At 37.7% G+C, this 144,179-nt stretch overlaps 1 protein-coding gene across 2 annotated transcripts; it reads left to right on the top strand.

The window, feature by feature from the left end:
- Positions 1-2,358: 2,358 nt before the first annotated feature.
- ORC5 (origin recognition complex subunit 5) lies at positions 2,359-80,972 on the top strand. 2 transcript variants are annotated; one of them, XM_049641334.1, is made up of 14 exons: positions 2,359-2,539; positions 5,943-6,035; positions 7,164-7,364; positions 16,527-16,601; positions 19,993-20,104; positions 25,308-25,438; positions 33,859-33,907; positions 33,996-34,086; positions 38,012-38,064; positions 39,422-39,534; positions 40,657-40,704; positions 47,418-47,528; positions 71,196-71,308; positions 73,115-78,857. In XM_049641334.1, exons 1-14 carry the CDS (start codon positions 2,468-2,470, stop codon positions 73,179-73,181), a joined length of 1,329 nt encoding a protein of 442 aa, XP_049497291.1. In that variant the 5' UTR covers positions 2,359-2,467; the 3' UTR covers positions 73,182-78,857. The 2 variants fall into 2 exon arrangements, with proteins under 2 accessions (XP_049497291.1, XP_049497292.1); XM_049641335.1 differs by lacking the exon at positions 73,115-78,857 and adding an exon at positions 80,384-80,972 and having other exon boundaries at positions 2,360-2,539.
- The last annotated feature ends 63,207 nt before the right edge of the window (positions 80,973-144,179 follow it).

Below are 144,179 nucleotides of genomic sequence, written 5' to 3' on the forward strand. Positions count from 1 at the left end.
ATGGGATGCCATATTTTAAGGCACAGAAAGCATTTTTGGAACTAAGACATTTGGGGCTTTTTATGATGTTTTACTTTAGCAAGAATTTTTCAATAGTTAATTTCATTAAGCAAATGTGGCTAAACATCGACTCTGTACTAGAACTCATGCTAGCCATTTGGAATAAGTCATTAATTAATTTAATACTTATTTGTTGAGTTTCTACTCTGTACAAGGAACTTTTTTAGGTTCAGTTCCTCAGTGACCTTACATTTTAGTGAGAGATGGACAATAAACAAGTAAAATACATATTTAATGAGTACTGTGAATAAAAAAAAAAAGGAAAAAAAAGGGGGGGGGAGTGGGCACAGCAGAGACTTAAATGGTCAAGGAAAGCCCCTTAAGGTAACATGTGAGCAGAGACCCAAGTTGAGAAATGAGCCACAGGAATAAGGTTGAGCAAATTGTCTAGGCACAAGAACTTGGAGCATGCCCAGAGAAAGCACGGGTGCATATGGCTGAAGGGAAGCAAGTTTCAAGAAGAAAAGCAGATAGGGGTACCTGGGTGGCTCAGTCGTTTAAGCGTCTGACTTTGGCTCAGGTCATGACCTCATGGCTCATGAGTTCAATCCCCATGTCTGGCTCTGTGCTGACAGTTCAGAGCCTGCAGCCTGCTTCAGATTCTGTGTCTCCCTCTCTGGACCTGCCCTTCCTATGCTCATCCTTTTTCTCTCTCTCTTTTTTTCAAAAATAAACATCAAAGGAGAGAAGCAGATGAGGTGAGCAAAGCAGTGGTAGGAAGGAGAGCAGGTTCTACAGGGGCTTGCACAGGGTGAAGATCTGGTGAAAGGGAAAATGACGATCAGAAAAGGAGGATGACATTTTTCACAAAATTAGATTATCGCTCTAACAAAATATTGCGGTTTTCCATCTACATTAGGGCTTACTTCTAGTTTATCTGATGCCATGGCTAAATTCCACAACCATTATATGAGATTTTCTTTCTGCCTGATTACTTTTTAAACAATTAATATATATTTTACTAGCCTGGGATGCCAGTATATCACAATGCATATTAGACTTCAGAATGGGATTGAAAAACAATAACCTGAAAGCACATTTTATCAGCCAATATTTTGGGACTAAAGCATCTATATTTGTTTGGTAAACAAATCATTTAGTTAAAAACTAGAGAATAACTAAAGATCCTTTTTGCCACCACAAAATTCTGACCATGATGTCCACAATTAATTTTATATACCAGACACGAAGTATATAACCTTTAAAAAAAACCACACTAGTATTTTTGAGAGAAAGCGTAGGAGCAGCGGAGGGCCGGGCAGAGAATCTGAATCGGTTTCCGCCTTGACAGCAGAGAGCCCTATGCCAGCCCCAACTCATGAACCACCTCCCTCACCATCATGACCTAAGCCTAAACCAAGAGTCAGAGGCTTAACCAACTGAGCCACCCAGGTACCCCTAAGTATATAATCTTTTACTTCTAGCAATACCCCAGCTATTATTATTCCCATTTTATGAAAAGAAAGTTGAAGTTCAAAATCAATGGTTCAACTTTTCAAAGGTCTCTCTCTGTTCTTAAGAAGAGTCAGTGGCCCCAACCTAGGGGTTTTAGGACCCTAAGTTCTCTTCTTCCACATTTGTTTACTTCTGTCTTTCATTTCCAGAATCATCCTGTATCTGGTTTCCAGTAGGTGTTCCTGGAATAAATACAGGTGAAAGTCTTATGCTAAAGGTAGCATTACTGTTGTTCCTGGCGTCCTCACCAACACACCTTGGAACTTCCTCCCTTCAGGAGGGAAAGGCATTGTCAGGTATGGTTTCAGGCTTGCACGAAGACTAGTAATTCCAAGTTGTATGTTCAACCCCATTTCACCCTTTCTTTGCACTGGAGACCTCTAATTTTGACACCCTCATAGGAGAAAAAAGGCCATCTTTAGACTAGCGATTATCTCAGTCCGCCTTCCTCATGCCCCTATAAGGAGAGGGGCCTCAGCTCCATGCCTGCCTTCTTTCCCTCGATGGCGCCTAAGGAACGAGAGCTCCTGGGACTCAAGGTTTTTGCAGGCAAAAAAATCAAAGCTACGGGGTCGCGGGTCCTTAGGAACCCGCGGTGCCCGTAGCTCCTTCCAGGCGTTTTTCGGTTCATCCATCCCCACGTGCTCTCCTGGCCTTTGGACGGCGAACACCTGCAAACGAGATGCCCAAACACCAACAGTACGCAAGCAAAACCTCACAGCGAAGAGGAAAAAGACCCGCCGCTCGGACCTTGGAAAATGAGGGCGGGGTGACGTTTCGCGTGCGCGCTGCCGTCATGTCGACGCACGGGCACGCCGGCCCCGCCCACAGCCTCGCAAGTCTGGTTTCCGGCGGGAGCCGGGACTGTGGGCGGAGGTGAGGCTGCGGCTTGGGTGCTGGAGCTGGACCGGGAGCTGGCTGGGTGCTGCCCTGCCCTGTGGTACTCGCCGGAATGCCTCACTTGGAAAACACGGTGCTTTGTCGCGAGTCCCAAGTGTCCACCTTGCAGTCCCTGTTTGGAGAGGTATTGTGTGAAACTATCTTTTCTCTTCCAAATCCCGGAGGCAAACGTTTCCGTGGCCTTGCGACATGTTCTAATTGTTTTTTAGTTTCGTGTTTGGATTGTGGGGCAATACTCCATATTTTTGCATTGAGAACAGGGGTTATTGTAGGTCTACCCCACTCCTACACCCAAAGTAACTTATTAGTACCTTTACAAGAAAACGGCACAGGCAGCACCACACACAGGACGTTGGCCCAGGACGTGTTCGTTTACACACGCCACGCTTTTGAGATGGTTACCCCAAAGTAGCTACTGGAAGTTGCTTAGTATCTTACCCCAGCTGAACAAGACTTTATACAACAGGTGTGTTTGCAGTATTTTTTTTTTTTTTTTTTTCCGAATGTAAGTTGGCCCGTTTCATTGAGGTAAATGAAGCCTGGATATAGGTGGTGGTTTGCAAGACTCGTGAGGGCCAAGGCAGTCTTCAGGTTTAAGACTTTAGTAGCTTTTCCAGAATTGCAAAGCCTTGAGATCTCTGTCTAGAATTTTTGACCAGCAGTTCAGGTGATGCTTGTGAGAGGAGGGTAAGTGCCATCTTTAGGAGGTAATGTTCACCAGTTCGCAATTTCATCTATTTGTTTTCTGGTGGCTTTTGGTGAGCCTTTTGCTTCAGCTTCATTAATTAGGCATGGAGTTAAGTTAATCAGACTTGGGTCTTATCTGCTAGGGGAGGAAATGAGAGTTTAGGCTTAGACTCATCCCTCCCTCTCAGCCATCTTCTGGTTTGCTTTCTTAAGTACTTGTATCCAACTAAGAATGTTGGGTGACTGTCTGAGTCTGCGAAGTATGGAAAAGTTCTTCTAAAGGTGCACAGTAGTTAGGGAAGTAAGAGGTCAATGACTGCATCCTCAGTTAGTATTCTGGTTATCATGCGTTCAGTTAGAGTTATCCATATCGTCACTGAAATACTTTCTTGGTTATGCTTTATGCATTCCTTCCTTGGAAGTGGTAAGCCCAGATCACCACAACTAGAAGCAGTCCTCTAGAAAGAGAATATTGGCCAACAGAGATGACTGGTATGGGTTTGGTGTTGGTCACAGAAAGGGTTTTGACCTTTGCGCTTACTACAAATCACATTTAACAATATTAATAATGGCTTTTTTTCAAGGTGCTGTGCATGTGCGAGATCCAAAAAACTGTAAAAAAAACAAAACTAAACTAAAAAACCCTGGTTCATATTTCTAAGCAGATTTTTTTATTTGCTCAGCAAATAAGTATTTACTGAGCCTCTTCTCTATATGAGGCACTGTGCCAGATCCTGGCCTATTGCAGTTGGTTAAGAAGATTTAAGCATGACCATGAAAGGTTAAGTAACAGTGCAAGAGTTCAGTATAATTCTAGGTAACAATTGAAAGATGTTTAAAGGTGGAATATTACTAAGCCTCAAATAGTGGCTGCAGACCAGTGTGGTAGGATTCTAGAAAAGGAGTGTTTTAGTGTAGTTTGGAAAAATTTTCCTGAAGGATGTCTTGACCTTCTCTTTATAGGTATTTGGATAGTAGAGATGTTCAGCAAGCATGCATTTAATTCTTGGGATAGCATTTTTGAGCCAGTTAATTCACAAGATTGTTAGTTATAAACTTAAAGGGTTTGTATACTAAAACATCCATCTTAACTCTATTTGGGGGCTGCTTTTACCATGGAGATATGCAGTTAGAAAGTTTTTTCTGGGAAGGGTGCCTGGGTGGCTCAGTCGGTTAAGCTTCTGACTTGAGTTCGGCTCAGGTCATGATCTCACAGTTCGTGAGATCAAGCCCTGCCTCCGGCTCTGTGCTGACAGTGTGGAGCCTGCTTGGGGGGATTCTCTCTCTCTCTCTCTGTCCCTTCCCTGCTTGTTCTCTCTCTCTTTCTCTCTCAAAATAAATACTAAAACTTTTTTAAAAAGTTTAAAAAAAAAAAGGGGGTGCCTGGGTAACTCAGTCCCTTAAGCTTCTGACTTCAGCTCAGGTCATGATCTCACGGTCTGTAAGTTCATGCCCTGCATTGGGCTCTGTGTTAACAGCTCAGAGCCTGGAGCCTGCTTCGGATATTGTGTCTCTCTCTCCCTCTCTGCCCTCCCCTGCTCATGTTCTACCTCTCTCTCTCTCAAAAATAAATAAACATTAAAATAAAAAATAAAAAGAATAAAAACAAAAAAAAAGTTTTTTCCTGTGTAAATCTGAGTCCCTGATTTGTCTTGCAAAAGGAAATGTGTGACTTAGTGGCTAGTATGTAATAAATGTGACTGTTAATGCAGTGATGATGATGATCATAGAGACTCTACTTTCTTGTGGAAATTGCATCATCCAATTTTTTTGTGATTATTTTTTAAAATGATTGTGTCCCACTGGACTATGAACTCTTCCAAAGCAGATTGTCTTTTAACAGGTATTTGTACTCTTCAATGCATTATTATAGTTTTCAGCATTTGGTAGGTGTCTAATAAATGAATGAAACATATTTGTAGTATTAATGAGACCAATAGAAGGACGTTTGACAATCTTTACTTTTCACTAGGCACCTGACTCTTAACAAATTGCAGGAAGATCTTGGGAATATGTATTTTGAAATATATGCTATGTAGATTTCATCATTGTTTTATTTGATGAAATGTGTACATTTAGGCCAGGCTAAATGTAGTATGTATAATTTAAAAGTATCCTGTAAATTTTCCTAAGAACAGGAGACTCTTGAAATTCCTTCTAACTTTGTGATCATATATACTTAGCTTCGAAGCTTTAAAATGTACAGTGAAGTTGCAGACTGTGGGAGTATATTCTTTAAAGAGTTAAGATAAAAATGGAGTATGGTAAAGTTATCCTGGAAATATCTCTGAAATCTCCTGTAAATTTGAAAATATAAGAGTTCTTATATATGAACCTGCACAGTAATAAAAAGTATAAATACATATATACTGCATATATAGCATGTAGATATATAGTATATACTAAATATGCCAAGTATAGTTTTTCAGAAATTTTAATTTTTTTTTTTTTTTTTTTTTTTCCCTGAGAGAGAACATGAGCAGGGGAGGAACAGAGGGGGAGAGAGATTCCCAAGCAGGCTCCATGCCCAGCATGGAGCTTGATGCAGGGCTTGATCTCATGACCATGATATCATGAACACAGCTGAAATCAAGAGTCAGACGCTTAACCGACTGAGGCACCCCAGAAATTTTAATCTTAATAAAGTGCTTAATAGAGAATGTGCTTAGGATTGAACTCAAGTAAGTTCACAGTGTGAACATAGATCCAGTGTATGGTCATTGTTGAAATAATTTGGATCGAATATTTTACTTTACCATGAAAACCTTTCTCATGAGTAGATAATTGTTTATTTTCTGTTTTTTTAATGTATGGACTGATACTTGTCTTTTCTCTCTTAGAGACATCATTTCAGCTTTCCATCAATTTTTATTTATGGGCATACTGCCAGTGGAAAGACCTATGTAACACAAACTTTGTTGAAAACTTTAGAGGTAAGAATAACCCTGGGATCATGACCTGAGCCAAAATCAAGAGTTGGGTGCTCAACTGACTGAGCCACCTGGGCATTTCAGACTAAATTTTGTTTGGGATATTTTGGACTCTAGTTTGCAAGGGAATAGGGTAAAAGAGGCCTTATAAGAAGTATAAAGTAGCCTTAGTTACATTGTTACCCTGAAAGAGAAAGAAAGGCTTCCTTCTTGGTTGAAATTTGTGGAATGTCACTAAAAATAGTTATAGGTCCCATTATTTGTGCCAGATGCCAAAAATTATCTTCCTCAGAATGATCAGTACTGCTTTTGTGATTTCATTTTGAGAACAGAATATATTTGTAAGCAAGTCTTTGTTTCCTTGTTACTTCTCGAATTACCTCCATTTTGATCTTTAAATGAAGAGCTAGCTTAATCCTTATAGGGGGATTACTGTGGTTTCAAACTCTTAAAATTCTTTTTGATCCAGGTTTGTTCATCATTAGAATATTACCTTAAAATTAGTGTGAAATTCATACTAAGAGTTTTAACACATACTTGGGGTTTTTTTGGTAAGAATTTTTTAGAGGGAAGTACAAGTTTGCTCTGAATCCTCGTAGGAAACAAATGGCAAACTCAAATAATTGAAGTGAGTTTAATGAAGATACTATTGTACAAAGGCTGAAGAAATGTTAAGGGAATCAATAAGGGGTGGTAAAGCACGGAGAGCTTTAGCCTTCCCTGGACCTGAACGGACCATAGGAGGGTATTGTTACCAGCTCACAGCAAGAGCTGTAGCTTTAGATGAGGGGCTGCCAGGCTGAAGCTGTGGCCTTTGGTAGAAGAATGTAGCCATGGTGGAACTGTGGGCCACTGAGAGACAGGGTGTGAGGTAAGGGAATATTCATTTTTCTATTACCGCTTCCTTCAGGCCCCTGGTTCTTCTCGTTGGCTGAATCCAACTGGAGCCAGAAAATATGAGAGTGTGAATGATATCGTCTGTAGTGGCTAGCCTCCTGGGACACAGAGCAGGTTGGGGAATGGTGGCGGGCGGGGAGATGTAGATCAGAAGGACAAGTGGAGAACATCCAGCAGAGCCGTTACTGGATATGTGTGTTTTCTGTTCTGTTTACATTTTGTTGTTGTTTTCAGCTCCCACATGTCTTTGTGAATTGTGTTGAATGCTTTACCTTGAGGCTGCTCTTAGAACAAATTTTAAACAAATTGAATCATCTTAGTTCTTCAGAGAATCGATGTCCTACCCACATAACCTGTGAAACATTTAATGATTTTGTTCGCTTATTTAAACAAGTAACCAAAGCTGAAAGTCTCAAGGATCAGACTGTATATATCGTAAGTAATTTAATTTCATTATATCATCTATTTGAAAACTGGTTTGTTTATTGGGTCAATTTCTGTATATTTGTTTTGAGTCTCATTATGTATAGCACACTGTGCAACGGGCTTTTGGGATACAGAAATGTTTTAGATGTATTTTTTATCCAAAGGGAACTTCAGTGTAATGGAGGAGTTGTGACGTATACTACATCTGATCATGTGTGAGTGTGGTAAGTGATAACCATGAGACACAGAGTACTGATGAAGGCATATGTGGTCCAGCTTCATGAGGTGATAGCATTTGAGATAGACCTGAAAGGATAATTAGAGGATTATAGGAAGAAACTGAAGAAGGGGAATTGTAGATGTTGGGAATTATGTAAGGAAAGGTATGCAAATGCAGTGGAAGCCAGGGAATGAAAGTAGTCTGGTTTTGGTAGGTAATAATGTATGAAGGGAGAAAAAAGCTAGGAAGGTAAGGGAGGCAGAAAATAGAGTATCTTGAAAACTACTAAAGTGCTCTATTTCATGTACTAGTCAGTGAGGAGGTAGTGGAGATTTTAGAGCAGCAAATATGTTTAACATGCAAGTCATATTAAATAGATGGGAGGCGGTGAGTGATGACAGACTCAAGTCTAAAGGAATGATTTTTAGGCTTTTATAGCTGTTTAAATTAGAGGAAATTTGGGCCTGGACTAGACTTGGGGCAGAAGATGCAGAAAGGAATAAATGGAAGACACAGCAATGGTCAAATTCTTCCACTGTGTACAGAGTAGGTTTGTGGGGAAAGATGAATCAATTGATTTTTGGTTGGTTAAGTTTGAATCATAGTTGTTATATCAATGTGAAAATGATTAGCAGACAACTGAAAATGTGTACTGTTTTAGTGGATTTTTATAATACTTTAATCCTTTTTAAAAAAATGATTACCTCTGGAATTGGAATTAAATTTTAATATAATGCCTTATCAAAACCGCCAAGTTGTAAAGTCCCTGAAGGGACCAAATCTTATAGATTCTTGCATCTCGCATCTCCTGAAATGTATAAAATAGTTCCTTCCACATTTTCATTTCGCTCATTTACTTATTCAGCAAATAATTACTGAGCACTTCCTATGTGCCAGGCACTGTTTTAGGTACTGGCGATAGAACACAGAACAAATTAGAGTCCCTTGCCTTCTTGCAGTTTATAGTATAGTTGAGGAAGATACATGAAAAGCAGGTTAATAGTAGTGTGTCAGATATAATAAGCTAATAGAGTAAAGGAGAACCAATTGGGTGAGGGAGAGTAGTTATTTTTCTAAATAGAGAAGACAGAGAAGATCTCACTGAGATGATGATAACTGAGCTGAAACCTGAAGGAAGTGAGGAGTAAGCCATGAAGATACATGAAAAAAGAGTATTCCAGGCAAAGAGATGAACGTATGAGTACAAAGCCTGGAACATGCTTTGTGTATTCAGAGAATATCGAGGAGGCCATTGTGGTTAGGCTAGTTTAAGTAAGGGGGAGAGTGGTAATGTTGAGATCAAATGAAGAGTACAAGGATAGAAGCATGCAGACCAGCATTATGGGTTGAATTCTTTCCCCCAAAAATTCATATGGTGAAGTTCTCACCCCTGGTACCTCAGAATGCGACCTTTTGGAAATAGGGTCATTGCAGTTCTAATTAAGATGAAGTTAAGTAGTTTGGGCCCCTAATTTAGTATGACTGGTGTCTTTATAAAAAGAGGAAATTTGGAGATAAGACATGTACATAGGGAGGATGCCACATAAAGATAGGAGCTATGCTGCCGCAAGCCAAGGGACTACCAGAAACCAGGAGAGAGATCAGGAACAGTTCCTCCAGTAGTACCTTTGGAGGAAGCGTGGTCATGCCAGCACCTTGATCTTGGACTTCTAGCTTCTGGAACCATGAGATAATAAATTTCTGTTGTTAAAGTCACCCTGTTGGTGGTGCTTTCTTATGGCAGCCATAGGAAACTAATACAGCTGGTTCTGAGGCATTTATGATAATCTAGGCCAAACATCATGTTGGGTTAGACCAGACTGGTAGCAGTAGATGTAGTAAGAAGTGGTCTGGATATATTTTGACAGAATTTTCTGATAGATTGAATACAGAGGAGGAGAGAAAGAACAAAGTTAAGGATGACTCAGAAGTTTTTGTGCACTTGAAAGGATGGAGTTGTCATTATCTTAGTGGGATCTTGTTGGCAGGGAAGGAGTGATCAGGAGTTTGGTTTTGGGCATGTTAAATCAAGTACAGATGTTCAGTTGGCACTTGGACACTGGAGTCTTGGGTCAAGAGAGGTCCATTTTGGAACTACAATTTTGGAGTTATGAGAATAGAGGTAGTAGTCCTTTTTTTTTTTAATAAAAAAATTTTTTTTATTTTTTTGAGAGAAAGAGAGAGCAGGGGAGGGTCAGAGAGAGAGAGAGAGAGAGAGAGAGAGAGAGGGAAAATCCCAAGCAGGCTCTGCAGTTTCAGCATATAGCCCAATGTGGGGCTGAAACCCATGAACCATGAGAACATGACCTGAGCCAAATTGAGAGTTGGATGCTTAACTGACTGAGATCACTGAGACGCCCTTAGAGGTAGTAGTGTTTAAAGCTGAGGGGCTATTAGCTCACCAAGAGGGTGAGTGAGTAGAAAAGAGGCGAGTCAAGTGCCTGAGTCTTGGGGCAACCCATTGGTTATGTGATGAGGAGATAAGGAAAAACAAATGAGGACAGAGAAGAAATCAGTGATGTATAAAGAAAACTTGAGGAAGTTGCAGTGTTCTGGAAGTCTTGCTAGCCTCTCTCTTTCCTGGTCCTTTGACTAGGGAAACCAGGGTTTTGGTGGGGCTTTTTTGGCATATTTTCATTAGCCTTTCTGTGTTGCTGGCTTCTTCAGCTCTACATATGGGCTATGTGTGGCAAAAAGACAGCTCAGGCAATATACTCTCTAAGGTGAGTTGTCGTTCCTCCGTCCAAGCTGGCCTGCCTTCTCTCTGCCTTTCATAACCCTGTTCGTTTTATGTACAGTATTCAAGATTCTTAGTTTTACTTAGCAGGAGAAATAGGAAAAAGTATATACTTCATCTTCTCAGAGGCAGAAATATAATTTCTTTTAAAATGCAAGTGAATAAGTGAAGAATACAGCTACTACTAGCATAGTTTCACACCATTAAGTTGATTGATGCTAAAGCAACTCTAGTTTAACCCACCATTACTTGCACCATCAGTGCAAATATCAACATGGTGAAAAAGGCAAATAATATTTCAGTACTATTATGAAAATAGTTTTGACGTTGCCGACCTTTTGAAAGGGTATCAGGGACCACCCTTCCCACCCCCAGGGGGCCACAGGTCATACATACCTCAGAAACCAGTGTTCTAAGAAATAAGTTGGTCTTTCAGTAAGATAACGTAGGAGACAAGATCACTGGTGGAGAGGAATTTAAGGAATTAAGAGTCCATATCAGAAGGGGGTCATTAATGTGGGTTTTGAAATATCCAAAAAGTATAGGAGTTATATTAGAGAAGTGTTAGTAAGAAACTGTAATATTTAAAGAATGAAAGGGAATGACCTCAGTATATGTGGATGACAACAAAGAGAGTTGCAAAGCTGAATGTCTTTAGGTAGGAGGTTAGGTAGGAGGAAAAAATCAATACTGCAGAAACAGGGGCAGCTGGCTGGCTCAGTTGGAAGAGCATGCAGACTGTTAATCTCAGGATTCTGAGTTCGAGTCCCATGTTGGGTGTAGGGATTACTTCAATAAAACAACAACAACAAAAAATTCTAGGAACAGCCTTGATGAATAAGTAGGGCCCCACTCATTTTTTCAGATGCAGTGGATAAAAGTAGGTATTCAGTAAGTACTTGTTAATTGACTAAACATGAAGTGTGAAAAAGTTTCGAGGTGTTTAGCGTGGAACTTTTTTTTTTAATGTTTATTTATTTTTGAGAGACACAGAGACAGAATGTGAGTGGGTTAGGGGCAGAGAGAGAGGGAGACACAGAATCCGAAGCAGGCTCCAGGCTCTGAGCTGTCAGCACAGAGCCCGACACGGGGCTTGAACTCACAAGCTGTGAGACCATGACTTGAGCCAAAGTGGACGCTCAACCCACTGAGCCACCCAGGCGTCCCTAGTGTGGAAAATTTTTAGGAGTACATCTGTAGACTGTTCAGCCTTCTAATATATGAATTGGTACATTTCAATACTCAAAGAAAGGTGGGAGAATATTTTCTAGTCAGTAAACCAACTTGCAAATCAAGCGTCTATTAGAATGCTTTTGTGTAAATTATTAAGATAAATGTTTGGATCTGAATTAAAATTTTTTATCTCTCTGAATATTAGTTATCTGTTAACTGCTTTTGAAGAAGGATCGTTTATTAGAATATCATAAAATCATTATAGTGGGTTAACTAGATTAAATTAGAAGAATGAACTATTAATTTACTGCTTAGCTTTGTGTTTTGCATTAAAATGGGCATAAAAACAGACCAGTTATTTGTATTAATCTGTGTCCTGGATTAGAGAGTTATTTAAATGGAGATTGATGGGGAAATTGCATAATTGCATCGTAGAGAAACTAATTTATAGCTTTTTAGCAGTAAATAATTTTAGCTTTATTTTGTCTAATTAGAAATGAAATATCTTAAGTTGATTACTCACATAGATTGTTTCAAGCTGTCTGTTAATAAAACAGTTACAAAACAATTTGGACTACTTAGGGAAATAATATTATATTCTTTGCATTTTAATTTTATTCCTATTTTAAATTATCATAATTTCTAGTAGGATTTGTTAATAAAGTGTAAATGTTTTTGAAAAAAAGACGCCAGCTTTCTTTACTTCAGTTCTGAGAAGAAAACGCACGAGATAAACCTACAGCATTTTGCCATAATAGAAAGCTAGGTAACTATCATTATAACTAGGGTCATTTCAAAAAGACACAGAAGGTCACATATTGAAAGAATTAATATTGTTAAAATGTTCATAGTACCCAAAGCCATCTATAGATTCAGTGCAATCCTTATCAAAATTCAAATGACATTTTTCTCAGAGATAGAAAAAACAATCTTAATATTTGTGTGGAATCACAAAAGATGGAATAGCCAAAGCTGTGCGGAGAAAGAAGGAAAAACTTGAGGCATTATACTTCTTAATTTCAAACTATACCATAAAGCTATAGTAAAACAGTATGGTACTAGCATAAAAACAGACCAACAGAACAGAATTGAGAGCACAGAAATAAACCTTCCCATATACATACGGTCAACTAATATTTGGCAAGAGAGCCAAGAATGCTCAGTGAGGAAAGGCTAGTGTCTTCAATAAATGGCCGTGGGAAAATTGGGTAGCCACATGCAGAAGAGTGAAGTTAGACCCCTGTCTTACACCATTCACAAAAGTTAACTTGAAATGAATTAGAGACTTAAGTGTAAAAACTGAAACCATAAAACTCCTAGGGGGAAAAAAACCCCAAAAAACCTAGAGGAAATGTTTGTTGGCAGTGGTCTTGGCAACAGCTTTTAAAATATGATACCAAGAGAGCAAGCAACAAAAGTGAGAAGTAGGACTACACTGAACTAAAAAAGCTTATGCATAGCAAAAGAAATAATCACTAAAATGAAAAGGCATTCTACAGAATAGGAGAAAATGCTTGCAATCATCTACTGAACAAGGGATTAATATCCAAAATATATAAAGAACTCGTACACTCCATAGCAAAAACAAACAAATCTGGTTAGAAAATGAGCAGAGGACCTGAATAGACATTTTTCCAAAGAAGGCATACAGATGGTCAACAAGTACATGAAAAGGTGCTCAACATCACTAATCATCAAGGAAGTGCAAATCAAAACCATGAGATATCACCTCACACCTATTGGATGCCTATTATCCAAAAGACAAGAGATAAATATTGGTGAGGATGTGGAGAAAAGGGAATCTTTGTGCACTGTTCTTAGGGGAAGGTTAATTGGTACAGCCACTATGGAAAAAAGTGTGGAGGTTCCTTAAAACATTAAAAATAGAACTGCCATATGATTCCACAATCCAACTTCTGAGTATATATATGAAGGAGATGAAATCAGGGTGTCAAAGAGATATCTGCACTCCCATGTTGATTGCAGTTTTATTCACAATAGCCAAATCATAGAAACAACCTAAGTGTCCATCAGTGGATGAATGAATAAAGAAGATTGTGTGTGTGTATGTATGTGTATACATGCATATATATATGTATATGTATATGCATACATACACATACATACACACACACACACACATATACATACATACAATGGAATATCGTTCAGCCATGAGAAAGAAGGAAATCCTGCCATTTGTGACAACATGGATGGACCTTGAGGGCATGATGCTAAGTGAACTAAGTCTGGCAGAGAAAATTCTATGTGGAATCTAAAAAGCCAAACTCAGGAACAAAGTAAAATGGTTGGTTACTAGGGACTGTGGGATAAGGGAAATGGAGAGATGTTGGTCAAAGAGTACATGCTTCTAGTTATAAGGTGAGTAAGTTCTAGGGAATCTAATGTACAACATGGTGATTATAGTTAATGCTATACTGTGTTATATATACTTGAATGTTGCTAAGAGAGTAGAGTGGACCTTAAATGTTCTTGCCATGAAAAAGAATTGATAATTATGTGAGGTGATGGAGGTGTCAGCCAAATTTATGATGGGAATCATTTTGCAGTATTAAGTGTATCATATCAACACATTGTGTACCTTAAACTTATGCAGTGTTATATGTCAGTTATATTTCAAAGCTGGGGGGACAAAAAGGACCTAGAAACTAGTTTGAAGAGGCTTCCACTGGCCAAACATGGTATGGTTTGGCCATCAAAAAGAACAGTCAATTCAGTAGATGGAAGCACAATAGATGTGTTAAAATCCATGAATTCATAATGACACTAAACAAGTATATAAAAATCACAAAACCTCAGCTCATTGGTTACCATGAGAATTTCATTTACTAGGGTACTGTAGTAGGCTAAATAATGGCCCCTGAGGATATTAGGTCCTAATCCCTGGAACCTGTAAATGGCCCCTTGGAAAAAAGGCCTTTGGAAATGTGATTAACTTAAGGATCTAGAGATGGGGAGATTTACCAGGTTTATCTGGGCGAGCCCAAAATGCAATCACAAATGTTTGTGTAGGAGAGAGGCAAAGAGAGGTTTGACTAAACCACACATAAAAGAGGCAGCCAGGTAATGGAAGCAGAGGCAAACAGAATAAGTGAGAAACTGGAAGGTGCTGGCCTTGGATTATGTAGTGATGCAGCCACAAGCCAAAGAATACTGGCAGCCACCAGAAGCTGAGGGGGCAAAGAATGTATTCTACCTTAGAGCTGTTGGAGGGAGTGTAGCCCTGCAGACACCTTGATTTTGGCCCCACGAAACTGATTTCAGACATGGCTTCCAGAACTGTGAGAGAATAAATTTTTAGTCTGTTTCAAGCCACCACATTTGTGTGATGATGTGTTACAGCAACCACAGAGGCACAAACTTATTTTGAAAGTTGGTAGATTAAAGGAAAGAATCAAGCATTTATCCCTTATGTCCTGTGTGAACTTTATTTCTGAGGAACTAACAGATGAGGAGAAGTTCTTTCTAGAAAAATGTCCTCCAATAAATGAAGAAAGAATCCTAGAAAATTAGAGTGTTATAGTCCCTAACAAAGTTCTAGATATAGGCAGTGATCATCAATTGAAATCATTTGGTGAAAGGCTGCTAGGGAACTTTATAATGGATGGATCAGGCTGACAATACCTGAAACTCAATCAATCTTAACATCACAAGAGAGATAGTCACGTGTTGTGTACCTGCTGATGTGATTCAATAAGAAATATAGAGCACTATTTGTGAAGTATTCTTGCCCGAAAGTTGAACCTGAATCTTATCAGACCCCTAGATTTATTGACTATTGTACAGGAAATATAGGGGATATAGGAGATGCAGTCAGCCAATTCAGAATATGGAAAATTCTACCCAACAGATGACCTGTTTACTTCAATGAATATATAACAGCAAAAAAAGGAAGGGTCAGGGGAAATGTTATAATTTAAAATTGACCAGAAGACAAACCAAATATGAGAATATTCAATATATGAACCTTTTTGGATCCTGAATCAAATAAGTGAACTCTAAGGAGGCATTTGTGGGACAAATCGGGAAATTTGAATACTGGTTATTACATGACGTTACAGAATATTGTTAATTTTTTAGGCATGATAATGATACTGAGGTTATGTTTTTTTAAAAAAAGTCTTCACCTCTTAGATCTACATATGACATATTTATGGATGGAATAGTGTGTCTGAGGTTTGCTTTAACATAATCCAGCAAGATGGTAGAAGAGAAAAGTGGAGGTGGATAGAAAAAACAAAAAGTAAAACATAACAAAAAGTAAAAACAAAGGTTAGATTAAATAGATTAAATATTTTAGACAATGCTTTGAAGACCTTGATTTTTTTTTTATGGACTAATGGATGACTTCTTGAAGTAAGTTTTTTTTTTTTTTTTAACATGTTTTATCAAAATTTCAAACATATATAGAGAATAGTGTAATATATTCTAGTGAACCCATCACCCAGCTTCAGTTATTATTAACATGTGGTCACACTTGTGTCTTTATCCCATCATTGTTTCCTGCATCATATTATGTTATCTATAAATGAATATAAACATTCTATCTCTATATATCATATATCACCCATGAATATGTGCTAGAGCTACATATAATATGTATACTGTGTGTTTCTGGAAGATAAGTACCTTTTAAAATAATATAATCCCAATAGTATTATCATAACTGAACAAAAATTTAATTTTTATCAAATGGAATAAAAAATGCTTCTAGTTCTATGTCTTGTACACCTAGTGAGATATCCTTAGAGCATTGGTAATATACCTATAAAAGAAACTTTTAATGTGGCTGTGATTCATTTTCTATTTAGAAACTTGGGTTAAAATACGATGTAAGTAGTCTTTTTTAATTTGCTAATTTGAAATGTCTTCTACAAATGTAAATACCAGTTGAAAATTAATTCATAGGTTATAATTTTTCTTTTTAACATAGAAAATTGTGAATTGTGGAGTATATTATATAAATGTTTTATAGAGGGCTTTGTAAATCGATTTTGACACTGCATTTTTTTTTTATAAGGTTCTAGACAAAGCAGAATATCTAAGAGATATGGAAGCAAATCTTTTGCCTGGGTTTCTTAGGTTACAAGAATTGGTAAGTAATGCATGGGTCTTTTCGCCCTATGACCTAATCAATTGATTGTCTTGTCAAATATTTTCCTTTTGCCAATCTGACAGGTGAGAAATGAATCTTAACATAATTTTAACTTGTGTTTCTTTACTGTGAGTGTTGTTGAACATTTTTCCAAAGTAAAAGCACTTTTTGACTTGGTAACATTTATTCTTTATTTTAGCTTTTCATTTCTAATTGTGAAGTGACTAATCCTACTCTTTTATAAGGTTTTAGGTGTTTGCTGGAGTAGATGGTGGGAGCCTATACTTTAAACTTTCTGTAAGAATTTTAAAATTTTCAGTAATCTAGAGAATCAGTAATCTAGAGGTAGGTCTGTTTTGGGTCATTCGCAGTTCTCTCTCTTGGCCAGTGTCAGAACCAGCTTTGTGTTTGAATTTATAATTGTGTTGGTACTGAATAGTATTAATACTACTGTAATTGTTATGAGCTAACAAGAAAAGAATAGGGATGGGCTTAATATGCATATGTGTCAGGTCAAAACATAATAATAATATGGTAAAACCAGGATTTTACAGTAGTTTGAATAAAGAAAATTGGAGAGAGAATTCATTGTTCACCAACATCAGTTGGTATAGGAATACTAAACTCAACTGTGGCTGTTTCCCATTTGTACCAGAATTATGAGGGTAAGATTTAGTTTGATCAAAATACTATTATTAATCATATTCAATCACTGTTAATTTAAATTTTATTGATTTTGTAGTTTTGTATTTAACTTACAAATTTATTTTTGTTTTATAATCCTGTAAGTGCTTTGAGCATAAATAGTTTATACCTACCAGTTTTATGTCTGTATTTAAGTATTAAGTAACATTATAATGAAAGTTAATATTTGGAGAGACCATGTTTACACCATTTCTGACTTTGAAAAGTTGAACATTTACTGAACACCTTACTGAAATTTGAGAAACTGTCAGAAGTTCAGAGAGGCTTTCCAAGTGCCATTGAAATCATTGTGTGCCTAAGGTCAATTCCTAAAATTCACTTTTATTTTTATTTATTTTTTTGTAGTGTTTATATTTGAGAGAGAGAGAGAGAGAGTGTAAGCAGGGGAGAGGCAGAATAGGGAGGCAGAGGATCCCAAGCGGGCTCTGTGCTGACAACAGAGAGCCTGATGTGGGGCTTGAATTCACAAACCATGAGATCATGACCTGAGCTGAAGTTGGTTGCTTAACCAACTGAGCCACCTAGGCACCCCTAAAATTCACTTTTAGTAATAGTAATAGCAGGGGTGAGATGTTAGAGGACAGGAGGAGAGTTAAGTGTAGCTCTTGGTAACCTATCCTGGAAATTTCTTGCCACAGTCTAGCTTTTGCTAGTTTGATTAACTCTTGGCATTTTACTACTGAGACCAGTAACTCATCTTCTTTGAGTAGATGCCTCCTCCTTCACTTCTTTTTATTGTTTTGTTGTGTTGCTTGTGGATTATTTTTATGACCTCATCCACTGTCCCTGTTGTCCTGGGGTTCCCTGTCTGGTTTCCAACTATATTCTTGCTGTCCTCTTGCTCTTAAACCGTAGCTTATCTCAGTTTCCCCCTCAAGCCCAGTCATGGTCATGGTGCGTCCCTTCATCGGAGTTAGGCCTTCCCCCCAACCCCCCTGCCTTTTTTTAGTTGTAATTATGGAAACTGAAGGAAATTAAAAGATTCAAGTAATCTCAATTCTACCATAAAACAGAAGTATTATTTTGACATTTCTGGAAACATGGTTGATTTGAAAAAATGTATTTAATTTAGGAGAAATATAGTAAAGGCATTTCATGTTTTCTGTTAATATATATGAGTACAATTAAGTTATGATATGAAGGTACTTTAACATTTGAGAACATTACCAGCTTAAAATCCTTTCAGATGGATAAATATCTTCTATTTTTTAGGCCTTTCTATTATTGAACTGATTTTATCAAATGCTTTTATTTTTACTTATTTATTTAAAAAAATTTTTTTAATGTTTATTTATTTTTGAGAGAGAGAGACAGAGCACGAGCAGGGGAGGGGCAGAGAGAGAGGGAGACACAGCATCTGAAGCAGGCTCCAGGCTCTGAGCTGTCAGCACAGAGCCCAACGTGGGGCTCAAACCCACAAGCTGTGAGATCATGACCTGAGCTAAAGTCGGATGCCCAACCGACTGAGCCACCCAGGCGCCCCTCAGATGCTTTTAGATAATCATTTTTTATTATTTGATTTGATTTGATAATCATTTTTGAAAGCACAACAACTTAATGCCTTGTATTCAAGATTGTATTTAGAGCATCCCTTTTTATCCCTATAGAAATAAATTCAAGGATTCTTAAAAATTAAAAAGTTTATAAGACAACATTTGAAAGTAGAAATCTTTTTCTCTTTTTCATAAAGATGCTAGATTTTTGTAGAATTATGAATTTATTGAACTCAGCTTTCTTTATTAGCCAAAAGAATGTTTTTCTAAGTAATGGAAATTGGAATGTAAGATTACACGTAAGTTAGGAATCAATAAATAGTAAATCACCATCAGAGTATAGTATAATTTATGTGATTGGATCCTAAGAATAGTTACAGAACAAAACAGCTATCATGCCTGCTTTGTCACCTTGGAAAATGTCAAAAAGAATAAGGAAAAAAATTAAAATTTGTACTGAAATGCAGAAGTCTGTCTGCAGATTAATTCTAACTAGCATCCATAGGGCATTTGTGGCCACTCTGGAGGACAGCGTACATGTTGCGCTTGTATTCTTATTGCTTGTTTTTGTATACTGGTAATACATTCTAAATACACTTCAAAAGATTACTGTTTACCTAACATCAGTGTTTTATGTGTGTACTTAATGTTCTTAATGTCTATTCATGTTTTGCTCAATAATTTTTTATGAAAATAACCTTTAAAAATACTTAAAAATTTCCTAATATTATGGTTATATGGGATTGCATATCTGTTTTTCTTCAACTCTTATTTTCTCTCTGGGTTGCTGTAGCTATTTTAATGAGAGATATTAAGTTGTACATTGTTTTTATTTATTGATTGAAACTAATGATTTCTTTGAAAATTCACATAAAAAGATCTTAATTATTAAGGAAATGTGTTTCTTCATTTCTATGAAATAAACCCTTGTGTGACTGTCCCTAGCGTTCATGAGTAACCAAAATGTCCGTTAACCTAAAAGTTTTATGGAAATTCTAAGTGATTATGTTTGAAAATTTGCAAGTGGATGAACTCCTTGATTAGGTTTTTGAAATAACACCTATTAATATGCAAATAATTTGTCATATATTGTAACTTTGCTGGATTTATTTGAAAGAAAAATTCAAATGGAATTGCTGCTCTGATTAAGATTTTTAAATGCAAAGTTACTTTTATTTTTCTTTCTTTTACAGACTGACAGAAATGTGACTGTTCTCTTTCTCAGTGAAATTGTTTGGGAAAAGTTTCGTCCAAATACTGGGTGCTTTGAGCCATTTGTCTTGTATTTCCCTGATTATAGCATAGGTAAATTTTAAAACTTTGTTTTGACAAATGATATTCACTAAAATACTTTTTGTTGTTTGAAAGATTAAGCTAGCATATTTAAATGGGAATACTTTGATGTCTTAATCTGTTCCGATTTGCTGCCAGTCTCAAAAATGTAACTGTACTTACAGAGGTTTTAGTTTGAAACTGTGAAGGGTTATTCTTGTATAGTTGTTGAAATGTTTTGAATGAGTATTTCTCACATATTTGTGTTAATGGTGTATTTTCACATTTTTTAGTCAGTATAGTAAGATGTATATATTGAGATTGTAACTTCCATGCAAGTAAGTATCAGACTAGGTTGGCAAAGCACATTTAAATTGTATGAAATCTTTATTTACCATGTACTTGGGTTAAGTATTATGTGGAGTGTATCTTTTGCCTTGGTAAATCTCATTTTTCATTACTGTTTCTCTTACAGTACCAACTACTAGGCCTTGTGTTTATTTCTTTGTGGCTTGTATTTAATCTTAAATTTCATAGATCTTGATTATTTTTGTCTTTGGAAGAACACGGTGGCTTTTTGTATTGCTGAATAGTTCTATAGATTAGTATTGTGTTGTCACTATGCAAACAGGATACTTCTGACTCAAAGTTTACAAATGTGAAGCATAAAGTGATTAGCAGGCTATGAAAAAATAGCATTTCTTGACCTTGGCCTCATTAACACTAGCCTCTGAACTAATCAGCTGTAAACATTCATTGTTAAGATAAACACATTTTTGCCTGTTTTCACAAGAACAGCAATCAAATAACACCTTGCCTTAGCTAATTAACTGAGATAGAAAAAAGGAACCCAAAATAAATGGAGCCCTTATTTTCAGTAGTTTCTCTTCCATGAAAATTGCAAAATAGGGAGAAAAGGGTAGGAAGAAAAGGAATAAATCAAAGGATTTCAGTAAAAAAAATTCTTTGTACCTGTGTCATCACTGTTCAAAGTTGAATTTTTTCATGACCCATGTTAGGTTTAAGTACTGAAAAATTACTTACAGATTAAAAAAATTTTTTTTTTAACATTTATTCATTTTTTGAGAGAGACAGTGAGTGGGGTAGGGGCAGAGAGGGAGACACAGAATCTGAAGTAGGCTCCAGGCTGAGCTGTCTGCACAGAGCCCGATGTGGGGCTCAAACTCGTGGACTGCAAGATCATGACCTGAGCTGAAGTCGGATGCTTAACCGATTGAGCCACCCAGGCACCCTGTACTGAAAAATTATTTAGAATTTAAGAAAAGTAATTTTTAAAAAAGCTGGTTTTCTACATCTTAGTGAAGTGTTAAAGTATGGTATAATGAATTGTAGAATTTTATTTAAAATTTTAGAAAGTAAAGATATGAAGCCTCATTGATGAAGAGAATTTGAGGACGTACTTAATTAAAGTGATTGTGCCAATTTCAGAGAGCATAGGCTAATAGGTTTTTGAAAAGTATATAATAATGGGGCCATGTATAATCTGATTATTTAATTGAGAGCCTTCTACATACCAAGATTTTTTTAAAAAGCAAAACCCCATAATCACACAAAAAGTCATTCAAAAAGGAAACATTAATTGATAAGCCAAATTATAGTTAGAGTAAGCATGGAGCAGGAACAAAGGAATAATCTTAGTGACTAATGTCATCCAATCATAACTTGATACACATGCCATCTGTAAGAATGGTGTTTGAAGTTCAAGATGCCCTCTCCTCTCAGCAGTGATGATTAGGGGCCCAGTTTGGAATTCTTGTTTTCTGATCTCTACCACATACAAACTACTCATCTTTTGGTAGAGCATTTTTTTTCCCCCTCTGGTGGATTATAATTCACTTTCATCAGATGTTTGGTTTGGTTACTGTATCATTCATTCAGGATAAGTTATGCTCCAATAAACAATCTGAAAATCTCAGTGATTTATAGTTTCCCATTCTTAACAACCTTTGTGCAGTTGTTGTCTTATGTTTTACTTATACATTTATTATAAACCTCATATTAAATTATTATTTGGACTTGAAAGAAATAAAAAATCTTTTGTTTCTCCTGCTTGAGATGTGTTGAGCTTCTTGGATATATGAGTGTATAGTTTCATCACCTTTGGAAAAATTTCAGCCCTTATTTCTTCGAATATTTTATCTTTGTTCCCCCCCACCCACTTTCCTTGCCTTTTCCTGAGACTGCATTACATGTGTATTAGACCCCTTGATATTGTCTCACCGAGTCCTTTTACTTATTTAAATTTTAAATCTATCTTCTTTGTGTTTTATCTGGGATTTTTTTTCTCTGTGTCTTTAAGTTCACTAACTTTTTTTCTACAAGTGTCTAATCTGCTGTTAATCCCATCCAGTGGAATTTTTCATTACAGATCTCATGCTTTTGTTTTCCTTTGTATTTTTGAGATGATGAGCATGTTTATAATAGTTGTTTTATATCCTTGTTCACTGATTCCATAACCTCTTTTATTTTAGGTTTCTATTGACTAATTTTTACCTATTCTAGGTATTAATTGTGTATATAGTAATTTTTGATTGAACAATAGATATTGTGTTTTTTGTTGTTGTGTGTTGGGTACTTTTCTAGGAAGCACTTAAGTTTCTTGAAGATATATCTGACTGTTTTAAGGTTATTTTTAAGCTTTTTTGAAGGGATGCTCTAGAGTAACCTTTATTCCAATGGTAATTTTAGCTTTACTTCTATGACATAGCCCTTCTGGGATTTTTACTGAAAACCACATGTATTTAGCATAGTTTCTTCATTCTGACTGGTGGCAGTATGAATGATTTATAGTTCTCTGTGAGCTCTGATAATTGACTGACACCTCTCCACTAATTGTTTTACCCCGGAAGTTGTTTTTGCTTGGCCTATGGGGTTTTACTCTGTACATGTACAGATTTGTATTCAGACAGGAGTGAAAGGGAGCCACTGTGGAGATTTCTGGAGCTCTTTCTCTCCATAACTCTTTCTCGTACTCTACTTAGCAAATTCTAGCTACCTTAGGTCCCTCTACTCTGATCTTTGATTTCTCAATTCATTGGGATTAATGGCTCCTTTTGGAACTTTTCTGTACCATAGTTCTACAGTTACCTCTTGTTGGAAAGCCTGGCCTGGTGATGGCTCATTTGTTTCCTTTTTCTCAGGTATGACAGCCTTTTTTGTGTATTGTTTGATGTCTGAAAATAGTGTTTTTCTATATTTTGTCCAGTTTTTAGTTCTTTATTGCAGGAGAGTATTTCTGGACTCTTTCATGACTAGAAGCTGAAGTCCCTCTTCAAGTTAGACATGGTTGTTCTTTGTGCGTTAAATTATACTTTGATAGTGAAATTTTAAGACAACAGAAGACCAATCAAGTGGTTTCTCCTTCCCTTTATTTACTACCTGTTTGTGCCCTGTTTTCAGCTTTCCATTAGAGATGGGATTTTTCCATAAGTTTGAATACTCCCAGGCAATTAGAGCTTCCATAACATAGACTTGTACTCTGCAATTTTGCCTGTAGTCTAAGCAACTCGTCTGCTTTTATAGCAACACATTGAGATCTCTCATTCTTATTAAGACTTTTGTCAGGATTGGGCCAGTGGTAACATCTAATCAACTTTCATGTGAGGTACTCAGGGTCACCGATAAGGAGGATCTGGATAGAGATGGTCCGGAGGAGCTTAGGAATGCAGTCTGAGCTGGAGAACTGTTTTCTAGATTTCCTCATCTATGCATCTGTAGACCATCGTTTTGCCTGTGTATATTCATCTGTCTTACCATCCATCCCTTTTCTCTTTCCCTCTCTTCTCCTTTTTTCTATCTATCCAGTTATTTGGCATCTTATACATACAGATAATTTTAGCTCCGAGTCTTAAGGCACCTTTTAGAGATTGTCCTTGTATCATCAACTATTTTCCCATGCATAGTTTTAAAAAGCTTAGTAACATTAAATTTAAAAAGTCCTATTAGAATGTAAAAATACATAGACTCCAAAGTCAAGCTTTGGACTTTGTGTATTTTTCAGTGGTTGTGATATAAAAATGCATGTAGTAACACTCTCCTGTACAGAATCCTTTCAGGGTAATATTCCAAGTATGTAACTGGGCTTTCAAATGTGCTGCTGTGTTTTTTTCTTGTTTTTGTTTTTGTTTTTTTGTCAGCCTTATTTATCTAAAAAGGACCCCCTTATTATAGCTATATCTATGTTTCCCTTTACTTGTAAGTATTGCAAAAATCCTGAACCTGTGGAACTAGATTTAAAGTACTAGTCACAAAGAACTCCTAACTGAGGAGTCTAAAGAGACCATTGCACCAGGGAGTCAGAGAGAATTGCAATAGGAATGAATAACTAATTGATTCCCAGGTACTTATACCTGGGAAATTTTGAATAGTGGGTGGTTGTTTCTCTTTAATTAAAAAAATTTTTTTAAATGTTTATTTATTTTTGAGAGAGAGAGACAGAGCATGAGCAGGGAAGGGGCAGAGAGAGAGGGAGACACAGAATCTGAAGCAGGCTCCAGGCTCCGAGCTGTCAGCACAGAGCCCGACGCCGCGCTCGAACTCATGAACCACGAGATCATGACCTGAGCCAAAGTCAGATGCTCAACCGACTGAGCCACCCAAGCGCCCCTGTTTCTCTTTAATTTTAATTGTGCTTCTACAATATGGTATTTCCAGCAGGATAAAATAAAGTTTAGGACTCTAAACGTGTGATATTGTATAAAGCGTTTAAGATATAAGAGAAGAAAAATAGAGATACCAAAGTTTTAGGAAGAAAACACGATTTATAAAAGGAGGAATGACAAGATAATTTTCATAAAAATACAGGAATTCTTTTTATTTTTTAAAAAATGAAGAGCATTTTCCAGTTTGGTGGTCATTTATGCAGTACCCCTTGTTTTTTTCTAGTTGATTTACTTAATAGGCAGAAAAATATAATATGTATTATTTTTCACCTTTGATATTGATTTTGCTCGCAAAGGTTCTTGAGATTTTCTTGGATGTCATTGTTTAATATTTGTTTTAAGCAACATTTTGTAATTTTTAAAGAACAGTAGATTCTTAATTCTTTTGCTTCAGTTTGAAAAGTTGTGTTACTTTCCTAATCTCATAAATTTTCTTACTCCTTAATAATTTCCTGGCCTGTATATTTATTGTTTTATACCTTTGTAATAAAATTCTAGAAGATACAACTGGAGTTCTGGGTTAATCCTTAAGTTCATTTGTGTCTTTTGAACAGGGAACCTTCAAAAGATCTTGTCGCATGATCATCCTCCAGAGTATTCAGCTGATTTCTATGCTGCCTACATTAATATTCTTCTTGGAGTTTTCTATACCGTCTGCCGAGATTTGAAGGAGCTCAGACATCTGGTGAGTGAACATGTTACTTAAAAAAAAAAAAGACTATCTTTTAATAATTTTTCCATGCAGAAATGGTGTGAGGTAGGCTAGAAGCTGAAAATTTATTCTGGAAATTTGGATTTGGCCTTTTGAGGCTCACATAAGTAGGTGGAAGCCTGTGCCTTAGTACAAACTGCAATGTGATCAGAAAACCTTCATTCATCTTTAGTTATGTCTTCTTATTCTTCCTTAGGAGTATTTTTTGTTTCCTTCCTTCTCTTTTTCTAATTACAGAAAATGTAGAACTTCATTAAAATCAAAATGAGAAATAGAAAGGAGGTGTAAAAGCTGAATAAGAAATGTAATATCTTTTACTTTTTTTGTAACACATTTCTTTTAGGTTTTGTGTATGTAGCAATAGTGGTCTGGCATCTAGATCAGCTTGAGAATAGGAGCCTTAATTATAGGTCTTTCATGAGGCACTGACCTTGAGTTAGTAATATTTATATAAAAGGTTACTTTTAATATTTACATAAAAGAGTACTTAAGACACTTAAAAGAGTAGAAAAACTGTTTATATTTTACAGGCAAGTTGGAAAGTGATCATATGTACTTTAATTTTTCTTTGATTTTTCTACTTTTTAATTGTCTGGATGTGTCTGGAAGGGGAAGAGGCAAGAATATCCGGTTTCTCTTTTAGAAACCTTCCATTAATACTAAGATTTTGTCTACATTTAGAGAAAGTAGTATTATATCTAAGGCTGAAACACAGTTACTTTGAAAGGAACAGATTCTGTAAGTTTTAGCATATTTTCTTTTTCTCTTTGCTCTGAAAAGAATCACTTAGAGGGATTAAGTGTATGTTTGAATGTGTGTTCAAGACAATGTAGAAGAAGGTGACTGTGTAAAATTGTGTTCACATATAGTATGTTTTTCTGAGTTTTAGATTTTAGGCTTCTGATTTAGATGTAGATTTCAAGCGTCTTCTGAGTAGGGAAAAAACAAAAGGCAAACTTTTCTAGGTTCAAGCTCATCACTGACATCTCTCCAGCAATTGAATGTCTTGCATCCCTAGTGCCCAAAAGGAAATGACAACAGAGGGGCTTACAGAAAGGAGGGAGGGTCAGTATAAGGTCCTTGCATGACATGTAGTTAGGAAGAAATACTCCTCTGCCTGCCATCTTGCCTGGTAACCTGTGGTCACCACAACCTAGATGTCCTTGAAACCTGTGCGAATCTGTGCCAGCAGCCATTTAAAGTAGATCATGAAGTGTAAGAAGAAGGATTAGTTAAGGAACTATTTCTGCAAAAATAAAATGTAAGAAAATATATATATTTGAATATGGTATTTTATATTGTCCTTAGGTTTCACTAAGAAATATTTAGGGGTGAGATTATAAAGTTGTTTTTGTTGTTGTTGTTACTCTTCTATCATGTTCGTAAGCTTGAAGTATGGTTTAAGCTTTTACTACTACTAGTAATACTAGTAAATACAAGAAATAATCTGTAAGCACTGGAGAAAAAAATAGCAGTGTTCTTATTTTCCTCCTTATGTAGAACATAGCATAATAAAGATACATTTTCCTTCAAGTGGCTACTCTATTTGTTTCAAACTTTGTAAATGGCATATTTATTGAAAGTTTAATAAATCACCTGCAAAAATTCTTTTCAGGCATCTTTTCTATGTATATGCTTTTGAATTTGCCTTAGAAATTATTTCTTTAAGTATTATTTTTCTGGAGGTAGGTCTGGAGGTAGCACAAGAATATTCATTTAGGTTTGTCTTCTCTGACAATCCTTAATGATATTCCTAAAAATAGTAATTAAAATTTTTAAAAGGATCAATTGAGGAAGTTATTTTTATACTTATTATTATACTTATAAGTATTATTATACTTATATATAAATGCCAAACAGAATGGTTCATTTTCTAAAATTTTCTTGCATGATCTTTTTAAAACAAATCTGTCACACATCAAGTTTATTGTATTTTAAACTTTTTTCTTCCTAAATATCAGTATTCTTAGAGATGACTCAGAAAAGTTAATTGCTTAGGTAGAGCTTAGTAATCTTTTAGAGTGCAATTCCAAGTTTCTGATGCTGTTTTTGTTGTTGTTTTGTGTTGTTTGGCCCTGTGGCTTGTGGTGTTGACTAGTGACAGTGGCTAAGAAGAGATGCCAGATAACTGAAGTATATTTGATGGAATGAGCAGAGAAGTTATATTGAAATACCTTAGCTCTGCTGCTTACCAGTATGTTATGTATGTAATTTTATGTATTTCAGTTTCCTCATTTCTAAAGTTGGTGGGGGCGGGGGCGGGGGGGAGGGAACAGACCAAGAATACATGCCTCAGATGAGTTTTGTGAGTATGAAATGAAATACTTTCTATCAAAGTGCTTATAAAAATGTTAAATGATATTATTGGTAACACTAAGCCATTTGAACAAATATTCTTCTTTTAAAATACAAATAGGGGGGATCCCAGGTGGCTCTTTTGGTTGACCATCTGATTCTTCATTTCAGCTCAAGTCATAATCTCAAGGTTTGTGGGTTCGAGCCCCGTGTTGGGCTCTATGCTGGCAGTGCAGGGCCTGCTTGAGATTTTATCTCCCTCTCTCTCTCTGTCCCTCCCCAACTCATTCTCTCTCTCAAAGTAAATAAACTATAAAAATAAAATACAAATAATTTCTGGGAGGATCATTTACCTTTTGTGAATTATTTTAGTGAAATTTTAACACAGCTGGTTTTCATGTAGCCAGGGCCCAGCAATTCCTAGGGAATAGATCGTTTGATCTTAGTTTTGAGCAGGGGTCCCATGGATATTTGGGGAGTGGGAAGAGGTGGGTACTGGGCAGCAGGCCAGTGGAGGGAGCTGGTGTGGAGACCCTGCTCCGAGTACAGGCAGTCTTCTGCCTTGCGCATAACTCCACTGTCTCACATGCAGCTGACCAGCCTAACGTAACTTCTGCTTCAGTCACGACTCTCTCGAATCTCAAATTCTTTCATGTATTTTTCAAACACTTTTTTTTTTTAATGAGGAAGACATTGTCACAATTCTGAAATGGTTGCAGATCTGTCCCCTTGCCCTCAGTTGACTCATACACAGTACACACGAATGTGTTTTTCCTATATATTAGTTATTTTCGCTTATTTACGATATGAGTGTATGCTAGGGAAAAATGATCCCTGAGATCTAAAATGAATTAGATTATAAAATTTTGCAAATAAGAATCATGGGGTCTGGCTCCAGAGTATATGCTCATAATCACTATATTACAACTACCTCTTAGATAATAGCCAATTTTATTGAGTAGTTATTGTGTGCTGGGTACTGTTCTAAGCCTTTTTCCAATGTTGACTCAGTTCTCAACAGCAACCCTGTGAAGTAAGGCATTATCATGAATCCTCATTTTACAGATGAAGAGACACAAGTTTGTCATTTACCAGCTGTATGTTCTTGGGCAAGTTACTTAACCTTTTTGACCTTGAGTTTTTTCTTCTGTTCAGTAGGTACAATACCTGCCTCAAAGGAATTTTGTGAGGTAAAAAAAAAAGGGTGGGAAGCACATGTACAATGCCTGATAGCTGAAGGGGGAGTAGTTAAATTTAGTTCTCTTCCTTCCTCTGATGACCAAAGACTCATGGACTTAAAAATATGCTGTGATCTTAACTATGTCCAAGAAAATATATCATAGCTTGGGAATGGAGACCGCTATAACTGCTGTAGGTTTGTGTCGTATGTTAAAGTCATATATTGAAGAAATAGGAAGTTTGAGGGATGATCTGGCAGAACAGCTATCATTCCACTGATTGCAAGATTTGGTTTGACAAATGGCAGGGGTAGTGGGTGCCCTTCACCATTTTTTTATATTTTTATACTGATTGATTTATGAATGAGGATGTCTTCGACATAGAGAAGAGCTATTCTTTGGTTAAAAATACTGAAGGGGGAGGCAGAGTCTTTAATTAGGAGAACTAACCTAGTTAGGTTTGTTTTTCTTTTGTATTTTCTCAACTTTTTGATGAAAGTGTAACATAGGTATAGAAAAGCACAGAAACCATACCTATGTATCTCAGTGAATTATCACAAAATGAAAACACATGTGTAAATAAAACCAAGTCAAAAAGTAGAAAACTACCAACATCCAAGGAGCCCACTTCATGCTTCCTCCCAATCTCACCTCTTCTTCCTTCCCCAGAGATAATCACTATCTTTGCTTCTAACATTAAAGGTTAGTTTTGCCTGTTGTGGAACTTCATCTAAATGGAAACATACAGTATGCATTCTTTTTTAATCTGTCTACATTTGCTCAACATTTTGAGATATTCATCTATGTTAAATGAAACTGGAATATTTTGAGTAGTCCCGTAATCGTCTCTAGACTGCAAGAAGTGGTATTTAGCTAGTTTTCCCAGTTGGACCTTTATAGGGTACCTTTATTTTTGGCCTTGAATAATTGAGAATTATTTTTATATCAAAACCATATTCAGTGGCACTGGCATGTTAATAGCTTGCTCTCATTATTTTATTAGACTATTTACAAGATAATGAAAATATTGGATAGTTTCAAAATTTATTTAAGAGCGATTTCTAATTTACAGAAAAATTACAAGTACAGTAAAAAGAGCTTTTCCTCCTTTTTCCCAATCATCTGAGATTAAGTTTGTGACCTGATGCCCATCACCTCAAATACTTTAGTGTGCATATCCTAGAAAAACATTCTTCCACGTAAGTACAGTACAACTATCAAAATGAGAAAATGGACTCGTTGCTACAACCCAATCCTTAGACACTAGTGAGGATTTGACAGTTGTCACAATAATGTGCTTCAGAGCAAAAGAATCCAGTTCAGAATCATATATTGCATTTAATTAACAAGAAATTGTTAAATTTCTTGAACATTCATCTGGAACAGTTCTTTAGTCTTTGACTTTCATGGCCTTGAGACCTTTGAAGATTATAGAACAGTTTTGTAGAATCACCTTCAGTTTGGATTTGTCTAATGTTTGCTTATGATCAGATTCAGGTTATGCATCTGACAGGAATATCACAGAAATGATGTTTCGTTCACATTACATCCTATGAGGTATTACAGGATTTCATGTTATTTCATCACTGATAATGTTCACTTTGATGATTTGATTAAGAGGTTTTTTTTTTTTCCTTTGTAATATGTGTTTTGTGGGGAGGTACTATAAAACCTTGTAAATATCTTGTTTCTCATCAGAATTTCAACTTAATCATTTTTTCATATCTGTCTGGCTTCAGATTATCATATGTTAAGATAGTGTGATTACCAACGTAGGTATCACCTAATCACATGAGCCCTTTAAAGCAGAGAGTTTTCCATGGTTGATCAAAGAAGGGGAAATCAGAGATTGGAAGCATACTTTAACTTCTCTGTAAGATGGGGATGATAAAAATAATGTCTACCTCATAGGATCATTCAGAGGATTAAGTGAATGATCGTATAGAGGATGTAGAGCACTTAAAATAGTAAAACCTGACACACCGTGACACCTCGTTGCCTGATTGAATTAATGTTAATACAAATTTTCTCAGTTCTGATTTTCATTCCGTTTAATGTTTCAGAGATAAAATGTGGGTATTTATAAAAAAGGCAGAAGAGTTCAGACATTATTTCTACTTGCCCTTGGGATATTAGAATATTTTTTACATTTATACTTCAACATGTGTATTAGTGTTCTATTGCTGCGTAACAAATTATTGCAAATTTAGTGGCTTAAAGCAGTAGACATTTATTAGCTCATAGTTCTCTAGGTCAGGAATCCGGGCATTATTGCTGGCTTCTCTGATCAGGATATCACAGATGAAATTAAAGTTTTGGCTAACTGTATCCTTAGCTTGAGGTTTTGGGGAAAATAGCTTCTAAGTTCATTCGGACTTGACAGAATTCACTTCTTTTGGGCTCTAAGAATGAGGTCCAGAACTGTCTTGCTATCTGTCAGCCAAGTCTCAGACTTCCTAGAGAGCACCTGTATTCTTTACCACATGCCTTTCCATCCACCAGCTCGCAAGGGTGTGTTGACTCTTAGACACCCAATCTCTGACTTCTGTGACTGGCTAGAGAACACTTTCCGTTTTTGAAGAGCTTTTGTGATTAGGTCAGACTCATCTGATTATCTCTTTATTTTAACTCTCCCATAAATAGTACAGTCTTTGGGACTTTAATTGCATCTACAAAATTCTTTCACAGCAGTACCTAAGATAGCATTTGATTGAATAACTGAAAGAAGGTGTGTGTGTATGTGTGTGTGTATATGAGGGGCTGGCAGTCTTGGGCTGTCTTAGAATTTTTTTTACTACAATATACATGTATCAGATCATTTTCTAACAAGTAATTTCAAATGCAGTAATGGAATTTTGCTGAAAATCTCACTGAGGGAGAGTTTGAAGTTTTCTAAATTGCCTATCTCTGTCTTATGGCAATCTAGTCATTATGCATAATAGATTATTTTGCCTCTTAAAGTAATGCAAGTTTTTTTCTGCAATATAAGGGAAATAGTCTCTCGGTTTCACCTGAATCAGGCTTTGATAACATTGTGCCTTTATTGGTTTAGAAGTAAGTTACCAGAACATCTCACAAATCCATGATCATAAATTCAGGCAGTGGAGTCTGTGTGTGCCTGTAGGCAGATTATATTTTGCTTTCTGGGTTGACAAGTGGATATTATAAATGTGCAGTTGTCAGGAGTAAGTGAGATAACAGGTGGCCATAACTAACTCTTGATAATTTTGTTTCTCCTGTCACAATTATGAGCATAAATATTTGCTGAGCACACTGTCATTTCTTAATAAAATTATCCCCCACTCTTTTCATTAATGCAACCAGTTAAGAGTAAAATATATGCTTAAAAGTTAAGGAATAATGGGGAGATAAAAATGGGAATGTTCAGTGGGAGTAAAAATTTATTATATCAAAAAATCATCTAAAAATTATTTCTGTTTGGGCTTTGGAATAATTTCTGTGATTTTATTAGCAGCCTTTTTATTTCCGTTTCTCTGGGTGGTTGGGAGGGCAGTTTAAAATACCAGTGGAAGTGAAGGTAGATATTGATCTAGATAATACTGAGACCTGTAATTACTTACATTTGAGGATTAATATAGGAGAAATGGGTATAACATTGGAGAGCACATTTGAATGTTAATAGTGAAAGTTGTAAAAAGTATTTTGTATTTGAACAGATGATTTTGTTTGTGAAACTCCATGTTAGTGTGGACTAGGATTTGTAGACTTACTTAAATATAGAGATTGTATTTGGACAGTTAAATTGTACCATTATAATCATATAGTTTTATATATTCAATAAGTTCTTATGGAATGACATGGGGAAAGTACTGACTTACTAATGTAAAACTGGAAAATAGTCTCCTAAAATTATCTTTATTACCTTTTTACCACCATTTGTAAATGATTAAGTCTATATTTTAATGTTTTGGCCAAGAAAAAAAAGCAGCCAAATTGTTTACCGGTTACTACTAACATTATGACCTATCAGTGTTATTAAGCAGTGTTTAGATCTGAAAACCTGGAACTAAGTTAAGTGAGTTGGCCTCTCTATTGGCTTCATATTAACAGAATTTGGAAGATTTTTCTGCACTAAACATTTGCACTTTGTGGAGTAAAATAGGAAAAACTGTTTCAAGGATCAGTTCTTAGCTCTCTATTATCTTCTGAATTTGAGGTTGTATAGTTAATGCATTTATGTATATCTTTCTCCAGGCTTCATTACTGAATCATTTTAATATGAAATATTTTTGATCAAATTAATATTAATAAATGGCAACAGCATGTTTTTTTAGCAGTTTGCTTGAACTACCTCTCAGTAGAATTCCAGTGTTGATTCATGGAAAACTGTTAAGTAATAATGATTAATTAGTGCTTTCCAAACTTCGGAATACATAGCATTCCTGGAGTGATTGTTAAAACGTGGATTCCTGGATGTCATTCTTAGCGATTGTGATCTAGTATGCCTGGCATGGTGCCAAGAATTTGAATTTATAATAGTCTCAGGTAGTGTTGCCAATCACATAATTTTGAATTGTACTGAACGAGATGATGTTTGATGTGTCAGAATGTTCAAACCTTGGAAAATAACAGGTTAATTCTTTGGGCTCATGGTATTTTATTGGGTCCTTTGTGGCATAATTAATGTGCTAAAATTACAAATTATGTTTTGCTATATTACTTTATATCTTGAGGTTAATACATTAGGCAGTATTTAGCCAATTAAGGAGTATTTTACATGTTGTTTTACTATCATTTTTGATATTTGCTGTTTTATTATTATAATAAGCTATAAAACATTTTACTTGAGTGCTTATATTGAAGTAAAATAGCCTAAATTCTAATAAAAATTATACTTGGAAGATAATTCCTATTTGTGGTGGATAAGTGCCTTTTTTCTTTTTTCCCCTTTATTTACAGGCAGTACTTAATTTTCCTAAATATTGTGAGCCTGTGGTTAAAGGAGAAGGTAACTATGTAATTTTACTTATTAATACTTGTTTTGAAAGAATTTGTGTAAGATCTGAATTTTTGTAATTTTCTCCCATTTGGGGTAGCAAATGAACGTGATACTCGCAAACTCTGGAGAAATATTGAACCTCATTTGAAGAAAGCCATGCAGACTGTTTATCTCCGGGAAATATCAAGGTAATTTTCTATTTAATGTGTATATAATATTTCTATATCTTTAGTTCAGATATTTTGTCTACTACAGTGTTTTCCTTTACCTGCTTCACAATTAGGAAAAAATTCATGACTTTTGAATCATTTCTTCTTATTTTGGGGAAAAAAATTTTTAACCAGTATGTTACACAATTTGAAACAAGGCATATGTCTCACAATTAGTAATTTTTTTAAGTCTGGAAAGCTACAAGAAAATCAACTTCAGCTTTGTTTTTTATTTGTGTTAGATATTTGAATAGTATAATGAAAATTTGATTATTAAAGCAATGTATAAATTAAATCACATGTCTATATTTATTATTAGGCTTTCATAGTAATGAAACAGGAGATGTGGTGACATTTAGTGCAGGTGGCGGAACAGGGTTTTGATTTCCATCTCAGCCATTTTCTGCCTTGTGTGGTCTTAGTCTCCTAAAAACCCTCTAGGCCTCAGTTTCCTCCTCTAACAATCCTTACAAGATTTAAATTATGTGTGTGAAAATGATTTGTGAATAATAAAGTGCCTTATTAGATGATAGGTTAAGCCTCAGTTGCAAAGCAATATAGTAGTATAAAAACATCAACAGCACTGTGTGCTTTTCTCACTTTCTGGTCAGTAGTGCTATCATTTTTCTCTCAAAAATATCTTGGTCTGTAACTCCTTTTCTTTACTAACTTTGCTCATTTAATTAGCTGATTAAACTGTAATTCAGGTAGAAATGTAATCATTTCTGAATAAATAGAAAAATTACAAACATACTGTTATTCCTCTTTTCAGTAAAAAGTCATTTGAGGGGCACCTGGTGGCTCAGTTAATAAGCATCTGACTTTGGAGTTTGAGCCCTGTATTGGGCTCTCCACTGACAGCTTGGGACCTGGAGCCTTCTTCAGATTCTGTGTCTCCCTCTCTCTCTGCCCCTCCCCTGCTAATGCTGTGTCTCTCAAATAAAACATTAAAAAAATGACATTTGATGAGGATTTTCACAAGTCCCAGAATAGAAAAGCTTGTGATGTGCTCTTTTAAAGATAGAAAAATTTGGATGCTTGTTGGAATGATTTTTATGTAATACTGGAAGGACTTAGAGTTTCCCATAGGACAGTGATGGCCACATAAATCCGGTTTTCTGCACAAGATCAATAAGGAGAGCAAATAAAGTTTTTGCTGGTGGAGGGAGGGTCTTGAGGTTGATGGCTGCTGATTGGTGGTTGCTGTGGGATAGGTGTGGCAGTTTCTTAAGACAGCTGTGAAATTTGCTGCATTTTGTTGACTGTTGTTTGGTATCATTTTACCCACAGTAGAACTTTCAGAATTGGAGCCAGTCCTCTTAAACCCTGTTGTTGCCTTCAACTAAGTTTATGTAAAATTCTAAATGCTTTGTTGTCATTTCAAAAATCTTCCTAGTGTCTTCACCAGAAGTAGATTCCATCTCAAGAAACCACTTTCTCTGCTCATGTATCAGAAGCAACTCCTCATCTGTTAAAGTTACATCATGAGATTGCAACCATGCAGCCCTGCCTTCAGGCTCCACTTAACATCCTAGTTCTCGTGCCATTTCCACCCCGTCTGCAGTTATTTCTTCCACTGAAGTATTGAACCCCTCAAAGTCGTCCATGAGGGTTGGAATCAACTTCTTCCAAACTCCTGTTCATGTTGATATTTTGTCAATGAGCAGTCAGTCACATGTTGAAAGGAATCTTTTCTGAGCAGATCTCAACAGTAGGCTTAAAATACTCAGTAAACCATGCTGTAAATAAATGTGCTGTTATCCAGGCTTTGTTATTCCATTGACAGAGCACAGGCAGAGTTGATTGAGCATAATTTTTAAGGGCCTTAGGATTTTTGGAATAGTCAGTGAGCATTGCCAGCTACATTAGCCCCTAACCAGAGAGTCAGCTCTCTCGCTATGAAAGTCCCAGATGGCATCTTCTTCCAGGGGAATGCTTCACCTGCACTGAAAATCTGTTGTTTAGTGTAGCCACCTTCATTAATGATCTCAGCTAGATCTTCCGGAGAGTTACTCCAGCTTCTACATCAGCACCTTTTGCTTCACCCTGCACTTTTATGTTATGGAGACGGCTTCTTTCCTTAAACCTCTTGAACCACTTCAAGAGCTTCAAACTTTTCTTCTGTAGCTTCCTCGCCTCTCTCAGCCTTCATAGAATTGAAGAGAGTTGGGCCTTGCTCTGGATTAGGCTTTGGCTGAAGGGAGTGTTGTGGCTGATTTGATCTTCTGCCCAGACCGCTAACACGTTCTCTATAACAGCAATAAGGCTATTTTCCTTTCTTATCTGGAGTAGCAGTTTCAGTTTCCTTTAAGAACTTTTCCTTTGTGTTCAAAACATGGCTATTTTGTGCAAGAGGCCTGGCTTTTTTCAGCCTACCTTGGCTTTTGACAAGACTTCCTCACTGAGCTTAATCATTTCTGGCTTTTGATTTAAAGTGAGAGATGTGACTTTTCCTTTCACTTGACCACTCAGAGGCCATTGTAGGGTTATTAATTGGCCTAATTTCAGTATTATTGTGTCTTAGGGAATAGGAAGGCCCAAGGAGAGGGAGAGATGAGGGAATGGCCAGTCAGTGGAGCGTTTAAGTTTCCCATCTTATATGGGCACAGTTTGTGAACCCCCAAAACAGTTACAGCAGTAGCATCAAAGATCATAACAAATAGTGACGAACAAATTTGAAATAGTATGAGGACTATCAAAATATGACACAGAGACATGGAGTGAGCGGTTGCTGTTAGAAAATTGGTGCTGATAGACTTGCTTGATGCAGAGTTGCCACAAGCTTTCAACTTGTAAAAAATGCACTATCTGCAAAACACAGTAAAGTGAAGCATGATAAAATGAAGTATGCCTGTATCTCCGTAATTTTCAGCTCTGCTTGCAGATGTGGGATATTCAGTTCTGATCTGGCATTTATTTTTATATTAGCATTTTAAAAGCTGAGTTAGAGAGTTTGAGAGGGTCCTTACAGATCATTGCATCTAACTGCCTTATATTTTGGTGAGAAGTATAATAATTTATTCAAGGTCATACAGCTAAAACTTCTGTCTCCCAGGGCAGTCTTTTTACTGCACCATAATGTGTTTCCTAATGAATTTGATTTGTCATATTCTCACTTCATATTTTTAACAATATTTGAGACTGTTTAATAGTTTTAATTGCAAGTAAGGTCAGAGGGGGCAGTGGAGATGGCATGAACTTTGCACGCGTTCTACAAGGAATCAGGTCTTAGCTCCATTACTGACTGGCTGGGTATACTTGGGCAACTTAACCTGTGGGCCTCAATTTTCTGCTGTAATGGTACTTATTTTAAGAGATTGTTATGGAGTTAGAAATAGTGTATAACGGTTGCATCTAATATTCTAACTGAAACGTGGGGAGTTTTACTGAAGGATAGGTGATGTTATTTATTTTTTGGTGCTTTCTGATAGCTCTAAAATTATGATCAGGAAAAGAGATTAAAAATTAACATCTGAGTATTGGGGCACCTGGGTAGCTCAGTTGGTTAAGCATCTGACTCTTGATTTCAGCTCGGGTCATGATCTCACAGTTTGTGAGTTCGAACCCTGCGTTCAGTTCTGTGCTGACAGCGTGGAGCCTGCTTGGGATTCTCTCTCCCTCTCTCTGCTCCTGCCCTCCCCCTCCCCCCGCAAATAAATAAATAAACTTTAAAAAATAAAAAAAAAAATTAAAACTAACATCTGGGTGTTGTTATGTAAGGTTATATTCTAATACACACTCAATGATTTTGTTGAGACAGGTATATATCGCATATATATGTTATTTGTAAGGAAATTGATTATTTTCTTAAATCAAAGTTTTAGTTTTTTCTAGGACTGTCTTAAGTCCAGTATATTGATTTCATATATTTTCAAACCATTATTGCTCTTCTGTCTTCTTTCAGTTCACAGTGGGAAAAGCTACAGAAAGATGACACAGATCCAGCACAACTGAAAGGTATCCAAGGAAGTGTTGAGACAGTTACCAGAGACATTTCTTTAATTGATTACTAGTAACTAAGATACTGATGTTAATACTAAATTTAGCATCAGTCAGTAAACAGTGTGACAGAAAAGACTTTACAAACTACAGTGATATTTTAATGAATGATTTTTTCTTAATTGAAGCTCCAATTAATGAGAGGAAATAATTCAAATACCAGTTTCTTTTTTCTAAATGTTGGATTACATCCTGTAAAAATCAAGCAGTTTAGTTTCTTTAAATGCTTTTGTTCAGTTGTATGACACAGTCTTATCTCAGTATATATGTACTTCATGAATTTTATGTTGACCCAGTTTGGAGGATGCAGTTCTGTTTAAAAAGCTTTCTGCTTTTCTTTTCTTTAATGAAACTATCAATTTGGATTTATCTCCATAGAACAACTTTTACTTAAAAAAAATTAAGCGAGTATCAAAAATAATTCTTATTAAAAAAAATAGATCACTGGCTAAAGGTTGGAGAAGCGGTGTAAAATTAAGTGGTGTTGCAATTCTGTTTTATCTGTTTTGGTTTCTAAATGCTCTAGATGCCATACAAGTGATTTCCAGTTGTGTGTTCCGATGGAAAGAAATAGATGCTGGCATTAGAAAACCTGTAGTAATTGGTCTGCACTATTCCCTGACTCTACGACCTTGAGTCCACCTCAGTGTCCTCATCCAAAGAATGTCTAGCTTTAAGTAACTGCAAAGATTCAGAGACACCTAAGTAAGGCACCTAGCACAGTGTCTGACACATACTAGATATTCAGTAAACAGCAGATTCCTTCCTTTTCTGTACAAATGAATGCCATTTGACTGGCTCCTTTGTTTTATTTATCAGTTCATTTAGTTTTTTTTCCTTTGTACAGGATACTTTAAGGGTACCACAAAAACAGATATAGTTCCTTCAGTAAAGAGTATAGCTTGGTAAGAGATATAATTTATGTATAATTAACTATTAATACAAGGTATAAAGTTACATGGGCCATGAGTTAAATACTCAAAGTAGGAATTCATAGTAGGGACAGATTTTCTACTTTTGGTGTGATAAGAGAGCTTCAGGAAAGGCTTAATGGAAAATGTGGCTTTGAAGGGCTGCATGGATAGGATTTAGAGTTCAGAATAGGAGGAGCTAAGCAAAAATAATGAAATGAGCAAGCATATGACTAATAGTGATATTCACTACCACTGCTGCCATCATCATTATATTGACACAGGGAGTAGGTCATTTTTATAAGAGAATACCATATATGGAAGTCAAAAGGTAAGTGAGAAAACATAAGAGAAACTTAATGGTAGCGTCTTCAATGCCTTCATCAAAGTTTTTCGTTGTGTAGGTCTCTCAGCATATACTCATGTGGAACTTCCATATTACTCCAAGTTTATTCTCATTGCTGCATACCTCGCTTCGTACAATCCAGCAAGAACTGACAAGAGGTTCTTCCTTAAGGTAATAATTATTTCTTTGTTTCTGAAGATTTTAGGAATGTTTTGAAATTTCTCAACACCTGTAAATTTCTCAGGGGTAGAGATTAGAATAAGAGATTGCTAAATACGTGGGGCGCCTTGGTGGCATAGTCAGTTGAGCATCCACGTCTTGATTCTGGCTTAGGTCATGATCCCAGGGTCATGGGATCGAGCCCCACATTGGACACTGGGTTAAGTGTGGAGCCTACTTGAGATTCTCTCTCTCCCTCCTCTCCCTTTGCCTCTCTCCCCCGCTCGTGCTCTCTTTCTCTCTCTCTCTCTCTCTAAAAGAAAGAGAAAAAAAAAGAGATTGCTAAATATATATTTAGGACATATTCTTTAAAGGCTTTAAATTAAGGTCATAATCTGAATGGGAAAAATAGGTAGTTTCACAGAAGAGTTCACATATACCTTAGGTAATAACTCTAGGTTTAAAAAATATATACATAAATAAGGTTTTGTTTAAAGTATGAGAGATGGGAATAGTTTTAAGGGTGCCATCTACTCTGTACATTGATATACAGAACATTCAGAAGCCCCTTCTGCATGTACATTAGTTGGAGAAATTCCATTTTGGAATTGTTTTCTTTTTGAAAACATGTATGCAATTTGATTTATTATTCAATGTGTTTATAATAAGTTTTTATTTGTTGTTTTGTTTATCTCCCTACTAGTTTTTAGTTTCATGAAAGCAAAGAACACATCTTTTTTTCCCACTACTAAATCCCAAGTGCCTGCCTAAATGTTCTCAATCAGTGTTTCTTATGCGAATTAGTAGCCTGCCTTAAGGGATGAATAAAAACCCATTTATCTTTGGAAGTTTTTTTTTTTTTATAGAAACAAATAATGCTGTACTAAGTCAAAATATTAAGTAGTTTTAGGAAGTATCACTATTTTATTTTAACACCTTATTTCTTTACATGCATAAGTAATCTCATATACAATCTAAACCTAAGTCAGAGCAGCCTAAAATATGTTATTTTAGGTGGTAATAAATAAGAAAGTCTAAGATAACAAAATTAGTACCATGTTTTCCATTACGTTTTCTGTTTTTATGGAGTATTACCTTTTTTTCTATCTTAACAGTTATTTTCCTTAATTGCAGCATCATGGGAAAATCAAGAAAACCAACTTCCTAAAGAAACATGAAAAGGTATTTACATTTTAACATCTCTGTTAGAAAGAACTCATGAATTCAGGATACGATAGGAAGTGAATGTGTGCTTTTAGTAGTCATTTGGATGTAAGAAGTTATTTATTGATAAGGTTCCATATTTTGTTATATTGAACATAGTGACAAAGGCATATTCCAGTGAGCTGATACTAGAGACAAAAGTGTGTTGACAAGTTCTTTTAGAGAATTCATAGATGAGAAGATTATCCTGGAATTTTTAACTAAACACAGTTGGTTTTCCTCTTTTCCCCTTTGACACACCCACAAGAACAACATTAAAGAAATACAGAAGGTGAATGAACAGATAAAGAGTAAATGTGAGACCTGCACGGTTTGGAACTGTGTTATAGGTACACGCACAGGTGACTAAGCCTCCAGACAAGGCTGCCACCTAAGCCCGAAGCAAGCAGATTTGACCAAGGAGTCTGGAACAGTTTAGGAATTAGAGGCTCTGAGCACCTTGAAGGGAGGGGTGTGGGACCAGATCGAAGTTGGCGGAAGGAGCATTGGGCCTGCTCAGATCACTTGTTCCACTCTCTGTACATTTAAACCACTGCTGCTTTTCTTGGCAAAAGATGAAGTTCGACCTGTAAACTTTGTACCACAGAAGCTGTGAGTTTTGTTTCTCACTCCCATTCTCACAAGCAGTTTTCCTCAACCTCCTAAATTGATAGTGTTTTCTCAGGACTTTGAGGACATCATTTTGCTGTCTTCTGGCTTTATTGTTGCTGCTGAAAAATACACTGTTAGTCTGTTATTCCTTTGTTGATATCTGTGTTTTTCTCTGGCTGCTTATAAGTCTCTTCTTTAACTGTAGTGTTTTTTGGTTTTTTGCTTTTGTTTTTTTTTTCTGTTTCACTGTGGTCAATCTGGGATTGAAGTTTTTACTTGGGATTTGTTTTCTTTCCTGAATTTGAATAATGATACCTTTATTCAGTTCTGATGAATTAACTCTTCAAATAGTGCCTTGTTGTCTTTCTCTCTAACATGTCTTCCTGAGGCACTGATTAGATGTAGGTTAGACCTTCCCACTGTGTCCTCTTTGTTTCTTCAGTCGTTCTCATTCTTCATTACCTTTGGTCTCTGTGTGCTGTGCTCTGGGTGATCTCTTCAGTTCTGTGTTCTGACTCTCTCTTTGGCTTTGTCTATTTTGTTTACATCATCTTTGTGACTCCAGTAATTTTATTTATAATTCTTAGATGTTTCATTGGTTTATTTCAAGTCTGATGACTTTTATATTTTTCCTAGTCGTATTTTTCTTTAACATAAATATATTTTATGTTCTCCTTATATTCCAGTATTAGAAGACCTTATTGGTCTACTAATTTTCCATTTTCTATTTTTGCTGACAAAATGCCTTGTTCCTGAATATTTTATTATTTTTAATTGTTGACCAAACTTGGTCATTTGGAATTTTTGAAGCCTGAAGTGTGCTCTTTAGAAAGGTGTTACATTTACTTCTGTGCAGGCATTTAAGAGCACCAGTAACCTGTGATCATTTGAAATTCAGTTCTTAGCCTTGTGGGTGGGATTTCAGACTGCAGAGATACTGTGATTTATACTCCCACCCCCCCATCAGCATTAAGCCCTACTTTCTAGTTGAAATCTCAGAGAAGACTTTTTTCCTCTCTTCACACAGAGTCAGAGTTTGACAGGGAAATTTCCTTACTGAATACATTTGCTTGGCACGGAAAAATTCTTCTGGTATTGCCTCTTCACTGAGACATCTCTGATTGGGTTTTCCACTATAGGCATATTGTTGATTTTGTACCCTCTTTCTTATGTGTGTGGTTACTTTAGGTCATAAAGGATTGATAGGAGAGAGTACTTACAGCTGGGGTGGTCAGGGAAGGATTTGTGGTAGGCCTTACATATGAATGGGTGCTCAAGAATGGTGAGGATTGGATGTGCAAAGATGGGAGAGGAGGCCATGCCACTTGAGGAAATGATTGGAGCGAAGAAGCAGAGGTAAAAAATGTAGGGTATAAAAGAAATAATGAAATGTAATTGGCTGAAGTGTCCAGTGAATTTCAGACAAGTCATTTGAGGCCAGATTATGGAGGAATTTTGTCAGTCACCAGTTCCTTAAGCTTAAGGGAAGGAATCTTAGCTCTTCATTTCTGTATCTCAGGACTTGGTGGTTATTTGCTGGGTGTTTACAAATGAAGAAAATTGAAGAATGAATACAAGACTGAGAATTTTAGGCCTATTCTTTAGACTTAGAAAACCATTTAAAAATTTTGAGGTGGAAGATGTGTGCGTGCTGGTCATCAGTGAGGACTGTGAAGAGCTAGCACTCAGACCGCCCCTGTGGAATGAGTGGATTTGTGCAAGTCCGTGAGAAGGACAGTCTTGACGGAGGGAACTGTGTGAGCAGAGACCTCCTGAAAATGTCTCTAGCTATAAAGGAACTCTAGTTCTAGCAGTAGTAGTTGTTGTTGTTGTTTTCCTCTTCCTCTTCCACCTCCTGCTCCTCCTCCTCCATTTATTTCTTCTGAGAGAGAGTGAGCAAGTGAGCACGAGTGGGGGAGGGGCAGAGAGAGGGGGGGAGAGAGAGAGAATCCCAAGCAGGCTCCATACCATCAGCACAGAGCCCAACACAGGGCCTGAACCCACGAACCATGAGATCATGACCTGAGCCGAAATCAAGAATCAGATGCTCAACTGACTGAGCCCCTTAGGCACCCCTGAACTCTAGTTCTTCTTACTGACTTGAATTTTATAATAGCCTCTTTTGTCTTTGGTTCATGTCGTTTTAAAAATCTGAGCTTAACTGAAACTGTACAGTTTTTAGTTTATATTTTTGTTCCCTCTCCTCCTGAAATCTTGATTGAATGCTTATTTTATGCCGAGCACTCTGCTGGATGCTATGGATATTGCGGAGAGCAGAACAGCCATTGTCTGTGCCCTCCTGAAGCTCTCAATCTAATCAGGGCATCAAACCTTAAAAAGCAAACCACGTGAATAATTATTGTAACAGTTGTTGTGAAAATATTACAGATCTTCAATTGTGTAATTCTTTCTGTGTATACTCAGTTGACACTGGTTTTTTAAGATTTTAGTTTTTAATTCAACTAATGCATACACGTGATATCAGATTACTTGCCAGTTGGTTTACACAGAAAAGCAACGGTTTTTCCGCTCTCCTCATCCATAGTCCCATTCCTCTTCTTTGAATTGTTTCTAGTTTTAATTTTTCTGGTATAGATATCCATAACCCTGACTTTCTGTCTCTACTTTTCTTTATGTAACTTGACACCAAATTTGATGCCATTTAACGCCTCAAAAATTGATTTGATTTCCTTGTTTGATTTTTCTGTTCTTACAGGCCTTCCTTCTTGAGCTTTATAGTGAATTTATAGGCATTTCTCAGACTTCGTCTTCCCCTCTAGATAGGAAGCCACCTTGCATTTATAGCACACAAAACCAGCTCAGTGAGGAAGATAAATTATATGGCTTGCATGCCACTAGAACACTTTAATTTTAAATTGGATATGTGTTTTCTAATCAGAAAATTTAAAAAGTGAAAATCAGAGAAGTAGGTTTTCATAATGCGATTCTTAGGCCGAATTGCCTCCCACGTGATTCTAACACTTCTGGAATTTAGGAACTAACCTCAAGTCATTTCTAAGTGTTAATGAGGACAGAGACACCAATTCCATTTAGATATCTCAGCATTTACCTTAATTTTTTTCTTTCTTTCCTTGAACATCATTTCATTTATTTATTCATTGTCCATTTATCTGTTCATTTATTTAACGATCCCAAGTGCTAGGGATAAAAAGGTGAATAAAACATTTCCTGTTTTCAGGGCAGTTATCTAGAAAAGAAAAAGAACATAGAAACAAGTATATCTATATCATGATGATTATATTAAAAGCTGTTGAGCATTTATAAGCCAAATACTGTGAAGCTCTGTGTTTGATCTTATTTTAGTTCTCAGAGTGACTTGTTGCATGTGGTTACTGTGATTGTCTTCATTTTCTAGGTGAGGAAACTGAGTAACTATTAAAGAAAAATTAATTCAATAACTGGCACAAAGTTATGTAGTTAAGTGGTAGAACTAGCATGCGCTTCCAGGACTTTCTGACTCCAAAGCCTACCATGTTAACCACTGTCATACAACTGACAAATGATTAGTATCTAGGTTTTTTTAAAGACTTACTATACAAACCCGTAAGAAAAAGGCAAAAATCCAATTGATAAGTGGGTAAATGATACAAAAAGGAACTTGAATGTCTAACAAACCTGACATGATTATCAGTCTCATTCACTAGTGAGAGAGATGAGACTGTAAACCATAGCTGATGTTTCATGTTCTCGGATTGGCAAAACTAAAAAAAAAAAAAAAGTGATGCTTTCAAATGTTGCTGGTAATGTAGAAGAATATGAGCCTGCATATTCTGTAGGTTGGCGATAATTAAAGTTAATACGTGAATGTACTTTATATTTGTCAGGATAGACCAGGGTATGCTGTTGTACAAAAACAAATCTCCAAACCCTCAGTTGACTTCACATAACAAAGGTTTATATGTTGTTCATGACACAACTGAGTATGAGTTGGGTGGCCCTGTTTTATAGTGATGCCAAGTGAAACATGGTGATTTCCAAAGTTGCCACTGAAGGGTAAGAAGATTAAAGGATTAAAAGAAGATTAAAGGTTTGAAAGGCCAGATTTGGAAGTAGGTTACATCACAGTCACATGTATTCATCCAACTGCAGGAGATACTGAGAAATGTAGTCTTCCCATGTGCCCAAGAACAAAGTGTGGGTGAGCACACAGCATTGTCTGTGCCCTCTCCTTTAACTTAGCAATCCCATTTAGCGAAACTCACACATGTACACAAGGGGAAATGTACAGGATTGTCCATCACAGTATCATTTGTGATGAATGATAGTGATGAATTTTTAGAAGTAGATACTGATGGCATTCTGTAGGGCAGTTTGTAAATGGGATTAAAGTAGGGCGCCTGGGTGGCTCAGTTGGTTGAGCGTCTGAGTTTGGCTCAGGTCATGATCTCCCAGTTCGTGAGTTCGAGCCCTGCGTTGGGCTCTGCTAATAGCTCAGAGCCTAGAGCCTGCTTCATATTCTGTGTCTCCCTCTCTCTTGGCCCCTTGACTGCTCGTGCTCTCTCTCTCTTTCTCAAAAATAAATAAACATTAAAACAATTTTTTTATGGGATTGGAGATGCATGTATCAGTATGGATAAATCTCAAAAACATGTTGAAGGAAAAAAGCAACATGGCAGAGTGATAGTCCAAAATAGTATCATTTATATGAGATTAGATGTTGCAGATAATGCTATATATTATTATTTATGAATACATATGTAGTACTGGTATAAAACCTGTAATGAAAGTGGTAAAAACAAATTCTGGATAGTGGCTCCTTCTAGGGAGAAAATGAGATGTGAGAGGGGTGTAAGGGAGCTTCAATTTATCTATAATGTGATCTGATGTTTTATTTCTTTGCACATACTGCATAATGTCAGGGTTTGATAAAATTGGGTACTGGGTACATTGTTATTTGTTATATCAGCCTCTGTATTTTTTCTAAGGGTTTGAAGTGTTTGATGAGAAAGGATATAAAGTTTAAGACCTGGAAAATGATTTCTGAACTATTTTTTAGATATAAATAGCTGAGGTAAACGTTTTGTAATTCTGTGTAGGCATTTTTCTTTAGACATTCTTCTTTTTTCTTCTTTAAAGAAATAGTTATTCTCTTGCATGTAAGTGAAGATTTCCATTTATTTGCCATTGCTTAATATAGAGAACTTAAATTCTAACAGTGCTACTAAAATTATCTTACCGAGTGGACCTTGAGTACTTCGGTTTTCTTTTTTTTTCATGTTTATTTGGGGGGGGGGGGGGGAGAGAGAGAGAGAGAGAGAGAGAGAGAGAGAGAGAGAGAGAATGAGCGGGGGAGGGGCAGAGAGAGAGGAAGACACAGAATCCGAAGTAGGTTCCAGGCTCTGAGCTTTTAGCACAGAACCCTATGTGGAGCTTGAACTTGTGAACCAGGAGATCATGACCTTGAGCCAAAGTCAGACTCTCAACCAACTGAGCCACCCAGGTGCCCTGAGCACTTCAGTTTTCTAATAACAAGTAATTGTATCATGTGACTTTGTACACAAGTATGAACGTTTTATAATTTTTCAGTTTTTAAATTTTGTGTTTCAGGCTGACAGCGTATTCACAAATTACAAAATATTTTATAAGTTTTCTAAGCTAGTATTTACTATAACGGATCTTTTTAGAATTACTAATGTGGAACAAATGTATTTTCCTGGTGATGGAACACAGAAGAGTGAATAGTGAGTAGTAAGGAGTAAGTTCTATCTAGGAGTTAGGACCTAGACCCTGGTTTTGGATATGCACTGTTTTGACAAATGACTTGGCTAACTCACTGAACATCTAATTACAGCAGCAAAATAGGTGTGATATTCAGGATGTTCAGGACTGAGATGAATGAATTGTCAGTTGTTTTAATATCTGTTTATGTTAAGTCAGAAAAACTTGAAGGAAATGTTCAAAAAATTCATGATCATATCAGCTAAGGTTTTAAGGTAGAGACTGGAAGTTAGAATTGTTAGGGTCTTTGGGGAACAATATACATGTTTTGTTACAAGGAATTTGTAGTACAGAAAGTGTACTGCTGTAAAAATAAAATCCGTGTTCTTTTGTTGTTACAGACAAGCAATCATCTTCTCGGTCCAAAACCATTTCCACTTGACAGGTTATTAGCAATATTGTATAGTATCGTGGATAGCAGGGTTGCTCCAACAGCAAACATCTTTTCCCAGGTAAGCTTACTGATAGGTTATTATCTGTCATCTTTATTTTTATGGAATTCTTCTGGTAGTATAGTTGGTATAGTTCCAAGCATTTAGATTTTTAGTCAGGATATGTTACCGTTTTAACTGTGGAATGAACTTTGTTCTTGGTAAGTACTTGAAAATTCCAAATACAGCATCTTTGAGGATATCCCTGAATATGCTTCTATTTATAGGTATAACTTGATGACAAAAACAACTTGATATTTTTGGATGTTTTCTTTTTTCAATAAAGGAATTTTTTTAGTGTTTATTTTTTAGTAAATAGCAAGCGGGGGAGGGGCAGAGAGTTTGGGAAAAGAGAATCTCAAGCAGGCTCTGTGCTAACAGCCCTGATGTGGGGCTCGAACTCACGAACCGGGAGACCATAACCTGAGCCGAAATCAAGAATTGAATGCTTAACTGACTGAGCCACCCAGACTCCCCTCAGTAAAGGAATTTTTAAATTAAATGATTATAATTATCTTGCTGATTAAATAAATAAGTGGCTTCATGATTAAATTGAAGAATTATAATGTAGAAATATAATCTAATGAAGACAAAATGTTTAAAAACTTATTTGTAAGAAAGTAATCTATGATATCCTTATTCCTCATATATATATCTTATAAATTGACAGAATGATTTAAAAAAAAATGCTTATTTTGAGAGAGAACGAGTGCGAGCATGAGCAGGGGTGGGCAGAGAGAGGAGAGAGAGAATCCCAGGAGGCTCGGTGTTTCAGCACAGATCATGGTGTGGGGGCTCGATCTCATGAACCATGAGATTGTGACCTGAGCTGAGCCACCCACGTGCTCCCACAGTATGATTTAAAAAAAAATAACTTCCCAGAATGGTTAAGTTCTCAGAATTTTCACTAGATGGCAGCAGTAGCATAAAAATATGAAATATGACTTTTTTTTTTTTAAACAAAACAGTCATTAAGGTTTTTATTTCAGTTGACATTTTAAGAAAAACCTATTAAAAATATGGTCACAATAGATTTCTTAATTGGCACATAAAAACAATTCTTACCACATGGTATGAATGACTAGAAAGATAAATGAATGATGTGACTAATATTAATGAAAAGCACTCACCTCAGATTTTGCAATGAGCATTTTGTTTTATGTATGTATATTTAGGTTGAAAAATATGTAACATAATAACATTTATGTTACGGATGGTGGTAACTTTTAAGTTTTCATTTAAAGAAGACTTTGAGAACCAAAAACAGATATGTTCTCGACATTCTGCACCCTGAAGTTAGATAATTTTTGTATGTCAGAATTTATAGAAAATTCTTATCTACATTTATTGTGTCCTTGAAGAAAGGTATTCTAGTTGGTTATTAGGCTATGTAAATAATAGCTTAGCTAGATTGGTAGCCTTAATGCTGTTAATTTTAAAAATCTAATTCAGTTTTAATCTGTATTACAGGGATTTTTTTTCATATATATTTTTAAAAAACTTTGCCTGAAATTACTTTTTAAACTTTTTTTTAATGTTTATTTATTCTTGAGAGAGACAGAGCACAAGCAGTGGAGAGGGAGACAGAGGGAGACACAGAATTTGAAGCAGGCCCAAGGCTCTGAGCTGTCAGCACAGAGCCTGATGTGGGGCTCGAACTCACGAAACATGAGATCATGACCTGAGCCGAAGTCGGACACCTAACCGACTGAGCCACCCAGGCACCCCTGAAATTACTTTTTAATCAGACTTTGCATTTTGTTAATAGCTTTCTACATACACTACATGACATTTATGTTTTGTTTCTGCTCTTGCAATAACTGAAACAGAAAACAGGTATTATGAACTTTTTATAAGGAATTGAGCCTTAGAGAGGTTAAATGATATTCTCAATATGACACAATGAATAGATCTTTGAGAACCAAAGCCTAGAGAAGTGAGGCAGACAGTTCTAAACAGAAAAGGAAGGCATTTGCATCACATGTGATTGTACTTCACAGATGCCCCAAAATTACCTTGTTGGGGAATGGAAAGAAAGATAATAAGTGGGGTTTTTTCCCCCTTCAGAGAACTTGTAATTTATTCTAGGAGGGAAAAAGCATGTACATAACAATAATGCTATAAGACTGTTAAATGGATGCTAGATGGTGCTACTGAGAATTTTAGAGCAGAGAGAGATCACTTTTGGATAGGGCAGGATGAGAGAAAGATCACTTCACAGAAAAGGCACAAAATGGAGCTGGGCTGTGTGCAACGAGTAGGGTTGTTTTTTCTGTAAGGATTTCTAGTTTACATAAGTGATAGGTGTTTATTGTACAAAAATGAGAAAATAAATAAAAAGAAAAAGTAAGAGAGAAAGCGGACATCTTACTTCCAGTGAGTAGCATCCAGTTAGACTAGAGATTTAAGGGGGGGGGGGTGATAGGAGCAAAGGTGTGGGACTAAGAAAAAGCTAGACACGTTCGTGAACTGTGGCATCGGTTTCATTGAAAGTGGATGGTGCTGCATAGTAGCAGTGGTAGTAGTCACTGGAGTTGGGAGCCAGTAGTCTAGTTCTGCCACCACCACACATCGTGCCTTGCTGTTGCTGCCTTATGTATCGTACCTTACGTTGGTAGAGCAGTCTTGCGCATGCTAAGTTAATTGTTATAAAGGAGAAGGAACTGAAGCTCAGAATGCCTAAAAGATCTGCCCAAGATCACACAGCAAGTCACTGGCAGCATCCAGATTTAGATGCAGCTTGTCCCCAGAAGTATGTCTAGGTTTATAGGGATAGACAGTCCAAAGCACCAGGAGGTTGCTGATGTAGAGATTTACTACTCTGAGGCTTTGATCGTAGATAAACAGTGTCACCAGTTTTTATGCTTTCAACAGTGTCTAATGTAATTAAGGCCTAGATGTATCTTTATGTTTTTAAGGAAGTTAATTTATCTTCAACCTTAAACACCTAAACAAATTCTTGTTCTTTATTTTTTCTCACTAGCAGTAATCAAACTGGCAATTTTGTATGTTTAAAACATGGTTTTAAATGAATTTGTGTTCATTGGATGACAGCTCATTTAGGACTTGATCTCAGTGATTCCCATTTGGGATACAAAGGGTGAGGGAACACAGATGGATAGATATAACTAACCCTATTTGCTTGGTCAGTGAAATAGCCAAGAAAGTCAAGTAACATACAAACCCTGTTTAAGAACAAAATGTGGCTGAAATCACATTCAGAAAAAGGGTATTTCTCCTACATGCTTATTTTTTTCCTTCCCATGGATTCCCAGATCCTTTTGTATTTTCTCCTTTTCATTCATCAACTATGCTCTTGCCCATAGGAATCACAGTTTACCTATGCACGTTTAATTTTCTAAATGAAAAAAAAGGGACATTTGTATTGGCATTGCTTACTTGATATGGACACTAGATGGCAATATTGCTGCATTCTAGCTTTAAGATGAACTAGGAAAACCGCTTTGACTCCTTTATATAGTCTTTCATGTTTAGAGAAATCTGTTAATTTCAAAAACTGGTTTATTTGAACAAAAATACAATTGCCTGAAGATGGATAATGAAATATGTGTGTGTGTGCACATATGTGTACACGTTCATGAAAATGTAAAGATTGGTAAAGAATTGTGTTGCATAAGTATTTTCCACTTAGAAGAAAGTTATTTTCTTTTGGCTGTAATGTGTCTATATGAGATGATAATGTATTATTTTTCTACTCCCTTATTCTGTATCCTTTAAGGATTTATTTTATAGTAATGTGCTGTTACATGTTACATAATTATTTAATAACTTTTTACATATGATAAATTGATCAAGGGGCACCTGGGTGGCTCAGTTGGTCTAAGTTCGGCTCAGGTCATGATCTCACAGTTGGTGGGTTTGAGCCCCACATCAGGCTCTGTGCTGTCAGCACAGATCCTGCCTTGGATTCTTTGTTTCCCTCTCTCTGCCCCTCCCATGCTTGTTCTCTCTGTCTCTCTGTCAAAAAAATAAATACAAATTAATTAAAAAAAGGAGAGGCTTGATTCTACTCCTGTTAAAAAAAATTGATCAAATGTGGCATATATGTTCATGATTTCTTGACGTGAAATTTTATTTCCATTGCAAGATTTCAAGTCCAGTTAAATCTAATCTGTAAAAAAGCTATAAAAATAGTAGGTTAAGGAATCTTTAAAGTTGTTAAAATTCCAGTTAAGAATGATAATCAAATTCATAATGGGATTAGTAATAGTAGTACTGTAATTGGTATTCTTCTGAATATGTTCTTTATCAAATTTTAGACAAAATTCTATTCATTAATCTTTTAGTCTCATAACTAGGTAAAATAATATTACCACATTCAACATTTTACAATAGATTAATGCTCAGATTGATCAAATCGAAACATGGTTTTTAAATTTTTCTGAGACTTTCAAATAAGTTTAGGCTTATGCAATTTAATATAATCTTGTAGTCAGGGACGTGGATCATTTAAAAAATTTTCACTGACCTAAAACAAATATATCTCTTATATATGTATCTGAGCTTTGTGAATGGCAAAGCATTAATTCTGATGTTTTCATTCTTTGTCAGTGTGGCTAGAATGGATAAACTATGCCATTTATATACAGGAAGTGGTCAAGGTTATAGGTATTACTTTCAAATTTTAATTTGATTAGATATGTTATTGAAGACCACTTATCTTTAGAATAGATACTACTGAATTGTCTTTTTTTCAGAAGCATATGAAAACCAGTTATGCTTCTTCATCTTCTTTTTCTTTGATGAAGAATGGTAATTTGGAAATTTTTTGCACCGTCTTGTTCAAACTTTTGATATTTCTGTGTCTTCTCTTACTCATCCTTGCCCACCTCCTCCATAGTCTTGTAGTTAGGTGAAGATAGTGGGAATACAGTTCTTTAAGATTGTGGCCATGTGTATCACTTATTTTAAAATATTAAGCCATATTGCCTTCTCTTTTCCCAGAGGATAAATTTGCTGAAGAGTGTATTTCTGAAATTATTGGTATAGGTTTTTAAAGTGACTTTTATAAAGGAAAGTTATATTTAAAAATTTAAGGACATTCAATTATATATATATTATATATTATCATTGATCTTATTTGATCAGTTAGCATTTTGAAAAATTATTTTTAAAGATAGTTCACTGTAATTCCACAATTCAGGAGTTTTAAAATAATATAATTATTATATTGCTATATTATAAGAAACAGTGCACTCTAAATTAATGTCAAGAAATAGCCGAAAGATATGAAAAGGAACATACATTGTTCCTTTAAAAAATAGTTCTAGGGGCACCTGGGTGGCTCAGTCGGTTAAGTGTCTGACTTCTACTCAGGTCATGATCTCCTGGTTCGTGGGTTCGAGCCCTGCATTAGGCTTTGTGCTGACAGCTCAGAGCCTGGAGCCTGCTCCTGATTCTATGTCTCCCTTTCTCTTTGCCCTTCCCCTACTCATGCTCTGTCTCTCAAAAATGAATAAACGTTAAAAAAAATTAAAAATTAAAAATTAAAAAATAATAGTTCTATGTGCCATACTGACAAATTGATTTTTTTTGGTAATTAATATGTAATTTCTGAATGGCTTCCTATTTAGGTGTGCATAATTTGATAAGGAAAAAATTAAATTAAAATGTCCTTATAAATTGGGGCACCTGGATGGCTCAGTCGGTTGGGCGCCTGACTTTGGCTCAGGTCAGGATCTCACAGCCTGTGAGTTCGATCCCCGCGTCGGGCTCTGTGCTGACAGCTCAGAGCCTGGAGCCTGCTTCAGATTCTATGTCTCCCTCTCTGTCTGCCCCTCCCCTACTCATGCTCTGTCTCTGTCTCAAAAATAAATAAAGAAAATTTTTTTTAATGTCCTTATAAATTTATTATCATTTTTAAGAGTATAAAAAAGAAAAATCTTGAGCAAAGTATAACATACAGGTATATTTTTTTAAAAAATACACATTTCCATTTCTACTTTCTCTGCTTTTTGAACTCATGTCATGATGCCTTATACATACTGGAATATATTTGGACTATATTTCTACATCAGTTTAATTTTTTGGTCATGAATCAACTTGATCTTTCCCCACAAAGATTGCATTAATTGCAGTAGCATTTAGATAACTTCATGCTTTCTACTCATTTAGTTGTGGTTTATAAGCTCTACGGGATATATTTAAACTAATAATTTTGATAATTTCCAGATAATTATCAGTCAGAATGCAGAATGATAATTTAGTTATTTTACCTGTGCGAGTTTTCTGAAGCAGAGGCTTCACCTCTAATTTATCATAGCTGGAAGATGTTTTTGCTGTACTTGTTAGGACTGCTAACCTTTATTCAACCAAAGCCAGATTTTTGGCATTTTTCTTCAAATATAGGTAGATGTACAGTAAATTTGTATAATTTCCTGCTTTTTTAAAGCATAGAAGGGATTTTGTTAATATTATTTATTTCAAAAACATTTAAAAATAAAAATTTTAGGGGCGTCTGGGTGGCTCAGTTGGTTCAGCGTCTGACTTTGGCTCAGGTCATGATCTCACTGCTTGTGAGTTCAAGCCCAGCTTCCGGCTCTGTGCTGACAGTTGAGCCTGGAGCCTGCTTTAGATTCTCTGTCTCCCTTTCTTTCTACTCCTCCCCTGCTTGTTCATTCCCTCTCTCTCTCTCTTTCAAAACTAAACATTAAAAAAAAAATTAACAAACGTGTTTGTTGAATCTTTCCTTTTGACATGCCTTGAACTTAGTGTTGTGGAACATGATTGTTTTATACCTGGTCATAATTAAATTTTGCTAATATCAAATTAAATTTAGTTGTAAGTAAATTAGACTCAATTAGTTGTGTTTATTGGTATCAAACAATCCCAATTAAGACTTGAAACTTGTTATGGACAAATAAGCAGTGTATTATATTCGGCTTATTATAAACTAGGTGGCTCTTAAAAAGTCAAATGGGTATATATCAAATGCTTGGTGATTGTAGATTATACTATTACATCTCTCTTTTATATACAATATTTCAAACTATTTTTGTAAACTTTTAACGAAAACTACTTTAACCAAATAAACTGATTTTATAGATTTTACTTATAATTAGAAAACTTCTTTACCTTAAAAAAATTAGTTTGCATATTTTATAATATTATAGTTGTTTGATACATATTTTTACAGGAAAAGTAATAACATTTATTAAATACTAGCTAGTCTCCTAGCATCAGAAATCATAGTTGATGAAATACTATCCCATAGACATACTGATTAGATAAGAATTTGAACCTCATAAACATAAAGAGTAATGTCCTAAAATCTAGCTATAATATATTATGAAGCGAGTTTAAGTGTGATTATTTTCTATTTCTATATATTAAAGGTAGCGAAGAAAACAGACAGTTTTCCTGAAAATAGATTCTCTGCATAGTAGAGTATTAGAAGATATGAAAAGCTATTTTTTGGTGATTTGTCTGTGCTTCATTTGGTTTGTAATCACATTCCAGTGTCTCTGTTATATCCAACTTAAATACTTGATGCTATTAACGTAAATTATATAAATCGCAGAAAATATCTTGAATGCTAACATTTTCTAATAATCTTATTATGTTTTTTTAAACCACAACTGAGATTGTGGGACATTTCATTGCAAACACGGTTAGGAGGCTTACTTAATGTCTGCTTCACTGATGAATATAAGTCAGCAGGGGTGCTGTTTGACTGAGGCAGGCCCTTCTCTAGCCTTGAAGAGCCTGACTGCCATGATGCTTAGTCTCCACTGGTGCAGTAAATTAGATTCTCGAATCCACTACTACCCCTAATGTGGATGTATTACTATTCTGCCATCAAGCCTCTCTGTAGTAGGTGCTTATTTCTGCAGATTTTTAAAAAACTATTTAGGGATGTTTCATATTTCAAAAGAGTCAAGTTACTTTTGTGGTAAAGAATACTAATATAATCATTACCAAAGATTAAAAAAAAAAAAAAGGGCACAGTATATTTTACTCTATTGCCAAGGTTGAATTTCTTGTCATCTGTAAAAGAACAGTGTTTACCCCTACACTACTCTTCTCATGTCTTCCCTAACTCTGGTATTAAATTTCTTCAGTGTAGCTCCTTTGCCTTTGTGAATATATCAGCCCAGCAGTAGGCATTTTTATTGAACTCTAGAAAAATGGAACCATTGCTTAAGGGTGACATGTAAAATACTGCCTAAGGGATAAAAAAAAATGCATAAATTATGCTTTCACCTTTTGAGTAAAATAATATATTGGTACCTTATTTTTGTAGGCAATATTTTATAACTACCTTTCTCAAAGCTTAGTAGTGCCTCTAATAAGTATACCAAATGTATACCCTTTGTTCACATTTTGGGGGCAAATGCATTCAACACCAATAAATTTTATTTGGCTTGGCAGAATTTTTTGCTGAAAACACAAAGGAATGTATGGAAATGTGCCTTCGCATGCCTATTTAAGAGAACCTGTATTGTTAATATAGTGACTATTATAGGCAAATGCATACCTTAATTAGAGCTTTATGACTAGTTTGTCTTAATGAGGAAAGGAGTTTCAATAAGAATAGGTTAGGAGTTAAATGATTTGGAAAAATCTACATCATGGAAATGTGTGCTACATATTAAAATACTTTTACAAAAAGATGATTAGAAGAAGCGTTGGTGCTTAAGGGGTTTTCCAATGAGAAATTGTCTTGATTCCTTGTCAGCTCACAACTAATTAGAGTCTTTGGGAGGACGTTGGCCTCACCTGCCCATACAAAGACATATTTCAGTAGCTGATGCTGCAGAAAAGTCCTTATCCTTTCCCCTAGGTGAGAAATTGGGGTTCTCAGTGCTAAGTCATCCATAGAACCTAATTGTTCCCTCAACTTGGACTCTCTGAATGTGATAGAGTTGAATTCTTAGAATTGAGAGTAGTCATGCCCTATTGATAGTTAGGAATCAGAAAGGGAAATAAACTTACCCTGAACTGTCTTGTCTCCTCCCTTAACTTCAAATGCTGTGTGTCTGCTGACATCTTTTCAGTTCTGTATTTCTAGCCCTTATCCTAGCTCTGGACCCTAATTGCCAACTGAACAGTCATACCTCAATGTGCTGTGGTCATCACACACTGAATGTATCCAAAACAAAAATTATTCCCTAAACCTCTTTCTGTTTTTTCAGTGTTACCTAGATTTCAGAACTAATTATTTATTTATTCAGCCTTTAACAAAGCACATACTTTGTGGTATGCACAATGTTAGGTGCTAGAAACACAAAGATAATATAGGTATTTTTTAGTTCAATGGAGAAATCATCTCTGAATGATTTTGTCTCCATTTACTTGGTCACCAAGTCCAATCTATTTTTCCTCCTAAATACAGATGGTTCTCGGATATATTCCTTTCTTTCCCCATTGCCATGACCTTAAATCTATATTTTCTTTGTCTCCTAGACTATTGCACCATTGTCCTAACTGGTCTCCCTGTCACCAAGTACTTTTGAATTTATCTTCCATACAGTCATCAGTATAAATCTTAAGTAAATTTGATCTTGTTTTTCTGCTTACATTAAAAAAAAATTTTTTTTTAATGTTTTTATTTATTTATTTTGGGAGAGACAGAGCACAAGTGGGAGAGGGCAGAGAAAGAGAGAGGGAGAGGGAGACACAGAATCCAAAGCAGGCTCCAGGCTCCAGGCTCCAGGCTCCAGGCTCCAGGCTCTAGGCTCCGAGCTCCGGGCTGTCAGCACAGAGCCCAATGCTGGGCTCAAACTCATGAGCCGTGAGATCATGACCTGAGCTGAAGTCACACGCTTAACTGACTGAGCCACCCAGGTGCCCCTCTGCTTGTACTGTTTTAAATGAGTTACATTATCTGTAAAATCATTTCTCCATTCCATAGCATTTCCTGTAAGTTTCTTCACAAACTGGCCCCATTTTCTGCCACTTCCTACACCATTCACAGTAAGCTGTTTCCTCTCTGAAAGCACAACCAGTTTTTCCTTTATATTGTTATATGTGCTTTTCCCCTACCACTGCTGAGCTCTCTTTTATGCTTTGTGGTCCACACCCCCCAAATGCCATTTCTCAATTAATCCACATTTTGCCTCCCTCCCTATTCATTCTCTTCTCTATAATCAGATAGTTGTGTTTGTACTTAACCACTCGCATCCCTCTCATAATTGTGTTATTACTATTTTATTATGTGTTTATCTTCTCTGATATCATGAACTCTTTGAGGTTGCAAAGACCTTGTCTTCATTTTTGTGTCTCTCACATAGTGCCTTGAATGTGAGATTCACTCATTGAATGAATGGTTTCCCATTCTCTTAAGCTTGCAGTTATGGTCTTCTTAGAGACTAAAGATTTGCAGTCATTTGTGTGCTGATTAAGTTCTAGGGATTATAGGCATTATCTTTAGTTCCTCTATGTAAAAACGTACATGCCAGTTTTTGTTTATCTGAGCATAATTGGAGACTAATAGTCCACTCCCCACCTTTTTTTTTTTAACTAAAAATTCCAAAGATGAATTTCCAGAGATGATGATTTTAAGTTGAACAGCTTTGACAGCATTTACCTATCGCTTCTATTGCCGCGCTCATCATCTCCACCTCATGTGTGGAGAACTGTCAGTTGAACTCTCTTGATGTATGCCACATGCTCATGAACTATCACGTCACCTGAAATCAGATCAAATGTGCTTGTTGGGTTGTGTGAACCTCATGCATTAACATATCATATGTTAAGTTCTTTTATTTAAATAATTTAATATGTTTCAAGTTATAAAGCTCCTCCAGGACAAACAGGACAGGGTATTTCACAAATCAATTGACATAGATATCAACCTATGAAAGTATAAAAATAATGAGCATGTTAAAAATTAATTACAGTTGTAAATTGATTTCCTTTCGTTGGCAGAGAGAACATAGTTTATTAGCCCAGGAGCAGGTTCACACTGTTTTAACATCAAGCACTTCCAGCTGAAGCTTGTTAGTGACTGCCTCTCAGATTAAGGAAAAAAAAACCTCACTGTGGTACATGAACTCCTCTTGTTAAGACATAAATAATCAGCTCATCCCCTACATGGATGAGAACAAAGAACATAATAGTATACAGAGCAAAGATTAATTAAGTAAATATTGCACGACCCCATTTAAGATGTTAATTAAAAAATATCCAAGTGTAAGGAGGTGTTCACTTTTAATTTTTCTTTGTGAATGCCTCTGTCATGACATAGGTGCTATTCACAGGAGAAAAATACATACTTTGGCACTTGAATTAGGCAGATTGATTATTTTAAGCTAAAGTAAAATAAAATTCTTTGTGGTTAGTATGTTGCTAATGCATGAAAGCTAGGGAAATAACATTCTTTTTTGATCATAAGATGCTTCAGAATTTTAGGGGTTTTGTTCATTAAAATTTTTTTTTTTTAATGTTTATTTTGAGAGAGAGAGAGACAGAGCATGAGCAGGGGAAGAGCAAAGAGAGAGAGAGAGACAGAATCTGAAGGAGGCTCCAGGCTCTGAGCTGTCAGCACAGAGCCCGATGTGGGGCTTGAACTCACAAACTGCGAGATCGTGACCTGAGCCGAAGTCGTATGCTTAACTGACTGAGCCACCCAGATGCCCTTTGTTCATTTTTAAACCAAGGGCTAAAAACCAGAAATTTTATTTTGAGGAAAAACATCGGTGGCAACATATGACTAAAACTTAACACTAATATTAACTAGTTCCCAAAGCTCTTTTTTCTCCTTTTCTCAAGTTATGTCCGTATCTTCAGCTAGATCCTGACTTATAGTATAGTCCCCTCCACCTTTTTTTTTTTTTTAACTTTATTCTGTATTCCTGGCACAAAATCCAAATCCTGACTTGGAAAAACCGACTCCCTAGGCTACTTTCATGTTCATTTGAATTTCATTCATCTAGATTTGAGCTTGACACAATAGACAAGCAGCTGTGGAAGACAGTACATAGTCTCCTAAAATCTGGAAATTATTGGCAAAAGAATATGCTTTAATAGGTAATAGAAACCAAAAAGTGGGGGTAAATGATTTCCATACAAAAATTTAAACTTACTTAAATAATTAAAATGACACTTCTTGAGAATGATTTCAATGTTTCAGGAAACACCTTTCCATTACTTTTGCTTTTTAAAAGTTTAATGTTTATCCTAACTTAATTTTTTCAACTGTTACATGTTTTGTATGATTTAGTGTCATAAATTTTTCTGTAAATGATCTTTAATCCACAAATGTATAAGAAATTTTGCATTGGGATACCGTTTTTAACATTACCTAATTTTAGATTTTAAGAAATCATGCAATTTCCCCACCTTAAATTATCTTTTAAAAATTAAACCTTAAGGGGCTCCTGGGTGGCTTAGTTCGTTGAGCGTCCGACTTTGGCCCAGGCCCTGATCCCGCGCTTCATGGGTTCCAGCCCCGCGTTGGGCTCTGTGCCGATGGCTCAAAGCCTGGAGCCTGTTTCAGATTCTGTGTCTCCCTTTCTCTCTCTCTGCCCCTCCCCCACTCTGTCTCCCGAAACAAATTAAAAAATAAATAAAAATTAAAATTAAACCTTAAAAGCAACGATTTTATATCTAATATAATGTGCAGTCTGATTTATGGAAAGTTAACATTTCATTAGGTTAATAAAGTCCACTTAATATTTTACTTTGGTGAATCACACCCCTCACATCTGATCATTTGTTCACATGTTTGTTGAATAGTAATTCTCAAGGCTGTTACCTGTATCCCTAGGGCAGGACATTTGCCTATGTGGACATATTTCTTTATCCTTTCTGCTACAGTTTCATTAAGGTCTTTGTTTTGTCTGTAGTGGTTTTCCCGCTGGGTTTCTAACTTCTGGCATATTCACAGGACCTCCTTCCAGGGTGTAATGCTTCTAGAGTTATCATTTTACTCCTCTCTTCCATAAAGCTTTCTTGAGTCTATCCCAACAAAGTGACCTCTTCCCTGGGTACTGTAGCTCCCTTTTGGGGGTAGTGTAAGAAATCTTGGCTTTAAATTCAGATGGTATTCAAATTCAGTGGTGCTCTTATAACTGTTAGCTCAGTGACCTTGAACATTTACCTCTTTGAAGTTGTTTCCTCATCTGGAAAAAGAAGTTTATGTATAGTACCTAACTCATGGTGGGATTGTTGTGAGGACTGAAGAAATTAAAGTGCCTACCACAGTGTCTGTATTTATAATCTATCAATGCTGTATCTGATCTGTAGAGCTGGGACTCAGTAGTAGGTTCCAGTCCCCATATCACTAATTACCCATGGTATCTAATATTAACCAGTCCCATGGCTCTCCCCCACCCACCCTCAAGTTTTGTCCATATTCCCTGCTAGATCCTGAAGGAAGAAAGGAATGCCAGGTTACATATGTGTCATTCTCAGGAATTTGGAAGGACTCTAGAAGAAAAGATAAAAGTATTGACTGGGGTCTTTAGTACAGTAGTTAATACTCTTGGCAGACCACCTTGTAATACTCATCAGCACCCAAAGTGAGGCATTATTTTGGCTAAACATTTTTAATATGTTAAAGATTCTTAAGACTTAATATGTTAAAATTCTTAATATGTTAAAGATGCTTAATTTAAAATTTATTTTTGGAACTCTGAAATGTTTTTTTGTAAATCTCCAGCATGGTATAGGTGTTGTATTCTTTTTCACTGGGACTTTTAGAGTAAATAATTTCGAAACATCTGCTAAAGTGCTTCAACATATTTGTTTGGGGTGACTGACCAGGGACTGATAATGTCATTCATCCTTTTATGATGTCTGTTTTCTCATCCGTAAAATGAGGCATTGATCTCCAAAGTTTTCAGTACTGATGGATTAGCTCAGAATTTTATTTTATAGTCATTTTTATATTGAAACATTTTAGTTTTTAATAAGTTTGAAACATTTGGTTTTTATAGCCCCCACATAACTGAAAAACCTTCACAGTTTTAAGATATAGAAATAAAAAGTAAAATTTGGGAAAATGTAAATCCCAACCTGGGATTTGCATAATAATAGTTTTGCTGTTATAATTTTATGTTCTAGAGAAATAAGTTGTACAAGCCACAGGTTTATAGCAACTTTGTGAGGACTTTATGGGCCCAGAGCATGAAACCAGCAGCTTTAAATCCTTTGTTGCTGAACCACAAGTCGTAACTAATCATCTAGCTTTCAATAAGAAAATCTGTAATCTATATGCTTTTTAAAATCAACACAGACTCACCACAGCACCATATCAATGTTGAAATAATTAACATCTCTTACTTGCCCATTTTAAGCAATATTTTATCAAGTTGGTTTAAATCCCTGTAAATATGAGTCAAAAACTGTTTTTATTTCTCTAAGTAGATACCTAGCTTCGTAGGTACTTAAACATTTTGAGAACAGATTTATTCAGGCAATTTATAAAGTCTTTCTCAAAGCTCTCTATATATTGTGTATTTTATCAGTGTATTTATGTATGTACATGTGTTTTTATTGAGGTATAATTGACTACAACATTATCTTAGTCTCACGTGTGGAACACAATGAATTGAGATTTGCATATATTGTGAAATCACTACAGTAAGTCTAGTTAACACTTTTCACCATACATAGTCATAATTTTTTTCTTGTGTATTTATTTTATTGAATCTTCTATATGTATTTTTTTGGAGGTAATTGGGTTATTGTAGATTTGCATGTAATTGTGAGAAATAAAATGGAATCTCTTCTCCTGTGTGCCCTTTATTCAGTTTCCCCCCAAGGTAACATCTTACAGAATTATAGTACCACAACCAGGAGGTTGACATTGATACAATCCACTGATCTTATTCAAATGTCCCACTTTTACAAATATTTATTTTTGTGTATATCTGTGCATACTTGCTTACGTGAAATTTTATCCCATGTGTAGGTTTGTGTATCCACCACCACAATCAAGATACAGACCAGTGACATCACTCCAAAGACCCCTATTTTATAACCACACCTACCTCCTTCCTCCCCCCTCTACCAATCCCTGGCAACCACTAATCTCCATCTCTAAAGTTCTATGAATTCAAGAATTTTTAGAAACAGAATTATATAGTATACTGTTTTGAGATTGGCTTTTTTCACTCAGCATAATTAACTCTTTTGAGATTCATCCAAGTGTTTGCATGTATCATAGTTCATTTTTTTTCTTCATGCTGAGAGGTAGTCCATGATAGGGATGTACCACACTTTAACCATTCACTCATTGAGGGACATGTGGGCTCTTTTCCATTCTTTGTTTTGTTTTGTATAGTTTTGGTTTTGGCTGTTACAAATAAAGCTACTGTGAACATTCACGTACAGGTTTTTGTATGAACATGGAATTCTCTGGGATAAATGCCCAGTGGTGCAATTGCTGATAATCTAATAATTGCATGTTTAGTTTTATAAGTGATATCAGTGTTTTACCACTTCCAGTGAAGCATGGTAACCTTACTTCCAGTTAGACCCCTTTTCTTTCTCCCTTTTAAAATATTACTGTCTTGAGTATCAGGTTGGTGGAATAATTTTTAATCAGAGATGATATAGAACACTCACAAGGAGATGGTCTATTTGATTTATCGTATTTCTGCTCTTTCCATTGTTTTGTCTTATTTCTTGATGCCCAAGGTTCCTTCTTTTATCGTTTCCTTTTTTTGTTTAAAGAACTTACTTTAACCATGATTTAAAGGCAGGTCTGCTAGTGACAGATTCTTTAGTTTTCCCTCATATGAGAAGCTCTTTATTTCCACTTTATTCATGAAGGATAGTTTTTTGAGACATAGAACTCATAATTACCAGTTTTGTGGTGGTAGGATTCCTGTTCCAGTCAGGGAAGAATAGACCTGCCTGGGTAGCTTTCTGTTCTGGATTGGGAATTACGGGGTGCTAGGCCTGGGTTACTTTGTGCTTTTGGGTGGGGAGTCATAGGACTCCCTGCTTTTATATTGTTCCTCTAGTTCTGGGCCCATAAGCAGTCTGCGTTCCCCTTTGCACCTTTCAGAATCCTCCTTTGCTTGCTTCTTATTGTTTCCAGGGTGGATAGTTGTCCAGGGAAAGATAGTAAATATGAATCGATGCCATCTTGTCTGGACCAGAAGTTCTCCTGTATTTTTATTTTTTTATCTTTTCTTTCCAGCCCTACTTTCTAGGCTCTTTGTTAGTATTTGTTTATAAAGTATATTCAATGGTAGGGGCACCTGTATGGCTCAGTCAGTTAAGCATCTGACTCTTGGTTTCGACTCAGGTCATGATCTCTTGGTTCATGGGTTCAAACCCCTTGTTAGTCTCTGCACTGACAGCATGGGACCTGCTTGGGATTCTCCCCTTCTCTGCCCCTCCCCTGCTTGTGCTAACTCACTCTCTCTCTCAAAATAAATAAACTTTAAAAAAAAAAAAAAAATATATATATATATATATTCAAAGGTAATTGCAAAGTTGAGTTGCATGAGAAGCCTACTGTAAATTAGTGCTAAGTTTTTTTTCAGTATCTTCAAATATATTTTACCATTATTATTTAGAAAGTTTGTCTCCAATAAAGATTAAATTCTTTTAAGACATTAATTTTATTCACCGCAGTATATTTCAGTTTATTCTTTGCTAGAAACAGAGCCTTACCCAGAATCACTTCCTGCATTTGGGGCGTTAACAATGGGAATGATTCTAACAACAGGATTGGTTGCTGCAGCAGATAGGAAAGACTCTGGTCCCATCTCTACCTTATGCATGCACGTGCATACACACAAAACTGAGACACTGTAATGCATCTGGTCCCGAGTGCCTTCACTGTCTAGACTTCTGCCATATTCCCACCAGCCATATCAAACCACAGGTATTAATGCCAACCTGGAGGTACGATTTCACTATGTTGTCACGAGCATTTAAACTTGTGCAGGGAAGTAAATCAGTTTTTTCTGTGGTCCTGTTTATCTTTGAATGCATAGTACCTAGAGCAAGTCCTCAAGAGTTTTGTGAATATACAATTAGAAACAAATATTAGATAATTTTTAAGAATTGGCTAGTGGAGAGGAAGGTGGATATTCTTGAACTTTATGTATAGAAATAATTTTCCAAAGTTTCATGTGCTTTTTCCTACAAGTTTTCATTTAGGTATAAGTTCATATGTTTAAGATTCAAAATGTTCACCCCACAAGTTAATCTTTGTACATGATTTTTGTCAGTTTTACTCTAGTAATATTTTAATAAACTGGCAGAGTACTTTTAAATTGTTGGTACATTTGTACACTGCTTTATTTAATGTTCTCTTAAACTCTGTGTGTCTGTTCTTTTTGTTCATATGATAAGGTTACAGAATAAAAAAATCTCTGAAATTAGTAATTTTTAATTTAAAAAAATCACATCCTAATTTAATTGCTTTATTTTGGTTTTGGATTTTTTTGTGTATTAGTTTTTCCTGAATCCTACCTTCCCCTCCTCCCAAAGTTGAGCAGTCATCTTATTAACAGTTTGGAAATACCTTTTGACTGATACATCTTAAAGTGATACTGTTTCCTTTGCACAATTTACATGATTATCCATGGAATTCTGGTAATGATTTTCAGGGGCTCTCTGGTTCAATTTACTGCCTTTGGAAATTTGTTGTAACTAATGTGATAAAAGTAATAAAAGCGTAGGCTATCCGAAAATATTCTTGAAATTCTAACTTAAATAGATTAAAGACAGATTTTTGTGTTTCTTTTGAAAAAATGCATAAGAGTAATTTAGCATACAATTTGAGTTCAAGGATTAAGTATATGAGGGTATTTGAATCATATGAAAGTAGAAGTTATAAGAAATATAAGGAGATGCCACTGGAAGAAAAAGGTAATTAATGTTTTTTTCTATTTTAAAAATACTAAAAAAAACCTGTGTTTAATAATAAGGAAGATTAATGTGTGAGTTTCAAATGGCTATTACTAACCTACTTTAGCAAATGAATCCCTTACAGAAAAATAGAAAAGATTGAAGTTAATGAATATATTTTGCTACAAGAAACTATGTTAACTCTTCTATATATCCATAAAATTTCAGGCCCTTTCTCATCATGATTCCTACCTGCTTCCAAAATAGGAAGGATAACAAGTTTGCCTTGGTTCAGTAATACTTACCCCATCCCTTCATAGTAAAGATCTCAAGTAACTCATCTCATAAGAGATACGAGCACGCAGGGCCTGCATGTTCTCATTATTAAGTGAACCTTTCTTTAAACTGCTTTTAAAATCAGGTTTTATTTGTGTTGATATACCTTTGTGTTTCTTTTTAGTGTTTGATGTATCTCATTCTGTCCTTTGACTTTTCACTTTTCCATATTCTTCTGTTTTAGAAGTATCTCTCCCAAACAGTAGATAGTTGGATTTATTTTTTTCAGTCAGTCTTTGTTTTTTATTTGCAGCAGTTAGCTTACTTATGATTACTAATGTAATTTTGTTTATATCTATGATTTTATACTTTCTATTTCACCTACCTATTTTTGTTCCTTATTTTCTTTTGGATTATTTTTATAATTCAGTTTTTCCTCTTTACTAATGTAGAAGTACATACTCTTGTTTTTATTCTCTTAGTTGTTATTCTAAAAATTATAACATTCATACTTATTGAAGTCAAAATTTAGTAAGTACTTTTACTTTTCTCAGATACCACGGGACCTTAGAACATTTTAACTTCATTTTCGATACTCCCAATTTACATATTACTGGTATTGTGCACTTTACTCTTATTTTTATTAATTAATTAATTACTTCTCATGTTTATATGTTTTGAGAGAGAGCATGAGCAGGGAAGGGGCAGAGAGAGAGGGAGGGAGAGAATCCCACACGGGTTCCGCACTGTCAGCACAGAGCCCAGCTCAGGTCCTGATCCCATGACCTGCAAGTTCATGACCTAAGCCAAAATCAAGAAGTGGACACTCAACTGACTGAGCCACCCAGAAGCCCTGATCTTATTTTTCTCTCCATAATGCATTATTATCATTTCTGCAGGCAAATTCATTTAGATTTACCATCATATTTTCTATTCTCTTTATTCTTCATTCCCTCTTGCATTTCAGACCTTTTGATGGGATCACTTCCCTTCACCTGGAGGTATGTTTTAGGAATCTCCTTAAGTAGGGATCTTTTGGTAGTAAACGTTTGGTTCTGGTTGGAAATGTGTTTAATTCATCTTCAATATTAAAAGATTTTTTTCTGGGTGTACAGTTCTGAGTTATTTTCCACCATGTATTGAAGATACCTTTTCACTGTTGTATGGTTTTCATCATTCTTAAGAAATCTGTAGGTCCAACTGCCACTTGTTGGAAGATACTGTGTTTTCTTCTCTAGCTATTTTTTTTAAGTTTATTTTATTTCTTTTGAGAGGGAGAAAGAAAGCAAGAGAGAGGCAGAGAGAGAGAATCCCAAGCCTGAGGGGCTCAGTCTCATAAACTGTGAGATCACGACCTGAGCCAAAATCAAGAGTCAGATGCTCAACTTACTGAGCCACCCAGGCGCCCCTTCTTTTCTAGTTACTTTTAAGAACTCCTCTTATCTTCTGTGTGCTACACTTTCACGATGATGTATCTAGGTATGGATTTGTTTTGATTTCTCCTTCTTTGGATTTATTTAACTCTTTAATTCTGTGCTTTAGTGTTTTTTCATCTCCTCAAATGAATTTCCATCCATTATCTCTTCAGATATTATTTGTGCCCCATTTTGTCCAACTCTGTTTTCCTTCTAGATCTTTGATTAGGGGTATGGCCTTTGTCTTCTCTATTTTTTAACCTCTTTCATATTTTCCCTCTTTGTATCTCTTTAGTCTGCATTTAGGGTAATTTCTTCAGAACTGTTCTCACATTCCTTAATTTTCCTCTACATCTGGCCATATAATTTTTAATTGGTTATGTTTTTAATCAGGTAATTTTAAATTTTATGTTTTCTAAACAAGTTAAGCATGGTATATTTTTCAGTAAGCTATAGGAAATTCAGTGTTTTTAAATAATAGTGTGTTTTAACTAAATGAATGGGCTGTTAGAAAATAAACTCATTTAATTTGAAGTTGAAAAATAATGCTGATAGGTAGTAACAATATAAATAATACCTCATATTACCGAATACTGTGTCCCAGGCCCTGTGCTAAGTGCTTTACACATGGCCTCATTTGATCGGCACATCACTATTTCACGCATTTTTAACAACCAACTTAATCATTTTTGTTTCAATGAACTTAATTCCTAAACTAGGTAAGTGGAAACTCTTATCTTTTGTAAAAATGTTGAATGACATGATTTGTTTTTTTTACCTTTCATTAACTTTATTCATATGCATATAAAATATTACTAAGAAAATCATAACTGAACTGTGATCACAGCTAAGAGAGCTAACGTCTAATGAGTTGTATTAGACTGTTACCTCATCCAGTGAAGATATAAGGAAAAGTAAAACTGATTCAAGGCAGAAAGCACTTACATGCTTTTCAGAGGTTTTGGAGTTGTAGTTAGGAAACCTAAATCCTAGCCATTTGAGTTTCTGGTACCATCCAGTCATTATCACTTTGGGCAAGTCAGTGAGCATCTCTATTTCCACATTGGTTAAATCAATCATCTGAACCTAACAGTTTTCTGATGCAGGGGTTGGCAGACGTTTTCAGTAAAGAGCCACATTGTAAATATTTTAGGTTTTGCAGGCAAGGAGGCAAAATGGAGGCTATATCATGTAGGTACTTATGCATGAGAGAAGACTTTTATCTCATTCCATCTTGTTTGCCTGGCGTGAAGTCAGTACATTTTGTGGGTATGTTTTGTGCTCACTTGCCATCGACTGGAGACATTTTGAGGACAAAGAGAGAAGAGGCCTGGCAGCCTGGACAGGCAGGGTGACAACTGTGGTTAGTTCCATTCTTTGTCACAGTGACATTCAGGTCCCTGTGCACTCTTCTTTCCTCCTGGAGAACCCAGTTGTCTCAACAAATGTCAAGGGATTGCTTAGTATACAGACCATATCCTGTGATTTCCAGAAACCACCCCCCCCAAAAAAAAACCCCAAATTTAAAAATACTGGAAAAACTTCATGAGCTGGAAATTAAAGAAGAATTCTGGGGTGCCTGTGTGGCTCATTTGGTTAAGCGTATGACTCTTGGTTTGGGCTCAGGTCATGATCTCACAAATGCTGACAGTGCCGAGCCTGCTTGGGATTCTTCTCTCCAACTCCCCCTCTCTCACTCTCTTTCTCTCAATAAAATAAAATAAGCATTAAAAAAAAAAAATTCTAAAATAGCTTTGGAGCTAAAGAAGAAATCAAAACAAATTAGAATTGGAGTATATAACTACTTTCAAGATAGTAGAACAAACAATAGAACGGAAGAGTATTATAATTTAGTGCAATAAAAGACAAGAAAGACACAGAAGAACAAATAGAAGGGTAGACGCTCTGTCGGTTAAGCGTGACTTTGGCTCAGGTCATGATCTCACGGTTTGTGAATTCAAGCCCCGCACTGCGCTTGCTGTTCTCAGCACAGACCCTGCTTTGGATCTCCTGTCCCCATCTCACCCTCCCCCGCTTGTGCTCGCTCTCTTAAAAATAAATAAAACATTTAAAAAGTTAAAAAAAATTTTGAAAAGAAAAAAGAAAGGTTGACATACAGTGGTAGAAAGAAAAATTTTAGAACATCATTACAATAAAGGCAAATGAGCAAGGTAAAGACTGTCAGACTGGCTATAAAAAAAATTGCACTACATGTTGTTTACATGAGAACTATCTAAAACTAAGAAAATTAAAATTTTGCAGGGTGCCTGGGTGGCTCAGTTGGTTAAGTATACAGTTTTTGATTTCAGCTTAGGTCATGATCTCATGGTTTGTGAGTTTGAGCCCTGCATCCGGCTCCGCACTGTCAGAAGGATTCTCCTTCTCTCCCTTTCTCTCTGCCCCTCCTCTGCTCACGTTCTGTCTCTCAAAATAAATAAACTTTAAAGAAAAAGAAAATAACAAATTTGAAAGGAAGATGGTATAAAAGGAAAACATTATCACCTAAAAGAATGTTGATATAGGTATATTAATATTAGAAAAAAATACACTGTAGGTCAAAGACGTTACTGAAGAAAGCGACCATTAGATAATAATGAAAAGGTTTAATTTGCCAACAGAACAGTGATTTTTAAGTGTATGCATTTAGTAACAGGTTCAAAAACATAGAGCAAAAACTAACAACTACAAAAAGGACAAACTCCTCAAAATGGGAGAATTTTAATTCCTTTTGTAAATTGTGATAGATGAAATAAGTAAAAAATGGAGTATGTAAGATTTCAGCCATGTAAATAAGCTTGATCTAATAGACTTGTAAAACAGTGTATAACAGCTGCAGAATATAGAACTCTTTCAACACAGAGAACATTGATAAAAAGATTTCAAGACTTAACCTAATTTGTGATATTGAATTAGAAATTAAAGTCTTAACTTTTTGAGTGCAGAGCTTCATATTTGGATATATTAACACAAAGTGTTTTTCTAATTAGCAAAAATTTTTCGTATTTGCTAAATATAGAATTTTCTGTATATAAAATACTGTGGTATCTACCATCTGTTCATTTTTCAATTTGCTAATAAAGCAATGACAGCTGACTGAACACTTCCTAACACTTTTCTCCTAAAAATTGTAATGGGAGGAGACTCCAGTCTGTATGGTGTAGTAGGATGAGCAGGGACTCTAGATTTGAATTCTTGCTAAGCTGCCCACCAGCTCTAGGATCTGGGGCAAGTTACTTACCACCTCTAAGGCTCATCACTAAGTGAGTGTAACAGTGTCCACCTTCTAAGGTTATGAGGAATAAATGAGATACTGTGTATAGAATACTTGGTACCAAGCAAATCATTACTGCTATTACTGTTTTTAATCACTCATGGAATGTTTACCAAGCATCTGTAAAGTTTTAGTCTCAAATTAAGTATTTTTAATTCCTAAGACTTGTCACTAGGTATTACAGGTTTTAAAAAACTCTTATCCCTTCAGTTGCCATGAAGCAAGTCTCCAAATCTTTTCTTGTTGCCATTGCTGATCTCTTCTCCTATTGTCCAGGAGATGAGGAGAAGAAATAGGGAGAAGAGAATGGGCTGCTCAAAGAATTTCACCTCTTGAATCAGCTTTCTTTCTTGGATTTTATCATACTTAATACTTTTGTTGGCCTTACAAATGTGACATTGTCTTATATTTTGATTTGACCTGTCAGAACGCATTTTTGTTTCCACCAGCACTAATCCTTCTGGTATTTTTCTGACTACCCAATTGGTGATCAGTTTTAAAATAAGACTAAGCCTAGGCCTGAAGGATGTATTTATCTCTCATTTAACCAGCTACTGCACTCTAAAAAAGGCCCACATCCATATTGTAACTGCTCAATTCTCAAGGCAGTACAGATTTGGTATTCTGAGATATTAAGATAGAAACCCCATAAAATTCTGAGTAGAGGAAGAATGTGCTTTATTAGTATATTTTAAAGGTTAGCAATTGTGTGAGTCATTAATGAAACAAAGCTGTCTCTAATGGAACCCTTAAAGCTTATTGTTAGCTTAACCAGGACTTTAAGTATATGTACAAATATCTGTATACAAATTCAAAGTTATATTCTTTGCAGATTTTCTTATGAATTCAGTTATATATCTTTACCACAGGAGCTGTAAAATGTTTTAGAAATGAGGTCATCATGTAATCCCATTAAAACATCTCATAAAAATGTTTTCTTATTTTTAGATTACCTCTCTAGTGACCCTTCAGCTATTAACCCTGGTTGGTCACGACGATCAGCTTGATGGACCAAAATACAAATGCACTGTATCTCTAGATTTCATCAGAGCTATTGCTAGGTAAGCATAGAATCATCATTAATGTAAAATGTCTTGAATTATGTAAATGATACACTAAATATAAAAATTAATGTTCTTCCTAATGTAATGTCATTAGTCATTTAAGCAAGAGAAGATCATTTAAGTGCCAAGAATGAAAAAGTTTCACTGTACGATGAACCCTCTTATCAAATGTACAAATGACACAAAATTGGGAAAATTAGCTAATATATTAGATGGCAAAAAGGAAGATTCTGAGAGACCTTACCAGACTGGAATAATGGTCCCATAGCAGCAATGTAGGATTTAATGGACAATTGACTCCAAAAAAACCTCAAATGTACTAAAACAGGATGGGAGAGACCTGGCTTAAGTCCTGAGCATTTTAGCTGGTGTCTCATTCAAGGGAGGTAATAGGTCTCCTGTGCATTGCCATAGGCAGAACAAATCTGTTGTGCTGTCCTGTGCTTGGCGTTTTAAGAGGGGCTTTGACAAGTGGGAGGTGCCGATGTTGCGGGGAGAGGGCAGGAGGAGAGTGGTGGAGTGAGACACCATGTCTCATCCCTAAGGGATGAGAGAAAAGCCTTAGGAAAGATTTGGTAACCGTCTCAAGTATTTCACAGCCTTTCATGTACAAATGGATGAAACTAGTTATGAGTACTTCTAGAATTTTAGAAGTTCTAGGGAAGAAAGTATGTCTGTCAAAACGAGAGCTTCTCAGTGGCATCTAATGCTGTGGACCACTCTCTTTTTTAAAACTCTGTTTTCTTAGAGCCCATGATTCCAGTCTTCTGGTTTTCCTCTTTATTCTTTGGTTGTGTTTTCTAAGGCTTTTTTGCCAGTTTATCCTTTCCACCTGACCTTTAAATCTAGCTGGTCCTTGAGGCTAGGCTCTTTTCTCTTTTCATATTGTACTTCTTCCTTAAGCAATTTTGGCTATACCCATGACTTAACCATCTCTATATTAATAACTCCCCAGTTTTTAAAGGCCAGACCTTTTTTTCTGATATTCTTGACCTTTATTGGATGTTTCTCAGCTCTATCAATATATTTCCAAAACTGAACTCAGGAATTCTAACCTCTACTTCTGCCTACCAACAAAAAGGAATGTTCCACTTTCCTCCAGGATTCCCTATTTCAGTGGTTAGCACTGTAGTCTGCCACATGGTGCTGGCCTGAGACCTGGGAGTCATTCTTGACTTTTCTCTCTCCCACACTCCCAGCATCCAAGCATTAGTCCTATTGATTACCAAGTCCCTCCTATATATCTCAGATTCATTCACATATACTATTTGTTACCTCTCTAGACCAAGCCACTATCATCTTTTCTCTAGTAGCCTCCTAATTGGTCTTCTGTCTACTCTTATCCCCTTAGAATTTGTTGTCCACACTATAGCCAGAATGATCTTATAAAAATATGTCATCCTCCTACTTAAAAGTCTTCAACGTATCTTTTTGAATTAGTGTTTTTGTTTTCTTTGGGTAAATACTGCATAGTGGAATTAGTGGATCATATAGTATTTCTATTTTTAATTTTTTGAGGAACCCCTGTACTGTTTTCCATAGTGGCCGCACCAATTTACTTTCCTACCAACAATGTTTGAGGATTCCCTTTTCTCCAAATCCTTGTCAACACTTGTTACTTCTTGTATTTTTGATACTAGCCGTTCTGACCAGTGTGAGGTGATACCTCATTGTGGTTTTGATTTGCGTTTCTCTGATGATTAGTTGAGCATCTTTTCACGTGTCTGTTGGCCATCTACATGTTTTCTTTGGAAAAGTGTTCAGATCCTCTGCTCATTTTTAAATCTCTTTTCATCTTTCTAGAAAAATCCATCTTTTAATCCTCTGCCTACTTTTTAATTGGATTGGATATTTTTTTGGTGTTGAATGATGTAAGTTCTTTATATATTTTGGATATTAATTCCTTATGAAAAAATCTAATTAGAAAAGATATATGCACCACTATGCTTATTGCAGCATTATTTTCAATAGCCAGGGTATGGAGGCAGCCCAAGTATCCATCAATAGATGAATGGATAAAGGTGTGGTACATATATGCAATGTGATATTACTCAGTCATAAAAAAAGACGAGTTCTTGCCATTTGCAATAACATGGATGGATCTAGAGAGTATAATGCTAAGTGAAATAAGTTAGGCAGAGAAAGACAAATACCATATAATTTTACTTATGTGTGGAATCTAAAAAAGAAACACTTTAAACAAATTTTTTTAATGTTTATTTTTGAGAGAGAGAGAGACAGATTGCAAATGGGGGAAGGGCAGAGAGAGAGGGAGATACAGAATCCAAAGCAGGCTCCAGGCTCCAGGCTATCAGTACAGAACCCGATGTGGGGCTTGAACCTACAAACTGCAAGATCAAGACCTGAGCCCAAGTCAGACGCTTAACCAACTGAGCCACCCAGGCATCCCTAAAAAACAAACTCTTAAATACAGACAACAAATAGGTGGTGGCCAGAGGGGAAGTGGGAAGGGGATGAAGAAGTAAAAGCTTCTAGTTACAAAGTAAATAATTCATGGAGATGAAAAATAACAGGAAATATAGTCAATAAGATGGCAGTAATGTTTGGTGATGGATAGTGACCTCACTTGTGTGAGCACTGAGTCACGTATAGAATTGTTGAATCAATATGTCTCGTACTCCTGAAACTAATATAACATTGTACATCAGTTATACTTAAAAAAAAAAAAAAAGTCTTCAATAATTTCCCATGACTCTTAGGATAAAAAAAAAACAGGAATCTTTAAAGTAGCCTACAAGACCCCAAGTGATCTGGCCCCTGCCACATCACTTTGTTGCCCAGGCCACATCTAGTACAAACACTGCTCTTGGTATTTGCACTTTAACCCAGCTGGCTTTTTTTAAATTCTTCATATTCACCATTCTGCTTCCCATCTTTGCAAATGCAGCACTTTCCAACTCCTCCACTCCTTTATCTAGCTAATTGGAGCTTAACCTTTGATGTCATTTTAAATGAAAAGTGTTCTTAAACCACCATCATCCCTCCCCCCCCCTCACACTATACAGGTAAACTGGTCTCATTCTTTTCTTCTGTTACTTATCATAGTTTTAATTAAGTAATTAATTCAATAATTAGATTTTATCTTTCTTTCTACCATATAAGTCCACAAAGCTCAAAGCAGAGACTGTATGTCAATCGCTGCCTTACCTCACACTTAAACACGATGCTTTAAAGTTAGTATGTGCGAAATATATAAATAGTACATATTTTCCTATAATGATTAGCAGTAAAACTTCTGATGAAAAGGAACCATTGTGGGCTTGTGTTTGGGGGAAGCAACAAGAAGGGGGCTAAAGAGACCGTTTCATTCCAAACTGAGGTATGGTGGAGATAAGAGATGGCAAGGATAGTTACCAAAGAAGAGGTAGGTGTGTCTGTTGCCGACACCTGTGGTAGAGAATGAATTATTAGATCAGAGGACACAACCTAAATGTTCAAAACAAGAGAATGGATCGCTAATTTATTGTATGTTCTTATTTTTGAAAAGTACTGTGCAGTTATTAAAAATCATACTTTTGAAGTTTGGTAAAAACATAAAAGTACTCTTGATACAGGCTTAAGTGAATAAAGCCATTATATATGGAGTTATATACACAAGAAAAGTAGGAAAACCTAAAGGAAGAGAGTAATGGTCAAAACTGGCAATTGCTGCCAGGAAATCAAACATCTGCTTTAATGATAAAACAGTCATTTGTAACTTTATTGGGAACACTTACAGGACTACAGTGGGTTAGAAGTCAGAGATTATAGTATTTAGAAGAAAATTGATGCAGCAAATAGAATGCTTTTAATTCATTTGTTCATTTAACATTTATTATGTTGCTCATTATAATCACTGTGCTAGGCTTTGGGGGATATAGCAACAAGTATAACAGATATAACCTATCCTCATTAGCCTGTATTCCAGTTTATTTTTGTTTGTTTTTTGTTTTTTTGTTAGGATTTTTATCTACTAAAGGGGTTGTGAAGTTGTGAGAGGGGTATTATTATTTAAATATTTGAATATATTTAAATGCTTATGGGAAAGGGGTGATAGAGGAGAATCAGTGATACGAGAGACAGAGATTAAAGCCTCAAGTCCTTGAAATGGTTTATCAACATGGCATTTAGAAACGAGTTGAAAGAAATAGCTCTGGATGAGCTGGATGAGGGAACTCTTCTTGTGTTATAACATGAAGAAAAAGTGGATTCAGATGGAGCTGAGTTTGGAATTTGGTGGCAAGAAGTTGAGGGTATTCTTGTGTCGTCTTTTTTGCCTGTAAAGAAGGAGGCAAATTTGAGACCAAGGACAGAAGTAATAGCAGTCTGAGAGGAACATGGGTATTTGAAATAACTGCTGTGGGGAATGGAAGAAAGCGCTGCCAGGAAAAGCAACTTGCTGGGAGTATTGAGGGCCTATTTAAGGTTCCTGACCTTGAATTTACAGTGGTACCAGTCTGTGAAACTTGTGATCCTCTCCAGTAGCATTCCATATGTCCCTGGTACTGGGACAGCAAAGGGACATTATTGAAATCACAGAGGATTGGGGTTTTGCCAGGTGAATTTGGTGGATGCTAGCAAGTGAGTACTTAAAGTAAAATAACCATGGAGTCTGAGCTAGGAAGGGAAGGAAGGAAGTGAAGCCAGTAGAGGGCCAGTAGTTCAGTGCCTAGAATGTAAGACTCATGAAGTATTTGTAGATCAGGAGAAAGTGAAGGGGCTTGTGACCTGTTTCAAGGTGTTCCAGATAGCTTAAAGAAAGAGCTTGGGGACCAGAGGATAGAATGCCTGAATTTATGTTTTTAGAGGTGGAATATTTCTGAGTGTGATCATTAAGAGTAGAAAAGAATGTCATTGGGGTGCCTGGGTGGCTCAGTTGGTTCAGTGTCCAACTTCGGCTCAGGTCATGATCTCACAGTTCCTGAGTTCGAACCCTGCATTGGACTCTGTGCTGACCACTCAGAGCCTGGACCTTGCTTTGGATTCTGTGTCTCCCTCTCTCTCTGCCCCTCCCCAGATCGCGTTCTGTCTCTGTCAAAAATAAACAGATATTAAAAAAAAATTTTTTTTTAAAAGAAAATGCCATTGAAGGTAAGTAAGACAGGTGTGCAGTGAAGTCACTAAGGCTGATACAGATCTTGGGATGGAGAGGAGGACTGAACTGGGTGCTATAGTTTTCAGTGACTAAGAGATAGTGGCAGGGCGATACAAGGTGGTGAGTGGAATGATCTGAGTCTCAGAGGAGCAGAGCTTTTGGTACCAGGACACCAACCCCACCGAAGAGGACATTGGAAAGAACTGAAGAAGAGGCAAGGTCCTTCAGGGGGAGCCACATTTAAACCCAGAAGAGAAAAAACATACATGGGAGAGACAGAAGACATAGAGAACTTTATTGACCAAGGAACAGTGAGAAAGTTTGGACAGAGAAGCAGTTGGAGGCTTTAAAGAAGTACAAAATATGGAGGTAGTATATGGGCAAAGACAGCTGATGAGAAGCTTATTAATTATTGTCCTTAGGATGTTCTTAATGTGAATGGTAGTTTTAAGTTTCTTTCTTACATAGTCCTTGGGAAGACAATACAAGATAACAAGATTGAAACTTAAAGTTGTCTGGTTGCAAGTTATCAGAAGAACCAAACTAAAAAATCAAACTGCCCACAAAAGTAAAAGGAAATAAAATAGCATCCCATGAGAAAAAAACATATTTCAGGGTAGTAAAAGAATCAACAAAGTGAAATAAAAGGATAAAGGGAAAATTAAATCTTTAGACATATGCCATGTAACTAACTTGTATTAGAATATTCTGAATTCTGATTTAAGAATTAATACTCCTAGGAAAAAAAGAGGACAACTAAGAAACAGGCTCTTAACCATAGAAAACAAACTGATGGGTACCAAAGGGGAGAAGGCGGAGGAGATGGGAGAAATAGCGATGGGGATTAAGGAGGGCACTTGTGTTGAGCACTGAGTGTTGTGTATAAGAGTTGAATCACCGGAAACTAATATTATACTCTATGTTAACTAACTGGAATTTAAATAAAAACTTGGAAAAAAAGGAATTGATTACACCTAGGCAAATTGTCACTAACATATTGTCATAAACATATTATTTATGTTTATCCTGTTTTTTTCTGTATGCTTACTTTAGAAAATAATTCATTTCTGGGGTGCCTGGGTGGCTCAGTTGGTTGAGCGTCTGACTTCAGTTCAGGTCACGATCTCACAGTTGGTGAGTTTGAGCCCCGCGTCGGGCTCACTGCTGTCAGCCTGTCATCCTCTCTTTGCCCCTCCCTGTTTACTCTCTCTCTCTCTCTCAAAAAATAAATTAAAAAAACACTTAAAAAATAAAAAAGAGCAAGTATCTCTTGTACCTGTACAAAAACTATCCAAAATCTTAAAATCATATTTATATGAATTTGATTTATATAAATTTCATGGCATCTGAAGCCATGAAAAGCCAGAGAAAGTATGTATAAAGTACATAACACTCTTTGTAAGTTAAAGCATTGTTTACAGCAAATTGTGTCTCCAAGTCCTGTAATATTTGGAACGTGTGACATAAGTTTTGATGTCCTTGTAGTTATTCTTTCAAATTCTGCCACTAGAATAAGGTATGTGGGGTCAGTAACCAAGTCACCTGTTTACATTGGAGGATGGAGAGATGATGGAGAAAGACATTTATACATCTTGGGCGTTAAGTGTTTCTTTTTCCTTCTAAGACTAAACATTTTTTTAAATATTTATTTTGAGAGAGCATGAGCAAGGGAGGGGCAGGGAGAGAGGAGACAGAGAATCCCAAGCAGGCTCGCACTGTCAGTGCAGAGCCCTATGTGGGACACGATCTCATCAACTGTGAGATCATGACCTGAGTCGAAATCAAGAGTCAAATCGAAATCAAGTGAATTAACTGACTGAGCCACCAGGCTCAGTAAATGTGTCTTAAAGGAATGATCTTATATATTCAATTCCTGAGTAATTTACTGCCTTGAAAAAGTCCAGAAATCTTAAGGGTGTCATTCAGTTTGCTTGAGTACTTCCCAGTGACAAAGCAAAGAAATGGGCTGTAGTGAAGCTTTTATAAATGGATACAGTCAGGTAGTGTAGTGTTTTTAAGTCAGTCCATTCGTTCTAGCAAAGAAAACTTTTCCACAAATTATGCTAAAGTTATACACTAGATTGAGTAAAATAAAGGAGTCCTGCCACTAATGAATCACTGTATTTCATTTGTTTGCGTTTTCTTCTGGTCCTAGTCCATTATACAGATGCTTGTCCTGAGCGGTCAGTGCTGAGTTGCAATTCTGTCCTCCTTTTCCCTCTTAGTGTTTGTAGGTATGTCTTCATATTGGTTGTTTTGTATGACAGTCCCATATTTTATCACATAATACCCTCTAATCCTGTAGTTTTAAATTTTAAATGTTTTAATCTTGGCTTCTTCTAAATTTCGTTTCCCACTCAATGTCAAAAAACCCAAAAGCCCAAAACAATAAAACTTAAGATTAAATCCACTTTACCTTGTCACTTTAGGTTTGTAACATTAAGACTCAAAGTTACTGTGGGGATAAATGCCTGGAGAAACGAACAATTCCCCTTCCCTTTTTGCCTATGGTTTGAAATAGCCTTTTATATCTGTTTCCTTCTAAGATCCTCTAAAAAGGATCTGATTTTCGACCAGCATGATTTATATATATTTTTTGACAGTTTTGTCCAACTGGAAGTTTGTACTTTTTGTCATTTGGGGGGAAAAAAAAGGTTAGCGTTACGCTGTTGCCAGTAAATTTGGGAAGTCCTGGAATTGAGCAGAAGAAAAACATAAAAATAATATAGAGTATGATATAATATCCATACAATTTGTGTCTTTATGCCTGAGATTTTTTTTTTTAATTTTAGTAACTACTTTTAGTTGTTTAATTACTGTTAATGATAACAGGATTGTCCTGGCATTGTTTTTATACCATTTGGAAAGGTTTAGTATTCTTCAGAGGAACTATTGTAATGAAACAATTAAGGTATTCTTTGGTCCTACGTTAGGTGCCACAATAGCCATAGCGTCTCATTTGAGCTATTTTTAAATGTGTTTTCATAAGCAGCATTCGCAGTTCCCCATTCCAAATTTCAAACAACATTTGATATGTCAGTCATTTGCTTAGAAACTTTTTTAGAAAGTGTATTACAAAATGATAGACAAAAACATTAATTGATGATGGTTTAATAAATAAGAGCATGTAATTACTGAATCTTTAAAAGGCTGTTCTCACATGGATGATTATTTTTGCAGAATTGAATACTTTAAAGCTTTAATTTTATACTTATTGCTAGATCATTATATCTAATTATTTTGACCATTTATTCAAATAATAAACCTCCAAGTCTGAATATTTATGGTGAAGAATGAGTTTGGAGAAAGGAAAATAATTATATGTCTCTGTCCCTCTGCTATTTTATTCTGCCTGCCATCAGAGTACAAAAATATACATTCACATCGTCTGTTTGTTGTACCATATTCTTGGATCATACAGATTTAGTTACAATACGCACGCAGGTCACCCAGTGTTGAAAGACTGAAAAGAATGAAAACTACAAATGAGGACAGATCAGCTATGCATTATGTAATGATAAAACAGGTGTTTTGGAAGATAAACAGTGTTTAGAAGCAGAGAAGATTTAAATACTTTTGCATCTCTAATTACTTTATTCTGGTTTTTAGACAAAAAGAAGATAGCTTTCAAATGAAATCTAAACTTTCTCTAGGATAATTGAAATAAAGAATGTTGGATAGTTCTAACTTTGTTTCCTTTTTTTTTTTTTTTCCAAAAAAACAAACTTTATGACGGGGGCGGGGGGGGGGGGGGGGGGGGGGGTGGTGCAGAAAGGAAAGTTTTTAAAGAAACCTCGTTCCTAGTGACGTTTTATAAAATGAATACCATTCCTATCGGGGTGCTTTTCATAGCACTATAGGATTGGTTAGCGTTAGTTGTGAATAATTTTGCATGTGCTTCCCAGAATCGTACATAACAAAGCTGAGCAGTCTAGGGGGTGAGGATACTAACATATATTATCTATTTTTGTTTATAGGACGGTGAACTTTGACATAATAAAATACTTGTATGATTTCTTGTGAAAACAAGCTTCAAAGCCATATGGACACTGTGACAATGACTAAGCCAAGCTGTGTTCATCCAACTACTTAGCTGGCCAGGGAGAGGAGTTCTTTGGCTCTATTGGATTTGTCCAGACAGGTGCTGGCCCAGCATGGAATCTGATGAAAATACTCTGATTGGTCTGGGTGGATGTGAGCAGAAGACTATTTACCAGGGACCCTGGAGTATTTGGAAGCAACGTGTTAATTATAAACAGCAGGGTTTGAGCACAATCTGTTCTACTCTTAATGATGTTATCTTAACACTGAAATTGCCTGAAACCCATTTACTTAGGACTACATTTTGCTCTGTGAACTATCCCCTGCGCTTTGAACGTGCCAGCAGCCCTTGTATATAAGCCCAGTCTTTTCACTTCCTCTCCACAGGAGCCTCTGCAGTTGCTTGCCAAAGCAGATTTTCCTAAGGCCACCGTTTTAAAAGATCATAGTTGCAAAATATAATAAATAGAAGGTTTTTTTTTTTAAATCCAAGCTTGTATATGCTTAGCCTTCACCCTGATTTTCTTTTTCTTTTTTTTTTTTTTTAATTTTTTTTTTTCAACGTTTTTTATTTATTTTTGGGACAGAGAGAGACAGAGCATGAACGGGGGAGGGGCAGAGAGAGAGGGAGACACAGAATCGGAAACAGGCTCCAGGCTCTGAGCCATCAGCCCAGAGCCTGACGCGGGGCTCGAACTCACGGACCGCGAGATCGTGACCTGGCTGAAGTCGGACGCTTAACCGACTGCGCCACCCAGGCGCCCCCACCCTGATTTTCTTAAAAGGCCCAAGGTAGTTTGATCAGATATAGGCCAATTTTCCATCCCCAAGCCTGCTTGATAACTGCAGTCTGCTCGTGTGGGGTTTTTCTGGTCACTCTTGCAATTAACCACCCAACCTAGCTTTTTAATCCATGTTTTCTTTCTTAAATAACTGGACTTCAAGAGTTCCACAATAAAAGTTTTTCCTGTTATATCAGTTATGAACCTTGGGTCTGATTTTATTGTCGGTTCATATTTTGAAGAAGCTTTCTGTTAGCAGTTGAATACTTGAAAATTGTTCTGAGCAGATTTAAAGTGCTTGATTACAGAGTCCAGTTTACATTTCAAGGGCATTTTATCCTTTCCTTCCTTTTTTGAAGAAAAATTCTCAAAATAGTCACTGCCAGATAGGAAACCTCTTCATGTGGTTACTGCCTGCCACTTTCTGGATCAAAGAAAGCAAGCAGTTCTGTTCTTGCATTTGTTTGGAGGTAATAAGAGGGAGAGAAGGAATGGACTTCCTGTTTGCCTCCCAAAGGATAACATCCACCTTACCTGAGATGTCCCACAGAAGGTGGTGAAATTTTGTGTTCCGGAAGATGTTTGGAGAAACCAGGACCAGGGGAGAGCCATGTGCATTGCAACTTCAGGCTTAGGTTTCCTGCACAAAGAAATCCATGTATCATTGAAGTAGAAATCAGCTTGGGTAGCTGGTTCAAGGAGGAGCAGTGGTGGGAGTTTTCAGCCCCTCATAGTTTACTGTAAAGTGGCAGGCCTGCAATACAGTCTTCTTGGATAGGCTGGGCCCAATCTGCATTTCGAGGGAAGAATTCTGGAATGTCAGAGGGAGAAGAAATTATCAAATAGGGAACTGCTGGTGAAGGACGGAAAGGAGGCAGAATACGCTTAGAGGAATGTAAGTGACTCTGCCTCCTCCTCACTGCTGGCCACCTGTCCCGCAGCACCTTGCCTGTCCTGTACCTGCCCCACACAGTGCTACCAGCCCCACAGGAGGCTTCCCTGAAGAAGACCTTGTAACCAGAGTTTCCCTGCTCCTGACTGGACCATAAGACCTTCTCTGTTTAGAATTCAGTTTCTAATGGCTTGCTAAATGACTCACTAACTAATTTGATTAATTTATTTAAATGGAGGCTAACAGAGCTTAATATGGATATTAGCATTTTAACAAGGGTCATCTGCAAATGAATTGTGTAATTGGATGATAGGAATCTCCAATTACAGGAAGGAGTCTAATGATGAGAATTAGGCTGGCTGGTGGGCCAGATATTTCCATGAAGAAAGGAGGTGCTTTGAGAATGGGAATCGGTGCAGCCACTGTGGAAAACAATGTGGAGTTTCCTCAACAAATTAAAAATAGAACCAGCATATGATCCAGCAATTCTACTTCTGAGTATTAATCTGAAGAAAATGAAAACTAATTTGAAAAGATCTATGCACCCCAATGTTCACTGCAGCATTGTTTAAAATAGCCAGGATATGGAACAACCTAAGTGTCTATCGATGGATGAATGGATAAAGAAGATGTGGTACATACATGTGATGGAATACTACTTTGTCATAAAAAGGATGAAATCTTGTTATTGCAGCTATGCAGATGGACCTTGAGGGTGTTATGCTAAGTGAAAAAAGTTAGAGCAAGACAAATACTCTATGATTTTTTTATATGTGAAATGAAAACACTAAAATGAAACCGAACTCCTAGATACAGAGAGCAGACTGGTGGCCAGATGGGAAGGGCATTGGTGGGGGCGGGGGGTTGTGAAATGGGTGAAGGGAGTCAAGAAGTACAAACTTCCAGTTGTTAAATAAATAAGTCATGGAGATAAAATGTACAGTATGGCAACTTCAGTCAATAACCTTGTGTTGCATATTTGAAACTTGCTGAGAGAGTAAATCGTAAAAGTTCTCATCACAAAAAATACAACTTTTTTCAACCCTAATTTTAATATACACTATAAACATCTTAATTTCTAACGCCAAATATGATAAAACATACAAAATATACTGTTGAAATTTATCAGGAAATCACTTTGTTATGTAACTAAAATAATGTTCTGTTGCATTATTTGTAGAAAGAGGAGGTATTTAAATTATGCTCAGCATTTATTCTGCCTAGATCTAAAAATGATTAGGTGGTAGAAGGAGAAAGTTACCACGCTGTAGGTTTTTAGAGTTTTAATACATGGATGACCATACATTTGAAAAGTGTTTTCTTTGAATGGCTGTGACCCAGGTATACCTTGTTAGGTGGAGATCTTAGGCCCTCTTCCCTCTTGCTTTCAAGTTAGGTTTCAGTCCATGAACCAGTCTTCATTGCAGAAGCAAATTGCTTTTCAATAGCTCTGGAAGGGATTCTGATCCAACAAGCTTATTCTCATTAAGCCCTAAGGTTAGAAGGGGGTTGGCTCTAGGATAGCAGTTAAGAGTTGGGGCTCTGGAGTCTGACCACTTTGGATCAAATACCAGCTGTGTTTCTACAAGCTGTGTGACCTTAGGCAAGTTGTTGAATTTGCCTGTGCCTCTGTTTTCTTACCTGTACAGTGGAAGGCAGAATTTACCTTCTGGGAGAGTTTGGAGGATTAAATAAGTTGATACAGCTGAGCCAGTAATTCTCAACTGAGAACAGTTTTTCCCCACCATGGAATATTTAGTAATTTCTGGAAATATTTTTAGTTGTTATACTCTGGGATGCATGGAGGGAAGAGGGATGGAGTGCTGCTAAACGTCTTACATGCATGTCCCGCACAGAATTACCTGGCTCGTGATGTCAGTAGTGCTGAGGTTGGGGAACTCTGATCTAAGTAAGGTACCTGGCATAGTAAGTGCTCAGTAAATGTTGGCTATTGCTATCATAAAATATTTGTGGCCTAGAAAAGAAGTAAATGAAGGAATGTAGAAACAGTCCAACTAAAAAGGAAAGAGGTACTCTTCCCTAACCATACCTAAGGAAAATAACTCTTGTTGGAAATTTTGGAATTATTCAAATGGACACAATATCTTGAATTTTTATTTTTTTAATTGAAGGATTTATCAGCTGGGCTCTAGTTCACACACAGATTTCATTACTTATTTTTCAGATTTTGTTGAATAGTGGAAAGCATGAGCTCAGTGATCGAATCAGAGCAAGTGACATACACTTTTCCTTCAAGGTGTGATGGTTGAGCAATTAGTGGTGTACCTCCAATGGATTTAGTTAACTGACAACCGTTTAGTGTAATTAAGGTCTGGAGCTTGGAAAGCTCCAGTGTAAGAAGCAACCTCTTTAGTCTCTCCAAGGCGTGCACTCCTGTGTATACTGTGCAAAGAAAAGTAATGCATCAAGTCCAGGAATAGTGCATCCCTTATCTCATCAAGTACTAAGTCTCTAAAATAGTTGAAATGCAGCAGCTGCCCCCAGGTGTGCAGTTAGGGCTGTCATGGTGTCCTCTAGTGTTAGCTGAACACTCACACTGTTGTGTATCATAATTGGTTGCATTTTATGCCTTCAGCCATGAACAGAGACTTGGAAGTAATTAGCCCAGAGGTTGATGTTATTCGGCTTCCTCCCCTACATTTTGAAAGCTTCATCTGCTACAAAGTGGGACTGTCTATCATATGTAAATCATTTTGATAATTTTGTATGTAATTTCAGTCTGCTGACACATTTTGCTTTCAAAAATGCTTAGTAGAGCTCAAAGAAATCTTTCCTATCAAGATACCAACATTTCACTCAAATTTGCTATTAAATGGCCTGAATACACAGTTAGTGTTCATTTTCCAGCAGTGACACATTCATGAAGCACAGTATGAGAAGTAGAAATTTGGTAGAGCAGAGAAAATTATAATCAATTCATTCATTTAACTGCATGTTGATGCACAATAATGATGGGAATTTTAGAAGGCATTCAACTGTTTGAGTAAATAGTGGTAGCTTTGGCATGAGCAGAGTCTGGATTTTAGAGATAGTGAAGGTTTGCCTGGGTTTTGGATGAACCACAAACTGTTTCACTGGTCTTTGAAGAGGCTGAGAGTCTAATGACATTTCCCATACGAATATTCAATATTCATCCAAAAAATATCAAGTACCGGCTGTGTGCCAGGCACTGTGTTGGGTGCACAAGCTACCGCAGTGGTCAAAGGAGTCAGATGTCTGGCCTGGACAACAGGTGCTCTCAGCATCGGTAGGACCATTCCATGAGAGAGGAAATCTTGGGAGAAGGACTAGATCTGTGGGATGAGGAAGATCATGAGTTCAATTTTGAACATGTTGCCACTGGAGTGCTTAGCTGGAAGTGTGACGTAGGTGGTTGTATCAAAGTTAGGGATCTGAGTTACAGCCGAGTATAAATGTAGACTTTGTCAGAATAGGGCTATACAGTGAGTTAGAGGTCTTAGTTCTTAAAGTCGTGTCCCTGACATGGCGAGGAAGAAACCATCTGGAAATGAGTTAAAAGAAAATATGTAGAAGGTGGCCATAACTATTGCTCTTCAATTTGCCACAGAGCTGCAGTTAATTTTATTTTATTTTTCAAATGAGAATTCTGCACTGTTAATATACACCACATTCCTTCCAGTATATGAAGCAGCAGTGAGAGAGAAATGGGCTAAGTTCCATTTAGTATCTGGTCCCAAAAGGAAAAATCAGACACACTTAGAGTCTTATTTCTGTGGAGAACGTTAGTTCAGAACACATGATTTCATCACTTTTGGCCGACTTTCATAGTAATAGGGGCACTGCTGTGGCTCAGGTGTGCCCTGGAATTTCAGAGCCCTTTTAGGTTCACTTCCTCTGGGTTGGAGCGTTCAGCCATCCTAGCGCCTGGGACTCATCCAGCTGGAAATGAAGAGAGCCTCGGAGGAACTGAGATGTACCAACCCCATAGACATCTAGGAGGAAGGAAGCTGAAAGAGAAACCCCTGCTACTTTCTACCTCAGTCTTTTGTTAGTTGAACAACATTGACCAACTGAAGCCAGTCATCGAGTGGATGAAAAGACATGAGAAAGAGCCACGTGTCTCAAGAGGTAAAACAGGCAGCTGCTACAAATACCTCTGAATGTAAAAACAATAAGCTGAAGTGACCTACAGAGAAAGGAATAAGTAGATATGAGTAATTGCGTTTGTTTTTATTGTGATATTTTTTTAAATTTTTTTTTTAATGTTTATTTTTGAGACAGAGAGAGACAGAGCATGAACAGGGGAGGGTCAGAGAGAGAGGGAGACACAGAATCTGAAACAGGCTCCGGGCACTGAGCTGTCAGCACAGAGCCCGACGCGGGGCTCGAACTCACGGACCGCGAGATCTTGACCTGGGCTGAAGTCGGACGCTCAACCAGCTGAGCCACCCAGGCACCCCATTAATGAAAAGTTATATGGGAGAAGTGAAACGTATCAATAAAAAAGAAATTTTATGATACCACTAGAATAGGAGGGACATGAAAGAAGCCCCCAGCTTAGTTACAAATAAAACTTTGAAACCGTTGAATGGAAGACAGTACTGTCCACAGCTCCATGCAGCATGGGCTGGTTGCCATAATTCCTTTCATGATCAAAGGTATGGGTTAAACAAGAAAGAAATTAAGAAGGAGAGGATGTGAAAAGACCTCCACCCCAGAGAGAAAATGCTCTAGAACATGTTTTTCATAATGCTACTTTATATTATTAAAGAATCAGTCTTTATTATAAAAGTAACACAAGTTTACTGCAGAAATTGGAGGCAGTCATGAAGAAGTAAAAATCGCCAGGTAGCAACGTTCAGAGATGTTCTCTGTAAGTAAATGTGTGGCATTTTTACTTCTGGTTACTATAGTCTTATAATTTAAAGAAAACCCCTCAATGTGTCTTTTACCCTAGGAAAGAAAGGACAGGTCAGGTGGAGACCAGTGGTGCATACAACAGCCTGTGAAATATGGTTGGTAGGAGTTAAGATTGGAGCTTCTCCAAAAATGTTTAGAATGACAACATTATATATATTTAATACACACAGAGTAGTTGAAATTGAAACTGCATCAACATCATGAAAAGTGGTATCTCAAAGACATTGCATCAAAAACCAATTCTTAAATGTGTGTGGCCAGTATGTCTCTTTTTATAGACCTCCTTATTTAAAAATGCTTATCAGGGGCGCCTGGGTGGCTCAGACGGTTAAGCGTCCGACTTCAGCTCAGGTCACGATCTCGTGGTCCGTGAGTTCGAGCCCCGCGTCGGGCTCTGGGCTGATGGCTCAGAGCCTGGAGCCTGCTTCAGATTCTGTGTCTCCCTCTCTCTCTACCCCTACCCCGTTCATGCTCTGTCTCTCTCTATCTCAAAAATAAACGTTAAAAAAAAAGTAATAAAAAAAATAAAAATGCTTATCATGATATTAAAATGGGAGAAAGAACAAAAGAAACTCTAAAGAGAAGGAAGACAAAAGGAATTGAAGGATGGGAGGAGGAGGGCAGCGAAATAGATACCAACTTGTAGAAATATGAACCACAAATGGCACAGAAATGGGATGTTCCAGTTAACCTATGGCTGGATAACAAACCACCCCAGACTTCATGGCCTAAAAACATCAGTCATTTGTTTTGCTCATGGATCTGCGGTTTGGGCAGGGCTCGGCTCCACACTGTGTCTCCTGGGGCAACTTGAGTGGAGTCGCAATCACCTGAAGGCTGGCTCACTGATGTCTGGAGATGATGCTGGCTGGTGGCTTTCACCTGGAACACCCACACGAGGTCCCTCTGTGCACTGTCTCCACTTCCTGATGGCATCGCTTTTGCAGCATTGTGATTAAGGCCTGCTTATATTTAAAGGGAAGGGAACTAAAAATAGAACTACCCTATGGCCCAGCGATTGTACTACTAGGCATTTATCCACGGGATACAGATGTGCTGTTTCGAAGGGACGCATGCACCCCCATGTTTATAGCAGCACTATCAACAATAGCCAAAGTATGGAAAGAGCCCAAATGTCCCATGATGGATGAATGGATAAAGAAGATGTGGTATATATATACAGTGGAGTATTACTTGGCAATCAAAAAGAATGAAATCTTGCCATTTGCAACTACGTGGTTGGAACTGGAGGGTATTATGCTAAGTGAAATGAGTCAGTCAGAGAAAGACAAATATCCTATGACTTCACTCATGTGAAGACTTGAAGAGAAAAAACAGATGAACATGAGGGAAGGGAAACAAAAATAATATAAAAACAGGGAGGGGGACAAAACAGAAGAGATTCATAAATATGGAGAACAAACTGACGGTTACTGGAGGGGTTGTGGGAGGGGGGATGGGCTAAATGGGTAATGGGCACTAAGGAATCTACTCCTGAAATCATTGTTGCACTATATGCTAACTAATTTGGATGCAAATTTTAAAAAAGAAATAAAATTAAAAAATAAAATAAAATGGAAAAAAATTTTAAAAAAATAAGGGAAAGGGAATTAGGCCCTCCTCTCTTGATAGAAAGGGTAGCAAAGAATATGCAAAGATGCTTTAAATCCCTACATAGAACATAATAATCTGAAAATAATAATATTATGGAGTGCATCTGGAATATATCTTATGTCATCTCAAAATCTGAATTGGTGTAGCAGACTGTTGGTGTTCTCTTGCTCCTACTAAGTATCCCCCCCGCCCCTTCCAAAGCACAGGAACCTCGGCTGCAAAGGAGGCCAAAGTCCTTAGAGCACAGGGAGCAAAGGTAACTGTGGTGGGAGGTAGGATCAGAGAGGAGATGGCCACGTCATGTGTGGCCTTGCAGGGCACTGAAGGACCTGGTTCTTACTCTGTGGAAGTAAGTTTTGAGGTGGAAGAGTTTTGAGCAGGGAGTCCCATGATCTGGCTTAGATTTTGAAAAGGATCACTGGATAATACATTGTTAATAGACCATAGAGGAGAGGAGGATGGAAGCAGAAAGAACAGTTAGAAGGCTGTCAAAATGATCCAAGTGAGAGATAACGGTGGCTCACATAAGAATATTAATAGTGGAGGTGGTGAGAAGTTGTCAGATTCAGGATATATACAGGACTTGCTAATTAATTAGGTATCGATTATAAAAGAGTCAAAGATGACTCCAGGGTTTTTGACCTGAACGTCTGGAAAAGTGGAAGGGAGAAAAGATCAAGGGCTCAGGTGTGGTAAATTGGAAATTTCTGTTAGGTATCTTAAGAGGAGAGGTCATGGAGGCACTTAGGTAGACAAGTGTGGAGTTCAGGCCAGAAATAGAAACCATAGGGGTTGTCAGTATCCAAATGAAAGCATATAAGGGAAATGTGCATATAAAGGAAATATGGTTGCCTCTTCTGGGTTAGAAAACTTCCTATTCACTCACCTGAGCTCCTGTGCAGGAGCATTCAGACCCCTCAAGAAGGTAACTCCACTCCTTGGGGAGTTGCTAGTAAACTGTAAGGAAATTTTGGTCAATCTTTTCTATGGGAAGATAGGATTCATGATTCAATTACAATTTATTTTATTTAAATACTGAAATTTTGTAAAATTTCAAACGGTCATTGCAAAATTAAAAAGAAAACTGACAGGCAAGGCATGAGTGGGTCATAGATTTAATTATAACAATATATGCCATGCCAGCCTGGGCAAAATGGCCTCTAAAATACTGAGTTCACAGATTAAATATGCTAATTAAATTCCAAAAGCCCATTGTTGAAAAGCTGTTCCTATTACTACACATTTGCTTTCTCTCCATTATAGAAATAAGATTGTATGCAGAATTTCTCCATTATATATAAAGTTGCTTTTAAATGGATCTAAGTGTGGACTACTTGGTTATTAGTACCTATTTTTTTTTCTGGAAATATCCATCCATCTTTTGTTATATACTTTTTTATTGTAATCTTGATAAATCTATCACTGAATCCCACTCAGAAGAGGACATGCTTGGTGTTGTGGCTCAGGCTGTTGGATTCGTTTGCCTTGGCTTCCTCTTACTTGCAATTATGACCAATGGCGCTCATTGGCAAGACAGTCATAAGGCTATAAATATGGTTCCATCATCATCACACAATAACTAAGAGCTACCTGAATAAAGAAGATGAAGACAAAAGTTACAGGGATTACTAGACACATAGTGCCCTTTGAGATAGAAATTGATTTTTTTCCTCTTTACTTTTCACTGTTAAAACTTTGTGGTAATAACTACCAACTGAACATTTATGTGCCTGACACTGTAATAGATAATTCACATACATCATCTCTAATGCTTATGTATTTGGGTGAAAAATTACGTATTCACTGAAAAGCTGACACTGGAATGCCCCTTAGGGAAGAAAATATGTTGGTGAGCAACTCGGAGCAGAAGTTGGGAAAGAAGAAGCAGAAAGGGTAGAGGATGAGACCCTGATAGTTCCTTGGAGGAAGTAAGGCAGCAGGAACATGACTCAACTCTTCTGCATAAAAAAATAATTTATTTTGCTCTTGAGGATCAGGGCAAGAACACACACAAGAAGAATCTTTTTTTTTTTTTTTTTTGAGAGAGAGAGAAAGTATGCGTGCACACATGCATGTGAGCAGGGGGGTGGGGAGAGAAGTGGGGAGAGAGACAAAATCTTAAGCAGGTGCTATGCTCACATGGAGCCCATGCAGGGCTCAATCCCATGACCCTGGGATCATGACCTGAGTTGAAATCAAGAATCGGATGCTCAACCAACTGAGCCACCCAGGCACCCCACAAAAGGAGTCTTTAAGCTGGGCCACTGTGCGAGTGATATAGCCAAAGAGAAATTTTAAGTTATTGCTTTACAATTCAAGATGTGACCATTTTTTGGAACTCATAAATTTCCTGTAATACTCTGCTACATGCAGCAGCCATTTTTTGGAGAAGATCATCCAAAAGAGGCAGTTTCCTACTAATGGATTGACATTAGAGTAAATTTCTTTTAAAGGATACCAAGTGGAAACTACAAAGTTAGCTGAAGTTAGAAGTTGTTTAGAAGTGAAGATTCAAACCCTTCCCTCCAGACAAGGAATTCACACGCATCTTGGCTGTGACAATCCCAAGCAAAGAGCATCAGACGCTTACCCTTCCTTCCTTCCTTCTTTAAATCCTGCCTTTCTGCCTTCCTTCCTTTTTCCTTCCTTTCTTCCCTCCCTTTCACTCTTTTTCTCTCTTTCCCTCCCTCCCTATCTACTTAACTTTTGAGACTTCACTTCTGTTGGTGGTAGAAACTAACTGGCAAGTTCAGGATTAACTTAGCGCCTTCTAGTTTAAACTCAACTTCCTAGGATTCCTTTCCTTTCCCTCTATCCATATTTGTTAGGCCCTTGCATAGCCTGAATCTCTGATATTCCTGAACTCATTGTGCAGCACTGGAATAGCTAAGTACAAAAGCTGGCTGGTATCTTCTGACACCATTCTTTCCACTCGTGATTTAGTGCATCCTCTGTATCTGGATGCAGAAGATCCTCACAGTCTGTGCCCACTCTCGTATGTCCCTCTACCTGCTTTTTCCATGGACTTCCTTGTTCCTGATTTTTCAGTCTTGTTCCTTGTGGGTTTATGACCCACCAGCCAAGCCATCCACCATTGCCCCTGAGTCTGACTGTAACCTTACCTGGGGCTACTTCTCTCTCCCCATGAAGTGTGCTACCACTCAAAACTGTCCACTGGGAGGATTTTAACTCACTAGTGTCTTTCAGTTCCACTGAGTGGGACTCTAGTGCAACAACAGTCCATTTCCAACTTAGCACTTCCATACAGAGTTCACCCATCCATGAAGCAAAGCCAGCCTTTTTCCTTCTCCATCAGTTGATTGTGGGGGAAACACCCCATGAAGCCATAGGTATGAGCTGAGGAAGAGGCATTGGTGCCACAGTGGATCTGGACCACCTGTTCCTGCAGATGTTCTCTGGACCTATTTGAGATTGATCCCCAATGTGTCACTTCAATTTTAAAATGGATAGCTGCAGGTGAATTGGTAGGTCTGAGAAAACACACTTCATCATAATGGGTGATTTTGGTCATGTGACACATGATGTCCCATGGTGAGATGCTCAGCTTCTACCAGGGCACTGTAGCATGCCAAGAGTTGTTTGCCTGAGCTCTGAAGGGCACTCTGCTATTGGAGCTTGCCAGAGGCTCCACCCAGCACCCTTCTCTTTCATCTAGAGGCTCCACACAGCATCCACACAGATCTGTGTAATCATGGGATGCTGGGTTGTATGGCCCAGTAGGCAGGGTTGCTTGTACTGCTTGCCTAGATCCTCTAAAGTCCTCTTTCTTGCTCTGCTCCCCATTCAAAAATAGCAACCCTCCATATAGTGTATGTTACCACCAGAACCTGAAGAAGCCTGTAAAGCATTGTGTTTCTTTTGTTCGCAATAGGAGATGCAAGTGTGATAGCTTTACCTTTACTCTGGAAAGGATGGTCCATTGTATTTCAGACCACCAGAGCCCTGATACTTCACTGATGTGGAAGCCTTCTGAGTCTTCATGAGGCTTTCCCAGCCACCACATGGAGGACATGTGTTGTCATACTAAGGCATCCAGATTCCTTGCAGGTTCTTGCTCAGTTGGCTCAATTAATACTATATCATCAATACATCAACATTTTATGTGATATCTAGATGGTTCAGAGCCCTTTGGCTGTATTGCAACAGAAAGCAGGAGAATTGGCATAATTCTGGAGTAAGACTATGAATTTATATAGTTGCCCCTTATATGTGAATGAGAAGTGCATGTGATGCTTCTCCCTGATGAGTATTAAAAAAATCTGTTAGACCAAAAGCTGTGTATTGGGACTTTTAGCTTCTGTTTAGAATTTAGAAAGTCAGAAAGCTTTCCCAACATTGCAACAGGAAAACGTCTGCAAATTCATGACTTCTCTTGAGCCCATCAAATAGTTGAAATAGAGCAACCAACTAGCTTGAAATTTAAAGAAAGATAGGTGACTTGAAATCAAAGAAAAACAGGACACAAGCATATACTTACCTGGGCCAGATGCTGGGTGTCATATAGAATTCAGCTAAAACTTCTAACAAATTACTAAAGACTGAATGTGGGCTGGTATGAGAATATAGAATTCCTGGGAGATGTAGACACAAGGACAATTTACATGCATTCACAGTCTCTTCTCAAGTGTTCACGAGAAAGATTGGGAGACGAGAGACTGAAGAAATCCTTCATTGTGCAAGCCTGGGGTGGGGAGAAGCAGCTGCTGTGGAAAGGCATGAAGCCTCCGTCATATGTCGCTCTCCTTTCTCTGTATGAAAAAAAAGGCATAAGCCACTGGCAGAAAGCATCAAATCTGGTAATCTTTAGGGGCACTCTGTGGCTGGGGGAAAGAAACAGAAAGAATTTGTCTACCATTGGCGGGGGAGATCAGCATAATTGATAAACCTCCAGTCAAGCTAAGCAAGAAAAAAGAGAAGACACAAATTACTGTAAGAGAAGAGATAACCACTGATTCCACAAACATTAAAAGGATAAAAGAGAATATTATAAACAATTCTTTGGCCATAAATTTGATTATTTAAGTGAAATGGACCAATTCCTTATAAAACATAGACAACCACAACTTAAGAAGAAATAGATAACATGAATAGCCAGGTCCTTCACTAATAACTGTAATGATTATTTAAGGGAGAAATAGTACACAATTTCTATTCTGTGCAAATTCTTTCAGAAAATAGAAGACATAATAAGAATACTTTTCAACTCATTTTAGAAGGCCAGCATAACTGATACTAAAGCCAAAGACATAACAAGAATTTTCCAGACTAATATCCCTTATTGAGAAACACAAAAATTCTTAGCAAAATATTCATGAATCAAAACCAGTAAATATATAAAAATAATTATACATCATGACCAAGTGGAGTTTTCCAAGGAATACAAAACTGATATAACCCTCAAAAATCAATCAATATAATTCATCATGTTAGTAGATTCAAGAAAATGACATGATTATTTTCATAGTTGCACAAAATTATTTGACAAAATCCAACTTCCATTAATGATTAAAAAAACTCTCCATGTAAATGAGAAATTAAAGACAAATTTCTCTACTTGTAAAGGGGACTTGTGAAAAACCTGCAGCTAATATCATACTTAATGTTTAAAGATCTAATGTTTTCTCCGTAACATCACAAATAAGGCAAAGATGTCTACCTTCACTACTGCTATAAAATAATCTATCATCATTTCTATTAAATATAAGCCTGATAAATAAATAAATACACTGTATGTTCTAGCCCATGCAATAACAGAGGAAAAGGAAATAAAAATCATGCAGATTAAAAAAGAAGAAATAAAACTGTCAGTATTTGCAGAGATCTTTTATGCAGGAAATCCCAAAGCATCTACAAAAAATCTTCTAGAACTCATAAGTGAATTTAAGAGTCAAAAATTCATGTATAACTTTTGACTCCTAAAAACTTAACTACTAAATAGCTTACTGTTGACTCAAAGCCTTACCAATAACGTAAACAGTTGAATAAAATAATAATTTGTGTGTTGAAAAATTATATGCTATATTCTTACAATAAATAAGTTAGGGAAAATGTCATTAATAAAATCATAAGGAAGAGAAAATACATTTACAGAACTGTGCTATATTTATTGAAAAAAAAATCAACATATAAGTGCAAACAGTTCAAACCTGTACTGTTCAAGGGCCAACTGTATACTGTGTTCATAAACTGAAAGACTCAACTTTGGTAAGATGTCACTTCTCCCCAAATTAATATATAAATTCAATCCAATAACATTCAAAATCCCAGCAGGAATTTTTTGTTGTTGTAAAAATTGACAAAGCTGATTATAAAATTTATATGGAAATACAAAGGAAGAATTTTTATTTTAAAAAATTATTTTAATGTTTATTTTTTGAGAGAGAGGGAGACAGAGTGCAAGTGGCGGAGGAGTAGAAAGACAGGGAGACATAGAATCTGAAGATGGCTCCAGGCTCTGAGTTGTCAGCACAGATCCCAACATGGGGCTCAGACCCACAAATTGTGAGATCATGACCTGAGCCAAAGTCGGATGCTCAACCAACTGAGCCACCCAGGTATCCCAACAATTTTTCAAAAAGGAGAGAAAATTGGAGACTCTACATGAACAGATATCAAAACTAAATATAAAGCTACAGTGTTTTATTTTTATTTATTTTTTCAAGGTCATTTATTTATCTTGAGAGAGAGAGAGCGAGCGAGCAGAGGAAGGGCAGAGAAAGGGAGACAGAGATTCCTGAATAGGCTCTGCACTGTCAGCACAGAGCCTGATGTGAAGCTTTGAACTCATGAACCATGACATCATGACCTGAGCTGAAATCAAGAGTAGGACATTTAACCAACTGAGCCACCCAGGCGCCCCTAAATCTATAGCGATTTAAAAGATAGTGGGGTATGGTTGGGGCACCTGGCTGGCTCAGTTGGTGGAGTGTACAACTCTTGATCTTGGGGCTGTGAGTACCAGGCCCATGTTGAGTGGAGAGATTACTTAAAAATAAAACCTTTAAAATGTATGAATGAATGAATGATAGTGGAATATTACTGAAAGTATGTATACATAGGTCAATGAAACATAATTGAAACTCCAGAAATACACATTGTGTATACTATAAGTATATTATAGATTGACTTTAGGTAGGTAATAGGTAGTAAATAGATATTAACTGAGGTTTGACAGAGGAGCCAAGATAATTCAGTGAAGAAAGGATAGTCTTTTCAATTAATGATATGGGCACAATTCGACATCGATACACACACACCAAAGAACCTTGACACATAGCTTGAATAGTATGTAAAAATTAACTTAAAATGTATTGTAAATCTAAATTTAAAACCTAAACTTTTCCCCCAAGGAAACATATGAATAAGTCTTTGCAGTCTTGGGTTAGGCAAAGAGTTATTAGGATACAAAAATCACAAAACATACAAGGAAAAATAATAAGCCATTCTTCATCAAAATTAAAATTTTGCTTCTTCAAAGAAGAAATGTGTTCTTTGAATGTCTTATGTCTTCTATTTTCTGTTAAGAAATTAAAAAGACAAGCAGCAGACTAGCAGATCGTATTGGCAAAACACACAAGGCTGGTTATCCAGAATATGTAAAGAACTCACACAACTCAATAAAATAAACAATCCATTAAAAATTTGACAAAAGATTTCAATAGACATCTTGTCAAAAAATATATAAAGAGGGTAGAAAACACATGAAAGATACGTAACATTATTAAGCAGTAGAAAAATACATGTTAAAACAATGGTGAGTCTGGGTGGCTCAGTCAGTTGAGCGTCTGACTTTGGCTCAGGTCATGATCTCATGGTTTGTGAGTTTGAGCCCTGCGTTGGGCTCAAACATGTTTGTGGCAAGGACCTGGTTCGTTCCTCATTAGAAGCTTTGCCGTTGAGTAATTCAGAGTGGAAGTACAATCCAGAAGTTCTTACATGGAGAAGAGGTGGGGGTTGCTGACTGGCTCAAGCCACACATGTCTCCTTCCCACTGGAAATGCTCTTGGGTCATGGTGAGGGGCTGCTGCTGGAGTGTCTCCCCCTGCAATCGATCTCAGCTGGGTTTTCAGTCTTCTTGCAAGTCATGAGCAGTCAGTGGGGCTCAGTTGTCATGGGAATCTGTTTTAAATGCTGACAGGGAGAGAAAGAAAATGCATTGAGCATGATGTGCTACTTTAAAAATCTATGATTTGTGACGCTGAGACAACATGATGGACTTATTAAGAACACAGCAAGGGTTTGAAAATTATGTCCTGAACATTCTAGCCTGGTATCTGTAAATTCACAAACTTATTGAACGAGAAGAATCATTGTATGTCTTTATCAAAATAGTCATCTGAAAAAAAGCCTTGCGCAAACTGGTTTTTATAAACTGATACATCTAAAAGTGCAATGATTAAAATATTAAGCTCGTAAAAGGACAATTCAATAGCAGCATCCTGACAGGTGAGGATTGCTCACTGGAGGCTGGGGCTTAGGTTAGGGCTCCTGTTTGTAAATGTGCTCTATGGGGTAAATGGAGCATTTGTGGCATTTGATAATTACTCTGGTTGCAAATCAGTGTCAGCAGCAGTGAAATTAAATTATCAATGGACAGGAGAGAAAAATATATATAGGTGGAAAATAATTGATATTAGCAGGTAATAGCCCAAATGAGCATTAAAAAAAAAAGAAGACAGGTGCCCCCATCACAGAGGGTTTCTTAATCTGACACAGTCACTTACTTTAGGGATCATCCAGCCATGTTCTTGATAAATTCAGGATGTTGCTTATAGACAATATCTTTATAATCAAGTCTACTGAATATTTACTGCTGAGTGCAAGAAGTCCAAAGAAACTAAAATGTCAAAATGCATGCTGAATGATGAGGAATGATAATTATCCTTACCATCTTACAGTGGCACAGTACTGGTCCAAAATGTTATGCTTGGGACAGAGGTAGGGCTTGGTATGGAGGACATGTAATTAGTCCAGGTGATTCTATTCCTTTAGAATTTTCCTCTACCTGTTCTCCTAGCAGGTGAAGAGGAGACTGCATTTCTGGCTCATTGTTTGATGAAGGATTTATTTTTATTTATTTTTTATTTTATTTTTAATTTATTTATTTTAATTTACATCCAAGTTAGTTAGCATATAGTGCAACAATGATTTCAGGAGTAGATTCCTTAATGCCCCTTACCTGTTTAGCCATCCCTATCCCACAACCCCTCCAGCAACCCTCTGTTCTCTATATTTAAAAGTCTCTTATGTTTTGTCCCCCTCCCTGTTTTTATATTATTTTTGCTTCCCTTCCATTTTATTAATCTGTTTTGTATCTTATAGTCCTCATATGAGTGAAGTCACATATTTTTCTTTCTCTGACTAATTTCTCTTAGCATTATACCCTCCAGTTCCATTCACGTAGTTGCAAATGGCAAGATTTCATTCTTTTTGATTGCCAAGCAATACTCCATTGCATATATATACCACAAGATGGAGGATTTTTTTTAAGTTTACTTGTTTATTTTGAGAGAGTGGGGGGAGGGTGGGGAAGAGAGAGAGACAGAGAGAGACAGAGAGAGAGAGAGAGAGACAGAGAGAGAGAGAGAGAATCCCCCTGCACTGATAATGTGGAGCCTGACATGAGATCATGACCTGAGCCAAAACCAAGAGTCAGATGCTTAACTGACTGAGCCACCCAGGCGCCTCTGATGAAGGAATTTTGAAGGGAGGATGGTTGCTTACAGTTGGTGTTCATATCCACAGAAGCCTAAATGAGATACAGAATTAAAGCAACCAGTATCAAGTGAGGACTGGTTTGACAAATCAAGGTGATATGTGACTCTTTGTTGGGTGACAAGGGCAGAAAACCATTTGACTCTAACAAATGATTTAGGGCCTTGTCATCTATTTTTAATTTTTATTTTTGTTAATGTTTTTATGTATTTTTGAGACACAGAGGGACAGAGCATGAGCGGGGAAGGAGCAGAGAGGGAGACACAGAATCCGAAGCAGGCTCCAGGCTCTGAGCTGTCAGCACAGAGCCCAAGGCGGGGCTCGAACTCACAGATCGCGAAATCATGACCTGAGCCGAAGTGGGACCCCTAACCGACTGAGCCACCCAGGCGCCCCAGGGCCTTGTCATCTATTACTTTGTATTGTTCAAAATTATTCTGTCTATTGTTAGGCTTGTCCCTACAACAATCAGGCTTTTTTAAGAATCTGAGTGTCTCTGGAGAAATTCTGAGCTAGAATAGATTTGGGGTAGATTTTTCATCAGTTTATGGAGGGCAGCTGAAGTTCTGACCATGGATGAAATCCTGCAAAGAGGAACGGTGAAAAGAAAGGAAGACCAAGGTAGACACCAGAGAAATTTGGGTCATGGATGCCAGTGAGAATGTCACCCAGAAGAAGTATAAACTCTGTTAAATGATAAAGATTGAAAAGCGGTGAAGGGCAGATGACGGTGACTTGAAGGGTACATCCCAGACAAAGGACCCCATTGATGTGCCTTCCTGAGACACCCATGAATGCTGCTTCTGATGGCTCTTTCCTCCTAGGCAACACGCCTGGTGGTGGCTTCCCTCACTCCACACAGGGGTACAGAGCATGTGGGTCAGGCACCGTGCTGGGTCTGGAGAAGCAGCAGCAAATGAGACAGACTCAGACTCAGACGAGGCTCGCACGGCAGCAGGAAGGAAGGCTGCTGGATGGGCAATACTGGTGAACTGACCGGGGATGGCCTGGGACTTGCTGATCCCACCTGAAGTCTGTGAGAGCCTGCAGGCAGTGCCGAGGGCGGGGGGGGTGGTCCCCAGCCCCTCTGCGGGAAGCTGCCTGCTCCCTAGCACCACTGCCTCTGCCCACGAAATAGGGAAATAATTCTGGGTTTGTCACTGTATTAAATACAAACTTAACTCCTCAAGTGTAGACTTTCCTTAAACAATGTCTTCCTCCCTTTGGGCCAACCCTGACCTCAGTGGTGGTAGGGTGGGACGTGGCCTCCGACGCTGTGGAGACATTTGAAAGGACCTGGAAGATTATGTTAGCAGACACCTTGTTGCTGAAAGGGCATTAAGGGATTTCAAAGGAGTATTCCTTTTTTTTTTTTAAATATATGAAATTTATTGTCAAATTGGTTTCCATTCAATGCCCAGCGCTCATCCCAAAAGATGCCCTCTTCAATACCCATCACCAACCCTCCCCTCCCTCCCACCCCCCCATCAGCCCTCAGTTTGTTCTCAGTTTTTAAGACTCTCTTATCCTTTGGATCTCTCCCACTCTAACCTCTTTTTTTTCCCCTTCCCCTCCCCCATGGGTTCCTGTTAAGTTTCTCAGGATCCACATAAGAGTGAAAACATATGGTATCTGTCTTTCTCTGTATGGCTTATTTCACTTAGCATAACACTCTCTAGTTCCATCCACGTTGCTACAAAGGGCCATATTTCATTCTTTCTCATTGCCACATAGTATTCCATTGTGTATATAAACCACAATTTCTTTCTCCATTCATCAGTTGATGGACATTTAGGCTCTTTCCATAATTTGGCTATTGTTGAGAGTGCTGCTATAAACATTGGGGTACAAGTGCCCCTATGCATCAGTACTCCTGTATCCCTTGGGTAAATTCCTAGCAGTGCTATTGCTGGGTCATAGGGTAGGTCTATTTTTAATTTTCTGAGGAACCTCCACACTGTTTTCCAGAGTGGCTGCACCAATTTGCATTCCCACCAACAGTGCAAGAGGGTTCCTGTTTCTCCACATCCTCTCCAACGTCTATAGTCTCCTGATTTCTTCATTTTGGCCACTCTGACTGGCGTGAGGTGATATCTGAGTGTGGTTTTGATTTGTATTTCCCTGATGAGGAGCGACGTTGAGCATCTTTTCATGTGCCTGTTGGCCATCCGGATGTCTTCTTTAGAGAAGTGTCTATTCATGTTTTCTGCCCATTTCTTCACTGGATTATTTGTTTTTCGGGTGTGGAGTTTGGTGAGCTCTTTATAGATTTTGGATACTAGTCAAAGGAGTATTCCTTAAGGCTGCCCAGGTGCTCACCTGCCCTGGAGGGAGAGGCCCCTGACAGCTGAAGAGCAGACAGAATGTATGAGTTTCCCATTGCGGCTCTAACAAATCACCACAAATGTAGGAGCTTAAAACAGCACAGGTCTATCCTCTTACAGTTCTGGAGGTAAGAAGTCCAAAATGGGTCTCACTGGGCTCCAGTTTATGTGTTGGCCAGCGTGAGATCCTCCTGGAAAGTCTTGGAGATAATCTGTTTCCTTGCCTTTTATAGGATCTAGAAGCCACCTGCATTCATTTCTTACTTTGCCGCCTTCCTTCGTCTTCAGAGCTGGTGGCATGGCATCTTCAAATCCCTCTCTGACTCTGACATGGTACCATGTCTTTTTTTTTTTTTTTTTAATGTCATATTCTGTTGCGACCGGCGCAACAAACACCGAGACCAGGGTCCTGAGGGTAGGGGAATGTAAGAAAGAAAAGAAGAGAGACCAGTTTGGGAACAGGAGCGTCCCCTGGGCTGATGGCCCAAGTGACGGCTTTATTGTTGCTGTACACAATCTTTTATATCAAGACTCTTATGGATCAGGTCGTTCTAAGAATAAACAGGTTTCCCATGATCGCTGCCAACCAAAACATCTAGTTCTGTGTACCTTGTGAACTTTCTAAACGGGTCACAACAAGACCTTGTTGATAGATTGCTAGCAAAACACAGTTCCCATGTTTGTTTCTCTTTGACCCAGGGTAGAAAAAGGGGGGGGGTAACATTACTGCCAACACCCACAGACCACAGGCTTCAGGAATTAGCTTTCTCAGCCTTGACAAGGCTTTTGTATGCCTTTGCAAGTGGGGGAATGGGAGGGGGAACCACCGGGTTGGCTGAGTCAACAGTGAGCCATTGCTCGACCCGGTCTCAGCCTGGCACCGGGGTCCAGCCTCCCACAATATTCGTTTTTTTTTTTTTTTTTTTTGAGAGAGAGAGAGAGAGACAGAGCACAAGAGGGGGATGGGCAGAGAGGGGGACACAGAATTTGAAGCAGACTCCAGGCTCTGAGCTGTCAGCACAGAGGCTGATGTGGGGCTCGAACTCACAAACTGTGAGATCATGACCTCAGCTGAAGTTCAATGCTTAACCAAGTGAGCCATCCAGGTACCCCTACGATATCATTTCTTTTATTTTTTATTTTTTGCTTTTATTTTAATTTCATTTATTTAAAAAAAATTTACATCCATATTAGTTAGCATATACTGCAACAATGATTTCAGGAGTAGATTTCTTAGTGCCCCTTACCCATTTAGCCCATTCCCCCTCTCACAACCCTTCCAGTAACCTTCATTTTGTTCTCCATATTTATGAATCTCTTCTGTTTTGTCCCCCTCCCTGTATTTATATTATTTTTGTTTCCCTTCCCTCATGTTCATCGGTTTTGTCTCTTAAAGTCCTTATATGAGTGAAGTCATATGATTTTTGTCTTTCTCTGACTGACTCATTTCACTTAGCATAATACCCTCCAGTTCCATTCATGTAGTTGCAAATGGCAAGATTTCATTGTTTTTGACTGCCAAGTAATACTCCATTGTATATATATACCACATCTTCTGTATCCATTCATCCATCGAGGGACATTTGGGCTCTTTCCATACTTTGGCTATTGTTGATAGTGCAGCTATAAACATGGGTGTGCATGTGTCCCTTCGAAACAGCACACCTGTATTCTTTGGATAAATACCTAATAGTGCAATTGCTGGGCCATAGGGTGTTTCTATTTTTAGTTTTTGAGGAACCTCCATGCTGTTTTCCCGAGTGGCTGCACCAGCTTGCATTCCCACCAACAATGTAAAAGAATTCCTCTTTCTCCACATCCTCGCCAACATCTGTTGTTGCCTGAGTTGTTGATGTTAGCCATTCTGACAGGTGTAAGGTGGTATCTCATTGTGGTTTTGATTTGTATTTCCCTGATGATGAGTGAAGTTGAGCATTTTTTCATGTGTCAGTTGGCCATCTGGATGTCTTCTTTGGAGAAGTGTCTATTCATGTCTTTTCCCCATTTCTTCACTGGATTATTTGTTCTTTGATAAGTTCTTTGATAAATTTGATAACTTCTTTATACATTTTGGATACTAACCCTTTATCTGATATGTCGTTTGCAAATATCTTCTCCCATTCTGTCGGTTGCCTTTTAGTTTTGCTGATTGTTTCCTTCGCTGTGCAGAAGCCTTTATTTTCATGAGGTCCCGGTAGTTCATTTTTGCTTTTGTTTCCCTTGAGTCTGGAGAGGTGTTGAGTAAGAAGTTGCTGTGGCCAAGATCAAAGGGGTTCTTGCCTGTTTTCTCCTCGAGCATTTTGATGGCTTCCTGTCTTACACTTAGGTCTTTCATCCATATTGAGTTTATTTTTGTGTCTGGTTTAAGAAAGTGGTCCACGTTCATTTTTCTGCCTGTTGCTGTCCAGTTTTCCCAGCACCACTTGCTGAAGAGACTGTCTTTATTCCATTGGATATTCTTTCCTGCTTTGTCAAAGATTAGTTGGCCATATGTTTGTGGGTCCATTTCTGGCTTCTCTATTCTGTTCCATTGATTGAGTGTCTGTTTTTGTGCCAGTACCATACCATCTTGATGGTTACAGCTTGGTAGTATAGCTTGAAGTCTGGGATTGTGATGCCTCCTGCTCTGGTTTTCTTTTTCAAGATTGCTTTGGCTATTTGAGATCTTTTCTGGTTCCATAAAATTTTAGGATTATGTGTCCTAGCTTTGTGAAGAATGCTGGTATTATTTTGATAGGGATTGCATTGAATATGTAGATTTCTTTGGGTAGTATCGACATTTTAACAATATTTGTTCTTCCTATCCAGGAGCATGGAATCTTTTTCCATTTTTTTGTGTCTTCTTCAATTTCTTTCATAAGCTTTCTATAGTTTTTACTGTATAGATTTTCACCTCTTTGGTTAGATTTATTCCTAGGTATTTTATGTTTTTTTGTGCAACTGTCAATGGGATCGATTCCTTGATTTCTCTTTCTGTCGCTTCATTGTTGGTGTATAGGAATGCAACTGATTTCTGTGCATTGATTTTTTATATCCTGCAACTTTGCTGAATTCATGAATCAGTTCTAGCAGTTTTTGGTGGAATCTTTTGGGTTTTCCATATAGAGTATCATGTCATATGCCAAGAGTGAAAGTTTGATCTCCTCCTGGATGATTTGGATGCCTTTTGTTTCTTTGAGTTGTCTGATTGCAGAGGCTAAGACTTCCAATACTATGTTGAATAACAGTGGCGAGAGTGGACATCCCTGTCATGTTCCTGATCTTAGGGGAAAGCTCTCAGTTTCCCCATTGAGGATGATATTGGCATTGGGTTGTTCATATATGGCTTTTATGATCTCAAGGTATGATCCTTCTATCCCTACTTTCTTGAGGGTTTTTATCAAGAAAGGATGCTGTATTTTGTCAAATGCTTTCTCTGCATCTATTGAGAGGATCATATGGTTCTTGTCCTTTCTTTTTCTGATGTGATGAATCACATTAATTGTTTTGTGGATATTGAACCAACCCTGCATCCCAGGTATAAATCCCACTTGGTCGTGGTGAATAATTCTTTTAATGTATTGTTGGATCCGGTTGGCTAATATCTTGTTGAGGATTTTTGCATCCATGTTCATCAGGGAAATTGGTCTGTAGTTCTCCTTTTTAGTGGGGTCTCTGGTTTTGGAATCAAGGTAATGCTGGCTTCATAGGAAAAGTTTGGAAGTTTTCTTTCCGTTTCCATTTTTTGGAACAGCTTCAAGAGAAGAAGTGTTCACTCTTCCTTAAATGTTTGGTAGAATTCCCCTGGGAAGCCATCTGGCCCTGGACTCTTGTTTTTTGGGAGATTTTTGATACTAGTTCAATTTCCTTACTGGTTATGGGTCTGTTCAAATTTTCTATTTATTCCTGTTTCAGTTTTGGTAGTGTATATGTTTCTAGAAATTTGTCCATTTCTTACAGATTGCCCATTTTATTGGCATATAATTGCTCATAATATTCTCTTATTATTGTTTTTATTTCAGTTGTGTTGGTTGTGATCTCTCCTCTTTCATTCTTGATTTTATTTATTTGGGTCCTTTCCTTTTTCTTTTTGATCAAACAGGCTAATGGTTTATCAATTTTTTTTAATTCTTTCAAAGAACCAGCTTCTGGTTTCATTGATCTGTTCTACTGTTTGTTTGTTTTTTTTTTTCATTTTGATAGCATTAATTTCTGCTCTAATCTTCTGCTGGTTTTGGGTTTTATTTGCTGTTCTTTTTCCAGCTCTTTAAGGTGTAAGGTTAAGTTGTGTACCTGAGATCTTTCTTTTTAAGGAATGCCTGGATTGCTATATACTTTCCCCTTATGACCACCTTTGCTGCATCCCAGAAGTTTTGGGTTGTGGTGTTATCATTTTCATTGGCTTTCATATACTTTTTAATTTCCTCTGTAACTTCTTGGTTAGCCTATTCATTCTTTAGTAGGATGTTTTTCAGTCTCCAAGTATTTGTTACCTTTCTAAATTTTTTCTTGTGGTTGATTTTGAGTTTCATAGCATTGTGGTCTGAAAATATGCATGGTATGATCTCGATCTTTTTGTACTTGCTGAGGGATGATTTTTGTCTCAGTATTTGGTCTATTCTGGAGAACGTTTCATGTATACTGGAGAGGAATGTGTATTCTGCTGCTTTAGGATGAAATGTTCTGAATATATCTATCTGTTAAGTCCATCTGGTCCAGTGTGTCATTCATAGCCATTGTTTCCTTGTTGATTTTTTGATTAGATGATCTGTCCATTGCTGTGAGTGGGGTGTTGAAGTCTCCTACTATCATGGTATTACTATCAATGAGTTTCTTTATCTTTGTGATTAATTGATTTATAAATTTGGGTGCTTCCACACTTGGCACATAAATGTTTATGTCTTCTTGGTGGATAGACCCCTTGATTATGATATAATGCCCTTCTTCATCTCTTGATACAGTATTTTAAAGTCTAGATTGTCTCATATAAGTGTGTCTACTCTGACATTCTTTTGTTGACAATTAGAATGATAGATGGTTTTCCATCCCCTTACTTTCAATCTGAAGGTGTCTTTACGTCTAAAGTGGGTCTCTTGTAATCAGCATATAGATGGATCTTGTTTTCTTATCCATTCTGTTATCCAGTGTCTTTTGATTGGAGCATTGAGTCCATTGACATTTAGAGTGAGTACTGAAAGATATGAATTTATTGCCATTATGATGCTTGTAGACTTGGAGTTTCTGGTGGTGTTCTCTGGTCCTTTCTAATCTTTGTTGCTTTTGGTATTAATTAATTAATTAATTAATTTATTTATATTTTCGTCTTTTCTCCCCTCAGAGAGTCCCCCTTAAAATTTCTTGCAAGGCTGGTTTAGTGGTCACAAACTCCTTTAATTTTTGTTTGTCTGGGAAACTTTTTATCTCTCCTTCTATTTTGAATGACAGCTTTCTGGATAAAGAATTCTTGGCTGCATATTTTTCTGATTCAGCACATTGAATATATACTGCCACTCTTTTCTGGCCTGCCAAGTTTCTGTGGCTAGGTCCGCTGCAAATATGATCTGTCTTCTCTTGTAGGTTAGGGACTTTTTTTCCCTTGCTGCTTTCATGATTCTTTCCTTGCCTGAGTATTTTGTGAATTTGACTATGATAGGCCTTGTTGGTTGGTTTTTGTTGAATCTAATGGGGGTCCACTGTGCTTCCTGGATTTTGATATCTGTGTCTTTCCCCAGGTTAGGAAAGTTTTCTGCTATGATTTGCTCACATAACCCTTCTACCCCTATTTCTTTCTCTTCCTCTTCTGGGACCCCTATGAGTCTGATGTTGTTCCTTTTTAATGAGTCACTGATTTCTCTAATTCTTAAATCATGCTCTTTTGCCTTAATCTCCCTCTTTTTTTCTGCTTCATTATTCTCCATAAGTTTGTCCTTTATGTCACTGATTTTCTGTTCTGCCTTATCCATCCTTGCTGCTGTGGCATCCATCCATGATTGCAGCTCAGTTATAACATTTTTTATTTCATCCTGACTAGTTTTTACTTCTTTTATCTCCGCAGAAAGGGATTCTAATGTATTTTCGAGTTCAGCAAGTATTCTTACTATCATGATTCTAAATTCTGGTTCAGACATCTTGCTTGTATCTGTGTTGGTTAAATCCCTGGCTGTCGTTTCTTCCTGCTCTTTCTTTTGTGGTGAATTCCTTTGTTTTGTCATTTTGAAGGGAGAAAAGAAATTACTGAAGTAGAAAAATTAAAATTAAAAAAGTATTAAAATTAAAAAATTAAAAACACACAGACAAAATTGAATAAATGATGCTAGATCCTATGTGTGTTTTGGTCTGAGTGTTGAAATTTGCTTGATAGATTAGAGAAATAAAGGGGGAAAGAAAAAAGAAAAAGAAAAAAAGGCAATAGTTAAAAAATGTGAAAAAATGAATACACTGAAGTAGACTAAAGTGAAATGATGGAAATAAAACAGAATTTGAAAAAATTAACACAAAAGTAAAGAATATACTAGAAAATAATTGAAGAAAAATATTTTTATAAAAATTAAAAATATAAATGAATTTTCTCTTCCTGTACTCAAGAAAAAGAAAAGAAATGAAAAAGAGAAATAATAGACAGAAAAAGAAAAAAAGGAAATCGTTTGAAAATTTGAAAAAGTTAATACACTGTAGTAGACTAAATTAAAATGATGGAAGTAAAATAGAATTTGAAAAAATTTACACAAAAGTAAAAAATATAGTACAAAATTTAAAGAAAAATATTTTTAATAAAAATTGAAAATAAAAATGAATTTTTTCTCTTTCTGTATTCAAGAAGAAAGAAGTGAAAAAGAGAAAAAAAGAAAGAAAATTGAATAGATTTTAACATTGAAATATGACTGAAATTACTTTTGTTTTCCCCTAGAAGTCAAACTATGAAGCACTTTATAGTCCTTAAACTAAACAGGTGGTGAGACTTCTGTTCTTGAAGGGCAAGGTTGGCCCATTTGGGCGGGGCTTAGTGTAAGGTCTCCGTTCTCCACTAGGTGGCGCTGGTAGCGTACTGGGGTGGATTGTTGTGGCGCTCGTAGGTGTATGCGCATGTGTGGAAGTGGTGAAAATGGTGTCACCCAGCTACCCAGTCTCTAGTATTGGAACTCTGTTCTCCCCGATCAGCAATCGCACACCTGTTGTCTTCATCTTTCGTCACTCCCAGCTTTTACGCTGTCCGTGACCAAGCACCAGGTAGTAGTACCTTTCTCTCGAGTTTTGTCTCACATGTGGCTTTTTTCCCTGGCCCCTTACTTCTGGGGAACTGTGGCTTTGACCCGTTCCACCCCTCTGCAGAGGGTCTCACCAAGCAATGGCTGGGTGCCAGCTGCACCCAGGAATGCTTGCTGGACCCTGCTGCTTCTGTGCTCCGAGACTGCAGCCAGGTGCCAGCCTGCACCAGAAAAGGTTTTCAAAATAGTGTAGCAGCAGCGTTTCAGGGATTATGGAAAATCACAACACACATCTGGCACCAGGTTTCACCCTTAACAGCCTTTTTCCAGCACCAGCCAATGTGGCAGTTCTCTGGGGTCTGCTGGGACCAAATGGCCTCAACATTCTCTACCAAATGTCCTTCCAGCAGTGGAACTGCTTCTCCCTTTGTGGCCCAAGGACCTCCCAGACCCCACTCTGCTCCTGGGGATTTGCCCTTCCCGCCAGAGCACTGCCAGGTATCAAGCTGTGGAGTTTCAGACTCTGTACTCCCCTTGTTTACAGTCTTAATGGAATTTAAACCCTCTCCTTTCTCCTTTCTCCCTTTTTAGTTTAGTCCTTGTGGCTATTTCCAATTTTCCACTTTCTCTCCAGCTGCTTTTGGGGAGGGGTGCTTTTCCCGTATTCTCTCCCTGTCTCTGTCTTCTCTCTGCCCACAAAAGCGGCTCCCTGCCTGTCCCTGGCTTCTCTCTCCCCAAGTTTACCTCTCTGCTCTGAGTACCTGCTGAATTCTGTGGTTCAGGTTGTGCAGTTTGTTGTGTTAATCCTCCAGTTTTCTAGGTGTGCGGGATGGTTTAGTGTTGGCCTGGCTGTATTTCATGGACTTGAGACACACAAAACTTCCATGCTGTTCCGCCATTTTGGTTCCACACACACACACGTGGTACCATTTCTTAAGGGCGTGGCCCACTCCTCCCCTTGGCCTGCTTTGGATTTTGTGTCTCCCTCTCTCTCTGTCCCCTCCACTGCTTGTGCTCTGTCTCTCTGTCTCTCCCTCAAAAACAAAAACAAAACAAAAACATTTGTATGTACAAGGGACTTTGGTTTGATAGAATGGAGAATCCTCAGGGATGGGCCCCCTGCCAACACTCACTCACTCACCTCTACCCACTTTCTCCCTCTTCCCTCTGCTCCCACCACCCTCCTCTTATACTCTCTCCAGGCCAGCAAAGAGGCTCTTGCTTCAGATCTTTGCCCTCTCTCTCCACCTGGCCTGGAACATTCTTTCCATGGGTCTCCATCACTCCCTTCACTTAGGTGTCAGCTCAGACGTCAGAGCAACCTTCCCTGACACCCCCATCTGTAGTGGCACCCCACTTCACCCTCACCCACCCATCCTGTGTCTCATGGTTTGCTTACTGTCTGTCCCCACTGTCTCCTGATTTCATCTCATTCACCACTGAACCCGACACCAAGTTGAGGCTCCGTGAATCACCCCTGAAGGAAGGAAAGAAACTTAAATTCCTCAAAGAACTCAGGGCACCAAGAACTTATCTAGCTTGGATAGGTATGAGGATTATTTTCTCAAAGGTGGGAAAACCATTTTCTAGAAATCTGAAATGCATTAAAAATTAGGACTTTTATCATTATCAACTTCTCTTCTTTGTTAGACTAAACTACCCAATTTTTGGAGTTGCTTACTCTCCTTGGGATTTATCTCCAGTGATGCTGCAAAGAGAGCTTCAGGTTTTGATATGTTGAACCCCAGGAGCAGTTTGACAGTTTCCTTACTGCTTTCAACCCACAGTTCCCTACAGAGGCTCCCTCTTCACCATAGCTTGTGCCAGCTGGTTGTCACAACATTCTTTAAACTGCAGGAATAAAGGCATTGCATGCCATTTTCTATATTGGATGCCTTCATGCTATGGACACATCTCCATGGAGAAATCCTGTACATAAAGTGAAAACCAATGCCTGATAACTTTACAAAAGCTCAATCGGGGTATTATTAAGAGGAGAAATTGCAGCACACTGAATGTGAACTCTGTTGCTTGCATCATATTTTATAAATGCCTAGAGAAGTATGAGTGTACTACCGTCTTTATTTTTCTAAATTATATTTCTACTTCCTGGACCCCCAAAACATAGTTGGTGATTAAAAAATGGTCACATCAGGGATGCCTAGGTGGCTCAATCCATTAAGCATCTGACTTCGGCTCAGGTCATGAATGAGTTCAAGCCCTGCCTTGGGCTCTGTGCTGAGAGCTCAGAGCCTGGAACCTGCTAGGGATTCTGTGTCTCCCTCTCTCTACCCCTCCCCTGTTTGCTCTCTCTCTCTCTCTCTCTTTCTCAAAAATGAATAAACATTTAAAAAAATGGCCACATCCTTTTATGGATACCATCCTGATTATTACCGTATCCAGGCAATAGACTCTTAATTGCTGCAAAATAAGAGAAATATGTTGGCCACTACATCCATACATATGGATAAAACTTTAGATGTATTTTAGATGTTCCCAGATATCAGGCATACAAACTGTATTATGCAAGCTTCATTTTAAGAAATATGTTTTTAGTAACAGCAAGTATAATGGAATATAAAATAAAATTAAAAACCAGTGGTCTTGCTGTTCCCCAGCAGAAGAACAAAAGACTTTGGAAAGATAAGTCTTTATCCCCACATTCCAAAGGTCAACTCACTGGGCTTCTGTTAAACTAGAATTGGCAAGAATTCCACAGAAAGCCTCTGGAAGCTTTTTCCAGAAAGAAATTGTGGACAAAGTTAGCAGAACACATAGGCCACCCCTCATTAACCTAAAGGCACAAGGGCAGGCTGAGAGCCTATAGGGTGAGAGAGGAGTGAACCCTGAAGTGGAGTCTAGACTGGCGCTCCTCAAAGCGTTTCTCTCCCAACTGTCATTGCACATCCACCATGACGTAAGTGTAGGAATTAAGTGCTCAGAATTTGTATAGCAGTTTTACAAAGTAATTATGTTTCCATTGAACCCAATAATAGTATATTTTATTATTTACTCAATTTTTAAAAAAAAAATTTAATGTTTATTTATTTTTGAGAGGGATACAGAGCGTGAGTGGGGGAGGGGCAGACAGAGAGGGAGACACAGAATTCGAAGCAGGCTCCGGGCTCTGAGCTGTCAGCTCAGAGTCTGACACGAGCCACAAGATCATAACCTGAGCTGAAGTCAGATGCTCAACTGACTGAGCCACCCAGGCGCCCCTCAATTATTATTCTTATGTGACTATTTTTTTTAAGTTTTTTTTAACTTTTATTTTTTATTTTTTAAGATTTACATCCAAATTAGTTAGCATATAGTGAAACAATGATTTCAGGAGTAGATTCCTTAATGCCCCTTACCCATTTAGCCCATCCCCCCTCCCACAACCCCTCCAGTAACCCTCTGTTTGCTCTCTGTATTTATGAGTCTCTTCTGTTTTGTCCTCCTCCCTGTTTTTATATTGTTTTTGTTAGATGTACAGGTCGTTCTCAGTTTGTGTATTAAATGCTTCCTGGAGAGTTTGAGGTAGCACGTGGGAGGTCAGGTTCTTGATAAGGTGTCTAACTACCTTCGTTATGTGAGTATTTCATTTGACAAATATGTATTGTTAAATGTTCCAGATGCTTAGAATACACTAGTGAATAAAATAGCAAAAAAATGGAGTTTACATTCTAGTGGAAGGAGATGAAGAGTGAACAATGAACATAAGAAGCAAGTGAATTACCCAAATGTAGAGCAGTAAATCAATGAAAGAAAGGCAAAAGTGGGGTGTACCAGAGCACCAGAGTAGGGGTGTGTGTGTCTCTCTGTGTGTAATGATGATGATTTAAAATACTGTGGTAAGGGCAAGCCTCAATGAGAAGGTGGCATTTGAATAGAAGTTTGAATATCATGAGGGATTAGTCCTGTGGCTTTAGGAGGAAGAATGGTCCAGGCTGAGGGAAGGGCTAGTGCAAAAGCCAGGGTTAGGGTAGCTGGGAGGATGGGTCAGGGAAGAGGAAGAAGCCCAGTGTGGTAGAGGAGAGAGGTCAAGGGAAGGGGATAAGAGATGATGTCAGAGAGGTAATGGGAACCCAGACTTCTTAGGGCCACTGGGAGTACTTTGGCTTTTGCTGAGTGAAATAGAAAGCCATGGCGTAGAGGGCCTTGAGTGCAGGGGCGATCACTCAAGCTGCCGTGTTTGGAATAGAATAGGATGGAAGACCAGTTTGGAGGCTAGTCTAAGTGAGAGATGATGATGGTTCGGTCTATGGTGGTAGTGGGAGATGTGATGAGAGGTAGGTAGATTCTAGTTATATTTTTGTGGTAGAGCTAACAGGATTTCCTGACCTATGAGGAAGTGGCATCCAAGCGAAAAGAGAAATCAATTGTTTTGATCTCACTTGTTTTTTTTTTCCTTTCATTATAACTTTAGAGCCATATTAGTTATGATTTCTGATTTTTATTGAAATTCTCAGTTTGAAGAAACAAAAGGATGTTCTTTTTTAGAAGCACCCCTCTGTCAGTTAGAGTCTGGATCTTGGTGATGGCTCAATGAGCACAGAAGGTTCTCACACACATACTGTCTATTGTAGAGGTGATGGGGCAAGTAGGCCTTTGGCTTTCCAAAAGATCTGTTCATCAGACATGCAGCCAGAAGCTACATTTTTTTTTCAGTTTCAACCATACCCCTTCTGAAATGTAAACTCCAACTGGACTTGAAATCTGACCCCTTCAAAAATCTGCCTTTTGGGGCGCCTGGGTGGCGCAGTCGGTTAAGCGTCCGACTTCAGCCAGGTCACGATCTCGCGGTCCGTGAGTTCGAGCCCCGCGTCAGGCTCTGGGCTGATGGCTCGGAGCCTGGAGCCTGTTTCCGATTCTGTGTCTCCCTCTCTCTCTCTGCCCCTCCCCCGTTCATGCTCTGTCTCTCTCTGTCCCAAAAATAAAAATAAAAAACGTTGAAAAAAAATTAAAAAAAAAAAAATCTGCCTTTTATCGAGAGGGCCCTGACATCAGCAAGCTTCTGTTTTTAGCACCAGAGCATCCTGGGGTTTTAAAACAATACTATACAATGAGGAAAGTACAGTCTCCTCGATAAATGGTGCTGGAAAAATTGGACAGCCACATACAAAAGAATGAAACCGGGCCACTGTCTTACACCATATGCAAAAAAGTAACTCAAGATGAAATAAGTCTTGAATGTAAGCGCTGAAACCATAGAAATCCTAGAAGAAAACATAGGTGGTAAGTTCCCTGACATTGGTCTTGGTGATGATTTTTTGGATTTGACACCAAAGGTAAAAGTAAAAAAAGTGGGACTACATCAAACTAAAAAGCTTCTGGACAGCAAAGGCAACAATCAACAAGATGAAAAGGCAACCTACTGAATGGGAGAAAATATTTGCAAATTATATATCTGATAAGGAATTAATATCCAAAAAAAATATAGAACTTCTACAACTCAATAGCAAAAAAACAGTCTATTTTATTCAAAATAGGCAGAGGACCTGAATAGACATTTTTCCAAAGAAGACATACAGATGGCCAACAGGTACATGAAAAGAGTCTCAATATCACTAATTACCAGGGAAATGCAAATTAAAACCATAATTAAATATCACCTCACACCTGTTAGAATGGCTGTTCTCAAAAAGACAAGAGATTAAAAATGTTGGCGAGGATGTGGAGAAAAGAGAACCCTTGTGTACTGGTGGTGGGAATGTAAACTGATGAAGCCATTATGAAGAACAGTATGGAGGTTCCTCCAAAAATTAAAGCTACCATAGGATCTAACAATCCCACTTCTGGGTATTTATCCGAAAACAACAAAAACACTAACTCGAAAAGATATATTCACCTCTGTGTTCATTGTAGCATTATTTGCAAGAGCCAAGATATGGAAACAACTTAAGTGGCTATTAATGGAGGAATGGATAAAGAAAATGTGATATATATGTATATATTTATACATAATACACGCACATATACACAATGGAGTATTATTTGGCCATGAAAAAGAATGGAATCTTGCTATTTCCAACAACACAGATGGACCTTGAGGACATTATGCTAAGTGAAATAAGTCCAACAGAGAAAGACAAATACCATATGATCTCACTTACATGTGGAATCTAAAAAATCCAAAATCTCATTGATACAGAGAACAGATGGTGGTATGTATAGCCTAGCAACTATAGTTAATCCTACTGTATTGCATATTTGAAAGTTACTAAGAGTAGATCTTAAAAGTTCTCCTCACAAGAAAAAAAGTTCTGTAACTGTGGTGATGCATGTTAACTAGAAGCATGGTGATCATTTTGCAACATACACATGTATCAAATCATTATGTTGTACACCTGAAACTAATATAATGTAAGTTAATTATAACTTGATTTTTAAAAATAAAAAACGTAAAAAATTAAAAACAGAATCCCATTCAGAAGAGATATAGACATAACTTCCCTGAGGAGCTGTCCCAGGCCTGTCCCAGGCTTGTCTCCAGCCTACAAGGCCTGCGTTACCATCCCAAGTGACACACTGGAGAACAGGCTTTGGTGTAAGCAACTTGCCTACAGTCACCCAACTCATTGATGCAGCCAGGATTTAAACTCAGATGGTTTCATCCGAAGTCCTTTGATGTTCACCATCTCAGTACTCTGCCTTTTAACATAACCTAACACTTGCCAAATGACAGTCACATTCTGTCCTCTGGAACAGCAACTTTCCCCTGTGGAAAACCTCATGTAAGACAGACTAGGACTATGTCTTCCAATTTCTATAGTTTTCCAACCCAGGGCATTCATCTTGCCTGGATTGAACTTCAGCCAGTTCATTTTCAGCCAAGTCTCCAATTTAAGCAGCCAGTGGGTAAAATACAAAACCCAACCCTGTTGGAATCAGATGAAAAAGAAAATACAGGCTGGGAATTCTTGGCATAATGATGAAGCAGGAGGTCCAGGTCCCTTGCTGGTGTTTTAAATGGTCTCCTATTGACACCGAACAGGGAGCATCACTCTGGCAGGAGACACAGGGGCAACATCCTCTCAGTGGATGAGCAATCACCACAAACCACCTTTTGGGTTTTTGGAGAGAAGAATATATTTGCTGGAGCCAAAACCAAACAGAGCTCTATCCACTCCACCTCAATACCCGAAATTGAATAGTGCTTGGCGGTGGTACAAGGAGCACAATAAATATTAAGTCAGCCAAACTCAATTCGATTGACCATAGTGCTTGAGTGGGAAACCATAAAGAATTGATTGAAATGGTTCTGCTCATCCCTTGTGTCTATCCTGCACCCACATCGAACCTTCTCTTTATTGATCCTTTCCACCTGCTCAGTCACAGCCACCAGGAGTGCTGCAAGCCCACTAAGCTTAAGGAAGCCTACACAGGGCGGTGTGTGGACAGAACATGGGGACAGAGAGCACAGACATTAGTCCTTTGTCTCCTCTCACCCTGGAAGCAAGGGTCAGTCAGGAGGGAAGGATCCAGAACAGGTGTCCCCTGGGGGACGATGGAGGGGGAGAGCCTGCAGATTCTGAAGGGGGGTGACCAAGGAAGAGGGGAGAGTTTAGAGAAAGGGAGAATAGAGGGAGGTAGGGGTAGAAAAACTAAACAAGAAGCGAGGATGGAATAAGCCGAATGGAAAGGACCCCAGCAGAAACCCAGGAAGCCCCTCCAGCATTTGTCCAAACAACGCTATTCTGCCTTCCTACTCTTTCTTCAAGACCTTAGAGAATGTATAACAGGTATGAAGACAGATGCCTGGAGAGTCTTTTTAACCTATCTACTGAACCCCGGTGGGACTGAACCCTATTTACTTGAAGCCCCACTGCCTTCCTTCACGGAACGGCTAACAGGCACCTGCCACCACCTGCTCAGGTGTGTGCCCCTCCCGCCCACAATCTGAAAGACTGTCAAGGGCAGGGATTGTTTCTAATAGGTCTTTAAGCCCTTGCCCTTAATAGGATTCCTGCCTCATGGCTGTTACTTAATAAATAATAAATGGAAAACCAAAATCCTATAAAAGCCAGATCATTGGGCAGACACAGAATACACCCTGTATTATTGCATGTATAGAAAGTTCCAAAATGGACGAAACTAATTGGAGGACAGTAGAATGTGGTATAAGGGGCTTCTAAAGAATGATGATGTTCTATAGCTTGATCTGGGTGGTACCTGTCTTGTGTTTGAGAAAATTATTGTACACTTATGATTTGCGCACTTTTCTGTATGTCTGTCATGTGTGCTTCAATACAAAGTTTACTAAAAGAAAAATCAAATAATTAGCTACTCCAGAAAGACCCTATCAAAAGAAATTGATGTGGATGAGAGATTCAAATCATACAACGAGCTTTCTTTTGTTGAGTATGAATTGAAATAGCTTGCAAATTAGGACATGCCTCACCAGCACCTCCTAAACACAATTACTCAGTAGCCTATCTTATTGCACTGCTGATCGATCATTGATCCTTAACAGGTCAACAAAAAGAAATGCATCCATACGTACGTACAAATTACAATCTAATTAAGGACCTTTACAGTACCACGTTTTATATTATTGATTCCCCAAAATGTTGTTACATTGGAGGTGAACAAAAAGACTTCTCTGCATCAGTAGGCTTCCAGGATGTCAGACACTGAAAAGTGAATTGTGCCTCTGATTAATTGATTTTAATAATAATAATTTTATTTATATGGAGACCTTGCCAAGGTATTCAGGGAGCTGTAAAGCAACCCATAATCCATGATTAAAACATTATACAAGCAATATATAACAAGACTTCCTCCTAAAGTAAAACAAAGGGAAGAGATGGATGGGACTGAGATATGAAGTTGCAGGAGAGGGAACAGGCCATAGATTCAGTGTGGAAAGGGTGATAAATGCTTCATTAGGGAAAGAGGGGAGTTTCCTGGGTTCGGCGAAGGGGTGTAATTTAACAGAGTTGGATTGAAATAGTGGCCTGTGGGGAGTGAGTCCTAGCCCTGCAGAGATGTGTGCGTTTCCTCCTCCGTGAGCCTGATGGAGGGAGTGCAGATACTAATCACATCTTTCCTGCCAACTGCATCCTACCTATGAGTGGGATTTTTCATAATGACCCAAATAACAGAAGTTAAGGAAATATGAATAAATTATTCCTCACTTCTTGACATCGGCAAAAGCTCTAGGTAATGTTCTTTTTATCAGAAAGTCCTAAACTAAGTCCTGGAAAATACAAACGTATGTGAAAGGGACTGTGACGGTGCCTGAGTGTCAAAGTTCTAAGAGAACCACAGCAGGAGCTGGGAATTAGGAATGACTATTGGGACTTCATTCCTCCACAGCCCCTTCCCCATCCCCACCCTCAGTTCTTTCCCTGCCCCCAGGCCAGCACAACTCTGCCCACGGCCACCCCCACCCCACACCTGACCTCTCCCCACCCTTGTTTGTTTCTGGCTTTCTTTTACTGTAATTTCAACCATGGATGGACATTTAAAAAGTAGTGGAGGGGCGCCTGGGTGGTTCAGTCGGTTAAGCGTCCGACTTCGGCTCAGGTCATGATCTCACAGTCTGTGAGTTCGAGCCCCGCGTCGGGCTCTGAGCTCAGAGCCTGGAGCCTGCTTCAGATTCTCTGTCTCCCTCTCTCTGACCCTCCCCCGTTCATGCTCTGTCTCTCTCTGTCTCAAAAATAAACAAAAACATTTAAAAAAAAATTTAAAGTAGTAGAAAGCAGAGAAAGATATTAAGAAGTAGAAAAATTTTTTCTCTAGTCCAACCACCCAAAAGCAGCAGCTGTTTTTGAGGTTTTCTGACTGTGTTCAAGTGTGTGTGTGGGTGTGGGTGTGTGTGACACGTACATGAGAAAAATGGCTCTGTGGATATGTAAATTGTCAGTCATTATTTCTAGCTTGTGGAATGGCAGTTGATTTTCTCTTTTATTTCTATGTGTTTTTAATTTTTTTTGTTTATGTATTTATTTTTTGAGAGAGAGAGAGAGAGAGAGAAAGCCGGGGAGGGGCAGAAAGAGAGAGAAAGGGAGACAGAAATCTGAAGCAGGCTCTGCACTGTCAGCACAGAGCTTGATGTGGGGCTGGAACTCATGAACGGTGAGATGATGACCTGAGCTGAAACCAAGAGTGGGACGCACAACCAACTGAGCCACCCAGGCGTCCCTTATTTCTATATTTTTATATCATATTAGGAGAAATTATATGCAGCCGTCTTTTAATTAAAATCAGGGAAAAAATAATAAAGTGAAACAGGTGAAGTGGGTGACTTCTCTGTTGAGTTTTGTCACCTGATATGAAATGTTACACAGTCCATCTTTTTTAGATGTATTGACATAATAAAATATGACATCCAGAAAGATGATATGGCTGATGCTGAGACAACATTTTTGAACACAAGCTGATGGTCTAGTTCTGCTCCATTCTGGGTTATGAGTCTACTTCACGGTTAGTTTGGCCATGTGAGTAACAGGAAAGGAAAGAGTCATTGTAGGAAAAGGAAAAGTAATTAACGAAAACCGCAAGTGATGAGGTGAAGACTGGGAGTGAGGTAGCCTCACCAGCAAGGTAGGGTGTGCAGTTAAACAGAAAGACTGAGATCACCAAAGGGAATTTTCCCACAGCCAGAGCCGGGGCAGAAAATTCCCCTGGCTCAATTAATTTCACCTAATCCCTGGGCAACTAAAATAAAGCCTTTATCTTATACTGGGTAGATACAGTGACTAATATGTACCCAATAGACTATGATGTTGTCTGTAATGAAATAAAAAAAAATTAAATCCGTCTTTTGTTTCATGTTATTCTTATCTTGGTTGGCTATGTAATCATGTGCCTTTGTTGGATGAAAGCTAGAAAGATGTTCTGGCCAGGGAGGAAGGGGAGCCAGAGTTTACTGGGAATCCTTGGGCAATGAGTGATTGATTAGTGGGTGAGGAGTCAAGTGAGAGCTAGTGCCCTGGATTGAATAAAAGAGCTTCCATTATTCAGTGAGCGCTAGGGAAGGATGGGGAGAGACTGCATGGAAGGCTGCCATGAGTCTAAGAGAAAAGCAACTTTCTGGGAAAAAAGCAGACATTAGGGCAAAGAAGGCAACCGTATTCTACCCACGGAGCAAAAATTTGACATTACAGAGGACAGAGGGTAAGAAATGAGTCTAGAGAGAGACAGATTGGAGAATGTTAACACCATATGTATTTTGCTCTTGTGGGTCTATGTCTCCTTCAGTATTTGCCCTTCTCTTGATTGCTGATTACATAATCACCAATTTTACAGATTGTTATGTTGGAGATGAGGGATTTTTTTGAAAGCCTGGGTCTGACGCTACAGGATTGCTCAGTGTTATCTCTTTGCATGTTTGTATTTACCTGCAGTACATGGCATGAGAGACTGTTACAGAAGAAAGACAACAAGAAAGAATATAAGCCTTCTCTGTCACTCACAGTGGGGTAGCAGCCGAGTCAAAGCTGGGGTTATCAGGCCACCAACTGAAGTCCGATTCTTGGATTACTGTGGTGTGATAGGACTGTCTTTCTCTGAACAGTGTTTATCAAACCGCAAGTTGGGAACCATCATTCAGTTGTGAAATCAGTTGCGTGGATTACTCAGCATTTTTGCAAAATTAAAGAAATAGAATAGAAAGTCTCAGAATGCATAGCATGTAGTAAGGGTCAGTACCTTTTCATTAAAAACTGTCATTTCACACACACACATACACACTTGCAATATAAAATATGTATTTTATGTGGGTCAGAGTAAAAAATAAAGCTTCAAATCTACTATCATAGAGTTTAAAAGTTTGGAAGCATGAAAATCCCAATTCTTTAGAAAGTGTACTTTATTATAATAATTTTCCACCAGGATTTTATAGCGAGGAAAGCCCAGGCTTGAGTTGTTTCAAGCTAGACTAAACCAGGATGTTCTCAGAAACTGTACCTAACTGGCCAGTTAAACCTTTCAGTAAAGTGAGTAAGGGTGAATGTATCTGTGTGTGATTGGTTATTTGACTTAACATACTTTCCCTTTTGAAGTCCAAACACGTTAAATCCACATATGTTCAACTTGTGGTGATTTAAGATAATACATGGGAGGCTGGTGGATCAGAGAATTTAAAATACTAGATAAGAAAAATATCACTTGTATTTGTTTTGGAATATGCCACTTGAGTTTTCTTACTAGATTTACTTCACTACGGCCATTTCCTATGTAGTCATAGTAAAATGAGTTTCTTCCTCTGAACATAGATTCTGACAGTGGAGGTAAGTAGGTGACTCAGAAACAAACCGAGTAATTGAAAGTTGCTACATTGAGGTTAAACTTTGTCTCATATAATCCATGAAGTAGCTATTTTATAAGAGATTCTGCAGTTGGCACAATTCACATTGATGAAATATATATATACATATATATATATACATATACATATACACATATATACACATATATACATATATAAATATATATACATATATATACATATATACATATATATACATATATATACATATATACACATATATACGTATATATGTGTGTATATATATTTGAATATTATTTCTTCTATTGCATAGTATTTGCTGTAGAGAAACAATTTGTCTAAGCAAGCTTGAGTCCTGTTGAAGATGAATTTGTCTTAGAAATACCAAACAATTTTTTATTATTAGGAAATTGTACCCCTAAGTGTGTCTTGTTGTACAGTGAGTAGAGGGTGGAGAACATCGTATCTCAGTATTCATGCACATATGCACCCAAATTGATCTGTACACGCCCGCAACTCTTGCCACTTTCTCAGGACATAACCCAGGGATTTTGATGTAGAATGAGTTCATAGTGACTTCAGTGTAAGAAAATCAATTACTTAAGTAATCATGTATTTTATGTTTATTTTAAGATACTTTAAAAAATCTGTACTTGAAATTCCCTGAAGAAAAAAAGTAAAAGGAAGCAGTCAGTGAGTATGAGATGGGAGTAAGTGATGAAGAGGCATTGAGGAGGAGAAAGAGGCAGGGGGATTCAGTTGCAAGGATTTGGCACCAAACTCATAAGGAAGCATTTTTAAATCTTTTTCTTTGGCGGTATTGCTAACTGAAATCCCAGGCAATCAGGCTCTTATAAAGTCGCATTTTAAGAGCTTACACCAACAGATTGAAGTGAGGTTGTTTTACTTTGAATTTTCATTCGCTGAAAACTCATCTTTCAGTCTATTTCTCACTTAGCTGTTGGAGCTATGTAGTACTCTCTTTAATAATTGGCAATCAGATTTCTTCAAAAGGAAAAAGAAATCCCATGCAAAATTATCTTTTTTTTTTTAAATAAAAAAGTTGCTGATTAAAGAGCACTAGTTCTTGGTAAGAGTGCTGTAGATCACTTGGCTGCACACATCTTTATTCATGAACACCCTTTGAAATTCAATTTTGCATATATTTAATGTATTTTTCTTCAAAATGAATGAAATTATTTAAAAATGAGAATAAATACCCCACATTTAGTCTCTGAAACAATTAAAATAGTTAAAAGTGATTGTCCTTGAAAAACCTCTTTGCTTAGGAAAAGCTTATTGGCTATCACCTAAAAGTCACTCTTTGTAAGTTCTAAACATAGGAAACACAGTCTCTATCAACAACCCTAGCAATTGACAAGCTGATATTAAAATTCATTTGGAAATGCAGGGGATCCAGAAGAGCCAAAACAATCTTAAAAAAGAAGAGCAAAGTTGGAGGACACAGGACACAATCTTAACAATTTTAGAACTTACTGCAAAGCTACAATAATGAAGACTAGCATAAAATTAGCATATGTTTAGACACAGAGATCAATGAATAGAAGTGAGAGTCGAGAAACAAACTCACACATTAATGGTCAACTGCTTTTTGACAAGGGTGCCAAGAGAATTCACTGGGGAAAGAACAGTCTTTTCAACAATAATGCTGGGACAACTGGATATCCACGTGCAAAAAAATGAAGTCTGACCTGTACTCCACACTGTATACAAAAATTGTTCCAAAATTTATCCTAGACCTAAACACATGAGCAAAAACTATGACGCCCTTAAAAGAAAGCAGAGAGGCAAATGTTTGTGACCTTGAATTAGGCAGTCATTTCTTAAGGACATATAACAAAAGAAAAATTAGTTTATTGAACGTCATCAAAATTGAAAATTTTGTGCTTCAGAAGATAGAATAAAGAAAGTGAAACTGTAGCTCACAAAATAGGAGAAAATATTTGCAGATCACGAATCTGATAAGGGTTTGAAGTCCAGAATATATAAAGACTGCTCACAACTTAACAATAAAAGAAAACAGCCTAATTTTAGAACAAGCAAAGAATTTGAAGAGACAGTTCTCCAAAGAAGATATATAAATGGTCAATACGCACAGGAAAAGATTTTCAGCATCATCGTCATTAGGTAAATGCACATCAGAGCCACAGTGAGTTACCACCTTACATGTGTTAGGATGGTTATGATCAAAAGGATGGACAATCATAAATATTGGTTAAGATGTGGAGAAACTGGAACGCTCACATATCTCTGGTAGGAATGTAAAATGGTTCGGCTGCTTTAGAAAACAGTTTGGAAGTTCCTCAGAATATAAACAAGAGTCACCATATGTCCCAGTAATTATAGTCCTAGGTCTAGACTCAAGGGAGGTGAAAATATATATCCACAGAAAAATTTGTAAATTTATGTTCATAGCAACATTATTCATGAAAGGCAGAAACCAGAATCAACCCAAATGTCCATTCCATAGCTAAACAAACAGTATATCCATACAATGGCATATCATTCAGCTATGAAAAGAAATGGAGTGCTGATACATTCTACCACATGAATCAACCTTGAAAGAAGCCAGCTATAAAGGCCACCTGTTGTATGATTCTATTTACATGGAATGTCCAGAATAGGCACATCCACAGAGACAGAAGGTAAATTAGTACGTGGCAGGGGTTGGGGGTAGGAGAGAATGGAGAGTGACTGCTAATGAATAAGGGGTTTCCTTGAGGGGGCAAAAATATTCTGGAATTAGATCCTCATGACGATATATACTAATATCACTAAATTGTTTGCTATGAACAATGATGAATTTTATGGAATGTGAATTATAATCAGTAAAAAACAAAAGCAAAAAAAGACCTTTAAGGGGTCAATTGTGGAAATTTAGACACAGTCTAAATATTAGACAATGTTGGGGAATGATTTCTAATTTTCTCAGGGTGAGAATGATATTATGGCTGTAAAAGAAAAATGTCATTATTTTTAACCAATGAATTCTGAAATATTTAGGGATAAAGTTTGTGATGTTTGCAACTTATTTTCATATATATATATATACACACACTTTAATGTTTACTTATTATTTTTTTTTTTAATTTTTTTTTCAATGTTTTTTATTTATTTTTGGGACAGAGAGAGACAGAGCATGAACGGGGGAGGGGCAGAGAGAGAGGGAGACACAGAATCGGAAACAGGCTCCAGGCTCTGAGCCATCAGCCCAGAGCCCGACGCGGGGCTCGAACTCACGGACCGCGAGATCGTGACCTGGCTGAAGTCGGAGGCTTAACCGACTGCGCCACCCAGGCGCCCCTAATGTTTACTTATTTTTGAGAGACAGAGAGAGAGAAGAGAGAGACAGAGTGGGAGCGAGGGAGGGACAGAGAGAGAGGGAGACACAGTATCCGAAGCAGGCTCCCAGCTCTGAGGTGTCAGCATAGAGCCCCTACAGGGGGCTCATACCCACAAACCATGAGATCATGGCCTGAGCCAAAGTCAGACGCTTAACCGACTGAGCCACCCAGGCGCCTCTACAACTTATTTTCAAATGGCTCAGCAAAAGAGAAATATTTTTATGCATGTAGAAATAAAGCAAAGTTAGCAAAACATTAACAATGGTACAATCTAGGTGGTTTGCCCTGTACTCTTCTTTCGACTTTATTCAAAAACTTTTATAAAATAAAGTTGAAGAAAAAGAGAAAAAACATAAGCTCCCCCAAATTTCATCAACTGTCAGTCACATCCTCAGTACGAGTCCTGTCTCCTTTATGGCTTGGTTGTGAGATTATCAAGAGCTAGTCTGTAAAATGCTACACAGATTTTAATGGTTTCTGTTTTAAAAGTCTGCATTTTGAAAGATTGGAGTGTCCATCACCAATGAATTGTAACAAATGCAAAAAACCATTATTTTCTGATAAGTCAATTTTCTACCCTCATTCTTGTATTTTATAAACTTAAGACATGCTTTACTTTTCTATTCAAATTCTTCTTAGAAATATTTCAGGGCCACTTAGGGTTAGATGATAAATAGTTGGCACTAATTACTTTGATGGCTAACTTTATTTTTCAAGCTGCTGGGAAAAAAATTCATCAGGGCAGTCTTCAGAGAGTGAAAACAGAAACATTAGATTCAGCTGGAAACTCATATGAAATGCTTGAGAGGAACAGCACATAAGTGAATATTAGACATCTTGTAAGTAGGATCGACCAGCCAACTGAGTCAGGAACTAGTGAGGATAGAACTTACTGTGCCTTTGTGTTAGTAAATTGTGTGAACAGACATGTTGCTTTGAATTGCTGTTGCTTGGGGGCGCCTGGGTGGCTCAGTTAAGCGTCTGACTTTGGCTCAGGTCATGATCTCATGATTTGTGATTTTGAGCCCCACATGGGGCTCCGTGCTGACAGCTCGGAGCCTGGAGTCTGCTTTGGATTCTGTCTGAGGGATTCTGTGTCTCCCTCTCTCTGCCCCTCCCCTGCTCACACTCTGTCTGTCTGTCTCTCTGTCTATCTGTCTCTCTCTCTGTCTCTCAAAAATAAATAAACATTAAAAAAATGAATTGCTGTTACTTGCTTTGTGTGCCTATACAATTGTTGTCACTGGATTTTCAAAGGACAGGGGCAACTCGTTCTTCCATTTCTACTGCATTTCATTCTTCCTTCACCACGTTGAAGTTGGAGCTTTGCTGAAAGCAGGTAGTCCACTATGGTTGATCAAATGTGAGGGCTTATGACAATGCAGTGTCACTGTGGCCTGCCTCCCCCCTCTCTTGACTAGAGGCCTGCTGTGATTTCCTCTTTCTGAAAGAATTCTGTCCAGTTTCTCCTGTGGGGTGGCCAGGCCTCTCAGATTTCCTCTTGGTTCAGTGACTAAGTGACCCCGTGAGACACTGAGCAGTCAGAGTTGACTCTGCAAGGCAGGACTTGGGCAACATTGGGTCCTTTCTAAGCTCCTGTCCCTCATCGCTCCTTCTTGGGGTGTGTTCTTATTCTTTCTTTCCACTCGACAGGATCTGAAACTCATGCAAATAGGATACAAACAACTGATGAGATTTAAAATGTCTCCTTTCCTTACATTAATTGCAACTCAACCTAGCAAAGTCTTAAAGTAAGGAGTGAAACTCAAACCATGGAATTTCTGATATTATCCTGCAAGAGGAGAAAGCATTTTCTGGCCAGCTTAGTTTCTTCACCGATCTCAGCACACTTCTTAACTTACATCTAAAGCCAGCATGCTCCCAGGAGGCCACCAGTTCATATCTGAAGTTGGCATTTATTGTTGCCTGCTTGGTGACAACTTGATGTTTATCTGAAATGAAGTGGTAATTTCATTTCCTGTTCCTTGTACAAAGCTGCCCAATGCACAAACTTCATCTAACAGGTTTCTCCCAATAATTAGCACTCTGTAGGATATCAGACACAGGGGACTGAATAGCCTGGAGGAAAGAGCCTCTCTCCCTTGACTGCTTGCTTTAACAAAAAGTTGACACCTTCTTCGGCAGGGAAGGCTGAAGGGAAGGAGAGAAAAAGCTTAACATGCAACTTTCCAACCTGGGCTGGGGATAAGTTGGGTAAGCATTGGAATTCACCAGAATCTGAGTTTCTAATCACCTCGAGAAAGCAGCTTATAATTTTAACATGAATTTAGAGATGCTCTTGCAAGGAGAACCTGGCTGCACAAGTGTTGTCTTTTTGATTTACAGCTGCAATAGCAGACCCTGCATGTATTTTAGATGATGTGATCATATCCTATCCAACTCTACAGCTCTTGCGTGAACTCTGTGTAGATCATTTATAGACTCTCCTGATAATAAAAACATCAGCATATGGACATTTCTTTTTTGGGGGGAGCATAACAGAGACAGACACTGTATCCAGCTGTAAAGCTGAAATACTGCTGTCAATCGTTCAAAATAGCTTGGACCACTATAGAAGTTAATCTGGATCCAGGTAATATAAGTATTTAAAGCAAGAGAATTGAAGTCATCAGTTGGAAGTACCAAATATCACGAATGGTTCCTGGAAGTTTCTGTGTCTGAAAGATACTGCTTTTTAAAAGAAAACCAGGGGCGCCTGGGTGGCTCAGTCGGTTGAGCGTCGGACTTCGGCTCAGGTCACGATCTCGCGGTCCGTGAGTTCGAGCCCCGCATCAGGCTCTGGGCTGATGGCTCGGAGCCTGGAGCCTGCTTCCGATTCTGTGTCTCCCTCTCTCTCTGCCCCTCCCCTGTTCATGCTCTGTCTCTCTCTGTCTCAAAAATAAAATTAAAAAAAATTAAAAAATATATTTAAAAGAAAACCACATCTCTGAATGGTTATTAAATCACAATAATATGGAAACTTCCCAGGCTAATTTCTTCCAAATAATAGTAATGCTTTACATACATACAGTGTTTTACTCTGTGTAAGGCAACATAGTGCAGTGATTAAGAATACTGACATTGGTAATTACTACCTATGTGACCTTGGATAAATTTCTTAGCCTTTCTGCACCTTGGTTTTTTCATCTCTAAAATGGGAATATGAGTAAGATCTACCTCCTAAGATTGTTGTGTTTGATGAGTGTGTTCAACAGTTAAGTGCTTATAATGGTGTCTGACACAGAGTAAGCTTTTCATAACTGTTAGCTTTTAATACTATTTTCTTTTTCATATCTTACATTCACTTGTCATTCACAACAAGCTTTGCAGCATTAAAGTATATTGGTGTGGTAGCCAGTGATAGAAGTAGTTTAGTAAGAGAGACAATTTATTGATTTATGGAACCCAAGGAGATTGGACACCCTGAACTGTGGGAAGATCCCAGATGTATCTCATGTTCAGGACCTCTGGAATCAGGCCCTGAATGCCCCCGGACATGTTCTTGTTTTTTATTCCTGCCCCTCTCTGGGATAAACTTAATATACTTCTCATTGCAGACTGGCTTTTTTCCCGTGGGATGTAACAGCTTCCAATTTCAAGTTAGGCTTACCTGTAACAGCCTCCAACACTGATGAAGAGTTGACTGCTTCTTTACCTCTTCCCAAGTTTCAAATCATGGAGAAGGATCCTGATTCCTGGAGGTTTATAGGGACCAGTAGATGGAAGCCAGGAAATAGTGTTTCATAAAATACGATGATCTTATTAGATAGTTCCATTTTGGTGGGATCAGGGGATGGGAGGTGGAGAGAGGCAACTTTAAGCCCACCAGAGTCAAGGAGAGTGAGAAGTTGATATGCACTATACCAAGAAAGATTTTTCAAATTTTGTTGTCATTATAATTCATATATCATCAATTCACCCTCTTAAGGTGTACAATTTGGTGGTTTTTAGTATATTCACAGAGTTGTGTAGCCATCACTGCTGTCCAATTCCAGAACATTTTTCTCACCGCCCAAAAAAATCCCCTCACCCATGAGCAGTTGCTCCTCATTCTCCTCTCTCCCTAGCCCCTACCAATCACTAATCCATTTTCTGTCTCTCTGAATGTGCTATTCTGGACATTCATATAAATTCTTATAAATTACCATACAATGTATAGCCTTTTGTGTCAGGCTTCTTTCACTCAGCATAATGTTTTTAAGGTTCATCCATGTTGTAGCATGGATCAGTACTTTATTCCTTTTAGTAGTCTATCCATTGAATGGATATACCACATTTTTTTTTAATCCATTTGTCAGCTGATGGACATTAGGGTTGATTCCACTTTTAGGCTATTATAAATAATGTTGTTATGAACATTCATGTACAAATTTTTGTGTGGACATACATTTTCAACCCTCTTCATTCTATACCTAGGAACTTAATTATTGGGACGTATGAGAATTCTATGTTTAATATTTTGAAGAACTGCCAAACCGTTTCCCAAAGCACTGAATCATTTTTTACATTCTCACCAGCAAGATATGGGGTTCCAGTTTCTCCACATCTTCAACACTTTTGATTGTCAATCTTTTTTTATTATAGCCATTCTAAAATGTGTAAAGTAGTATCTCATGGTAATGATGTTGACCATCTTTTCATGTGCTTATTGGCCATTTGTGTATACTCTTTGGAGGACTATCTATTTAAATCTTGGGCTCATTTTTTAAATTGGGTTGTCTTTTTATTGTTGAGTTATTTTTTTATATACTCTGAATACTAGGCCTTTATTAAATATATGATTTGCATATATTTTCTCCCATTCTGTGGGCTGTTTTTTCCTTTCCATGATAGTGCCCTTTGAAGTATAACTTTTTAATTTTGAGGGCATTCCTTTTTGTTTGTTTGTTTGTTTGTTTTTTTAGTGCTGTATCTAAGAAACAATTGTGTAGTCCGAGGTCACACAGATTTACCCCTCTGTTTTTTTTTTAAGAGTTTTGTAGTTTCAACTTTTACATTTAGGTAAAATTTTGAGTTCATTTTTGTATATGGTATGAGGTAGGGGGTCGAACTTCATTCTTTATATGTGACTACCCAGTTATCTCAGCACTGTTTGTTAAATACCCAGTTGTCTCAGCACTGTTGTCTCAGCACTGTTTGTCTCAGCACTGTTAAATACCCAGTTGTCTAGCACAGTAGGAAAACTATTCTTTCCTACATTGAACTGTCTTGGCACCCTTGTCAAAACCTGTAAATGTATGGATTTATTTCTAGATTATCAATTCTATTCCATTGACCTATATGTCTATACTTATGCCAGTACCACAGTCTTCATTACTATAGTTCTGTAGTAATGTTTAAAATGGGAAGTATGCATCTTCTAACTTTGCTCTTCTTTTTCCAAATTGTTTTGGAAGACAGCTAAGACTTTAATAAGGATTGCATTGAATCTGTAGGAGAATTGCCATCTTAACAATATTAAGTGTTACATTGCAGGGACATGGGATGCCTTTCTCTTTACTTAGATCTTCTTCAATTTATGTCAACAATATTTTGTAGCTTCTAGTGTACATGTCTTGCCCCTTCTTGGTTAAATTTATTCCTAAGTATTTTATTCTAATTCTATCACAGTGGATGTATTTTCTTAATGTACTTTTTCAGATTGTTGATTTTTGGTGTACAGTAATACAACTGATTTTTGTATATTGATCTTGTATCCTTCAACCTTTCTGAGCTCATTTACTAGCTCTAACAGTTTATTTTATGTGTATGGATTCCTTAGGATTTTCTATATACAAGATCGTGTCATATGTATAATCCAAGAGAGAGAGATAGTTTTACTCTTTCCTTTCCAATCTGGATGCTTTTTATATCTTTTTCTTAACTGTTTTCCATGGTAGGATAGATTTTGAACCATATTTTATATATGGGAAAACTGAGATTCAATGGAGTTACATAGCTTCTTAAGGTTTCTGTGTACTTAGATAGCTTGGGTTTTAATCCCGATTCTGATAATAACTTGCTGTATGTCCTGGACCTCAGTTTACCATCTATAAACTTTAGGTATTGAAAAAAAAAACAAGTCAATAAACATACAAGTACAAATAGAAGTGATAAGTGTCCTATGAAGGATATGAAGAGGGTGCTATGATAGGAGAATACCTACAGGGTACAGGGACAGGGGCCACTTTTGAAAGAGTTGTTAGACCAAGCCTCTAGCATTTCAGCTACAACCTAAAGTTTCAGAAGGATACTTGCATTTGAAGTTTCTTGTAGGCCAAAGAAACAGTATTTGTGAAGGCTCAAAGACAGGAAGGAGTCTTACTATCTCTGCTTCTAGACTGAAACTTGGGGAAGGGAAGAGACCAATCTGTTTTGATTCATCAGTTAGTCACCAGAACCTGACACTGTAACCAGAACATTGTATAGGTTCAGGAAATACTTGTTGAGTGAATAGATGATTGAACAGATTTATAAAGCAGCTAATATGGAATGTTCTTTTGAGCTCAGATATTCTACCTTTTTTAGTGATTAGACCTAAGTTTAAGACTTCAAATTTACTGTGGCTAGACATTTCATTCCAGTTCATTTTTTCGCCACACAACAGGGTGTTGATTTAGCCTCTCTGTGTTATTTCTGAGTTCTGGTTACTGCCAGCCTGTATTGTCATTCAAATACCTCCCCTTGCAGGTTTTTGGGATACCCAATACGTGGGATAAAGTTGGTGAGGACTGAGAGAGTGGGTGGCATGGTGTTTTGGGATAGGAGGACTGAACAAAGCATGGGAAAGATGCCTACAATCCTGGTGTCCAGGTCTAATTGCTGTGGTCAAGCTGCTTTTTTTCCCCCTTCCTTGTCTGTCATCAGCCAAAGTCCTTAACCTTAAAATACAGTTCTTACCAGTCTTGGAGACTGACCCCTGGCTCACTGACATTTACCAATGTCCCTCCATGTTTGTGAATGAAGCAATCAGTGCTCCCAGAGTCTCCTTCCAGTGATTACCTTGTCCCTGACCCAGGAGCATCTCCTCTCTACCACCTACAGAGGACTCCTTCTGGCTGAGGCTGTAGCTCTGGTTACCTGTATTATAAATGAAGTTGATTGACAACCTGACATGCCACCTCCTTTGTGCCTCATTGTAACTCACTCAAACTGAGTTGATTATACTCTTTAATCCTTGCACTACAGCATCATCAGTCTGTGCAAGGCCATCTTTGTTTTCTTTTATTTGATCGTTTTTCTACTTCATTCCTTTCTCTTCCCTTTAAACACCCTTACTATGTGTGTGTGTGTGTGCATGTGAGTGTGTGTGTGTGTGTGTGTGTGTGTGTGTGTGTGTGTGTTTAGCTTTGCTGCATGTGTTTTTAAAGGCAATGTGTTCTGTAATTGGTCTGCCTAGGACTGCCATAATAAAACACCATGGTTTGGGTGGCTTAAACAACACAAATGTATTTTGTCACAGTGTGGAGGCTAGAAGTAAAAGATCAAGGTATTGGGGCTCAGTCGGTTGAGCGTCCGACTTCAGCTCAGGTCATGATCTCGCAGTCTGTGAGTTCGAGCCCCACAATGGGCTCTGTGCTGACAGTTCAGAGCCTGGAGCCTGCTTCAGATTCTGTGTCTCCCTCTCTCTCTGCCCCTCCCCCACTCATGCTCTGTCTCTCTCTCTCTGTCAAAAATAAATAAAACATTAAAACAAACTAAAAAAAAAAAAAGATCAAGGTATCAACAGGTTTGTTTTTTCTTGAGGCCTCTCTCCTTGGCTTGCAGATGGCTGACTTCTTGCTGTAGTCTTCACATGGCCTTTCCTCTGTGCAGGTATATGCCTGTGTCTCTTTGAATATCCTAATCTCTTCTTAAAAGGACCCCGGTTGAACTGGATTAGTGTCCCATCCTAATGGCCTTGTTTTAACTTAATCACCTTTTAAAGACCTTAGTTACCTCCAAATAAAGTTATATTCTGAGGAACTAGAAATTGGGACTTCAGCATATGAATTCAAGCAGGACAGAATTCAGTCCATAACATACTGTGTATCTCATTATTTCTTCTTTCTCTCTCAACATGCTGTTTCTGAGATCTCTCTATGTTATTATATGCAATCTAGTTTGTGATCTATGACAGATAGTTCCATTATATGGAATATGCCATATTTTACTTATCCATTCCCAAAAGATGGACCCCCTAATTTCCCCAAACCTTTTGCTATCACAAACAATGATGCAAAGAACATGCTTGTATATAGCTCCTTGTAGGCCTATGAAAGAAATTATTTGGATTATATAGCAGAGTGCACACATGTTAAGTATCAATAGCTACCTCCAGATTGCTTTCCAGAATCATTGGACCAGCTGTGGATGAGGATTCCTCTTTCCCAACATCATCAGCAGCGCTTAATGCCACTTTTAATATTTCCCATTTTAATGTGCAAAAAATTATGTCATTGTTATTTTTAGCATATTTTGACCACTACTAAAGTTGAGGATCTTCCCATGTATTCAATAGCCATTCAGGTTTCCCCACCTGTGAATGTCTATATACATACTTTGCTTATTGTCTTATTTCTTTTGATAATTTGAAAAGTTCTTTGTATATTCTAGCCATTAATCCTTGTTAGTTTCTTGCAAAGATCTTCTTTCAGTCTGTCACCTCCTCCATGGGAAACTTGACTGATAGTGCCCTCATTAAGGAGGTATCTTTACTTTTGCTGTAGTATAATCCACCCATTTTCCTCTTATGGTTTGTTTTTTTGATGTTTAGTTTCTGAAATTCACCTTCTTCCCACTGCCCCAGTATCACAAAGATATCCTTCTCTATTTTATCATCTTATTATATGATTTAATTGACTATATCGCTCATATTTATATCTTTAACCAACTTGGAGCTTACTTTTTTTGCAGTCAATATTGAATAGTTATTTCTCAATACTCATTCTCCTCTTGTTCTTTAGGCATATAGCCTCAGATTTTAGATGGGCATATTGCTACCCATAATAAAAACTACATTTTCCAGACTTCTTTACATTTAAGTGAGGCCATATGACTTAGTTCTCAGCAATTAGAATTAACCAAGAGTATGTGAGATAGTCCTGGGAAGACTCTTTAAGATGGAGGAGACAAGTTCCTCTTTTTCTTCCTTTGAATCTTTCTGTCACCAGCCTAGACTCCTGAAATGATGCTGGAGTATCAGCAACCGTATTGAGCCATTAAGGGATTTTGAGGATGGATACCAAATGCTGAGGATGGCAGAGCAGAAAGCTAGAAAGACTTTGATGGTATCACAGAATTCCTATATCAGCCCTGCCTCCTCCCTCTGGACTTCTCTTACAGGAGAGAGAAATAAGCTTATACCTTATTTAACCACTGTTATTTTTGTGGGGAGGAGTTGTATATATATTACAACTAGGTTTGGTGCTCACTAGTGCTCACTAGTATCGTATAGAGGGCCAATCTTATTTTTTCTCCATATAGTGAAGCTGTTTTTCCAACCCCATCTACCAAATGATTTATTTTTTCCCCACTAGTTGTGATATTACCTCTATCATGTATTAAGTTCTTATATATTCATGAATCTATCTGTTGCTAGGATCTCAATTTATTAAATCTTGTTTATGCTTGTTTTTTCTCCATCAGTATCTTAAAAAAATTTTTTTTATATGTATTTATTTATTTTGAGAGAGAGAGACAAAGCGTGAGCAGGGAAGGGCAGAGCAAGAGGGAGAAACAGAATCCAAAGCAGGGTCCAGGCTCAGAGCTGTCAGCACAGAGCCCAATGTGGGGCTCAAACTCAATGACTGTGAGATCATGACCTGAGCCAAAGTCGGACACTTAACTAACTGAACCACCCAGGCAGCCCCTACATCAGCATCTAAAGATTGTCAGAAATGATTGGTTCCTCCTTCTCCCCTCCCCCAACACACACACAACCTCCTTCCCGATCCTATGGGTATCAGCTAAAATTTTAGTTCTGGATTATTATGGATATACTTTTTGTTGTTTGTTTTGGCTAAGGCTTAACAAAAGTAAATCCTATTTTATTCTTTATTCATCCTTTCTTTCTTATCTTGTTGCTTCCTCCTATATTAATTTCTCTTCTTGCTGGAGTACAGATTCCAAGACGTCTTTCAGAGTGTTGGTGTAGTAAACTTTCTGAGACATATATGTATACCTGAGAGTATGATTATTCCATTATTACATTGATTTTTATTTTCTTAAAGCTTTTTAAAAAATGTTTATTTATTTATGGGAGAGAGAGAGGGGGCGGGGAGATCATGAGCAGGAAAGAGGCAGAGAGAGAAGGAGACAGAATCTGAAGCAGGCTCTGCGCCATCAGCACAAAGCCCAGCGCAGACTCAAATCCACGAACTGAGAAATCATGACTTCAGCCAAAGTCAGCCATTTAACCAAGTGAACCACCCAGGAGCACCCCATTATTACATATAAATGATAGATTAATTGATTATAAAATTCAAGACTAAAACTTGTTTTCTTTTTGTACTTTAAAGAGATTGTTTATCTATCTTCCATACAGTTTGGCTGTTGAGAAATCTGGTTTTGTTGTTTCTTTTTCTCCCATGTTTTAAAATTTCACTAAACTGTGTTTAGAATAGGCTTTTTTTCTTCTGAGCCTTAATTCATCATTAAAAATCCTGTCATTCTGGAGTCTTCGATGTTTTTTTAATTCTGTGAGACTCTTGAACATTATTTCTTGGTTTTCATTTAGCCCCTATCTGCATCTGGGACTCCCACCAGATGGAAACTGTCCTGTCTCTCATGTCTTTTAACTTCTCTTTCATCTCCTCATCTTTTAAAAACAAATTTTTTTTAATGTTTACTCATTTTTGCAAGAGAGAGAGACAGAGTGTGAGCAGGGAAGGGGCAGAGAGAGAGAGGGAGACACAGAATCCGAAGCAGGCTCCAGGCTCTGAGCTGTCAGCACAGAGTCTGACATGGGGCTTGATCTCACAAACTGCGAGATCATGACCTGAGCCAAAGTCTGACGCTTAATTGACTGAACTACCCAGGCGCCCCTATCTCCTCATCTATTTATCCCATCCTAATACCTTCTGGATGAGTTCCTTGACCTGATCTTCCATGCCACTAATTTCCTCTTTGACTATAATCATTCTGCTATTAAACCCGTGTGTTGTATTATTCTCCATCACAATATGTTCTGTTGCCTATTTTTCATAATTGCTTTTCTCTACTTCCTGTTTCCAATATTCTTCCTTATATCACTGAATATTATTTACTCATTTATTTAAAAAATTTTTGATACATTGATTCTATTTTTTTGAGTACAAGTGTTTCATTATGTCCTTCCATTTTATAGCGTTTGTGTTTACAAGATATCTCATTATTTGTCCCTTGAAGTTATCAGCTAAGTCGGTATTTTGCAGGTCTTCTGTTTGCCCTTCTAGACCCACTTTATGCCTTCCCCACTCTGCTCAGTGTCCCAGAGGCTGACGTGTGAAAACGACATCAACAAGCTCCCATGTCCTCTGGTTTCCCATTGAGTTCAGCCACTGGGGAGGCCCAGCAGGAGAATGTTGGGAGGGAAGAATGTGCCACCCATAATATGTATTCTCTCACTTCTCTCCCTATGGTGTTGTCTGTGTCCTTGACTGATGATCAGAATTCCTGTCAGGACAGACCTTGCCAAATGACTTTTTCCCTATGAATCCCATACCTCCTACTTCCTCTCCCCTTCCCAGGCCTGTTCCTAGCACTTGAGTACTCTGATATTCTGCCTGCAAAACTCTAAATAGTCTTATTACTCAAATGATCAGTGTGAGCATGCCACCATTTCGTGCTGGGACCCTGACTAGCATATTCACCTAGGGTTATTTACCTGGAGAGAGGAGCAAAGGCTTATCTGGCCCTGGCTAGTGTTTCTCCAAATGAATTAGATAGTGAGCATTATACCAAGCGACTTTGGGGGAGCGCCCCATGGTAGAGAGGCCCTTGTGTTGAAATTCAGGATTAAGCCACCTCTGCATTATTCTTTCTACCCCGGGAGTTCAGCCACTCTTCCCAGGCACTGCCTTTATCTAGGGATATTGCAATTGCTCAAACGGTGTGGTGGTTTGAAGAGGAACAGGTTAGGTTTCTCAGGTGGTAGCCAACTCATCTGCGCTTATGCTGTCTACAGCTTAAGCTATCCCTCTACAGCTTCAGAGCTTCCAAGATATTCTCTTACTGGCCCTGTGCTTTAGTAGAAAAGGCAGTGATCTGCTCAGGGCAATGCTGGGAGAGAAAAGATTTAAACTAAGAAATTCTCTGCCAGCCTATCCCCACTTGGATCTTTAGAACAGGCATCATCATCTGCCCACCTCAGACCCCACCACCTTCTACTTCTCAAAGAGTTTCTCATTGTTTTTGTTTTGTTTTGTTTTGAAGTTTTGGAGCCAGCTGAGCTCTTCAGCTTCTCTTGGGTTCGGTTTGGAGACAGGAATCCTTAGTGGAATTCCTTGGATCTGTAATTAAATGTGGTTGTTCAAACAGATACCTATGTTTTCTTAGCATTGGTGTTCTGATTCACAAGGGCAACAATTGTTTGCCCAGGGAAGCCTCTCAACTGCCATTGACTCACAGGCTGATAATAGACAAGGCCAGCCTTCAGAGGTCATCCAATCTATCCCCCTAGGAAAATCTGCACGAAACTGCATCACAAGAGGCAGCTAGGAAATCTCTGCCCGAGTGTGGGGAGGTCTGGCTCTATCTTCTGTAGATATTACACCTACCACTGTCTTGACTATTAAAGTGGATGTTCCAATGTATCATGTTTCTCCAGATGAGTTAGATAGCGAGCATTATACCAAGCGACTTTGGGGGAGCACCAAGGTAGAGAGGCCCTTGTGGTGAAATTCAGGATTAAGCCACCTCTGCATTATGGAATGCAGGGCTTATTACCCCAGCTGTTGGGAGTGGTGCCAGCAAATTGTCTTTAGCTGTCAGCCCTTTTGGGGGCTTGCCTTAGCTGAAGAGATATGATGGTATGATGATGATGATGAGGAGGAGGAGGAAGAGGAGGAGGAGAATGATGCTAAGTGTAAGGGAGGAATCAAAGAACTATTAAACAAAGCCCCCACCTTTGATAGCTCACAGTCTTGTTAGGAAGATGATTCATAAATAAAAAGAAGTATGATTGAGAATAAAAGACAATATGTGATAAACCATAGGAGTAAGCCAGGCAGCAGTTATAGTAACTTGGGAATTTGAAGGAATAGGCATAGTGCCCCTTTGGTCAAGGCTAGTCAGGGTAGATTCTGTATGTAGGAGGGATTTGTAAAAGATCTTAAGGCTTGATGAAATTAGCTAGGATATATTGCACATGTGATTGATTTAGAGATTTCTGAACTCTATCAGATATTGTCTGTCTTATTTCAAATAAGATGGATACGTACTTGGGAGAGTTTATCCCTGTGGGGACCATGGGAGCAGTCAAATAAAGCTGAATTTTATAAAATAAAAAAAAATGCCTACTCATCCTTGCAAAACCCTGTGAGATAGGTACTATTATTATTCTCACCTTCCAGATAAGGAAGTGAGGCACATGACGGTTGAGTGACTTGCCCAGATCACACAGTTAGCAGGTGGTTGTCTTGGGATCCAAATCCAGGCAGTCTGAGCCAGAGGTGTATGTTTTCCTAACCTATTTCCAAGGCAGGTAACTGCTTTCCTCGGAGACACCCAAAGATGAGAATTGGATCGACTGTTTAGGAAGTGATAGTTACGGATAAGCTACTATGCCTCTGGGAAGAGGAGCTTGTTTATCATTTCTCAGCTTTTCTGCAAAAGCAATTTTTGCAGCAGCTCAAGTTATGTCCCAAGCAAATGAAACAGGTGCTCATTAGGCCTCCGGGCTGGTGTAACTCTCACTTTGCAATTGCTGTAAGAGGTGGAGAAGATGAACAACCTTAAATGTTCACTATGGAAACCTGGACGTCATTTCTATTCATGTGGAGTTCATTAACCTGAGTTTCTTTAAACTGAGATTTATAAAACAAGCAAGTGTTTCTGGGTGTGGAAGGGCAAAGGAGAGGAAGGTAGTATATGTAAAAAAAACAAAAACAAAAACAGAAGCAATGGAAAAACATCCCCTTCTGTTTCCTTTTATGGTAGTCTCTGAAGCACACATACACAAACTGCCTTAATGTTTTTACTGAAAATTAGTAAGACATTTATTTTGGAGATGTGACAATTCCTAACCTGATGGCCGAACTATCTTGAGTTCAGCCTTTGTGATGTTAGTGAGCAGAGAATGTATGATATTGTGAGATGTCTGAACAGAACTCATCCAGTCTGCACAGAGACAGTTGGACTTTTACAAACGTGGAGAAAACTACGGATTGATCCAAGCGATTCCCGAAGTCACTGATTTGTTTTAACGACTCTTATTTGGTAAAATGTCTGCTGCCATTCCCCTGATGGTAAACATGGGATCAAAGTTCTGATTCCTCCAGGATTAATCATTTTCTTCTTTATCTGCATCAAAGTCCTTTGATATGGCAAAACTTCCTTTTTCAGTTGATCTTACTGTATGTTTAGATTGCAATCAATAATAGTAAATATTGACTTGAGGGGTCACTGCTTACTAGAGGGAAAGTGGTTATCATTAGAAATTTATCATTTGCAATTTTTTTTTTTACCCTACTTCTTTCCATAAAAGAGGTTTATTTTAAAATCTTATTAGTCTGAGAAAAGAGAGTTTGGCCAAAATTCTTTGGCTGTTTCATCTTATTTCAAAACACTTGAGGGAATTTTTCTGATTCTACATGGATCTGGCAGCATAATTATAAGCACAAGTATGGAGTCACAAACACCTTCTCATTGCCTAACATTGGACCAGACAACAGTCTCTATAAAAGGAGATAATGACAAGACCTACATTTTATAGTGGTTTTGAGTTTTAAAAGATATAATAATTATAAAGAATTTAGTTCAGTACCTGGCACGTAAGTGCTCAGTAAATATTAGCTATTAATGCTATTATATTATTTAAAAATTAACATGTATACAAATTATAGTATGTGCATTTGCATAGTCTAAAAACTACTATAGATTACAGAATCTGGATGTGAATGGGCTCAGCAATTTCCTTTAAATTTTTTTTTTAACGTTTATTTATTTTTGAGAAAGAGAGAGACAGAGCATGAACGGGGTGGGTCAGAGAGAGAGAGAGACACAGAATCCGAAACAGGCTCCAGGCTCTGAGCTGTCAGCCCAGAGCCCGACTCGGGGCTCGAACTCACTGGCTGCGAGATCATGACCTGAGCTGAAGTGGGACGCCCAGCCGACTGAGACACCCAGGCGCCCCAGCAATTTCCTTTTAAGATGAATAAGTCTTAAAAATCCTTGAACAGAGGTGTCATTTGCATAGGACTATCCAACATGATTTTTTGAAGTTTATTCATTTATTCTGACACAGAGAGTGCGCGCGCACAAGTGAGGGAAAGGCAGAAAGAGAGGGAGAGAGAGAGAATCCCACACAGGCTCCGCAAGCCCGATGTGGGGCTCAAACCCAGGTACTGTGTAATCATGACCTGAGCCAAAGTCAGGCTCAACCGACTAAGCCACCCGCGCGCCCCCAACATGGTTTTTAAAAATGAGGCATCCAGGGGCACCTGGGTGGCTCAGGTGATGATCTCGTGGTTTGTGGGTTCCAGCCCCGCGTCTGGCGCTGTGCTGACAGCCTGGAACCTGCTTCGGATTTTGTGTCTCCCTCTCTCTCTGCCCCTTCCCTGATCATGCTCTCTCTTTCTCAAAAATATATAAACAATAAAGAAATGAATAAATAAATAAATAAATAAATAAATAAATAAAATAAAAATTAGGCATGCACATTAAGCCAGCTTGACTTTGTACTTTAAAATGATGAGTGTATTTTCAGTTTACAATTCAAATTTGTAGATTCACAATGTCCAGTATAGTTAAAATAACTTGCATATAAATACATACTAATTGAAGTGATTATATGCTAACTGCATATGCACACTGTATGTGTATGTGTGTGTGTTTCAATGTAAATGTGACCATCAGTATTTCAAATAGGGAACCATAGGCCTGTCAATTAATGACAGTGGCCTTTTTATTATAGACAACTGGGGAACTGATATATAGAATCACTTTCACATATTTTTCAAAAGGCAGATCCCTGGGTCTCACTCTGGACTTAGTGAATCAATATTCAGGAGTAGGATACAAATACTTGCATTTTTAATATGTTAGTACTGCCTAGTTAGAAAACTAGGGAAAGAGTATGAAAGTATGGTTTTTAGACATTGGATAACAGATGGTGCAAGGCTGTGATTCGTGGAAGAAAGCAAACAAATGAGGTGAGCCCTTCAACTGCTCCAGGATCTTGCCTAGAGGCTCTTTCCAGACCTGAACTCAGCAAGAGGGAACCCAAACAGAGTCTGAGGGTCTTGCTGTGGGGTTATGGGAGGCTAAGGTGGCTAGAATTTGTGGAACAGAGTATCAAAGAGGAGGAGGAAGTTGCAGAGAGAAGACTCTAGAGATTAGCAAAGGGTTTCCCATGTCTCTGAGCCTGGGGAGGGACCCACCGTCCAATCTCTCCTGACTCAGTCCTCCCCAGAGATAACCACTCAAGATGATTTCTGCCTTTTTTTGAACTTTATGTCAATGGAATCACATACTACATATATTGCCGGGGCTGGGGGAGTTGACCTATTACGCTTGACATTTTGTTTGTGAGGTTGATCCATGCTGTGTGGCAGTAGCATCTGCTTGTGGTTGCTATATGCTTTTTTTTTTTTTTTTTTTTTTTTTTACACAGAGAGGTGGGTGGAGGGAGAGAGACAGACAAGCTCAAGCAGGCCCCACGCTCAGCACAGAGCCCAAGGTGGAGCTCCATTCCATAATATAATTCTGGGGTGATGACCTGGAGGAAACCAAGAGTTGGATGCTCAACTGACTGAGCACCTTATGCTCTTTTATTACATGATTGTTTATCATTTGGCAGTTAGTGGAACTTTGGTTTTTATCATTTTTTATTTTTAGCTATTACAAATAATGGTGCTATGTGTTTTGGCTCATATACATAGGTATTTGTCTTCAATATAAATCTAAGAGAGGACTAGCTGGGTCATGAGATAGATGTAACATACATGTAACATACATTTTTCCAGAATGGTCGCACCAATTTAACTCCCACCACCAGTGTATGAAAGTTCTAGTTGTTACATATTCCCACCAATACCTGATATTGCCAATATTTTACATTTTGGCCATTTTGGTTGGGAAGTAGTAGTATCACATTGTGGTTTTGGTTTGCATATTTCCCTGATTCATAATAATATTGAGCATGTTTTCAGATGTTGATTGGCCATTTGAATATATTTCTATAGGATTTATATATTTTTCTCATGGATTTGCAGAAATTATTTTTACATGGTCTGGTGACAAGCCTTTTGTTATATGTTTTCAAAATTTCAAGTATCTAAAAACTCTGTGGTTTGCCTTTCACTCTCTTATTGGTGTCTTTTCCTTTAGGAACTGGAGTTCCTACACTTAATTTATTCCAATATATTCATCTTTTCCTTAATGGTTAGTGCTTTATGTGTTCCATTTAAGAAATCTTTACCAACCTCACTTTATAAAGATTTTCTCCTGTTTCTTTTTTCTTCTAGAATTTTCTCCTCCCATGACCATGGGAATAGTCTAACAGCAGCTGAATCTTTTTAGTTTTTTCTTTTGTGGATCTCCAGTGGACCCAGCATCATTTGTGGCCAGACTCTCTTCTCCCCTCTTCTCTGCTGTACCACCTTTCACATAAACCAGGTGGGTCTTTTGCTGGATTCTGTTCCATTCCATGTCTCTGTTAGTCTATCCCTGCGCCAATCCTATAGTTTCAGTTGTAGTAGCTTTATAGCAAACCTTAATGTTCACTCATCTGGCTCCTCCAACTCTGTTCTTTTTCTTCGAGATTATCTCAGCTATTATTCTATTTCCATATAAAATTTAGAACCCATGGATCAATTTCTACCTTTTGGTGTCAGTGGTAGTAAGTGTGTTCTGGGAATTTTTCCATTTTACCTAAACTTTCTATTGTCTCATCATAATCCTAATATCCTCATATTATCTTTTTCATTATCAGAAAGGCCAGTGGTGATATTTCTTTTTCATCTGTATTATTGGCTGTTCATGCCTTCCCTCTTTTTCTCATTGATCAGTCATGTCAAGTATCAGTTTTCACAGTCTTTCCAAAGAATACTTTTCTGTGGCTTTGTTAATCTTCTTTCTTTTATGTTTTTCTTTTTAAATAATTTCTGCTCTTCTAGTTATAATTTTCCTGCTTGTACTTACTTTGGTTTCATTTGTTTTTATTTTTACAACTTCTTGAGATGGATACTTAAATCATTGACTTGAAGCCCTTTTGCCTTACTTTTCTTTTCTTTTTTTCTTTTTCTTATTTTTTGAGAGAGGGAAAGAGAATGTGAGTGGGGGGAAAAGGGAAAGAGAGAGAGAGAGAGAGAGAGAGAGAGAGAGAATCTCCCCAATGTGGGGCTTGACCCCACAACCCTGAGATCATGACCTAAGCTAAAATCAAGAGTCAGATACTCAACCAAGTGAGCCATCCAGGCACCCCAGTTTTCTAATATATATAATGACATCTACTTACTTACCTCCAAGCACTCTTTTGGTTTTATTACATAAACTTTTTATGTCCAATTTTCATTATTATTATTCAGTTCAAGTATTTTCTGATTTCCATTACAACTTCTGGGTCACATGAGTTATTAAGAAGTATTTTAAGTTCCAAACATATGGAAATTTTCTAGTCTTTTGTGTGGTAGTGTTATTGATATCTGACTTATTTTCACTATGGTCAAGGAATATACTCTCTAATTTTAATCTTATAAAATTTATTAGAGAAGCTGATGAACTAGCATGTGTTCAGTTTTGATAAATAATTCTACACCTGTTGGGTGTGCTGTTCTACATATGACAGTTAGGTCAAGTGTGTTAATCACTGAGTTCTTAGTATCAGTTATTACTAATACTAGGATTTACCAGCAAGAGTCCCTATGTCATACTTCTTTATTATTTCTCTGCTGAAATTCTCTATTTTGTTTTTTCAGTTCCTTGAACCTATGATTTTAAAGTTCATGGCTGGTAACTCCATCAGACAAAATAATAAACATCTCTCATATGTTTTATTATCTGGGCTTTCAATTAAGTCCCATCTTCTAAACTACTAAAATGTTTTTGATTTGGTACCAGACACTATATATTTTTAAAAATGGAGAGGAAATTGAAGCTCTGCATAATGTTATTTTCCTTCAAAGAGAATTATCTTCTACTTCTGGAAGTGGACCTTGAGCTAGGGCCTCCAGATCACCTTACAATCAGAAATTACAATGATTTGAAGTTGGATGTCGGTATCTGGGAGGGCTGATCGATTTCTGGTTTACTCTTAGTCCTTGTATATAACCCTCTGGGGTCTCTTTAGAAATAGATTCCTTTTCTCTGACAAGCCTTGAACTTTAGTTTTTGCCCCATAGACCTGTGTCTGTTAAAAGTTCTGCTCAGCTTCTCATTTACTGCTTGTAACAATGCCATCTCCCTTGAAAGGATACTGGCACCGAATGCCAGACTCACCACTTTGGGTTTCCTTCCTCTACCTAAGATATTTTCCCTACACCACATTTTTTTTTTTAATTAAAAAAAAATTTTTTTTTTTTTTGAGAGAGAAAGAGACAGAGCATGAGCAGGGGAGGGGCAGAGAGAGGGAGACACAGAATCAGAAGCAGACTCCAGGCTCCAAGCTGTCTGCACAGAGCCCAATACAGGGCTCGAACTCACAGATCGTGAGATCATGACCTGAGCCGAAGTCAGATGCTTAACTGACTGAGCCACCCCAGGGTCCCTTCCCTACACCACATCTTAACTGTCTTGGGGCGTATGTGTGTATGTGTGTGTGTGTGTGTGTGTGTGTGTTGCTGCTTTTTTAGTTCTCAGTACAGAGTCTGTCCAAACAACTAATTTTCAATGGCAAAATAAGTAGAAGTCCTAGACCAGAGAATTTTAAGCTAACAGAGCAACCTCATCTCATCTTATGTGTCAATTGGGTCAGTAAACACAAACTATGTCTGGAATTCTCCTGGTGGGTTCACGAGCTAAAAAATGATCGTTGCTCTTTAAGTCACTAAGTTTTAGAGTAAGTTGCCATATCACTGTGGATAGCTGATGTGGATTTTGGTATTTGTGACTGATTTGGGTAATGCTGCCACAAGAAAAACTCAAGACATGTCATTGGCTTTGGCACCACATGGTTGGTGGAAGCTGGAAGGGTCACAAGGAGAATGTTAGTGAAAACCTAAAGGACCTCGAGAAGAGTGTTAGTAGAAGTCTAAAAGGCCTCAAGGAATTTGTCAGTAAGGGCCTAAAGGAAAGACAGAAAAATATTACTGGAAGCTAGAAAAACAGTGCCCTTGGTACATAGTAGCAGAATGTGAAAAATAGCAAATATAGTAATAAACTTGATGATCTAGCCAAAGAGGTTTCCATGAAGAGCACTGATGGTTCTGCTTAGGGTTTTTTAGCTGCCTATAATAAAACAGGAGAAGAAAAATAAACCAAAAAAGGATCTGTGGCCCCCAGAATTCTCAGATGGCCCCCAGGATCTCTACCCCTGGTGCTGCACCCATGGTTAGGATGGGAGAGTGGAAGGAATGATATGGCAGAAGGAATGTCACAGATGTAATTAAAGTCCCCAA

The sequence above is a fragment of the Panthera uncia genome, chromosome A2, assembly GCF_023721935.1.
Source record: "Panthera uncia isolate 11264 chromosome A2, Puncia_PCG_1.0, whole genome shotgun sequence".
In the NCBI taxonomy this organism is placed as follows: Eukaryota; Metazoa; Chordata; class Mammalia; order Carnivora; family Felidae; genus Panthera; species Panthera uncia.

Excerpts from the sequence above, each read along its gene's own strand:
- ORC5 (XM_049641334.1), top strand. The coding sequence starts at position 2,468 with ATGCCTCACTTGGAAAACACGGTGCTTTGTCGCGAGTCCCAAGTGTCC. Across the intron at positions 40,705-47,417 it reads TCCTAAAGAAACATGAAAAG|ACAAGCAATCATCTTCTCGG; the intron begins GTATTTACATTT and ends TTGTTGTTACAG. Across the intron at positions 71,309-73,114 it reads TTCATCAGAGCTATTGCTAG|AAAAATCCATCTTTTAATCC; the intron begins GTAAGCATAGAA and ends TCATCTTTCTAG.